Source organism: Manacus vitellinus, unplaced genomic scaffold (assembly GCF_001715985.3).
Source record: "Manacus vitellinus isolate BGI_N305 unplaced genomic scaffold, ASM171598v3 scaffold_14_pilon, whole genome shotgun sequence".
Taxonomy (NCBI): Eukaryota; Metazoa; Chordata; class Aves; order Passeriformes; family Pipridae; genus Manacus; species Manacus vitellinus.
Window position 1 is genome coordinate 5,630,422 of NW_021939063.1, and position 144,179 is coordinate 5,774,600.

The window sequence follows — 144,179 nt, forward strand, 5'->3', positions numbered from 1 at the left end:
ATCTAAATTTTCTGTGGTTTACACATACACAGAAGGAAACTGCATGTGAAGACAATGAATCTCGGTACCTTTTCTCCTTTAAAGGTCAGATATTTTCTACTCTACAGATACAAAAAAATCATGTCTTGGTGACTAACCCACACTGTACATCTGCAGTGTTTTTCCACTAAATCTAAACAATAAAAATATAGTAAAGAAGGTTCTCCACTATTTATATTATGCAGTGAAAGTGCTCCTCATAGCATTAAATGATAGCCTTGCGTGCTATTCACACACATTATCTGAAAGCTTATATACCTATTATATATATAAACCTAATGCCGACAGCCATAATAGTCTGCATGAACAGGGAACTCTGTGCTTACTGAACCACAGTCATGAAACTAAAAATGAAATTATAGTTCCTCCATCATAATACCAAAGTCAGTATATAATATTCTGAAAGAACAAGCACACAGTAATACCTAGCTTAATACTGGGTACCATACATTACTGTTCAATGCTATCAAAAAGCTGCACCTTCAGATTCTTTAGTGAAACATATTACATTACTTAAATTGTCATAACAAAGACAAAGGTGTTCAATTTTAGATTTTTCTGGCACCTCAGTTTTTATGAAATTGCATGTTTTTTTCCTAATAGAATTATAATTTATTTGCTGATTAAATTCCAATAAGGGAGTCCTGATTTTTTTACAAAATACATTTGGGAACGCAAGGTCTAAGCACTGACAGGTACATTCTCCTTTGTTTCCACTCACAACCTGGACTAGAAGACTGGGATTTGACTGTTTTGTTTTTCCAACTATTTCATCATAAACCACTGAATAAATAATGTTCAGCATAACTAATGCCTCCATATAATGCTAACTCTGCATGATTCCATATAAGTGAATTTAACATGAACTGTGGTAAAATTGCAAGTATATCTCATCCACTGCTCAATTTTAGCAATTCAGTTTTTACAAACCATGATTGTTAATGGTCAATTTGAGTGAGCTATTTAAAGTTAACTCTCTAGTACTTACAGGCAGATTATCCAAAGTGTGCATTAACCATAACCAGACACAGAAATGGTCAGTGGGGTCACACAGAGGCTGTATCTGCAAAAATCAGGCCATTTGACTCTTGAGTTTGCTTCAGATTGTTGACAGGACACACTTGTATCCACAGCAGCCCCTAAGTCATTCCTGATAGATGGAGCAATTTTCACAGTTTTGGCTTCTGGGACTCACTTTCATGAAACCTCTGCTTGGACTGGGAACTCCTATGTTAGATTTTATATCCATGTGATGAGTCATGAGCTACCAGAGCTCTGGTCTTAGGCACCGTCCCCCAGGTGGGCTTGAATTCAGTGTCTCAGGTTTGGCATTAACTAAGAGGTTTTCACAGAATCACAGAATCATTAAGGTTGGAAAAACCTCTGAAGTCATTGACTCCAACCTTTGATAGACCATGGCACTGAGTGCCATGTCCAATCTTTCCTTAAAACACCTTCAGGGATGGTGACTCCACCACCTCCCTGGCAGCCCATTCCAATGCTTGACAACCCCTTCTGCTAAGAAAGTTCAGTGTAATTGATTTGTTTATTTAGGATGTGTCCATTTCATATAAACACAGACAGGGAGAGGATGTTTACATGTGTGTGTATATATACACAGTTATGTTTGCATACATAGATCTATCTGTATATACGTACTGACTGATGCATTTTGCCAGTGGATGAAGAACAAACAGAGGCATTTTGTGAATTCAAAGTGCTTATGAAGAGTCAGCTGGATCCCAGTAGGCTTTATTAGGGTTTATTAGCTTGGGTTGATTTCGTATTTCCTAGTTAAAAAAAAAAAAAGACCTTTTAGTCATGAAAGAAGTCAGAAGGTGGCCTCCAGCTGTCACCTCACACTTCCCGGCCCCTCCAGACATCACTGCCCTCACTGTTCCCAGCCACTGCTTTCCCCACAAAGCTCTTTCCTGCTCTGATCGCACACTGGCCCTTGGTCCTGCATGCTCGGCATGGTCACCCCAAACCTTCACAGGATCCCAGAATCCCAGAATGAGTCAGGCTGGAAGGGAACATAGTGGGTCACCTAGTCCCAGCACACGCGGCACAGGATTGTGTCCAGACACCTCTGGAATATCCCCGGTGCGGGAGACTCCACACCCCCTCTGGTCTCTGTTCCAGTGCTCGGTCACTGCACAGGGAAGAAGTTCTTATGTTCAGGTGGAACTTCTGTGCATCAGTTTCTGCCTGTTGCCTCTTGTCCTATTTCCCCTCACCACCGAGCAGAGCCTGGTCCATCCTTTGACACCCTCCCTTCAGGTACTCCTATACATCGGTGAGGTCCCTTCTCAGTCGCCTCTTCTCGAGGCTGAACAGGCCCAGTTCCATCAGCCTTTCCAAAGAGAGATAACACACCTTCCCTCACACCAGCACCCCAAGGCGCCACCCGCGCCCACCCAGCCCCCGCGGCCCCTCACAGCCCATCCCGCGGCTACTCACAGCCCACCCGCGGTCCCTCACACCGCCCCGCCCCCCGCCGCCCCCCTCCGCCCTCCGCCGGGCTTCCCCCGGGGCGCGGGGCAGGGCGGGACAGCGATTAAAATGGCGCTCCGCTGGCCCGGGCAAGGCGGGGTTGTGCTGCCGGGACCTGGCGCTGCGATTCCCCCGCCTGCGGGCGGCTTCCCGGTGAGTGAGACCGGCCCCGGCCCGCCGCAGCCCTCCGTCCGCAGCCGCTCCGCTCACCCGTGCACGCCACCGGCCCGCCCCCAGCGGCCGGGCGGGGATCCCGCTCGCAGCCTCCGCCCTCCGCGCCCGTGCTGGTAGCGGGGAGGACCTCCGCCTCTCCGCCGTGGCGAGCTGGGGCTGCTGGTGGCCCCGGCTTGGATGGAGGGAACGAGTCCAGCCTCCGGCGGCTGCGCGGGGTCCGGGGGAGGCTGCGGCGGAGGCGCCGGGTCAGGGCTGGGCAGCTCCAAGCGTGACCTGCAGCGCCAGCTCTGAGCGCCTCCTGCCCTGCAGCTCACACTGCTCTCGGTATTTCGTTAGCACAGCCAGGTGTGCGTGAAGTAACCCCGTTTATCCCGACACGTTTCGGGTTGGTTTTGGCTCTGTGCTGGTGGCTGGAGTCAGGCTGGGGGGAGTGATGCCCACCGGGAAAGTCGGTCACAGCTCAGGATTCCCGATGTGTGGTGGGAAAGAGTGAATGGGCCTCCTGGAAGGGCTCGTGCTCGGGAGCTCTCCTGAGGTGTAGCAGGAATTCATTATTCACCCCGAGAGCAGCCATGCTGGGGTGAAATGAGATACGCACGTTTTAGGCGGCTCTGGTGCCTTTGGCAACCAACTCCTTTAGTTCGTATTTTTATCATCATCAGCAGCTGCATGGGAACTACTTTGGCCCACGTTTCTCAGCATAAGTATTTTCCCCAAGACAAAAGGCTCTGGAGGGGACAAACCGTGTGGCTGGTTGTGCTGCGCAGGTGCCACCACTGGGAATGCTCGTGGCTGCAGGTGCGTGGCGTGGGATGGCTGCTGGATAAAGTAGGATGTTGGTGCTGAACTTAATTTGTGCGGTACGACTGCTTCTGTGTGGTTTATCTTTTAACCTGGAGGAAGTTAGCTCGCTTGATTTTAAATCTGGAATCTTTTGTGCCCAACTTTCCTATTTTAATGCTGGGTATATTGTTCAGCAATTGATTTGTTGATTTAGGATGTGTCCATTTCATATAAACACAGACAGGGAGAGGATGTTTATGTGTGTGTGTGTGTACATACACAGTTATGTCTGCATACATAGATTTATCTGTATATATATACACATATGTAAATCTATTAATATCAATGAGCAATGTTGTCGCTCCCAACAATGTTTGGTGCATATGCACTGTATGGTTGAAGGTGCATTCCTGCCATCATGACTTACATGAGTCTGACCCTACAATAAGGAACTTGGAAATAACATCCCTGTTCTTGTAGGACTTCGATATAGAGGGCCTGGAAACGCTGGAGTGTGAAGCATTGCCTGGACAAAGTCATCTCAGAGGGTGTTCTGGTTGAGCTCAGTTTTAAGCTCTGTCTTTATCTGACGCTGCAGTAGGGATTTGAGGTACAGGTAGAAATTAGGAGTTAATGCTCTATTCTATCGTCTCTCAAAGCATGGAGTAACCCCATAAATTACCCACTGAAATCACTGGGTATCAGCTAACATTCTCAAGAGTATTCTTAGGATATCAAGGTGGCCAACTTTAAAAAAAAATCTTTATTTGTGCATTATTTTTGAACTAGGGATGTTGAACTTGTGTTATAAATCACATTTTATTATTCTCTTTCTGGACTTTGACAGATGCTGAGAGCATCTCCCAAGATCTGTGCTTTCCAAGTAGGCTATTTTCAAGAGCCACATCAATACTGTTTAAGAACAAATCAAGTTCTTAATTTCAAAGTAAACCACTTTGCTGTAGAAAGGTCTTAAGTTTTGCAGTGTTACCTAATAGAACTCCCATCTAAACAATCTCCTAATCTTCCCCCGCTTTAGACTTTAAGCTACAAACAAGCTGATCAACCAGAGTCTGTATTTCTGCGCTACAAAGTAGGATAAAGGATCTGAGGGTAAGATCCTTTGAAACAGTTTTTTTCATTTGTATCATTCCCTCCTTGGCTCGGACCATGAGTTACACTGTTACTGTATTTATTTCCCATAAACCATCAAAACCTGTCCTCAAAGCCCATCACATTGTTCTTTTCAGAGATAAGGGTCTTCTATAAGACTGGTATTTCTTAATTACGTCCTCTGTGAACTTTGTTGTTTTGGTAACGGTGTGTGAGAAGATACTTGGTGAGATTTAAAATCTTGCCTCATGATTTAGGATTGGAGTGGTGCTTGTACACTTTGTATCTTTTGCAAAATTTCCTGCTGTTTCAAAACTGTTGATGTTCACAGTTGTGTTGGATCAAGTTTTTTGAGAAATTTCGTTGTATGCTGTCCTTATAATCTGCCCCCACACGTTTTCCTGTGTAACTTCGTTTTAGAGGTGGAATAAATGGTACTTGATCCTATGGCATGAAAATATTTTATCATCCTTCTGCTTTCCCTTTGGCTCTTTACCTTTTTAAGCTCTTAAACATTTTTTTTTTCTCTTTTTGCTTTTTGTATCCTTGATAGATTCAGTTCTTTGTGCTTCTGGAGTTTAAATCTGACCAAGTGTTCTAAGAAGATAAAAGATAGATTTCAGTTGTCTGCAGAGCATGTGGACAAGCGTATTTAGACCTGCTCTTGCTGGAGCAATATTTGTAAAGAGCTGTGACAAACGCTCCAGGGACCACTCCGCTGCAGAATTCAATCTTGTTGGCTGGCAACAAATAGGCTCCACTGAAGGCTGTTTATTTGAATGGGAGTTGGATTGGGCCCTTTGGGAGAATGCTGTGTTTTCAAAATAGCTTCAGATGCAGTGGAATTCGGCGATGAATATAAATGAGGAACAATTAAATCAGAATAATAAAAAAAAATGCTCAAGGTAACTCTCCGGTATTCTAATAGAGTGAGCAGGTTGACTGGTGTGTTATGGACCCTATCCCAGCCTTCAAAACAAGCCTCAGTCCTGCCAGAACACGTCCAAATCCTGTGTATGTTGAAAATATTTAAAAAAAAAAGCAAGGGCAGGAAGATGGAATTAAACAATATTCCTGTTGTAAAGTCTGCTGAATGCAGATAGATACTAGAAATAGGGAACTGTGCAAGGTTGCTCCCTGCAGATGCCTTCAGTTCCTAGTTTTGGATGCCTATAAAGCCTCATTAACATTAAACAGAGAAAGTTATGTCTTTGTTAAGAATTTATCAGCTGTGGTAGCTGACTTTCCATACAACACAAAACATTACTGAATACTTTTCAATTCATGACTTCAGGAGCTACTTCAATGCCGGATTCTTATTTTTTTCTTAGTTTTGTGTGAAGTTCTTGAAAATTTCTTGAAGGTTTGGACTGTTTCCCTGTTTGGCTTTTCCTGCTTGGCAGGTTTGCTATAATTTTCGAGGTTTTACGTTTAGAGGCAGGAAATACATGAGCCTACAGACTTTCACAAACAGCTTTTTCTATAAGCACCTCAACCAAATGACAGGAAAGCCCTCTTCAAACTCTATAGACAAAACTGAAATGCCAAAGTGGAGCAGATGTTTGGCCCACTCCTCCCCGGCAGTTCCATTAAAAACATGGTTATTGAATCCTATTTTGAGATGAAAGAAGGAAATGAAAACATAAATATAACCTCAGACTGTGATTTTTTTGAAATTCATGTTTTGTTAATTTTTCAGTGAGTTTTATGCTGGTGGAACTTCTACCTTGGGAGCAGTTCTGGCTCTGGCACAGATATTCACAGCTTTGTCTTGAAGTAGAAAAGCTGCAATTTGCTGCGTTGATTTACCTTCCTTTGTACCTCATGGAGGTACAATCAGGGGATAGGGCTAATTAGATGAGAAGAGACAGCCTTCATGAATATGACATTAGATTGAGAATTAGCTGGGACACCTGTGGTCTTAAACCTCGCTATGGATGAGTAAACCCTTCCTCCAGACCCTCCATCTGAAATTCCAAACACTTTACCCAAAGACTCCATACCTTGCTTGGGTATATTTAGGATTGGTTAAAGTTTTTGATGTAAAAGCAAATGTTTTTGGGTTTTTTTTTTAATTGATCTGCCTCCTGAGGAACTAGATGAAGTGTCAGTAGACAAACTGTGTTTTCTTTACAGGTATCTGAGTGACTGTTTCCTCCTGTTTTTCTCTGAAATAGTGTCAGTGTATGTAGCAACTTTTATTTTTTTTATCCTTTTTTGAAAAAAAAAAGAAAAAGGCCTTTCATTTGGTCTTTCTGGCTGTTTACTGCCAACAGGGATGCTATGAAGAATGTGTGAAGATACTGAGATTCTTCTGAGGATACAGAAAAGTGAGATGAGGGTTTAGAGACACTTGGGGTTTATTTGTTTCTTAGAAGTAGATCATTTCTCTGCTATATTATCTTCTCTCTTGTTTGGAAGGTTCATTTTCAGCAAAAATTGGAAATGTACTCATTTAATGCTTGGAGATGAGATTCTCCCCCTCCCTGTTTTGGGGGCTCACTCCCAGGTACAGTTCCAGGATGATTTTTAGTGATAGATTTTTATTGTTGCTGTTGACAACACCTGTAGTGAGTAACTCTACTCATTATTGCCTTGGCCATTCCGATTTTTCTGTGCATGTTTGAGACTATCATCTGCAGCTTTGAGCATATACCCTAAGGATTTTCTCCACAAAATTTCCTCCTTTAGTACTCTCTGCTGAGAAAAAGAGTTTCTAGCCATCTGTGACTCAGCTTATACTCACCTCTTCCACAGCATTTTAATAAAACACAGGACAGAAATCATGATACCTGTGCAACTGCTTATGACAGTAACTTTGGAACTAGTAATTAAAGATTGATCCATAATTAATAGCTGGCAATTGATCTTATTTTAACTAGATAACACAGCAGGAGTGGGCATGAAACGAAGAGAAGTTAAGATTGACTCTTGTGAAAAATTCCTTAATAGTGGAGCTGTGCTATGCTCTCGAAGTCTCTGTTGCCTGATTGATACTTAAAACACATTCTGAACTGAGCTGAAGCCCTCTTTTAATATGGTAATGAAAATGAAAACCCAAGACTGGTGTTTTATTTTCTTTGTGATGTTATGCTGATGGTGATGTTCTTATATAATTAGTGTCTAAAAGTTAATTGTGAAGAAATTGAAATACTTGCTATTTTTCCACTTGTTGGATCATTTTTTCAAATCTTCAGTTAGCATTTTATACTGATAGCAAAAAATATGTTCAGTTAATGCAAGTTGTTGAGTTTCACTTGGTTTGGTTTGTTTGCTTGTTTAAAAAGTGCTTGTTTGTTGAACAGTTTTACTCATGAGCTTTTTTCTTCCTGTCACCTATCTGGTCTCTTTCTGTTTGCTCACAGGTTTTCCTAAACTACAAGAACATTTCCCAAAATTGAATTACATTTTATTTCTGTGCTGAGCTGAGAGTGTATAAACTTTGAATCTAAAATCATAAAGCTCTAGGCACTCACAGCCCCATTGGGCATGAATGTGAGTTGGGGTTTTTCACTCAAAGATTGTTTTATTTAAGACAAGTGCTTTTTTAATGTCTTGTAAGTGATTCATTATCATTCATTTGGGTTTATTTACCTTGCACATGAGTAGTACTTGGTGACAGACCAATTTCGATCTGCCCTGTTTGTCTTTAGTTTGTGCATCACAGAATCACAGACTGGTTTGGGTTGGAAGGGACTATAAAGACCATCCAGTTCCAACCTCCTGCCATGGGCAGGGACACCTTCCATTGGACCAGGGTGCTCCAAATGCCATCCAGGGTGGCCTTGGACACTTCCAGGGATGGGGCAGCCACAGCTTCTCTGGGCAACCTGTGCCAGGGCCTCACCACCCTCACAAGCAAGAATTTCTTCCCATGTGGTTTCTGTGGCTTAGACAGTGAAAGCATCTGAAAAGCTGGAGGCAACGGGTGAGGGTGGCCTGTGACTGTCACTCTGGTCCCCATTGATACCAGCAGCATTCCCAGGAAGGAGGTGGCCTGAGAGCTCCTCTGCTTTCCCTTTGTTCTGTACCTTTATTTTGAAGCCTCAAGAAAATATTACAGATTTTGAGGTATTGTAAACACCTGATGACTTAGTATTCCCTTTTCCCCTCAGTCTTTCTGTGTGATGTGTTGGTTTCCGTTATTATTTTATCACAAGATTAAATTTCTGAGAATCAGCCTGCATCAGACATATTAAAAGAGCAGCACAAGGGTCACATCACATCTCTCTTAAAAGAGACTGTTCTTCAGCTGTGGAAATTATTACTTCCATCACACTCTGAGCAACATGGCTTTGAGGAAAAAGTTCCTTTCCTCAGAGCATGCTGCCTGCAGCCAGTTGAGGAGATGGAAAGCAGCATCTTGGTCCACACTCCAGCCCCAAGGGATGTTTTGAAAAGCATTTTGGTTTTCTGCACAGGGCTTTATGGATTGGCCCCAGAGAACAGAGCAGTTTAAATTTGCCACTATCGTTTGTATTACTGTGTAATAAATGATTTGGATTTTAGGTTTTTGCTTTTCCTAATACAAAAAGGTATAGATTTGTGTTGTTTACAAGTGAAGGCCCAAAGGTTACAAGCATGTCCTTATCATTTGAATTAGTTTGCACAAGAGACATTATAAACGTTACCACTTTGCAATGTGCTCTCTGTATACACAAGAGTGAAGGTGTACAAAATGCCTGGGCATTTAATCTTTGCCTTAAGAAAGGTGCAACAGGCAAAATAATGAGCTTGACTATTCAATGGGTAGCAATCTAGTTTGGAACAAAAGAGGTTTGTTTTTTTTTAATGATTTAATTATAAATGGAAGTGTTTTATTTGCCTGAAAGGGGGTGAGTATTTTGAGAGAATCAGTAGCAGCAACTTTAAACATGCATTTGTGCATTTATAAAGATTCTGGAGCAATAAGGAAGCTCTTGAGGACAATAACTAGGAAAGATGGAAACCAGCAAGGTATTACAGGAGTAGATAGACTTTGAGGAATGTAAGCCATGCAAAATAATCTGTTTGTGTAAGGAGGAGATAGAATCACTCACACTGTAGTTCACCTTTGATGTCTTAACTCTTGTCCACCTCAATTCTTTTTGAATTGTAAAAGTTTTGTAAGAATTATCAGGAGGAATGGAAAATAAAGCGAGGTTTTTGATCATACTTGGTAGGTTTGTCTGCTTGTCCAAGACTTTTGACTGAAAAATATGAAGCTGCAAATTAAAAACCAGACACAAATTACTAATGAAACACTTCATCATTCTTTTGATATCTTCCTCTGAGGGATATTTGGACAAAAGAACAGTTTAATTTGACATTTGCTAATTTCGTGCCAACCAAGAAAGCAGTTACTGCCTTGTGCAAATAAAAGGAAAAAAAAAGTTGTTCATACACAATATTGGTATAAAAGTGTCAGGGAGTTTCCACTTATGGGAAGAGTTATATGTGCAAATATGGATAACAATGATGATTATAGTTAAAAAATACATCTACTTATGATAATTATAGAGGAAAGGGCTATTAAAGGCAACCATATCCCTTTTGTTGTCGTCATAGTAGTTGTTTAAGGTCTGAAAATGGCATCAGAAGTGTATTTTTCCTTAACTTTTCTAGCTTCTTCAATTCTGTCACTGCATTGGAAAAAATGAATCTATTTAATTGAATTCTTTCATGCAGAGTTTCATTTGTTTTTTGGTTAAATGGCTCAGATTTAAAATAGTCTAAAGTGACGCCATAAATTTTGGAAGTAGAGGAACGGATATTTAGAGCTTGCTTTAAACATGGTGTGAAATGATTAAACATGGTTCCAGAGCAGCTGGAATGCTGGAGTTCCATCTAGGGAGGGTTGATCACACATCTGAGAACCTGTGGGTCAGGATTAGCGGGCAGACCATAGTTATTGGCAGTGTTGTTGTACATGTTCTGCAGCTCCACCAGCGAGAGTCAGGTGAAGCCTCAGACACCTGGAGGCAGCTTTGTGTTTGCAGGCCCTGCTCCTCACAGAGGACTTGGTGCCCTGCAGGATCTGCTGGAGTGACAGCCCAGGAGGGCACCAGTAAATCAAGAGATCCAGGAGGTTTCTGGAGGGCTTTGATAACAACGTCCCCATGCAGATGACTGAGGAGCCAACAACAGGAGACACTCCTGGACCTCGAGTGTGCAAACAAGGGGAACTGCTCAGGGACCTGGTGGCTCTCTCCAATGGGATGTCTGCCTTGGAAGCTGGGGAAGAGCAGTGGATGTTATTTCCATGGATGCAGCATGGGCTGTAGTAAGGCACGAGAGACAAGGCTGGGCATAGTCCTGATTTCTTTAATCAGCAAAGTAAAGTTATCCTTTGGACTTGGAAGTTCTATTCCATGGGACTAAACTTTTCCTTGCTCTCCCTTCATATAGTCAGCCTATATGTTTTAGGAAGTTTATCATGCCATTCAGAACTATGCATGGGGTTTTTTTAAGGCTACATATAATTTAATTGTGATCTATGTGATGCCTATATACATTTTAGGAGCTGTTTAGATCTTTTTACATCAAGGCATCAACCAAGTGTAGAAACCTCTGGTGCATAACCTCTGTGTGTGTGGGATGTTTTCTATGTCTTCTCAGGGAATATTCTGTGTGGTGCTACTGGGGAGGTTATTTTGGTCAGTTCCAAAATCTTGTAGCTGCCCCACAATCTATCCAAGGTGATAAAAACATGGCAGAGGTGTCAGTCTGTCAGATGGGGAAGGTCAGTCTTTGATAATGAGATGATGCTTCTTGTAGTGTCCTAAACTTGTTTTGAGATTTCCGAGTGGCAGCATGGTGAATTTCCAGTGTCAATAATGGAGAAATATTAATACAGAAATTACTTGCAAAGGAAGGAAGAATGTTCTTCATGTTTGGCTTCCTATTAAGGGCCGACTTTCATCGATTATCCTGGGTAGTTTCTGTTTTCCCCCCAGCTCTGCCCGAGCAGCTGAAGGCTCTCTGTCTCTTCTGTCTTTTCTCTAGAGCTTGCTTCATGTCAGTCTAAGGCAAATGGTCTAATTAAAACTTAGACTTGTTAATGATAAAAGGTATGAAGCATTCAGATTGAAACAAAAAATGGGTACCAGTCTTTTTTTTTTTTTTTGCTGCCTCCAGGATAGAAACTGTTACACTCCATTCTGCACTGGTTTAATAAGCCAGCTATGACTTAGATGTGCAGTGAAACTGTTTCTGTAGATACCTTTCTATATTTCTTTATTTTACTGCCCTGGGCATTTGCATTTTTGTTGCTTGGGAGTGTAATACTGCTTAGTGCTCAAAAGTCATAATCTGTGATGACATAGTTGGCAGCATGGAAATTATCATGATTTGACTTCAAGTACTAAAGAGCTGGAACAGAAAAAACTGTGGTTATGTATTACATTTGCTTCTCTGTGATGAAAAATGGAGCTCAAACTGTCAAAATTGGCATTTTAACGGTGTTTTTCTTAAAATACCAGTGACTTCTAACACTTGAAAAAGTATTCTTCCAGGGTATGGTAGGCGTGAAATGCTTCTTTGATAGATATGATTACTTGAGATACGAATTAAGAAACATTTCTGTTCAACCCATTGACAATGCTTTGAGTTTTCTAACTATTCAGGAAGCCTAATTAGGATGCAGGACACAAAAAGTTGATAGTGGGTACTTTGTCTCGTGTTTGGTGGTAAAAGAGTTTTAGAATTATTTTTTCCTGGTTACATTTACTATTTTGAGCATTTCTTCATAGTTGGATAAAAGTGTAGTTTTAATCTTGTAAAAAATTAGGAAATTAAACACCTTTCTAAGATGAGAACAAAATATACTGAATTTCCCCTGAAGATATTTAAAATAAAAGAATATTTCTGGTTTATGTGGAGAAGATGGCTCATTTCACTTTTTGAATGTGTGGTGCATATCACCAACACTCTTCTTTCACTGGCCAAGGCAGGGAATGTACTTTATGGTATTCTCTGCTACTAATTATGCAGGTGTGTATGGTACTGAGTTTATTTTCATCAGATACTTCAAAGCCTTACTTTTTAGGTCAGGAAAGTATGCTTTTCTTAAAGCTTTGAAGTTGAAAAAAGCAAAATGAATGTAATTTGACTAAAATTAATTACTAATGCAAAACAGAGCTTCTGATGGTGAGCACATTTGACAAAACCAGAAATTGAATCCGTGAGTTCATGTTCTTCTTTCTTTGCCCAAGAAAAGGCTCTGAAAATCGATTCCAGAGGTGTAAAGCTTCTGTAGGCATGCTTGCTCCTTGGGCACATGTGCATGTGCAATAAGTCATTTTAATACTGTTTTATTCTGCTGAATTTTGGTTTAAAAATGCAAGGAAAAACTGCAGACAATTTGTGAAGTGATAAGGAAGGGCATCTGTTTGCCCCTTTGAGTGGACTGGCAGCTTGGTGTTTGGACAGGCAGCTTTGTTTTGTGACATCCTGTTTGTGGTGTGACCTCAGACATGTTGTTCAAACCAGACAGTTTTTATGTAATCCTGCAGAATAAGGAATCTGCCATGTTTCACCTGGGTTTTCCAAAGCTGCCAATGATTCACTGCTCAGGTGAAGGTTGGTGGGGTGGGAGTGTGCTCTGCTCTGCTCAGGAAGCCTTTACACACTGACCAGGAAGCATCTGAGAACTTCGTGCCAGAAGTGTGCTGTCAGTTAATTTGCAGACATTTTATTTTGCTGTTTACATTTAAATAGAGGCCTAAATACTCCCATGGATGGGGAGCAGGATGTGGGTTGTCAGGGTGATGTCCTGCTGAATTTGGAGGTCGATCTGTAGCAGCCTGACTGGAACAACTGCTCAACAATAGGCTGGCAAGGTGTGAGAAATGGAGGAGTGAGGTCAGGGTCTTACTGTTCAAGAGGACATTCCTTCCACCATCTCCTCTTTCACTTTTGAGGACTGTAGTCCTCACAAAAGCATATCTTCCTGCAGACACCAGACAGATCATCCAGGTGGTGGCTGCTACGATCTGCCTTGTAGCACACAAGGATGTGGGCTCAGATTCTGGTTTTGTGAGATAAGGAGAATAAGGATGACAGAAGGAGCTCAAGTCTGACCCTGTGCATGTTCCTGGTAGTTTACAATGGAGCTTAGTAGGTAGGAGAGTGTATTTACAGAATAGCTGTCAAAATCCCTGAGTGTAAGCAAGCTGTAAATAAGTCTATAGAGTATAATCATTACTGGAGACTTTAAATCTGCAATGAGTGAAGGACTTGCTTCAAGTTCGTTCTTGTCTCTGCTTCCTTGCATGAGAAGTAAACAGAAGGATAAATCAGAATGCTGAGTTTATAAGTGAGATTTAAAGGCACATTGGGACAGAATTGTGTAGTTTCATTTGTGCTTTCTGGAGTTAATGACCCAAATGAGTTCTGCAGTTTAGGAGCATCCCATCCCATCCCACTACATCATTTCCAGGGGAGTGCAGAGGTTAAGCCTGGGATCAATCAGTTTGCAATCAGACTGATTATAAAAGGACAAGGAGGAGTAGAAGATAAAATCAAAAGAACTTAGGACAAACATTTGGGAGCCCTTGAAGTAAAAGGGTTTCTTGCAGTAGACAGGTAGCAGGAACATTCAGGAGAACTGTTAAGGGACTCATTACATTTTGTTAAGGTCTCAGGCAGGATTTTCAGTCACGCTTCCTCCCTGAGTACATTTACTATCCTTACTGTTTTATCTGCAATACTGTGAAATATCCAAGACATAACTGAGATGTTTGTAAAACTTTGTGGTTTTCGTGTGCGTATGGCTGTGGTTCAGCTTAAGGGGAAAGGTTCCTGAATAGATAGTCTTCTATTTTTTTTTTTTATCCAATCTATATGGCTTTGTAAATCTAAATTTCAGAATTGTGAATGAGATTGGTGCTGTCTTCTGAAATCCTCTTGTGTTTCTGTGAAATTTGTTAAAGCACAGAAAAACGGTGCTGTTTCCTGTTGGAGCCACTGTGGAAAGATTTAGAAGGTGGGCTTTAATGAAAGAGATAAACAAAGCAAAGGAAACCTTGACAGCACCCAGCTACCTCAGAACTGATGGACACACTCCTGATGTTCCCCTTTCCTGGCTGAGGGATCCCACCACTGAGAGGAAAAAAACCCTTTGAGTCAAAAATAGAGAGAGATGTTGAACTACCATTACATGTTTCCTAATATATATTGATTAATATGTCATTGCAGTTTAATGTATTTTTTTAGTGGAAGGGAATGTTGTTTTAAAGGTGGAAGAGATAAATCCTCACGAGTATTTCACATTAATTTTGAGGTAGTGGGGAGTGAGTGAAATGCTCAATCCCCCCAGTCATGATGGCATTGAATTTTCATCTTAAAAAGCTTGAATAGAGACACATATTTTTAGATTCAGTTACCTAGGAAAGTTGACAGTTCAGCTTGTGAGTGAGTTTTGGGAAGGTTCACCCACTTCAGTGAGGAAATCGGGGGAGAGTGAGGGAGTTTGATTCATGACTTGACTTTGGGGTCAAATGTAGTAGGCTTATTTCTTTAGTTAAATCATTCACTCTCCCAGGTTAATTTTAACATTCTGGGTAGGCTGTTCGGGTTGAGGCTGAAGCTGTTCTTTTTATAATTGGTTTCTGCAGGATCTTGTTACTTTGAACTGTCCTGTATTACACATAAATGTCAGACCTTCCTACTCTGCCTAAAAATGCACCCTGCTGCAGTCTCTTGTGTCTGACTTTGTGTTTTCTTCTTAAAAAGCAGAAACGTGGCTTATATAGCTGTATCATGTAGAGAGTATTTTATAGGTGTTTATTTGATACAAATTTCCATTCATTTCTATGATATTATTGAAATAAAACTCCTTTGGCAAGACCTGAAATTTGAAGGAAAACTTAATATTGTTTCCCATTTAAATTGTGTATGAATAAATGATTACAAATTGACAGATATTGCTTATAGTGATTCCTTTCTTGAGTGAAAAACCAATTTCTCTTTCCTTCTTAATTTAGGAACTTAAAATTATTAAGAGATAGAAAGAGAAACTAGATGCAGCCCCAACACAAGCAAAGAGAAATTGTGAGTTGAAAGTTTAATAGTTGCTTTTGGTTTCAGGGCCATTTTGCAGGGCACTAAATCTGCAGATGAACCAGCTTTTACTGCCCTATTCCTGTGGATAGGTTAGAATTTATTCGTACCAATAGCAGGAAGGTGCAGTGGGTGGGTGGTTGGAAAATACAATGGACTGTGTTCTCCAGTGTCCTAATCTGAGTCCTTTGGCCTCTGCCCTGATGGGCTCAGCAGAGCTGGTGCCTCACCTGGACAGCATTTCTCTCCCTGGTGGAGCTGAGCTGTGTTAACACCTCTGCAGGGTTTGAAGAGCTCTGGCATTGCACACCAGGTGGGTTCAGTCCCTCACCTCTGTTAGGAGGGTCCAAGGCCCTTGGGGGTGAGTTCCCAGGTCAAGTTTGCTGCTGCAGCAAATCCAGAGGATTTGCTCCCTATCAGGCTTTTATTATTCCTTTAAATAGTGTACAATATTTTCTGGTTTAATTTGTTTTGAAATTATTCAGCCATACTTTGTAATGCCTTATGGAACTCATCAATACTGCCTGTGTATCTGTCTAATGACAGTTCAGTAAATTAGCATAATCATTAAACAAACAAATTATCATTCTGCTAGTAATTGGTGACTGCCTTTCTCAACAGATGAGTGATGTCAACTGGCATCTATTAGTTTAGTGTGCTTTGTTATCTTCAGGTGGGTAATCTGTGGTTTATATCCTTGCTTTATTATGTTGCATTAGAATAATCACTGCTGCCTGGTGATGGAAGAAAAGTAGTTTCTCTTAAATAAAATGGATGAGATGACTAAATATACCTTCTTTAGATTTCAGTTAAAATAGCTTCCTTCTCTAAAATTGACATGTTACTAGTTCAGAAAAACTCTTCCCTTTATTTCTTTGATGTTTGTCACCATCTTTGTGTTTCCTGCTGTGATGCACTGTGATTCCTGCTGTCCTATCTCTGCTTTGCAGTGGCTCCTGTTAAAAAGAACCGTGCAATGTGACAAGAGGAATTGGCTTTTCCTTTGGCAATGGGGAAGTATTCAGGGGAAGATTTAACTAAGCGCTCGTTTTGTTTGCATGAACTAGAATTAAATGGTGACACAAACACATAATGTAGTAATAAAAAAATCCTTTGGTTGTTTTAAACTGTAGACTTTTGAACTAAGGCTCTTCTGGAGTGTTACTCTTCTGGACAGTGAGTTGCACTGAATTTGAGTAATTGCTTCAAAGGAAAAATGCAGGTGAGCAAGTAGCTTCATTTTGTCTTCCCCAGGCTTGGTTTGCAACAGGCAGCGCGGCCTCATTTTCAGTAACGTGGCCTTCTGAGCAGAAGTGGTGGCCTGTTTCACTCTTTTGAAGCTTTTAAAGACACTTTCCAAGCTCTTGGCCACCCTCTCAACTGCATGAGTCTAATTTTTGTAAAGAATTTAACAGTAGAAATCCTAATGATAATATTGTGAGCTCCTTTTATAACCAAGTCCTCAATTTTTTTTCTGTATTTTTTTGAGTATATGAAGAGAACCATTTAGTTAGTTAGTTAGGCATCTGGTTTCAAAGAATCATAGATATTAGGAATAGTAATAATCATCCGCCAGAACAGGCAGTCTGGCTTTAGTAAACAGCAATGGAGGTGCATATTTCATGTGGCTTTTTTTACTTTTTTTTTACTTGAAGTTGAATTCCATAAACCTTTACAGTTACAACAGCAGATCTCACTCATTCTGAAAAGTGAGTATATGGTGCAGTGGTATAAAACAGTAAATTGCCCCTACCGTGTATTGGTCAAAATTTTGTAGCCTTGAAAGAACTGGGAAATGAGATATTGTTTTGCTTGGGTTTTTTTTAAACATACTGTATTTTACTGCTTAAGATATTTTGTGTGGTATATTTGAAGGAATAAATATGGAACTAAAAGGCCTATAACTGTCAGCTAGAGTTTGTGTGTTGGTTTAGTTTTAGCTCAGTTAAATTCCCATTTGTAGGAATAAATAATGGAACTTAACTATTAAAAGGTCTTCAGCTACAACTGCAGAATATTTTAAAATCCAAGACATGTTTAAGGTCAGGTCTGCTGATGGTGTTTTGATACAGACTATAAGAAATAAGCAATTTGTAACTGCTGCAAACAAAAGTATGGAAAATCTTTTTTTGTCAGGAAAATATTTAAGACTTCTTACTCAGCTAGCTCACAGAATCAGTTTTATCCTTACATAAATGTATCACAGAAAGCTAGATGGAGACTTTGATTGTAATGCTCAGTGTTGCATGAGTTTGCTGGTCTCTGCTGGTACCAAAGGGACCTCGTTGCCAGCTAAAGTGGGCAATTTGGGATGTTGATGGAAGATGGTTTCCTCTGTGACTTTTCAATAGGATGACCTGGATACCAGTTTCTACTTTGGAAAATGGAAATGACTGGTTTTGTGGCAGCCAACAGGACGTTACTTGGGAAGGATGTTTGCTGTCCTGTTTTTCATAATGTACCCACAGGTTTGTGGCTTTGGCCATCTTTGGAGAACAGGGGATGTGTCCTTTGGCTCAGTGTGACAGATCTTACAGCCCATCAGCCCCACCATCAGTCCTTACATTTTCTTTTGTGCTCGAAAGACTTGCTTTCCTACAGAGCATATGTTTGCTTTTTATGACTTACATTTGCAATAAACTGAGGTGCCCTTTTTCTAAATTTTTGTTTCTTGTCAGGTTAACTTACTCATTCCATGGGTACTGCCAGCAAACTGAAATAAGTGTTTTAGTTTGTTTTCAGTGACCTATGTGTATATTTTAAGTATATCACCTAATAAAATGCCCCCATACCTGCAGTGTTTTATGTGAAGATGCTCAGTTTAGTTGTATTTCTGATGGTTTCTTTTTGATAGGAACTTTTACATCTTTGTCAATTATAGAGGTTGTATGTCAATAACTATAATAAAGGTTTATTCCTCATATTGATGAACAGTGTGCTCTTTCATTACTGTCATCCTTGTGTATCTGTTTTCTCTCTTATGTGCTTAGAATTGTATTACAGGTCAGAGTGCACAAATTGAATAAACTGGAATGCTGTAGAATGTGTTGGCTAAGCAAATAGATTTTTGGTGGCAGACTTTTATTTTAGATCAGATACACTAAACACACTTCCTTTTAATTTCAGACACAGAATACATCTGAAAAACCTCCTCAGAAACACCACAGTTTTTCTTCCCAGATGACTTATTTCCAATATAACCATTACAATGAAGTCCAGATTTATAAAACTTGATGCTGTATACATTTGGCATGTAATTTGCATTCATGCAGAGATAATTTGCATTGCTAGAACTGTTTCATACTGGCACGGGATCTGTTAGTATAGTTACAGCTACTTGACTTCAGTGGAGCAGCAGAGGAGGAAAAAAGCAGTAGGCATTTATTTGACCAGCTTTAGTGTCAGGTGCTGTTAGGAAATCCATCTTTGTTTTGTGATGTTCATATTGGCTTCCATTCAGACTATGAATGAAGAAGGAATGTGGGATGATGTTGAAGTGAGTCTTCCTTTAACAGTCATGCAGTAAAAAGCATTAAGCTACATTAAAGTAATCAGTAGAGCTGCTCAAATTATATAGGTGTGTCAATGGGAGTTCAATTGTCATAGTGATTTTGTTTTCTTTAATAGTGCTGATTATCATCAAATTCTCTTCCCCTGGTTAGAATTATTTGGCATTTTCCAAAAGTAGAGATTTGACCTGAAGAGTGTTGCCAAGAGAAAATAAGTATTTAAGGTTAGGGTTTTTTAAAAGGGAAATTATCTAAACGTCATCACGGGACTTGATATGGTGAAATACTTAGTAGTGGATGGTTAGCCAAGGTAGTCCCATGTGGAATTAGGCATTAAACAGCACAGAATTTTGTGAAATTTAACTTTATTGAGACCAAAAGGTCTTGGTTGTAATAGAGATTATAATTTGAATCTTTGGTTGTTTGTCAGACTTGACCTTTCAGTTATTCTTTCTGACAGTTTCTTCATATACTTGTTACAGAACAGACTTAAATGATTCTATTCTATTTAGTCTTTATTAAAAAAAAAAAGTGTGGCTTAAGGTTTGAATTCTACAGGTAGGTAGGGGGGTCTGCCTGAAAATGCTGCTCTCCAGCCCCTGCTGCTTTTTCCAGAAATTATTTTAATTTGGTTTTGCTTTTTGGAAGAGACCTGTCCTCTAGCAATAACTTGCTGAGTTGAAGTGTAAGTGCAAAGTCCCACTGGTTGGTGACACTGCTGGCTAAAAATGTTCCTGTCCTGAGCTTCAGCTGCTCTGCTGACACAGGCACTGTAAGGCTCAGCTGTGAGGTGTTTTGGCTTCAAAAAGCCCCTGTTTTTTTTACATATGTGTATGATCGTGGTGTTTTCTTCTTGTTTGTTTATTAAAGTTTGTCTGTTTATCTCACCAGTGTGACAGTCCTTGGTCCCTGTGCACAGGTGCTTTATGGCAGCATTTATGTGGAATCACGTCTTGGAGTCAGTCTTGGATGTTTTACCAAGGATGCCAAAGAATGAAAAAACATTATTCTGAGCATATAGGTTCAGATAAGAAATAATCAGTAGCATAATTTAATGCAGTTAGGGTTTACTGATGCTGCTCTTGTTTTGTGGTTATATGGAACATTTATTTCCGAGCAGAGTTCTGCTGAAGTCATTAACATGCAACTTGCAAACTTCTGGTGAATGTGTTAAGACAGTTTCTCCTGTTTTTATGTGTGTGTGTTTTCTTATTTCAAAAGCAAGCACTCAAAAGATACCTCCTGGGTCATCTGAAAGATGTTGTACATCGGAGTAGTTAATGCTGCATATATAAGCACAACTATGTCTCTCTGTTGCAGTGTTTTCTAAATCTATCTTTTTTTTTTTTTCATTTATTTTGAAGTAAATTTCTGCTAGAAAATGTACTTGTAGTTCCCCTCCTGTTGTTATTTTTAGCCTGGATTATTTAAATAATGCAATATTTTTTTTCTTGCCCTGTGACAGCTCAAGGATTGCCAAGGGGAGTAGTGGAAGTATAATGCGACTGCTCTCCAAATACATTATTTGAGTGGAGTCCTTAGTGTTTGATACAAAAAAACCCCACCAAACAAAAAGGATGGTATATAAGAGATTATTCATGTTATGTGAACAATCAATTTTTTCTCTAGCAGTCATCAATGAACCACTGATACAGTTCTGTAACACCTGACCTTGTCAAGATGATCAGAATGAGATGTTTGATTTCTCGATGCGTGGGCCACTCATTTCATGGTGCTGTTGGACCAATCGTGGTCTCTGGTTCCATGGAGAAGGAACTTTGAACAGAAAACTTGTACAGAATTAGATGGTAACAGCAGTTTTCTGAAATCCTCCCCACTTCACAGACTTTTGGTCCACATTAGTGTGATTCTGACTGGTAACAAAAATCTTGGAGGTTGCAGAAGGGAAGGGGAGTTAGAGGCAAACCTCAACCAGTACTAATTCCTTGTGCTTTTGGAAAATGCCAAATAATTCAAGCCAGCGGGAGAGAATCTGGTGTGAAACTTGTACTTGATTGAATAATTCTGCTTTCATCTCACTTTGTGTTACTGTTTAGTTGAGGCCTTTTGTTACACTTATTTGACTTCTGGGACTTTTGAAGCTGTTGTCAGGCTCTGAGGAAATGTTATCTGTTATGAAAGAGCCCTATTTAAGTATATTAATCTCTTTGATAAGCACTTATGTTAGAAATTTAATCTTAAGATATATCTTATTAGGATGAATTTAATTCCTCTTAAAAGCTTTATTATTTTAAATAACAATTTTTTTATTTTCTGTGTGCTACTAGTGATGTTTTTCTTAGTTTTATGAACTGGTTTATTCTTAAAGCTTATTTGTGGTTTAAAAAACAAAGAAAAAAATCCCTTTCAACTTATCAGACAGATCTTAATCTCAAATAAGAGCTACTTTGCATCTACAGTGTTGTACATCAATACACAACACACAGAGTTCTCATATGAAAGGTATTTTTTCTTGTAGTAATACAAACTCTGTTGGAAGTCTTTAGCAGACCAATGAATTATATTTATTTTAGCCTTTTTATAAGAATTTCCTTTCAAAATACTAAATCCTTTAGTTTGAATTTTTCTTTATTCCATTCCATGGAAATATATAGCCTGGATTTTCAGGAATGCTCACTGGAGTGATTTTAAGTTTTTCTTTGTTATGGCAACTGTAGCTGACATGCTAAAAAGTAAAATGCCACTAAAAAGAAAAGATTTAGGAAAATTTAAACCTACAGCCCTTCTTTGGGCTCTTCAGAGCTTGACAGAAGTTAATATTCAAGGTTAAGGTGTATTTACAGTAATGAGGGTGTGGGTAAGTCCAGTAAAATGTTGCAAAACCTCCTCTTGCTGTTGGAAAAATTGTGTTCAGGATAACAGAGAAATGCCACTGGTTGAAAATTTTCTGGTTTTTACCTGTCACCTTATGAAGGTGAAACATGAGTTGTCCCATAGGGAGTCAGGGCTTTACTGAAGTCCACAAACTATTTCCAGGCTCTTCTTCACAGGCTGGTGGGACGGGATGTGCTCCTTGTACTCCAGTGCAACCTTGCAGTAAAGACACAGATGAAACACAGATGTATCTTAAATTGCTGGAACACACTGGGCTTCAGCTGGAACAGAGCTCCAGATCTGAGAGATCTGTGCTGGTTTCTGGTGGGGTTTTCTGACCTGTATGTGGGGAAACAGATAAAAAGTCTTCAAGCAAGGATAAGCTGGGAATAGGAGATGGTGAGAATCAATAATGAACAGAAATCCCTAAAAGGTAGGGATTCTGCTGTCCTGTGGTTTAGATTCTCTTTTGCTTGCTTCCCCCAAGTCCCCTTTCAGATTGAGATTATTATTGTTCTGATGGTAAATTACAACCTAATTCTTCATTCTGTCTTTCCTGAGGGCTGAGACCATGGTGGTGAATTTAGCAGAGCTGTTTGATGGTGCTGAGAGCAATGAAATTATGGATGAGTAGAGCTACAGAGTGGGGAAAATAAACAATACAAAAAACACATGATGCTGGAGTTATGTTTTGTGCTGTGTTAAAGTCTCCTAATATCTTCCAGGAGGAAGGGATGAATTATGGCTGCTTGTGGAAGACTGGTTGTGGGAAATAACTTCCTTTGAAACCTTTGTAGACTCTTCCTGGGCTGTTTTGAGGCTGTGCCTTTGTCCTTTAGCTCTGTTATGGTCAGTCTCAGGCATAGATTTATCTGTAGGATATATGGATGTTTATGATGCCCAAGAACTTATGCTATTTGAAGCCCATCTCAAATTCTTGTGAATGCTTGGTATAGATGTGTTTGGGAGGGTTGGAATTCAAGATTCCTATACCAATTAACTTTTTTTATTGCTGTCCCTTTTAAGTACAGACACAGATTTATTGCAACCAAAACATCTTTGAGTTGGGAATTGGTTCACAGAATCGTCTGTTTACTCACATTTCTAAGATCTCACGGTCACTTTTTTTTTCTTCACCCTAAAACACATCTGTCTGCAGCTGTTTTGATTTTTCAAGATGGTCTTGAAAGAGATGTAGCCCTCACAGATTCAAAGCTTCTGCTTTATTTCATCTCTTTAACTGCTTTATTTTCCCTGCAGTTCTCAAGACACACAGTATGTATCCTGTGAGTGCATTAAAGCAAGTTTTTCATGTTCCTTGCTCTTCAGAGCTTCTGGAGCAGACTTCAGATACTAATTTATTTTGTCAAGTAGTTGATTCACAACCAGGACTTTGTCTTCTGTGGAAAGTCTTGATTAAAACTCTTTATTTGGCAGTCAGTGATGATGGTCTCTCTTAGAATCATGTTATGTAGAAGAAGAAAAAAAAAGTATGTGCTCACTAACCTGAAATTTGTAGCTTTGCTTTTCCGTGCCAGCAGTTCTTGGCCAAATCTTTGTTTCATCACCCTTAGGTCTGCTTAGACAGTTCTTTCAAATTCCTTTCTGTGTTCATCAGACCTGTCTGGTTTATAATTTATGAAGGAAATATTGTCATAATATGTAAATATTAGATATTATGTGCAGTTTTTATAAAAGAACAGACCTATGTCCATATCTGCACTGTATGGATATGTAATAAGATGTTTAACATCTCAGCAATGAAGTGTCCCTGTGGGACATTTTGAGTTGTATTTTTGAGTTGTAAAACTGTTATATCCCAAAAGCACCTGTAACAGGGCAAGAGGATGTTTGGGGACAGAGGTCCCTGCAGGTTCCTGTTGGAGCTGTTGGGCTTTCTTTTACTCATTGACAGGTCAGGCTGAATTAATGTTGGAGGGAGGCACCAGTGGTGGCACTGGAGATGACTTTTTTCATAAAATAAATGTAGCTTTAACTGCTTTTCTCACTGTCATCTCTGTTTCTTATCCCTCATATGTTGGAAGTTATCACTGGTGGCTTTATTAGGTGGTGACCCTTTGCAGTCCTTATTATTTAAGAGATTCCTTAAAAGATTTTATTACTTAAGCCTTGCAGTTTGAACAAGCAGTGGAGGTGTCTTTGTGCTGCATTGCAGATTCCTGAACTAATTAATTCCTACCTAAATAGAACATTTGAAAGAAATTTGTGCTGAAAGAGACTTTTGTCAAGAAACAACAACAAAAGTCTTCCCCAAAATAAAAGTGTTTGAATATTTTCCTTCTTATTTATTTGCTTTATATCAGGCTTAGTAATGCGTACATGTGAAATGATTTATTGTTCTAAATTATGAATAAAAGCTGCTTTGAAGACTTGCTGTTTATAAAATCGGTGACCAAAATTTTATCAGCTGTATTACTGAGCTGGAGAAATTTTTAGATAAACTTAAAGGGTCCCTGAAGAAATAACTGTTAAAGCCTGGCAGACAACTTATAATAGGAAAACAAATTAAATGTCAACAATTATGAAAGTGACTTTAAATTTTGACCCTACATTTGAAATATTGAACCAATGTGATAACATATTGTCTGTGAATAGCATGGAGGAACATAAATCATACTGAGGTGTTTGTATGATGTGTAGAATTCGAGACAGCCATAGAGCCAAGCTGACAATGGCATTTTGTTCCTCTAAAATATGTTAATCAGGTTAGAGATAAAAGAATTTAAAATGTGTCATTCTGAGCTATTTGTAACTGCTTAAGTTCCGTGGGAGTCACTTTTGCAGAAAACATGCAGTTATATTCTGTAAAGGATGGGTTTGTATTTTCTTTATGTATCTTTTGTGCTGTGTTTCAAAGCGAACAGAACAGATAGGGGGTTGTTTTTGAGACAACTCAGCATGTAAACCTTGAGTATTGTGAAAGGATGTGTTATTGAAAGACTTTAGCATGGAGGGGTTTTTTTTCAGTCTAAAGTTGCATTAGGATAATATTATTTTATCATGCTGTTAGGGATCAAAGTATTAGTATAGTAAATAATCTTCTCTGTGTAACATATCTAAATATGTAGCACGAGCTTGCATGCTGTGCTCCTTACTTCAGGAGAAACCAAGAATTGATTGTGGCTGTCTGCCAGGCCAGCAGTTTGTCTCTCCTTGTGGGAAGAGCATCTTTTGCTGGCATAAATGGGATTGTCCCATTGCCAGGAGCCAACTCCACCTTTTGCCATTATACCATTGCCAGGAGTCAGCTCCAGTTCCTTAATTATCCCTTTTGTCTTTAACAGCTTAACCTGTATGAAGAACGTGTCCTTAAAGACATTCAGTAAAAATCCTGTGACTTTGGTAGTGTCTGTACTCAATGTTTACTGCCCCAGGCAGATGTGATGTCTGTGTTCACATGCACACACCAGCATCTACACTGGGAGATTGAGAATGGGAAGGGAATTCTTCTCCAGCTATTTGTTGGCCTGGCATGGCTGATGTGGCTGTGCTGGCATCCTCAACAAAATGCACTTAAAAGCACAACCATCTAAGCACAGATAACAGACCACTGAAAATACATATATTAGTATGTAGTTTCTTACAAGATGATGCTAATTCCATGTAGTTGGTTTTCTCCTCAGATGTGCTGCAGTAAATGCTTAGAATAAGTGGAAATAACTTTATAGGGAAGAATTGTATGAAATGTCATGTGAATAAGGATATTTAATATAAAACTGAATTTGTTTTAAGATAACAATCTGTTACTATTTTTATAGCAGAGGATAACATAAAAGCATAAGTAGACTTTAGAGTTCAAGCCAAGTTTACCAATCTGCCTTAATATTAAATGCAAGACATTTTGTGTTGCCAAGTGAGCCTTGTGTCGCTTTTAGAAAATATCTGTAGCTTTCAGAGTACTTTGGATGCACAAATGTTAAGAAAAGGCACTTAAGTAAATCAATACCTGTTTTACCTTTTCTCTGGGTGTCGTTTAACTGCTGGTTTGAGATAGCCATAAGGTAGAAGAGCTCAGTGGGCTGTCTCATGAACTGTTCTTAATGAACATTATATTATTTTCCCCTCTAATTTTTTCTAGGCTGTTCAATTAACCCCCAGACGATGGCTGAACCTGCAGGAGTACCAAAGCAAAAAAATAATGGCAGACCACGGGGTTACAGTTCAGAGGTTCTTTGTAGCTGATTCTGCAAATGATGCCCTGGAGGCTGCTCAGAGACTAAGTAAGTTGACTGATAATGGGAGGAATCTGCTTCACTGAGTAGCAATCTGGGAAGTAAATTGCTTTCTAATAAGTTGTACACAGTCTTTAAATTGATGCTTATTGCAAAGGTTTGATATTTTATCCAGACCATAAATATATGCTTAAGTTTATATGGGAAAAGTAGTTTATAACAGCAATACTTAGAACTTTATTTCTCAAATGTTTTGTATGCAACATGTAACGTGGATTCTTTAATTAACATTATTTATGTAATTAGGAATAATTCAGAATATGGTTACTGAGGAACATTATTTGTTGTTGTGTACTTGATGTAATTTAAGGAACTGAAATAAATGAGCTTGTGTAAAAAGTTGTTTTCAAACAAAAATTTGCTCTATTGAAAAGCAAAGGAAGAAAAGGGTTGGGGACTCTCCAAAATATAAAAAATTTAAAATATATTTAGAACCCAGTTGGACACAGTCTACTTTAGATGACCCTGCCTTGAGCTGATGGGTTGGATTAGATGTCCTCCAGAGGTTCTTGCAACCTCAACTGTTCTGTGATTCTATGAAAAAATAAAATATGTACAAGAGAATTTTATACTTGTGTATTTGTTCACATGTGTGTGTGTCCATATGAAGAGATAAAAAAAAAAAGGTGAGTTGAGTTACCTACCATCACAGAAGGACTTGACAGTGGCTTGGAGAGAAGACCTACTTCTGGAGCTGCATTTTGGTTCTCTAACAACATCCTCATTTTAGTGTGATGAACATATGATAATGTGGGTCAGAAGTGAATTTATGTAATACCTTTTCTCTCAAAAAGAAATGTCTTGAGGTACTTTTTCACCCTGTTCTAACTCTGAAATAATTTTTCTACTTTTTGAAGTTGAGCAGTTTGCATAGTTTTCCTCTTTTCATTTAGCCTTTGTTAATATGTCCAACATCAAAATGCCAGAGGCCAGACATTATTGTAGTCTAATTGTGTAGTAACAGATTTTTTTTTTTGTTTTATGGTTTACATAATGCACAGGTCACTTAGTTAAATGCATTTCAGTTTTGCACACTGGAAGGTAAATTAAAACAACTTACTCATATCAAAGATCTCATCAGAGCTCAAGTAGCTGAATAGCATTATCATAATGGTTTGCTCAATCTCTAGAAATTCATTAAGGTGGTACATTTTTCATTGATCAAAACCTTCTTATAACAACCAGTGTACTTGAAAATATATTTGAAACAAAAAATTAAATGCAACTGTTATGGTCATTTAGCAGTAGAGAATGGAAAAGTTGGACATAAAGCAAAGCACATAAAATTGCAGTGTTTCCTCATGTCTGGATGTCTGAGAAAATCAAGAAGTGCTGACTGAAGCTGTGGCAGGTTTATCACCAATCTTACAGCACTTAAACTCTCCTCTTTGTGATTGAACTCATAAATGGGTTGGTCTGTCCAATAACTATTACTATTCTTGATCTGAATAACTTTGGAGAAATAAATGGCTCCATTAAAGGCATGAACCTCCTTTGGTTTATGATGCCAAATTTATTTTAAGTAACCTCTGTAGCTTGCTTGCTTTTCAAATCACAGAAGTATCAGTTAATTTAAAAAAAAAACCCCAAGCTGTGTTTAAATTGAAATAATCAAAAGTAAAATCTAAAACCAAGAAATATTTGCCAATGAAACTTTACCAAATAAGTTGTATTTTAACGGGGTTGGCTTGTTAACACTTCAAAAATTGTAAGTCAGTGGTACCTTTCTTCTTCTGAGGTAGCTTCATTCAGTACTCTGCAGTACTGAGTGTTAAAGAATTGTGGTTTCTGGTGTGGAATCTCTTTCGTGTTGAAACGATTGACACTCCACTGATCCACTAAATAATTAACACCATCCTTGTAATCATTCTGATAGTGTGCTGTTGTCGTACTTCTAACATGCACTTTGAAAACTAGGCATCAAGAGCACCAGTTTTGCTACTATGGTCATTGTTGTTCCAAGATTTAATCAGGTTTATCTTCTTTATGATCCCTCAGACCAGCAGTGTCTCTGTCGCTCAGGTTTATCTGCACAGTTTGCAGCTGAATATGCAGCCACAAAAAGTACAGGGTTATGGGAAAACAAAACACTTCAGCCTCCAGGAGGCAGAAAATATTACAAAATAGAATAACCAGTGAAGGCAGCTTTGGGATGTTGTTGATAGACAGGCATTCTGCAGTAAATCTGGTGGGAGGCCAATCACCTCTGCCAAGTCCTGCTCAAAAATCTGATGTTTTAGATACTGGGTGCCACACTGCAGCTGTCCTTAACTTTCTCTGCTTCAAAACAAGAAAAGATGCTTGCCAACATATTTTAAAGATAAAAATAAGATGAAGTTATCAAAACTTGAAGGTCAAAGGTTCGGTATTTTTCTTATGAAAGGAAATGCTTTCTATAAATCTGTCATCATGAATACAGGAGAAACCAGAACTTTCCTTTATAGCCTTACAGCATTACATCACTCACATGGGTCTGTGCCTGTGATAAAGGGATACAGATAAGGGGGTAGAAAATTTCTGTCGTGGAACTTTGTATAAAGTGTGGGATTCACAATTTAATTTCACAATTTCACCAAGTATTTTATGCTTGACAGAGCTGTCTGTACTGCTGCAGGCCTGTGCTCACCAGTTTTGCTATTGTTGGATTTCCTGTTGATGCAAGGGAAAGAGATGAGATTAGATAATTTTTGCTGCTGTCTTCACTTGTCAGGAAGGTGTTAATGCATGTGTTCTTGAAAGGGTTTGCCTTTATCCAGTATCAGCAGTTTTGTTATACTTTGCTCATTTCCTCTATTCCTCTCTATTTTTATTAATATGTACACTGAATGTTAATTTTCTCAAAGACAGCACAAAAGGCATTCTACAAGGAATTTTTAATGGAATTAAAGGATTGATTTTAATTTTTTTTCCCTTCTAAGATAAGAATGGCAGATGTGCAGAAAATTAAAATGACATCACTAATATTGACTTCAAAGAAGTTGTACACAATCAAGAATACAGAATTAAGCCCCAAGGAATTCATTGCCTTCTACATTCTAAGCAATTTTCAGGTGTAACTCTTGTAGAGGAAGAAATATTTACAGAATACCAAGCAATGCAGTCACAGTAGTTTTCTGGTATATGTAAAATTGCTTGTTTTTCAAGAGAGGAAAGAAAAAGGCATTGTGCTGTTTTGCTGCAATAGAGTGGTGCTGTTTGATCTGCTCTCTGAAGAAACTCAATCTGTAAAGAGGTTCTTACAGTTCCAGTGCAACTATTTAATAGAACAAAGTGAAATATTTGGGAGCTGAGGTTTTGTCTGAAATGTAAGATGCTTCCGTATTAACTCACAAGTCTTCTGATCTGATTCTCACTTAAATTAGGGCTTGTTTAGCCACAGAAGGCATTTCCATACTTTCTTTTCCTCATGCTGCAGAACATATATAAGGAAAAAATCCTTCCATATACCTACCCTGTGAGGGTGTGTGCATTGCCATGGCTTGTGCTGTGCATCATTTCAGGGTCCATCATTTTCTCTGGGCTCCTGCAGTAGAAGCCCTTCAATCTCCTTCAGCTCCCACACTGCTCTTTGTGTTCTGCCTGATGGAGGAGTTGTTAAGGGACCCATCATTTTAAACTAGTAGGTGGATGGACAAAGCTGAAAGGGTTGTAATTATGCTGGAGGGTGTTACTATGCACTGTCAATTGGCTCTTTGAATCAGCAGAGAACCTACAGAGGTGGTTGGCAATGCTGACAATCCTAAATCGATGCTGGAAGCTTGGCATGTGTTTCTTTTTCTGATTTTTAACAAAAGCAATAGAGTGCTGCCTGTTGCCACTTAGAGTGTTTCATTACATTTAGGAATCAGTCAGGTGCAGTGTTCACACTCTATCACGGAGAAATGCAATTGAATTGAGTGCAGGGTTTTTATTCACTCTTCTTTAAAGAAAATATAACAAAATATAGCCTCTGCATGTCCTATTTCTATTGCTTATGCATGAGGGAACTCATAAAATTCGGCTTTGGACTGAAGGCATGCTTTTTATATCAGGCTGGAGAGGTAAACATGTATTTTATAAAGAACAGAAAAGGTTTATTGAGGCATCTTTTCATGAGGTCATTTACCTGTCACCTATTATTCACCATTTTTTAGAATATTGAAAGAGTTCTCAGTCATGTGAGCACCAGTCTCCTTCCTACCTTAGCTGCTGAAGTGGTTTTTTTCCTTCCCATGGCTGTTTAATTTAAAGGGAAGGCTGCATTTTTAGATGCTGTTTTTGATCCCTTATCTGAAAATTCATCTCTCCAGTATAAGTTGTGATAACTACTTGAAAGCAATTTATGTTTAGAAGGGATCAAAAGTTGACCTTTAGCTTGGTAGTGTCCTTTTTGTGTAGATTATGAAGAAATTGTTGGTGATAATGCTGTCTGCATGTAATCTAAGCTTCTGTGTTAGGAAAATTAAAAAGATCCTTGAACCTGACATTTCTGAGGATATTAGAAATGTGAATTCAGGTTCTTTTATACTATACCAGGAAGTATAAGCTTTTCTGTGATTATCATGTACAGAGTAGCCCTCTATAAAGTTTTATTTGAGCTACTTGACTACTTAGCTGATCTTTTTTGACTGTTCTCATGTGCTTTGCTTACATGATTTAATTCCCTTTCTGTTTCTTTCCATCAGGATAGACAGGACAAGAATTACTTCCTTCAACATTTCTAGCATTTCCATATTTTTTTGCATTGTGGGGTTCACTGTGTGGTAATAATTTCTCACCTGTGCATAATGTGTTATTTCTAAAAAACCCTATGTACTTAGTGGTTATAACTAGCTATTTTTTAGAGCCCCTCAGATTGTGCTTCTCTGCATATGTTGAAAAATCACGTGTTGTTGAAATAGAATTCCATGGAGCTGTACACAGAGAACTTGCTCACTGTGGAGGAACAGCTCTCCCATAAGTCCTCTTATTTTCTCTGACAGCTTTTATTAGAGTTTCTTGTACTTAAATTATAGCTTTCTGAAACTGTTCTTTCAGGCAAAATAATGCTATAAGTTATTGACTAATATGATTTTATTTTCAAATGGGTAAGTATTTAGAAAACAACCTTTTAAATTTAATAGAGAACTAGTGGTGATGAGCTGCCTTTGGACCACGTTCAGCATTACTGAGCATGAGTATTTCTTTATTCCACTTAATAGCTTTTCACTTAATGTTTTTTTGCCTTGTTAGAGTGGTGAAATCTAAAACTGGAGTGAATCCACATTTTCCAGCCACTTCTCAATGGTAGAAAGTACCTGTTAATACTCTGTTATTTCTTCACAGGCATCTCTTGAATGCATCCATTTCAAAGCTCCACAAAATTTGTCAGTGTCTGTGGTTTTACTCTCTGTCCCATGTGCTGTTACTTAGACCATTTTCCTTATTGTGTCCATTGGTTTTTCTCAACCCTTCTTCCTCCTTATGACCTCTGATTGAGAAAAGCTAAACAGTCAGTTGTTACCCTACTTACCGTAGTTAGAACAAATATTTAGCAGCTGTGTATGGCTAAAAGCCACTGTAGGTTTGTGTGCATACTGGTTTTTTGCTTGATGAAGTACTTTGCTCAGGCCACCCTTTGCTTGCCATGGCAATCATAGAAATTAATGTTTCTGCATATGATCAGAAAACATTGATTGCTAATAGTTCAAATAATGTTTTGTCTGTATTTGTCCACACTGAAACGGTTTGATTTTTTTGGAAGAATTTTCCAGGTGTAATTGTTCTGCTGACAATTTCTAAATTCTCATTTGTGTCTGAAAATGACAAAAATAATAAACCAGTGTAAAAGTTACGAAGGCAACGCCTTGTTTGGTACAGTTAAAGTAATTCTTTGTGGGAAGCTTGATAATCAGTACATCAGTGAGCCAATTTATTTACCCCATCTACTGGATGAAAGTCAGTCATGGAAAAGCAGAGGAGTTAGGGAAGGTGTTAAAGGGTTGTGTTCACTAAATATGCTTTACCAGGGAGTTTGTTAGAAACTCCTGGTGAATTTGAGCAAACCAGGAGTGTAGTACCTACTCCATAGGATATAGTGCCTATTCCATAGTAACTCTTTTTCTAGACGTTCTTCTTTGCCTCTCATGTTGCTTTTAGGTGCTTTCACTTAATCTGCCTTGTGAGCTTAACTACACAAAGGCACAATTAAAATGGATGTGGCATCAGTGCCATGGTCTGAGAAGCACGGCAGGGTTGGATCAAGGGTTGGACTTGATGATCTCGGAGGTCTTTTCCAGCCTGGCTGATTCTGTGATCCTGTGATTTAGGGTTTCCATTTGACAATGTCACACACAGTGGCTGATGGTGCTACAAGACCTTTTCCCTGAATATGAACCCTGCAATGCTACTTTCTCCTCTTTGTGTGCACAGTTTGGTTGGTTTTGAATATTTTAACTCCTGCTTGTTCTCCCTCCCTCTTTCTTTCCTCCTCCCTCTGTGCTTCGGGCTAAGAAACTTTATTTCACAGAGGCGCCAGAGAAGTGGCAAACTTTTTAGTGCAACCATATTTAAGCAGTGCAATATCCTTGATAAACCCTGCAAGGGCTCTCTCTGCCTTGGCTTTACTGCTGGTCTCATTCTGCCTCTGCAGCTTAGAAATGTTTTTCCACATAAGCCCCTGGCACCTGTGTGAAAACCCGGCAGCTGTCGAACAAACGTGTTTGCTGGTAATGGCCACATGTGCTGCATCCTGCGTGCCAGAAAAACAGGCAGTGAAACTTCCAGCTTCCCTAAGTGCGGGTTTGAGTTTTATTCTTTTTGAAACAGAATTAATAAAAGATTTTGTCAAAGCTCACCGCTGGGAATTGTGTTGTTTCACGTTGAATCTTTCCGTTTCGAGCGAAATTACAAGTTGTGGCTTTTTTAATATTTTAGGTATGGAAATTCTTCGCAGGACCCTCCATCTCCAGAGGAATTACAGAAATAGTTAATTTAAAATGTATTATTATGAAAAACAAATTGTTTTGTTTTTCCTATCTGTTCCCTTTGTTAGAAAATTACATGCTGAGAGTGAGTCAGTAAATGCAGGCTTGAGAGTGCTTACATTAGTTGGGCATTTTATAACCATTTTTTGTCACCAAACGTCTTCATATTCAATAGATTTATAGTAATATGAGTAATGACTTGGGGGCTTACAAATCAAAATCTCATTTCAGATGTTTGACACTAATGTTGAGCTGACTTATTGTTCTCTGTGTTGGATTTCTGATCAAATTACCAAAATAGCTACTTGAAAGTAACAACACAAAGTAAAAAATACTCTAGAAATGGGGTACTGAATTTTAAATTTAATGTGTGCCATAGTGGTCATTTACAAATTTCAGTAGTGTTAAGTACACTAGCACATTTTTGTTCATAAAAGGAGATGACAGAAGTCATAGCTCTAGATTCAGGAATTTTATCAGGTAGTAAAAAATGCAAAATGTTACAAGGAAGGTACAAGAGGACTGCTGGTATTTATCCAGACTTGTCACACCGTATTTTATAGTTCTTCAAGGTAGTTTTGCAGCTGCAAAACAATAACCAGATGCGTAATTGAGAAGCAACTGCATGAAATTTTCATTTTTTATGCATAAAATCAGAACCAATAGACACACTTTATGTATAAGGTATGAAACACTAAAGAACAATGTTTTCTCTATAGTACCAACAGCTGTGTAAAGGAGAGAAATCACACCATCTACACTCTCTAGATGCCCATCTGCTTCTAAATGTTTGGGGATTGATTACTGAAACCAAATTTCATTCTTTTCTGGTTTTTGTTGTTGTTGTTGTTTTTTCCTTGTTTGGTATTCTGGCTTTTATTGGAATGTATGTGATAAAGCACTTGCTTTGGTTTTAATTTGTAAAACCTAAAAATCCACCTGTCATGCTAAATAATTTTTTTTTTTCAAATCACCTGTATTTATGGCTGCTGTTTTTATCTGAATGCCACAGCATATCCCCTTCTGGGAATGTCTGTTCCTGATGGAAGATGAATGAGTTGTGCTGGTTTTTTAGGATTCTTCTACCACTGACTGCATGCAGAACTGCATCCAAGTTTTTCATTTGATATAAACTACACCACTGTTGAAAGAAATAGCAGCTTGTTTGAACAATCATTTGATTGGCACTTGTATTTTAACAAACTGAGACAAGGTATAAAATTGTGGTTCTTTTCTAGAAGCCATGTGGCACTTTCACTTGAGAATTCTTCTGTTATTTCCCATGAAGCCTGATGTGTGTATTTATTTATTTAAAGGAAGTGTATGTTTTGATAATTATTGTAGCTTACCAAATACTGTAAATATTGTGGGTTTAACTTGTGAAGGAAAAGATCAAGTTCTCAGCTCTGTAGTTTCTTCTCCCTGGACCTCATTACTGTGGCTGTGTTGGTGGTGTGATCCTGGAGGTCACTCTCATTGGAAGAATTGCACTTCTCTTTACATGGCATCAACCCTCAGCAGGAGACATGGTTTAGATATTAATTCTGAAATAATGTTTATTAGTCAGAAACTTGAAATGAGATGACAAAGCTTCTGAGATTGCTGGGTCTGCACTGTGTAGTGCTACATCTTTTATGTGATCAATCCCAGTGGATAATCCTGTGTTACAAAATTGATGCTTATTTCTGTAAAATGTGGGGGTGGGATTTTTAATTTAAACTTTTTAGTGGAAGGGCTAGTAGCAAAATGATGTTGAATTGAATGAATATAAAATCTAAGAGTTAATGATGACAGTACTAAGACAGAATAGTTTATAATTGATACTGTCATACTTTCCCTGACCTCCACTAGTGTCCCCCAGGTGTCATAGAGTACAACAGGAAGGTACAGTTGTTAGATTACCACTTTCTGTATATAATTCAGTTGGGGAAATTGCTTTTTTTTTTTTTTTTAATCTGTCAATTGCTTCTGTTAAATTTGTTGTACCTTTTGTCTTTACAGAACGTGGTTTAGGTGGTTTAGGATGGGCTGGATTGATGTGTAAGGATATTAACTTTTACACTTGCTATAAAAGCACATGGTTTTGAACCAAGCCAGGAATCTCACAACTGGCCTTTCAACTCGTTTGAAGATCAGAGAACATTCAGCGTTCAGCCTCCATACCACAATTCCCTTCTTTTCCACCCTCAGCCTCCTCCTGTCAATGAAGTAATCTTAACTGGTATTTTGCAAAGGTTAGTATGACTTGCAAGAGCTTGTTTTATCTTTAAAGATGGGAGTAATTTACAAGCTGAATATATCAACAGTTGAGAAGTATGATCATAAGAGGCTGTGATTATTATTTTTTTTGGTAGATAATCTCTACCTAAAATGGTAGAGCAGTTTTTGAAACTGAGGATGTTCTGACATTTTGTTAATCTGCTACTTCTTATTTGAGAAAGTGCTGTGAATTTTAAATATGTTTATCTACATTTCTTCAAATATTTGCGGTTTAAGAAAAGTAAAATATTTCAACACATTTCTGAATATGAAATGTGTCTTTGTAACCCTCCTGCATTCAACTGGGAGATATTATCTGACTCTCTGCATCACAGGATATTTTAAATGAACCTCCAACCCTTGAGAATGTCATCCCAAAAAAAAACATTTAGTGAGAATTATGTTCAGGTTAGTTCCAGAAGCTAGCTGTGCTCTTATTTTTGTTTTATTAAGAAAAATCTGAAGTTGACAGTTTTACCTACGTGTGGTATACTCTTCCCTGTCCTGCAGTTAAAGTCAGCTTTTGTTTCGTGCATCATTACGAAGGAGAACATTTTTCTTGTGCCTCCCCTGGGCTTAGTTGGACTGCTCACCTGAGTAAGATGAATACAGCTAAACTCCAGGCTATAAATCTTAAATATATTTATTGTTCTAAATGCTTAAGAACAGCCCTGGGGTTTCTGTAGAAAGAGGACAGAAAAGCAGCCATGAAGAGTTTGCTGTATAAATAGTTAATATAAAGTCACTGGGAAGATTCACCACTGCTGCACTTCCCTCTACTCCCTGCTAAGTCTTAACCCTCTATTCCCCCAGTTATTCATCTGTATATTTTAGTAGCAGCTTTCCTAATCTTAGTGTGTGTTTTGTGCCCCACTGAAGATCATTGTCATAATAATCCTGATACTCTGCTTGTCCAACACCCCCTCTTCTCGTTGTTGCCACACATAAATCTTTTACACAGGTTTTTTTGGTTTAAGTTCAGTGTGGTTGATTTTCCTATTGGCCTTGCCATGTCTTGCCTTCAGTATAATACAGCTTTTGTTTGGATGTGTTGGAATAAAAGTGGAACAAGAGAGACTTAAAGCTGATTACTGGAAATTTGACTATCTTAGGAAAAGCTGTTGTTATACAATTTTGCCCTCTGTTAATACAGGTTTGTCTCATGCTATAAAGTAAACTGCCATTTAAATATGGTGATTAATGTATACTATAAATAACTTGCTTATTATATCTTCTGAGTGACATTCCTATTTGAAGTGCATATGCAGATAGTGTTTATTTAGTTGTTTCTTTGATCTGTAAGAAGCCAAGTTAGATGCTTAAAGATGCTTTTGTATGGAAAAGTTAGTTTACAATTTTGAGATGAAAAAATTTCATATATTTTCATACTTTATGTTGTTGGTTTCCAAAATGAGACTCCTGTGTCTTTAAGTTTATTCAGCTTTGTGACCACTTGCACAATTTTAATGTTATGGATTCCAATATATGTCTGGTTTTTACACTGAGTTTTTTACATTTAGTGTCCTGTAAATAGCAAGATGTCAAGACTTCCACAGACTGGAGTGAACATTCCTACTGAAATCTGTAGGCTGATGAAAAAACAAAATAAACCAGTCAAATACCAGAGAGAGATCTTTAAGGGCTAAGATTCAGAGGTAATTTAACAGAAGTTGCATATCATTGCAGATATCTCCATGATGTCAGAATTGTCAGTTGTGCAGAAAGAATGCAATTAGTGCAGTTAACAGCAGGTAGGACAATGTTAATTGTATGTTCTCTTGTCTCTCTATGAATTGTTTAAGCTATTTAGAGCCCTCTTCTTTTGCATATTATTAGGTAAATTATTCTGCAAGAGACTTTCTGAGAGTTAACTGTGACCATTATTTACACAGATGTGATTTATACTGCCTCAGATACCAGTTCTGAACTTGACCTTAAAGTAAGAAGGTTGCAATGGAAGAAATGGCAGAAACATGAAGAAAACTTAATGCAAAATTTTGCCTTTTAAAGAATTGCTGTATTCTGTATCTAGCATGTCAGTAAAATCTGGAATTATTTTCTGCAGCATAGAGAGAAGGAATAATCTACTCTAGGTTTCTTTTCAGCAGTTACCTCTTCTAACTTGTAAACCAGGCAGACACAATTATGTGACTCTGTGCAGGAGCTGAGAAGTGGGGTTTTCAATGTGGTGAAGCAATTTGCTGACCTTAAGTTAATGAAATATTAACCAGTTCTCAACAGCTGTCAGGATGTCAGAGAGCACCTGATACTGAAAATTCACAGGAGGGGCCATTGGGATGGTGCTTAGATCACTTATTTGTCATTTAAGTCACCAACTATCTGAACCTATGCACTCAGCTGGCCCAGGGTTATAAAGTTGGTGTAGAGACGTGATCTCTGCTGCTGACAAGACCAACAGAGGTTTGATTCACAGTCCTGCTCATCTGAAGCTGAGAAGGTGCTGAACAGCATCATGCATGAAGAATGTGACCATTTGAGATGTACTTGCTCACCTGTTATGTCAGTCCCTTTATAGGTTCAGCACAGGTTCAAAACTCTTTAGTCAGCTGCACGTTCTCTCTCTTTGCAAACACAATTGGTGTTTATTCCAGTTTTACATTTTTACCCAGAAAAATTCCTTTTATATGTGAGTAATTGAGAAATCTCCAAGTTCCGTGGTCTGATATGTCTGTTCACTCATTGTGGTGTTTAGACTGTGCAATTTCATTAAAATATGTAGAGTTCCAGTTCCACAATACCTGCCTTCAGAATCCCCACAGAGCTCAGCTTGCATGAAGCCTAAATGAAACAGCTTTGCTGGTTTCCACATCATGCTGAGGTGCATCCTTTCTTGTGAATGCTGATTGCCAACCCAAAAGCTAATGCCTCTCTGTTGCTTTTACATTCATTTTTCTAGGCTAATTTAATGTTGTGAAACCTGTAAAACATGAAGTTTAACTGTAATGTATATAGTTATGTCTTTGCTGCTGAGGTGGTGACTGGAGCTTGAGATATAAATGCTAAGCTGTCAGAACTGGTGAACAGGATGTCTGTATTCCCTTAAAGTACTAGGAAGGGGCTGTTTTGTGATGTAGGCTTCTAAATAACCAGTGCAGCACTACTAATAATTGTGACTTGTGCCATGTGTATGTAAGTGTATGTACTGCTGTCTTTTAACCAACTACAAAGTGCCTTATTGGATACTAGAAATTGGTTGTCTTATCCTCCCTTCTCTTTGCAAGTTGTAAAAAGCTAGTCATATATCTTAAGGAGAATCACAGATTGCATTCCTTGGATTTAAACTTAGCAGTGGTTGGCCTCACTACAGCATGTTTGGTCATAACTCCACAGAATTTGGTGTGCTATCCAGCAAACTTCTGAACAGAATCCTGTGTGAAAAATCAAATGCTGAATTGATTGAAATGCTTGGGCAAAGCTGTGTAAACCTTTCCCAGCTCACAGAAAAAGAGAGATCAGAAAGACTGGAGCAGTTGAGGGAAGCACTGGAAAACCTACAATAGGCAGGAGGTTTTTGTGCTTCTCAGTGGACATTTGTGTGTCCTCAGCTTTCCTGTGGGGTTCAGGGGCAGCTCAGCACTTTGTAAGTTCAGATTTCTTCAAGAACTTAATTAGAAGTTGTACAGATAACACAAGAAATTTGCAGTCCACAAGTACCAATAATGCCTGTAGGTGTTAGGGAACATTTTTGGTTTCTGACAATATCAACACTTTATTCTGAAATACAAGTTGTGACAACAATCAAAGACGTTAATTATTAAATTCAGTAATTTTGATCTCACAGTGGGTTAAAATTGTGTTTAATGGTAACTAACCTATTAGAACACACAGTATTTCTGATTTGATGATTAGCTTTTATATTCAAATAAGACGATAGAAAGCATGGTGAGCATGGGGAAACCTAAACATTTAAGTTACAAGAATTAGTCTGAGAACTATGTGAAAGCATGAAATGAAATATATTTTGTTTTAGCAGTCATGGCTTTTTCTGGTGACAACATTGTTCTTAAAAGGTAACATATCTTCACATAGTCTTCAGTGGGACTGAATGAAACTGTCAAACTTAAAACCCAGAAGAGCAGTGGAAGAATGAGCATAACACCAGGAAAACAGGTAGAAATTAGGAAATAGTTGTGTAATAATTTTATCTGCATTATGCTTGAGTTTTTTTCACATATAGGCATAACAAGTAAACCTGTAATAAAAAAATAATTCCATTGTTAAGATTATGGATATATTTACAATATATTCTTGGCATTATATGTCTCTAAATATGTAAACTGTGCTTTCTCTTTGCCCATAAACAAGGTTTTGAGTGTAACATTGCCAGTGGCCAGAGTTTATGCAAACACCTAACAAGTATGACCTGCTTCCCTGAAGCTCAGTTTCTGTATCTCTAGAAGGTTTGTGAGCTGTTTGTGCTCCTCTGCAGGAGGCCAGTATTTGGATTTTGAAACACATCCTGCCCTTTTTTATTATGAAACCACAGTCAGTACACTGGGAGCATTCCCCACTTGGAAGTATTTTTTTACAAGAACAAAAAGACAGTTTCTTTTGTATATAAAGAAAGAAATAGGCTTATGTGCAGGAGCGAAGGATCTTAAATAAAACATTGTCCTTTTTCTACTTTAGTTCAGCTGGGAAAATCAATTTTTGGTTCCTCAACTGCAAAGAAAGATCAAAAGGAAAAACTGACAATCTAAACAAAGGGCAAGGTGATGTGGGATGCTTGCACTCCTGTTCCCTCGTGTGCTTCATACAGGCTCTTGTCCAAGCAGAATATATTTACAGAAGAATGAAGGGTATTTTTTTTTTATCTTTGAATCAGCGATGTTGGTAATAAAAGTGACCTGAATATAAAAGTAAAAAAAAAAAAATACTACTTTATATTAATTTTGTGGAGTTCTTTGATGCTAATATAGACAACAGTTCTCAGATGTGGCAGGTTCCTCATTGCAGAATACTTATGTTTTAAAGAAATGTCATTTTACTTCATTACAACTGGCCAAAGATAGTCATTATTTTCTAAGCATGTTATGTAATGCAAGAGAAAAAGTACTTTTATTCTTGCTTAAATGCCTGCTGGATACATATTTAAATCTTCATATAGAAACTAAATCAGTCAGTGTGGAGGGAAACTTTATGGAGATTGGCCTTTTTGCTTTGTGTTGATTCCTATTTTTATCTTTAATAAATAAAACATGATTTATTGTTATAAGCTCATATTTACCAGAGGAGGAGATTAAAGTGTCAGCGGGAAAAAAGAGAAGGGAGGAGTGTGAAAACTTTCTTTAAAACGCACAAAAAACTTACTCTAAACTGAAAAACAACTTGGGAGACCTTCTATGGAGTGTATTAATTATCTTCTGCATAAATGTAAAAAGTTGTAAGTGATTATAAAAGTATTTGATTTTAATGTATTTCCACTTTTTGCAGAGAATTATTGTGTAGACATCACTTTTGTCACCATACTAAATATTAATTCAATGGGTATAATAAGGATAAAATAAACAGGCTGCATCTGACTCGAGGCACATCTTTGCAGGAAAATATTTGTCTGTATGTTTTGTATCAGTGTGTTGGGTCTTTACCCATGCAGGCAGAATGCATTTACATTTGGGACTCGGTACTTTGGCGTGTCTTGGCACGGTAGAAATGAAAATAACTATGTACAGAATGCTCATTTCAAATACAGATGGTCTGAAGTTTCAGACCCAGCACTTGTAGCTGGCAACCATGGGACATTTTGGAGTGTCTGGTGTTTTCAGGGAAGGGTTCTCTGCCCTGCAGCATTTGAAAAACAGAACCTTTAGAAAGTGCTTCCAAATGACTGTCACAAATGAGTAGTGATGTATAAAGTTTAGGCCTTTTTGATCAAGACTTGCTCCAGCGCTGAGAAGGTCCAAGATTTCCTCCCTCTAGTCAGGTGTATGCAGGACAGTTTTGAAAACAAATCCAGTGATTTAAGGCCTTAAATTTGTGTGCCTGTGTAATAGCTTTGCAAGGCTGATGTCATATTGCATAATCAATAAAAATATGTCTTTATGTTTGATCTGTGTAGATTTTGAGCTGCTTCTAACCACTTGCAGGCTGTTTATTGTGGAGTTAAATCTTACCTTGTGATGACAAATAATGTTCTGAATTAGGTGAGTGGTAAGAAGCCATGTAGAAAAATTATTGTGGTAGTAATGAAATGTGCCTGATTTTATAACTGTGCTCATTGGCAAGATTTTTCTCTCTTTGACAGTTCAGTTAATTGATTGTGTAACAGGATTGTTCCTGGGAGATGCTGACAGAAAACTGGCAACTCCACCTGCTCAGCCTGCAAAGCCATGGCAGTGTCATTGTGGTGCTTCATCACTTCACTTCTTAGACAGTAGAGCAAAGGTTTGCTGTATCTCTCTGCTGAAAGTAATCCACTCTTCATCTTTACTTTTATTTGTTGTCCTGTTTCCTCTTTCATTAGTCCAGGACAACTGAGAGCTTTCTGACACGTTTATTGCCTGGAGCACACGTGACTGATCCGGGTGGCCAAGGTCGGAGCCTTGGATGTCTTGTTCTCTCTATCAACACCTCTTCTGCACTGCTGGCTGGAGCTTCTCTCCAGAGCTGCCCTGGGCAGAGCTATGAAACAACCCACTCCTGGGGGAAATTACTTTATATCTCACAAAGATTCTTGCTCATTACTGATATTCTTCTCGTGCAGCCAGGTCCCTTGTCCCTCTCCAGTGTTCCTGGGTTACAAGCACAGTAACAGTGCTTTGCCCTGGAGGTGGGGAACTTTTATGCCTTATTTTGTCTTCTGGTTTGGCCTTTGGGGTTCTATACGTGCTGCCTCAAAGGGTGGAGCACTTTGTTTTACACAGGCTGTTCTGTGACATGCTATGGTTTTGTTTAAATCTGTTTGCCTCCTAATGTTTCCTATGCTAAAATCTCAGGAAATTGTTGATATTTCAACTTTACTACGGGCTACAAGTGCATAGGACCTACCCTTGATTTAGTTGCTGCAGCTTTAAAATTCCTTTAACAAATGTGGACTTGGTTCTGCAAAAGTCAGCTGAGGTGATGTCAGAAAAGCAGTTTGGTGTTAAAGGACAAACATGGTTTTAGATGTTCAGTTTCAGATCAGTGATAATAAAGTCAAAGAAAGTTATTATGTGCATTATCAGATTTCATTTCTCATGTATCCAGAATGTTTGACTTTAAAACTCTTTTCCAGAGACTTTGCATCCGATTTACTTTGAAGAAAAATCTCTTAATATCAGAACAGCTACTTTTGTGATGAATTTGAAAAAGTTTGCAAAACAAAGGAATTTGTATATACAAAAAAGAAAAAATAGATTGTGTTAAAAAAGGAAGTGCCCCAAAAGAAAATAAGGAATGGTTTAGATTTCATGGAGGTTTGTTTAGGACACGTGCTAAAGGTAATTTTTCTTAGGGGGAAAAAATGGGAAAACTATGAGTATGGTTGATAATTACTGCAATAGCCTTAATTTAAATGAAATCTGTGATTGCTCTTAGAATTGTCACTTTGGGATAAATGACTCTACACTAAGATGTACAGTTTTACTAGCACTGAGGTAAAATGCTGTTTTCCAGTATTTGTTGGGAGTTAAAATGTCAATGAGGCTTATAATGTCACCAGTGCTCAAAGGGTTGCCTTTAACCCCCTTTTAATATTTGGGTTTTCTAAAGTAGAACCATTTTTTGATTGTAGAATTGTCAAAACTCAATCACTGGGATTATATTACTTTTTTATGCTTGGGACTGTATTAGCAACCAAAAAGAGTATTACTGATTCTGGCTTTGCCCTTAGGCCAACAACACAGGATTTGAATTCTCTTTCCTCTGTCCCCAGCCAGATAACTCATTACTGTTATGAGAAGGGTGCAAAGATGCATATCCAGGGTGAATTGGTTCATAAATTCAAGTATTAAAATTACCTTGTAGGATGCACATTTTACCATGGTTTTATTGGGCAGCTACAATTGGAAATATGAAACACAGTTGTTTCTTCACATCACCTTAATCAGCTAATTAGTTACGGGCCTCTTAAGAAAAGATCTTCAGGAAATACTTAAATCTCTCCCCTGTTAATTGAGGAAAATGTGCACTTAAGTGCTCAAGTTACTTAGGAAATTGTCTTCTTTCAGACTGTGTCTGTTTTCTCTAGCAAAATGTGGTATTTTAGTTTAAATACCCAGAGAACTTTTCAGAGCAGTTCTGAAAGGCAAAATGGGCAAATGATTATGTCTGTCTTTGGGGTGGTGTATCCTGCTAGAGGGCTGTAGCTCTTTTCTGCTGAGGAACCATCTGTGGAGGCCTGTTCTGCGCCCAGGCTGGTGCCAGATATTTTCTGCTATTGTGTTGTGTTCTAACTCAGGTTGAATTGTGTAGACCATGCTACTGGTTCTTGAAAATGTAAAACAAATGCCAGCATGAACTGCCCAATGGGATACCAAGGAAAGAAAATGCAAGCAGTGGACTATATGAATAGGCTCACCCCTAATGTGGATGTATGCTTTGATTACACCAACTGGTATTATATAGATATAGATATATCCCAGCCTCTACCCATCAGTTTGACTTCCAGTAGTGGATAGCTGTAAAAGCAGTTATCCCAGGTGCTTCTAAGGAAAATTCTCCCCTTACATATGTTTATTCCAAAAAGTAAATAATTCTGATGACTCAGGTAGCCTTTTTATTTCCATTTACAGTAAGAGACTTTAAGAGTTCATGTAACTTCAGGTACTCAGACAGGACTCAGACTGAACTCGAAAATCAGCATTACACAAGATGTAATGAAGGGCAGGCAGGAAGAAGGTGGCTGTTACAGGGTCATTTAGAGCAGGAGCTTAATTTTCAGTGGTTTGGACTAGGCTGGTTTCTCAGCTGCTGTGCTGGGCTGTGTGAACTCTTAGTCCCTGTAAAGTGACAAGGTCCTGTAGTGAGCTGACAAGCTCCCAGTCCAGTCTCCAAGCCATGGACATCATTCCTCTGACTGACTGAGCTCTGCCAGGTCCCTCTGGCTGGGCAGGAGCCAACCCCTTAGCAAATCCATGGAGTAGGTAAATGGGAAGAGTATCAGAATCACAACAGAAATTGTGCTACACAGATCTTCATACAGGCTGTTGTTCTGAAGCTCTACTTCTAGAAGAAAAACCTTCATTGTGACCCTTGGAGCAAAGACTGATTAATTGTAACATCCAGGGCCTGGCATGGACCAGAAATGTGTGAATAGGGAAAAGGCTGAGGAAGTGTTTGAAGCATCCTGGACATATGCGGCAATTACAAAGCTTAATTTCCTTTATAAAATTCCAACCATATGTATTTTTATGGGATTTTTTTTAGTGCCAGAATATCAGAAAATAACTTTTAATTGTTATTTATGAAGTGCCATATGGCTGTTTGTAATTTTGGCTTCTCATGGAATGAGGAAAATGAAATTATAGGAAATCACACTCAGAAATCTATTATTAAGTTAATGGAACTAACAGCTTGTCCAGTGTCCTCATATAGAGTATGTTGTAACTGCACATAATAACAAGCAACTCCTTATAAACCCACAGAGAAAACTAAGTGGCAGAGAGAGGCTGAGCCAAGAAGAGGAGCTGCATATGTTGGTACTGGGCATGGCCACGAATGGTTCAGCTAACAAGCTACTGGGTAAAATGAGGGGTGCAACATGTATTTTGACAGTTGCTTTACTGTGTGATCCAAATCTTTAATATTCCCTTCTTGGTTCATGAATTAAAGTTTCATCTCAGATAAAAGTCTCCAGTCCCATTTTTTATTTTCATCTTTCAAGTAGAAGCTTGTTTGGTCCTCCCAACTAAGTTGTTCCAAGTTCTGTTTTCTTTGTGGCTTTTGTTCAATAGCTCATGGGAACAATTTAAACCTAACTTTTTTTTTCTCTCAACCTCTCCTAATATGCAGTGAGTCTTCAGAGCCGAGTCTGTAGTTTGCATTATCTTGCTTCCACCAAACATTCAGAATTGAAGACTTTTAATACAACAGTGTTAAAAAGAGGAACTCACCGAGATGAAAGACTGTAAGAATGACCAAGCTGTGAAAAGCACAGCAGGACTTCTTTTCTTTTTTTCCCTCCCTTATCTGGAACATTCCCTAAATTGTCTTTCTCCAATGTTTTTGAAAAGGTCTTGGTGTACAAGATGTGTGTGAAGGAATTGTATAGGTTGGGTAACACTGTGAAGCTGTAAAAAGAACATTGTTCGGGGAATATAGATCTGAAACTATATTCTAAACAAAACAAAGTTTTTTGGGGGCATTGAATCCAAATTCACCAGTGTATCATTGATCAGTGAGATGGCCTTTTTATGGAGTAATTAAGTCTGAAATATTGAATCAGATATTAATAGATTCTTATAATGGGTCTCCTCTTAACCTTTTTCCAGTATTAGTTTATTTTGGCAATTGCTTCTATTTCACATATGTGATGAGTAAACAAAAATAAGAGGAGAATGGTAGTGCATCCTCTCTCTGTTAGTTGGGCTTAGGGATTACTGCTGTTATCTGACATCAAGTTATAAACAGTTGTGCTTACAGTAGTTAATACTTACTGGTTACCAGAGGACTAAAATATTTCTTTTTATCCTTCTTAATGCAGTAAGGTTTTCTTATGAAATAAAAAGCAAGATGTCATGTAATGTAACATGAGTAATCCTTAGAAAGATTTTAAGCAAACTGTGCAGGAAAATATCTCCAAGAATAAATGTGGTGAGTATTCTGGTTGCAGCATTTCTATAGATTTTTTTAATATATATTTAATTTATATCTATGTTTTAAATAGATATTCTCCATTTATTTTTGTGTTCCATCGTCTCTTGCATTCTTTAAATCTTTGCATGGTGAGCTGTTTTCTGGATCTGTAGCTCTGGAAATGAATGGGCTTTTGCCCAGAGTCTCCAATTAGTTAACCTCCACTTGATAGGAATGAAACATCAGAACCAATTCTGATAGTTTCCTCCTTCTTGGTTTTTCTTTTCACTCTGGGTAAAATTCATTGCTTCTCCAGATGGCCAGAGTCAAACCTGTTCATCACTGAAGTCCCACTTATAACTGCAAAAGAACTCAAATGTCACATAGCCTTGTGCAATCCCTTAGCCCAGTATCTGTTACTGGATTTTACTTCTCCATCTGGCTTTTACACCTGCTATCAAGTACCTGTGAGAAGCCATGATGGAAAAAGATTGTTTCTTTAAATTGAGATAGTGTTTATTTTCGTTGTGGTGTCTGATTTTCTTCTTCAGATAGAAAATACCTCAGTAAATGAGACTACATTTCAGTGCTAAATTCTGGGGTCTTAAAAATGTCCTCTTTTAAGCATGTAATTCCTATCTATAAGTATGCAGAAGATTAGGGGGTGTTGTTGTTGGTCATTGATTGTGGGGAGGGGAAAGTGGGGTGTTTTGGTTTGGTTTTTGCAGGGAGTAGCAAATCAGTGTCTTGCTTCAAAATCAGGGCCAGAAATCAAGGGCATACATAGAATAACAGCTCCAAAGTAATACTTTCCAACTTTTTGTCTTTAGCACTACTGAGGCAGACATAAATTCTTCTATGTGATCATTTTCCCATCCAGATGTTGCTCAGATAATGACCAGTCTAGCATGATTCTCTTCAGAGGCTCAACAAATTATTTCAGCAGTACATTGAAAACTTTGTACTTAATTCCCTGAACAAGCTGGATAATGAATCAGGTTACTGGAGGGCATTTCAATACTATTGGGCTTGATTCAGATCAAAATACTGCTAGATTTGCTATTCTTTTGCATGTTTCTAGTTTTGGGTGTGGATTGATTTATTTATGGTCTGAACAGCAAAATGCATGGCATTTAATGCAGCCCTACACAATGATACAAAAACCAAGGGATACAAGGCTAAGAGCTGGAACTGTCTCTGGGAGGGAAATGTTAATTTTGCTAAAAATGTAAATTTTCAACTGAGAGCTGTTTGGTATTTTTATTGCTTTGGGTAAAAATGCAAACTGTAGAAGAGATTTAGGTTTGGAGCTTCATTAAAAAATTCTTCATGAAACGTTTCAAAGGGAAATTTTTATGCAAGCACCCAAATGCCAAGCTGTCTTTAGTGTGTGCTTAAAATTAAGCAGATAACTACCTGTTTGGTGAAAGCATCAGTGTTGTGTCACTGTAAATTGTTGTAAAGAGGAGAAATGACCACTGTGATGTCAAAGCAGGGAGGTCCTTCAAGGCTGGGCAGCGCATACACATGGTCACCTGTCAGGTCACTTTGTCCCAGCATTTAAAAGGCAACAAGAGATGATGAAGGGACCCCCTTTGAAGGGACTTGGTCCTGGCCTAGTATTGGCAAATTTGCAGAAGGTGGGTCTGAAGCTGCTCCGCTTTCAGGTGCCTCCCTTTGAGCACGTGGCCTCTTTCTCATGCTTTTGAAGGCTGTTGGTTGCCCAGCCTGCACTCTGTGGTGTCCTCCACAGTTGTCTTTGCCCTCCATTTTAATGCTTATTTTTAAGGATCTTGCTGGTCATAACATGTATGTAAAGACTGTGCTTGGCAAAGGACTAATTATCAAGTCTGTCCTTGAACAGCACTCACCTGTCACATATTGCATTACTAATTTGTTAACACTTCCTAAGTAATGGTGGTAATGTTGCAGTTGTCTTTATCCTCTGCATATTTTCATTTATGAGAGTAGATTTAGATTTTATATTAGGAGAACATTCTTTACTATGAGGGTGGTGAGGCCCTGGCACAGGTTGCCCAGAGAAGCTGTGGCTGCCCCATCCCTGGGAGTGTCCAAGGTCAGATTGGATGGGGCTTGGAGCAACCTGGTCTAGTGGAAGTGTCCCTGCCTGTTGCAGATCTTTAAGGTCCCTTCCAACCCAAACCATTCTGATTCATATTAACTTTTTTACCATGTGAATTCCCTGGTTTCTTATTTCATTCTCCATTTTTGAGAATGTCTTCAACTACAACAACTCCTTTATGCTTAAAAGTGAAGTATGAAAAAAACTAATATATGTTCCTCAGTTTTTATGTATTCTACAGTACATAAAATTTTTTTCAAAATCATCTCTGCAGCTCAATAATGGGTAAAAGAATTAGAATGAGTCAGAGAAGGCTTTGTGTCTTTTGTGCCTTACATATAATCAGAGAGAATGAAATTTTGAACATGTTCCAGGAAAGCAGGTGTGTGTGTTGTTGCAGTGAGGGGTGAGAAAAGTGTTTGTTCCTAATGGCTGCTTGACTTTAACACTACAGATTGCTTAAAGCCTGTTCCCTGAATTGTATTAAAACAAATTGTGTTATGGTATTCAGTCAAGAATTTAGACACAGTTCAACTGCCCGAGTCTGCTAACTTTAAAATATGTTTTACTGGGAAAAAAAAGTGTTTGCACAGTATTTTGGCAAGGAAAACCTGAAATCCCTGTAAGCTTTAAAAGGTAAAGAGGCAAAGAAAACTGTGAGTGTATTCATTTCACTTTGGGGTTTTTTTTGTAGGTTTTGGGGTTTTTTTGTAGTTTAGGGAAAAGGGAAGGGTAGAGAGAAATGTCTTGTTAAAAATCTGGTAAAGTTGTCACATTTTTGAATGACAGTAGTTTTAGAAAGTAAATCTTGTGATTTATTCATATATTTAATATTTATAAGGAAAACAGGTCTACTAAAGCACCGGAATTAGCATGCCCAGACTTCTCAGTGCTTACAGAGTATCCTGAAGATACTCTGTACATGGAAGAGCTTCCATGGTGGTGTCATCAGGTCATAGGGCTTGCAACTAATACAGAAGGAAAAGTCTTTGCTTGCTTTTGCAGTCTCTTAAAATGAAATCATGAGAAGGGGAGAGAAATAATGTTGACTTGGGCATAATATAAAGAATATTTTGAAGTCTGAAATTAGCAACAATGGGCCTGGTGGGTATAATGATGGAAGAACCCTGGATCAGTTTGCATGGATTTTCCCCTTTTGTTCAGTATTTACTGTCCGTGGTGCAGGATGATGGGGTGACATTGTGGGTGGCAGAAACTGGCTTGCTCTGTTTTGTCCATAGAATGGATGTTGCCTGAAAACTGGTAGGAAGAGCTTTTGCTCTGTTGTCAGTAAACTTCAGGGCTTTTCCACCAAATGAAGAATTTATTCCTCTCCTGATTGAATTTCAAACCATGTCTGCTCTCATGTAAGCAAATGTGAAAATATTCTAAACTCTTTGTCTATTACAGAGGAAATTTATGTAAAAAATAATGACAGCTTAGGTTGAAAAAAGAAGCTGTTGAAGGCTGAAAAATATCAGAAATAAGATATCCCTTGGAGTTTTAAACAAGCACATACAATGAACAGTTTTAATGTGAGAACTGTTTTTTTGGATCCCTGCCTTCATGTGCATATTTTTCCATGCATTATAGTGGTGCTGCTGGATCTAGTGGGGCTCTGTTTGCTGTGTAAGTAATTTATCAGGTTTAACTTAAATGTAGGATGTGTGAATACATGATTACTTTTACTCTGAGAAGGTTTAAGAGTGCAATATTGAGAGTGAGCTTTAGCTTAGCTGATTTTATCTAGCTTTAAAATTTTTATCACCGGTGAAGTGTGTAGTAATGGTTATGAAAGCAATTAATAACAGCAGTGACAGAATCAAGAGACTGACTAATTTATCATTATAGATTTTAATGAGGCTTATAATCTAGCAATAAATATACAATATATTCAAAAGTATGGAGGTATAAAAAGGATGATTTATTTAACTTTAGTTCTAAACTAGTCTGCCAACCCAAAGGTTGTAGAAACTGGGCATGTAAGAACATAATTCTTTTTGGTGTTATGGAGCAGAAGGACGAAAATAACAGAGGAAGAGAGTTTAAATTAAAATTAAATGGGGGAAAAATCAATTGTTTATCTTCATTCTAAAGGTCTTTCAGCACAACAATAGTTTTGTAGATGTGGGAGGTATCTTGTGGACAGCTTCTTTTTCATCTCAATCTGCTCACTTGGCAGAGCGTGGGAACTGTCTCACATGCTGCATCCCTGGAGGTCTCAGAAGATGGGGAGCAATACTTGCTCCTTGGGAAAAGCTGTCTCAGATTTCAGAACAAATCAGTGTAAAGAGACCCAAATGCAAAAAGTTATTACTGCAAGTTTAAGATTCAGTGTTCAGTTTGGGAATTAGGCTTTATTACAGTTTTTGTATTATTGTATTATATTTTTTATGATCTTCCTTATTGCTTTTATTCTTCTCCCTTCTTTCCTTACTGAAGTAACTGTCCCAAAGTGCCTCTGGACAGGACTATTGTTAAGAAGTAATAAGCACTTGACAGGATCTTGCCTGAGCAGTGGAACAGGGTGGCTGAAATTTGGAAAATTAATTATAGCCAGTCTTTCCCAAAGGGAAACTGGGAACTCAGATGGTAGGGGTGGCATTAAAGCAAGAAAGAAGCAAGCAATAGTAATAGAGCAGGACAGATGAAACCCCAAAAAGTAGGTTTCCTTACTGTTAGATCAACTAGAAGTAGGTAATAAAACCCCAAACCAACCCAAAGTGGACCCTTTTAGGACTTGTAAGAGGAACCCTTTGTTTTGGAAGAAAGGCTCTGAACTGCAGAGGTGCAGTTGGGGAGAGGTTATCTAGAACCCTTACAGGACACTTGAACATTGGTGGATTTATATCAACAGTGATGAGGAAACTGAAGTAGGAACAGCATGTAGGTGTTCTGGGATTTGTTGATATCTTCATAGTTCTTGTGCTGTCCAAAATAAAGTATAATTGCTGTCAGAAAATGTCTGCCCTGTTCTCAGCCCTTTCATGTTGTGAAAGCAAAATTATTAAGCAGAATGGGGGAAAGCCCCTTGCTTTGGGAAAGGAAGCACTGAATTTACTGTTGTGTTTTAAGAAATCAGTGTTCAGCATATATAGAGATGGAATTGGTCATCCAGTGAGAGTCCCAGCCAGTTCTTCATGGAGTAGTATTCTAGATAACCATGAATTAGATGTGGACTAAAGCTTGGCTGGCCAAAGCAAAGCTTGAGGTTGTACATGTCGAAACAAAACAGTGATTTGTGTCCCTCAGAATATTCTTACCAGGTAAATTCATCTTCAGGTTGGCCTCTGCCTCTTTGTAGAGGTGGAGAGTTTGGAGCTGGTTGCAAATTCATGTGCCTCATTCAGCTCTTTCAGGATTTGGGAAGGGGGAAGCACTCCAAGAGTTCTGCTTGTCAAGCACAACTAAATGACTTTACCTAAAGAAGGGTGACCAGCAAAGTTCTTAAAAACAAGCGACCATTTGCCTGACCACTGTGGACTGGGGTCCTCTGTGCGTCCTGAGGGATGGAGGAGTCTGGTTAACTCCAGCTGCCTTCGTGGAAACAGCTCTTGTGTGTTTATAAACTCAGTGTTTGGGTCAGTAAGGAGATAGAGCTTCTGTAAAACCTTGATTTGACATGTCCTCAGTTTGTCTTCATTGTGCTACTCCCATGACAGTGGGTTGCTCTTATCTTGAGAAATCAGGGCATTTTCCAGGGACACTTTGCTGCTGCTGCCAGAGTTTGGAGTCAGCCCTTCTGTGCTCAGTTGCCTTACACTGGGGTAAAAATACACTAATGTAATACTGAAACAGTTTCTGCATTTTTAAAGAAGGTGCAGACACTAATTAATTTACACAGAGCCCCTGCAGACAGAGAAGCCGAACTGCTGAAAGTCTCATGGTGAGACAGAAATGTGATTAGGAATTCGTGTGAGACCTCCTCCCTTTGTCCCAAGCTCTAATTCTGTGGTGTGGGATGCCTTGTCAAAGTAGTCCTGAGCTCTCTCTGGTAGAAAACCTTTTGTTCATAAACAGGCAAGCATGAGACCTATTGCTGTGCAGTCGTACATGGTCTGTTCTTTACAGCAGTTTATTTTTGATAAGCTACAGCACATTTTAATGTAATTGTTAACACGCCTAATTTGCAGTCACACAGTCGTATCAATAATAATGGAAAGTTGTTCACAGGTAATAAATTAGCATAGCATATAACTGGCAGAACTCTACTTCTCACTATATTGTTTCATGATCAAGAATTCAGTAGTTAAATATACTCAGCAGTGGGCTGAGAACAAGCTGTTCATTTTTGCTGCAAGCAGTACCAGTGGACCAAAGTAATCATAGCTCCCAAAAGCAGGACTGATTTTATTGATTTTAAATAGGCTTTCATTATAGCACTGAGCTTATTCCAATTGCAAGGAGTATCGCTGCCGTTTGTATTCGCAGCACTGGCTGAGGGAAGGAGAGGTCTTGTTGGATGCACTGTAGAGGCTTCTTGTCCCTCAATGTTCTATTCTGTCCTCTTGAAACTTCTGAATTTGTTACAGAAAAAAAGTACTGAAGGCTTTTTTTCCTATGTGGTTGGATTAAATTTTTTTAGGAATGTAGAGCCAGATAAAGTGTGAAATTCTAAATTCTGAGGATTCCTCTGAGGCATAAAGGTCTTGCTAATTTATTGGCATCTGAGTTAGGGACCACTGTATTTTTCTTCCATTTTTTTTTTTTAAAGGACTCTTTAGAAATCATCATATCATAGATTCACTTTGCTTGGAAAAGATCTCTAAGATCATTGAGTCCAGCCATTAACCTCACAGTGCCAGGTCCAGCACTAAACCATGTCCCTGAGCACCACACCGGCGCATCTCTCTTTTTCTGTAGAATAATGTAAAACAGGCAAAGACAAGAATCAGTATAGTAAACTGTTGAACTGAATAAACTGTTCAGTCTGAGATATTAATATATTCAAGTTATAATTAGTTAAGAACACATGCTGTTAGCAGCAATGTGTCATTAATCTGCGTGGAGCAGTTTGTGGCTACTTGCTGCTAAATTAGTGACACTTAAAAGCAGTTGGGTTTTTCTATTGTTTTTAACGATAAAGAAAATTTTAAATCAGTGATGACAAAAAAAGTGTATGCACGCTTAAGAAGCAGGCTGGTTTATTATTTTGGAGTTTTGTTTTTTAATTTACACAAGGCTGGTCAGTCAGTGGACATGCACAGAAGTAGTTGAAGCCTCAGTGACCAAAAGCTGTTGAAAACATTGCACTGTATTTTATGGTCGTGTAAAGAAGTGTTGCTTGTGCTTGGTTCTCTTCAAATCCTGTATTTGTAACTACACAGCCCTGCTCAAACATTTTTGCAATGTTACTACAACAGTTTGGAAGGATGTTAATGGAAATTAGTTACACACCTCTGGTTTTGATGGGTTTCATACTGAATTTGGGGATATTTTTTTAGATTATTTTTTATTTACTTATTTATATCAAATCTAAAAGTGAAGGTGAATTACTTCAGATATTCCAGTTAAACTCACATTTTTCTTTTGGGATGGTCTTTCTAACTTAATTTGGGAATTCAGGCAGGATCTAACACAAAAACTTGGTCTGAGCATTTCTAGAAATCAACTCTTTAAATAAGATGGTGACTTTCAGTAGTGAATCAGCTTGGTAAGTACTGAATGATCAAGCCTAGTTACCGTAAAATAAGACCTGGCTGCTTTACTTCATTTTACAGAGTTTGGGCAAATAATTATGGAATTAAATTGCTTCCTGTTGGTTTCCCACAAGGCACAAAGAACCTGCTGTACTTGCTCTGCTGAGCTGCTGCATTGATTAGTTCTTCAGGTCTAATCTTTACGTGGTTATACTCACTTTCTAAGCCGTTTGTTTATAGCTTTGAGAGTTCTTTTCCTGAAGTTATTGTATTGCCTTGATAGTCCTCTAGTGGATTACAAAGATGTACACATTAATTCCTTTCTCTGACTTCATTTGTTGGATTTCAGTGGAGATAATTGGTGCTCATAGAACATGTTGATTGGGAATGAGGATGATGATCACTCCCAGAACTGATACCACCTATCACTGACAATCAAAGCTCGCATTGTCGGGGTGGTTGGCAGCTAAAACTGATCTAATTAAATGCTTGCAGCATCTATTAAGAATACTTCATGAGATTTTTTTATCACAGCAGCTATTTTGATTCTAGAGTTTGCTTCTGCAGGTTGGAAAGTGATTTATAGTTTTAATTCATCTTAATAATTCGTGTGCATCGGAAACACTTGATATAAAACTTTTTGTTGCATTTAAATTTCCTTTTTATCTGCCCTGCTGTGGCATGAGTAATAGGGAGTCCGGAACATGAATATATTGGAATACATGAAGTACTTTCAAGGAGAATGCTTTTAAGGTTCACAGTGATATATGTCAAATGCTATTGAATTGGATAAACATGTGGAAGGATTTTAGTCTTGAGAAGCCTGGAAATCAGGCACCTTTTAGAACAGTAATTGTTGTTAATAATGATGGTGATAATAATAATAATAATAAATGTGTTAAAGTACAATACCTATGTAAAAAAATCATTCCTGTCTTAATGCAGGAAATAATAGACTATTTGTTTGATAATATTTATTCTATCCTAATATCCAACTGTTTTCCTAGTTGCTGAAATTTATTATACAGGAACTTTGAAATGATGCTGTGTCAGAGCTGGGCTCCACCAAAAATTGCTGCACCTCTCAACTTATATTTAATAATCTGTAAAATGTCCTTACAGCCTGGAAAGCCTGTTTGTTTTAATGAAAGTATCTTTATCCTCTGTGCCAATGAAACAGTAAATTTGTCAAATTAACAACAAATTCTCATGTTTTCTTCATACTTAGATATAATATTATGATTCAAGGTGTGACCTAATCTAAACATCGCTGAAATCAGAGATTTCCACAGACTCCAGGAGAGGATAACAATGTTGGCCTTTTCTAGGCACACTTAATGATATGTTAATATCAGGATCTCAGACTTTGCAGAGAACCTGGCAGTATTATGATAAATGTGCCAAGTGACAGTACTGGGTGTTAATAAACATCTTCCAGGCACCTGGCAGGTGTTCACGGTTCAGGAAGCTGCTGTGATCCGTGGAGCTGCAGAGACCATGAGTGACGGTTTTGTTTGGTTGTTTGTTTTCTTGTCCCTTTTTTCCCCTTGTTTTACTCTGTAAGGATGTCAGGATTGCTTCTGTGTGGAATGTAGGACATGGTGCAATTGCTTTTGTCACTGTGTTCTTGCTTCACTTTCTCGTTACTAAGCTACTGTTATACTCAAATTGCCAAAGACTCAAGTGATGCCTCAGGAACAGATGAAGTGTCTTCACAGCTCCTGCCCTTGCTCTCCACTTACCTGCCCTTTGGAGATGGGAATTTCTTCTCTTAGGACCACATCCATACATTTCCATGTGTTTAGAGCGAGGAATGAAATTTCTTTTCCTTGATGAGCATTCATTTGTTGTGTATTCAGGACAAAATATGATCTGATTCCTGTTTTAGAAACCATGCCAGAATATAATCCATCGAACTGTGCAGGTTATGGTTTGTTGTCAGGCCATGTAGCATTAACAGCATGGTTCTGATCCATAGAATGGCACATTTATCCATTTAATAAGCAGTGTATATTCATTCCTTAACTTCCTCGAGCAATTCTTTTTTTGCAAGGTTGCTTTATAAAAATGCTGAATTGACACTTGATTTATCGCTTGCTATTTATGAACAACTTCTTGTTGTTTTAAAATAGTCCAACCTGGAAGTGCTTTTTAAACTTGGGTTAATAAGCTCGATAAATGGCACACCATAGAACAGAAATGTGCTTTTCTTTTACAGAGGCAAAGGAAATTGTTCTGAAGGCACAGATTCTGGCTGGAGGGAGAGGAAAAGGTATTTTCAATAGTGGATTGAGAGGAGGAGTTCATCTAACTAAGGAGTAAGTCTTTAAAATTGAAAAAGCATAAATAAGTTGCTTTTTCTATAATATTTAAACTGTTTACAATAACTGTGGACTGTTTCTTTTAGTATCTTTCAATAAACTAACGTTTTTCCTTTGTTTGTAGCCCTAAGACTGTTGAGCAGCTGGCTAAACAGATGATTGGGTACAATCTGTCAACAAAACAAACTCCAAAGGATGGTGTGACAGTTAAAAAGGTAAGATTTTGGCTTCTTGAAAGTTGAAAACTGTGTTCAGGTGCAATTTTGCATTAATAAGTTGGGGAGTATGATGTAGGGTTTTGGTTTTGGTTTTTTTTTGTTTCTTCTCCAATTCCTCATTTATTACATCTAATTGATGAAAAAAAAAAATGTTACTTTTTCTTTCTCTGTGTGTCTGTATTTTGTTTATCAATTTTGGCATACCTAGTGGTGGAAAAATATATTAATTTCTGCTGCCTATGTTGAAGGGAATCCCTTGTCATAGGCTCATCCTTCATCAAAAACATACTAAATGCTAAAATAACTGCACTTAGAATTAACTGTACATGCTTACTGACCTTCTGCTTACAGAAGTAATATATCCATGATTACCTCTAGTAATAATATTATGTGTATTTCATGCACCCTCAGCTCTGGGCAACTGTTAGTAAAGTGATAGGTGACCTTCACAGAATAACAGAGTGGTTTGGGTTGGAAGAGATCTTTAAAGTTCATCTTGTCCAACCCCCCTGCAGCGAGAAGGGGCATCTTCAACTAGATCAGGTTGCTCAGAGCCCCATCCAACCTGGCCTTGAACGTTTCCAGGGATGGAGCATCTACCACTTCTCTGGGCAGCCTGTGCCAGGGCCTCACCACCTGCATTGTAAAAAAATCTACCTTCTTCTAGTTTAAAACCATCTGGACCTATTGCAGCAGGCCCTACTAAAAAGTTTGTGCCCATCTTTCTTGCAAGCCCCCTTTAAGTACTGAAGGGTTTGCATGAGAGAGATCTCAATTTTTAAAAGGTGTCTAGCAGGACATTCTTCCTACTTGTTGCAGATACAGAGTAAAATGTGCTCACAGTAATGGTTCAGCTAATGTGTGGGAGTTCATCTTCCTATGATGGTGCCTACTGCAAGGTGCCAAAGTTCACTTCAGCATAAATGAATTGCTCTGTATTGGCCTAAATAAGAGAAGCCCAGATAGCCCTTCAGTAAGATTCTCCTTCACTTTATTTAAATTCCATCAGTCAGGAAATCCTAGCAATTGCCTTTCTGCTCTATGTGTTTTTGTCTCTTGCTTTGTTTTACTGAGCAGGAATCCTCATATAGGTCTGTATATCTGATGCCAGAAAATACTTTGGCATGAACTGAAAGGAACTGCAGTTCACATTTCATATCCCGTGAACAGCTTGGTGTATTAGCATAGAAGGGGAGCACCTGTCTGGAAAGATCCTGTCTAATGAGGGCTGGAGGAAGGTGTTCAGGCAGTTCTTCTCTTGGGGAGCACAGAGAGCAGACTACTAGCACTCCTCATAGTTGCTGTTGAAAAGAAATACTATGTATTCAAAAGGAGGAACAGTATTACCATTTAGACATGTCTGTTGGATATCCTGATAATACTAAGGGTGTAAGAAGGGATATCCCTTTCCCGTATTTAGAAACCTTGCTTGGAAAAATTAGTATTGTAAAACCAGCTTTCTTTTCTAAATTCTTAGGTTTTATTCTTTTTCCCAGTTGACCTACCTTGAATGCATCAATATAGAAATTCTACTCTTTTGTCAAGAGTGCAAGCATCAGTTATAGATTCAGTTCTGAAAAAGAAACTTCTGATTTTCTTTAAAATGGATAGAAATGAAAGAAGGGTGTGAGTGTTGGGGTTTTTTTACATGGATTATTCAAAGGATTTATATTAAGATGACTCGTGTAGAGTAGCTATAGAAGATTTAACCTGTGATTCCTTTCCTCCCCATCCACATATTGTTTGTATGAATAAACAATGGCCAACAGGAAGCAGCTGGGGCATAGGTGAAGTTGATGGTGAAGTTGGCGCTGCTGAATTTATTTTGGTGGTTCAGGATTGGGTATAGCCTTGATAGACTGTGTGTGTTTTCCTTCCTGTCCTTTCAGGACACAGCTTGTAAGTATTTTAATATTGATCCATGATAACCCAGTGTGATGCTTTTCACTGGGGGAAGCTGATCATCTACTGACATAGACTTTCATTCTGATTGTAGAGTTGGCTTTCAAAAGCATATTGACTTTTAAATAGCATGTTTTATATTTCTGATGTTGAGATCTTGATTCTTGGTAATATATGGTAAGGGCATATATCCTGCTTTAAATTAATTCACTATGTAGCAGTTTGCCCTCTATTATGCCTATTAGATAGCTAAGAAAGTGTGTTTCAAATTATGCACCTAGCTCATCAAAAGCTATTTCTGAGCAAAATTGTGTCTTTAAAAGCATTTATCTTTCACAAAGTTAGTTTAGGGATCTTCAAGGTGGTTAAAGGGGTTGAGGCATTCAGGTTTGTAGCATCAGGACTACAATGTCAAATGCTGAAATTTTAATCAAGGGAGAAACTACAGTAATGTGATTAAAAATATAACTTTAACTATGTATAAGATATTGTTTAATGCAGTGGGAACTTAGTGCACAGAAAATGCCAGGCAGACTCTTTGAGCTTGCTAAGAGCAGGGGGGGAAGTTGAGAAGTAATAACTGGCATTTTTGTTCTATTTCAAGGCATGTGCTTTCTATGTGTGTGTGTGTGTGTAAGAGTTTGTGTGTACATGTACTTAAAGAAAATTGCTGTTCAAAGTGGAAAGTAAAAGCATGTTTTTAGGTTTTGTGGGGTTTAGACTTTTTGGTGTTCTGGAAAGTGTGAGTATTTTAAAACACTTGTATGTTTTAAAAAAATTAGGTAATAAGGGTTTTTCAGAAGGAAAATAGTTATTATGTCACTTTGTGTGAGGCAATCAACGAGCTAGTGTCAAGTGAGGGAATGGAAGTCACGTACCTTTTACATGTATTTGTAAGGAAGGAATAAAAGATAGAAATTTTCTACAATTAGAATAATTATGGAGCAGAAAATGGCATTTTCAGCTTTCTTTCTCAATTTGTGCACCTGCTACAGAATTTAAAGTGTGTTTGTGCCTCTTCAGATTGATGTTTCTCAAATAAACAGCAGTCTCCTCAGATCCCTCATAACTTGGAAGCTGTTTTGTGAGTTTACATAAAATCCTCTTATGGCAGCTTGGAATTTGGAGAGCGTGGTTATCTGAGAAGGCAGTCTTCTCTTATCATGACAACCTGAGAATTCGCTACCTGTGTTTTCTCTCCAAGCAATAACAGAATGAACATTTTGCATATTTGATTCTGCATAAAAAAAGCCGTTACAGTTACCCTTATGAAATTAGATGTGTGACTTAAACTTTTAGGTAATGATGTGTTATTGAGAAGCAAAGCTGGAAGTTGTCGGGAAGTTTTAATGAAAGCTGATTTTTTCCCCAAGACATTTTAAATATAAACGTGATGTGGCAAACAGATAATGATGCTTCACATTCTTTATCAAAAGCAAAACAGACAAAGAGTCAACAATCTGTAGATTCAATTTCATTATTCTTAACTGTTCATTGATGTGTTTGCATTAGTTTTGTTGTGTGAATGATGGGTAGACTTCAATAATATTTAAAGACCTTGAACGCTGAATTCCCTGACTTTGCTCTACAGCAAACAGGGAGAATGGTGAAGGAAAGTTTTTTTTTGTTGGGAGAAATGAGAGGTATTGTACAGTCTGACAATTTTTGCTCTGAGGCTGCCTACTACAAATTAGATTCTCAATAGTTTTGTGAATTAAGACAGAGAAGTATCTGACGATGTTGATGTGGTTAATTAGCAACAGTGAGGACAATCACTCCAGTTGGAAGTAGCAGTTGAAGATACCTGATTAAATAATGTAAGTCCCACCTGCTGTGCCTGCAAATGTATTCCTCAAGACTCATTGAGTGCACTTCCATCCTAAGCCTGGCCCTGACCCTGAGCTCTGTGGAAACTGAGCTGCTCCAACAAGACCCAGGAGGACGCTTGGTTTTATTTGACCTATGTCTAAAGCAACTCACTCACATTTTTCAGATACATTGATGCAGGATATGTCAGAAGGTGAAAACATGGATGCAGGTAAAAACAGTAGCAAATCAAGGATGCTTTCACTGTCTTTGTTTGTTAATTTGACGAATCTTGGCAAGTAGCCAAGCTGTGTCTCTGAAGTTGGCTTTTAGCATCCCTCTGTAGTAATCTAAAATAGGCAGATACTTTTAAGTAGAACAGTAGTTTTCTGCATTTTTAGTTCTCTCCTTCACCCTAGTTTTCTTTAGTTTCCTTTTGAACAGTCGCTTATTTGAACTATTCCTTTACATCCCCCTCTGTTGTATGAATAAAGTGAGGTAAAAGTAGAAGGAAACAAAATTACTATAAAGCAAGTTTCTTCCAAGTCAGAAAAACCGTAAAGAAATTTCATCTTTCCTTCCATTCTGAGCACAGAGGGCTTTATTTAATTCCTTGTCTCTTACTTTTTTTGCCCCCTGTTCTCCAATCACACACAGCCTGGCAGAAGGTAAGTACATTCCTTCTTATGTGCGCTGGAATAGAATGTCAAAGAAACGACTTGGGTGAAAGTATAGTGCATCTTTCTTGTTTATAGCCCTTGAACTATGAAAACCCCAGGAATACTCATTTGATGGAACACCTCTTGCCGGGCAGGCAGAGTTTTAAGGCTGCAGGTCTCAGATCTGCTGACTGTTAGAATGAATTTCACCTGATGTTTCATTCAGTGAGGATCTTTGTCCTCAGTCGTTGTTCAAAACTGTCACTTCATAAACAGACTGTGTTAGAAAGATGTTGCCACTTAATCCTTCCTAATTATATTAATATTGGGGAAGTGATTTTCATAATTTCTACCAGTTCCCTTGAAAGATGGGAAATGGTAGCTCTGTTAAGGAAGAATATAGTTGATGATCATCAGAAGAAGCTGTAATGCTGATTAAAGCAGAGGTGGCTGATTCACTTCCAGGTTGAAAAGCAAAAATGTAGTGTGGAGCAGAACTGCAGTTTTTGCCCCTGAGATTATGGCACCTGTCATGATCACAAGAAAGAATTAATAATGGTCATATGCAGATTTTTTCTTAAAATGAAGAATAACTGGGGGAATTTAGTATTCTTATATCAAAACATAGTTTGTGAGTCCTTGGCCAGGTGTATAACTACTTAATCTCTGAAATTGCTTCATTGGCTATTGTTAAACTATTGAAAAAGCTGACAGTTCAGATGAAGAGGAAGTTACAGTTATTGCAGTACTAACATGGCAAGGACTTTGTCATTTTTTTGTGAGGAGTGAAAAAGTTTTAGCAAAGACTTTATATGGGCCAATTTCCCCCAATTTTAATGTGAGTACTTGTAGATTCCACACATGTAGGATTTGAATCATCTGTTTTGTTGTATGCTGAGGTATCTGTCAGATACTGGTACAAAAGGGCTCTGTAGCTTATCTATAATAAATAGAAACTAGTAGCATTTTGGAAAAACAAATTTCTATGTTTCTAGACTATGCCAACATCTGAAGGACACACATCCGCTTGACTCTCTAAGTTGAAAGTAAAAAGCTGGATGGCAGAGTTATATGTAAATCCATTTTCTTAGCAAATACTTAGGGCAAGAATTCAGGATTTTAAGGGTTGGGTGGTCTTCTGTCAGAATGAGGGAGAGAACTTAAGCCTGAGGATTTACTGGTGAGGAACAGTGCTACTGGTGAGGTGCAGCTGAAGGCCAGTGTGCCCACCCTTACATCCATGTGATTTGCAAACTGAGTCCCTTGTGAGGCAAGTTTTTCTTGAGGCAGCACATTAAAGTGCTTTTTGGGGATAAAAATGTAATATAGAGTAATGTAATAATTTGTCTGCCTTATGGGCTCGGCAGCAGCTCTGATTCTTTTCTTGGAAAAACCCCAACAATTACATTTACACTGCTTGCTGCATGCCCCAGTGAGAACAGCAGCACCAGGGGAGTGTCTTATTTAGGGAGAGAGAATTTCTTGGGGAAAAAGGTGGCTGGGTTGTAATACCTTGTAAAAGCCATGAAACAAATGTTTCTTTTCAGGATAGCAAGTGTCAAACTACTGCATTTTAAGGCAATGCAGAAGGACCCATCAGAAGTGTTGATGTTTTCTTTTCTTCCCTGTATTCACTTTTAGGTGATGGTTGCAGAAGCACTGGATATTTCCAGGGAAACATACTTTGCAATTCTGATGGACAGAGCCTGCAATGGACCTGTCATGGTTGGCAGTCCCCAGGGTGGTGTGGACATAGAAGAAGTTGCAGTAACTAGTCCAGAACTTATCTTTAAGGTATTGAAATGATGTTTTACACTAAAAATTTTCCATGTCAGTTATCCAAAAGAATATTTTTCCCTCTTTCTCTTTCCATTTTTAATTCTTCCGTGTATGGAAAGAAGACAGTAAAAACCATAAAAATTGTGTTTCATCGAATACAGGATCAAACTTGTTATCTAGTAGATGAAGCATGTTTAACATCTGATTTTATTTATTAGTGTTTGTGTCTCCAACTCAATTAGAAAAAGAGCTTAAATCTGGTTATGTCATATGCTAAACTTTATGTCTGAAATGTTTTATGAGTGAGTTTTGCTCTCAGGAAGGTACACAGTTTTTTCACAAGTAGGTTGGTGCCAATATAGTTATTGCTTCTGTGGCTGTTTTTCTCTAATTGACAGAGTTGTTAATTATTTCTTTGTACCTGCAAGACTTTTGCATCTGAAATACAACTGTTGTAATTACTTTTTTAACGATGACTACATTTAAGTATTTTTTATGTTACTGTGGCAAGATAATGAATAGACAAGCTATTCAACTGAGAAAATAATTGATACAATCAAGTGTAATTATTCAAAAAATTGTAAAAATATTTAATGTGCATTTTAAAATTATATAAACTTCACAGTATTACTGGGCAGTGACACTCATTGCCTTGAAAATATTCCAGAATATGTCATAAAAATTAACAGACTAAATATTCGTCAACGCCATCTGTACAGTAATTAAAAGTGAAAACCTGTGTCACATTGTCTTGTCAGTGTGCCACCCTGAAGAATTATATATTTTTTTGGAAGGACCGTTTCATAGTCGGTGTGGTAATTATAACATCCCCTATAGGCAGCTGCCACAGCCTCAGTCTCAGGGAACCTTGGCAAACAGCCAGGCTTTAATTACTAATTTGCAAATGTATACTAAGTGTTTTCCTTTTGAAGTTTTAAATCTCCATTCAGATTGAATATTTAGTTATATTTATGCATGTTATTGTTGCAGGAGGAAATAGATATTTTTGAAGGCATAAAGGATCGTCAGGCTTTGCAGATGGCAAAAAATTTGGGATTCCAAGGACCTTTGCAACAGCAGGTAACTTGGCTCTACTCCCTTGGTTTAGACTGAAGACTTTTTAGCCCAGCTATATGTTAAATGCTTTCCAATAGGCACAAAAGGCCAATTGTCCATTAAATCAGGATCATTTTGACATTTGAAATGCTAAACTGCACCTATATAGTTGTCATCAGGCATTAGCAGTTTAAATAAGGTCCTTATTGTTTTGAAGTGAGAGTCCCTAGTCTTTGAAGCAATCAATGACAACAGGCTGTTAGACCACGTGGGATTCTTTTGCTTTCATTGGAATTCCACTGGAGCTCAGGGAATGACATGGGTAGATTTTTTTTTGAAAATTGGCCCTTTATAGAGAGAAGTAAAAGTGTATCTGGCTGTGTAACTGAAGCCTTTTAGATTTATTTTTTTTAACCTTCCACTCAAAACCAAAAGGCTGCCAGCTTGTTGTCTTTTCAGTATCTCTTTTCTACATAAATATATTGAATATATATTTTTGCCTCTATGAAGCATTTTGCAGAGAAGAGAGCTTGCTTAATCTGCTTTGGCATGTTTTTGTTTCTGTAGTATCAAACTCTCATTTTTTTAGAACTCCTTTATTTTTAATTCAGCAGTTTTAATTATTTTCTATCCCAACATGCAATTAACAAATGCATAATCATTAGGTTGATTAACACACATTTGAAGATTTAGCTGTATATCTAATGAGGAAGAATGATTATGTAGAACCTTTCAACCCTTGAAGAGTTCTGGTACTTAATAATTAACAGCAATATATGGACTTTTAAATAACACATTTAAATAATGCTGCAGGAATGCATTTCTTTCTTTATGCTGCCAACTCAAAGGAATTTACTGAGGCATAGGGACACAGCTTTTATTCAGACAAATCCTAGTATTTACTTATGTATTCACTAGTTCTAGGTTGGGATTTTATGCTTTGCCTTGAAGAGGCTCAGCACTTGTAGACCTTGAGAAAGAGAAGTGTTGACATTAAGCTGCCTGATTCAGAGAGGTGCTGAAAGATGGAGCAGCCTTTAATAATAAAAGTGAAGTGATTTTGGTGGTCTGGTACAAATAGAACAGATTCCTGTGGCAATAAGAGCTTTTCAGGTTGCCTGGAGTCAGTGGGGGTTGCAGGGTGGAGCTTCTTCCCCAGCATCACTGCTGACACAGCCTCACCCCTGTGGTGTTGGGGCAGTGTGTCCACCCCAGTGTTTGTGCCAAGGAAACTGCTGCAGATTTATAACTGATAATTTGTTTAAAGTCAAAACCACTGAGAATGCTTCAACTGGTAAATTTTGAGCAGGGAAGGCTTCCTGAGCAATTTATATGCTGCTTCCCAACTGTAACTCTTTAAAGATATCATAGAATCACAGAATGGTTTGGGTTGGAAGAGACCTTAAAGATCATTTTCTTCCAACCCTCCTGCCATGGGCAGGGACACCTTCCACCAGACCATGTTGCTCAAAGCCTCATCCAGTCTGGCCTTCAACACTTCCAGGGATAGGGAGTCCACAACCCCTCTGGACAAAACTGGATCTGGTTTTGAGTCTTTCCAGTTGTAATTTTTTCTGACATTGTAGGAGAAAGCTGACTTCTGGGTTTTTTATTCTAATTCACTTATTAGGAGAGGTTCCAAATTTTTGGATTGTGTACTTCAGTTAGCTGATCAGTAATGAGGGGACAAATTTGAGTGCTTCTTTATTAGTGCACTTCATCTGAAAACTTATTTCAGCTAATAGGTTGTCAGTGTGTAATGAACCAAAGGGGGTTTTTTATGTTACTGTTTTCAAGTTGTTCTATTAGTGGAAGAATGTTATAAGAACAAAAGATTTGGCAGTTGGTTGTCAGTTTTGGCCACACAACTGGGCACTGAGATAGATGGTGAGGGAGGATAGGAGACAAGCAATGAGTAAACAAGCATGCTTTGGATATAAGTTCTTCAAGAAAACATTGCAGATTGATGTAGGAAGGAGAAATAGGTTTTTTTTTTCCCTAAGTCACTAATGGGCACATACTGCTTTGTGGTTTCTGAATGTAGACTGATTAATGTGAATTCAACTCGGATCTCAGCATACTGGAGAATACATCATTTTGTTAGCGCCCAACAGTCACTTTCCAAATTAAACTTGTCATAGTAATTGTAATGTTTATTTTGTAGAAAGTCTCCAGTTCATGTAGTCTTTAAATGCACATTTACTAAGTGTTATGCAGTATCATAATGCTACATTATACCTATTTAAGAGACTATGAATATGGTTAAGAAAACAGAAATAAAAGCAGTAATTATCTAAAGCTAGTTTGCAATTTAATGCATTAAAAATAATCTATAATGGTTCACCTTTACCTTGAAAACATTTACTTTTATTTTTCTGTGTGGTAATTGTAAATCGTTTGATCAAATTTAGGCAGCAGATCAAATTAAGAAGCTGTATAATCTTTTCTTGAAAATTGATGCCACTCAGGTTGAAGTGAATCCCTTTGGTGAAACTCCAGAAGGGCAAGGTAAGAAATTGAAGGAAACAAATGAATGCATTATAGTTCTTTATTTATGCAAACTATAAATTAAATTGCATAGAAGGATGTAGCAGCAGCTTTGCATTAATTTCATTTTGTAATGTAATTTAAGCAACATTCATAAACATTCCCATGGTAGATTTTATATTTCAATACCTTTTGTTCTTTCATCCAAATACTGAAAGTATTGGCTTCTACACGTTCTGCTTGGTGAGAAACAGCAACGTTTCCTTCTCTTCTGCTCTTGTACAAAGTTGAGGTTTCCTTGGTCTTGTTTTGGGTATTTTTTGTTTAGTGGTTTTGTTTGGGGGGAGGTCGTGTTAATGCTGCTAGAATTACTGAGATTGTGTGCAAAGAAACTCGTTCATTTATGTTCCTGTATTTATGGGTAATTTAAGATTTTAAGTGCATGACTCTGCAGCTGATCAGAGCACAGGGCAAATTTCAGCTGGAACTGACACTTGGCTACACCCTTTGGGAGGAGAAAGGGTCACTGGTCGGATTTCACCATGACTACAGCACTGAGGGACAGGGTAAAAATGAGGAGCTGGATTACCTTTCACTTCGTAGTTGGTCTTCCAGCTGAAACCTTTCCTTCCATTTCCTTCCAATTAACTTGGACAGGGGTGAGGAGGGGAGGAACTATTTCAGTGTGCCTGTGGTATATTGAAGTAGAATAGAGCTGATCCAGGTGGATCACAGTTACCACCTCGCTCTTTCACTTGCAAAAGAGTTGCCAGAGAATCTGAAAAGCACTAAAAGGCGGAAAACAAATCCTGCCCTACCCAGCTTTATTAATGCATCTTAAAAGATGGTGCTCTTTGTTATAAAATAGGCTCTGGGACATTTAAATGCCCTACTGTAAAGTGATATTAAAAAAAAAAAAAGGAATATTGAAGTATATCACAATAATTCAGAGACAGTGACAGAAATGATCAAATGTATCGGCAGGTCTTTTTTTACATAATAAAATGTTTTCAGGTTAAACCAAGCTAGAAGAACATATTTATGGCTTAAAGGCATGAATTCTTCTTTAATAACAGACTGAGGTGCTGAAGACATATTTGGTGTGTACCAAGAGGGGAAATTGGTAGGGGCAAGTGAAGGAGACAAGGAGGGGCAAGTGAAGGAGAGGACAGTTTGAAATGAGAGGAAACCAAATATGGTCCTTAAAGGTCCTTAAGGAACCATGGTGGTACTAACTTTGCATCCTTGCTGGAGCACTATGAGGTGTCACTATGGAAATTATCATTTGGATAAGTTACCAAGTTGGCTTTTCTGGAGTGACTGTGCATATTTAGTGAGAAGGGCTTAATTTGAGGGATGGTAGGAGTTTTTATGCTCTTTTCTCTGAGGTTTTTCCGTATGTGTTTTGCATCCAGGAAGCTGAGGAGCAGAAACAGAGTGGGTTTCAAGCTGTGAAAGCCATCTTACCAGCAGACATGCACAGGAGTCTTCCTGTGCTTATTTCTTTTTTGCTAGCAGTTTCTCCATCTGAAATGTCTTTAAGAAGAATAAAGATGAAACAAATGGAAGAACATTGGAGTAGCTTAATGCAGTTATTTCTAATGATAAAATACAAGTCTCTGTATGAAGACCATTATTCTTGTCAAAGTAATGGATAAGATGGATTTATTTCTTGCTGTGTTTTGTATTTTTCACTTGTGTGAATTTCCATTAGGAGATACATTGGTTTATGTATTTTGTTTAATTTTGTAGCAAATTCTTTGTCAACATTAGTGGGTCAGATTCCTGTTATGCCCATTTTTGTTTTGTTTTGTTTGCTCTCAGTGTAAACTGTTGAATTTGTAGATGACAAAAATCCTACTCCACTAGCAATAACAACACAAGTACTTCATGAATATAACTTTTGGAGCTTTCTTTGATATTTGTTTAGAAGAAAAATCCATTTGTATAATCCATCATGCATGTAACAATGTGCTTTTGATGGTGAAAATGGTTTGATAAATATTAATACATGTTTTTGCAGCTACTTTGTACAGCATGGCCTTTGTTAAAGATGAGTGTTCTGTAGAAATGAGTTTCTATTAATGTGACATCGAGGATGTTCGTGTTTAAACAGAGCTCTGAAACTGCAGTTGTACTCTAGCTTTCAGTTGTTTTTGCAATTTAAGGAACTGAAAGCTTGAAGAAAAAAAATAGTCTTAGTTCATTGCTAAAAAAAATAAAATTGAAGCAGCTCTAGTACAGTAGAAGCATATAATGAACTGCAGATATTTCTGCTTTTGGCACATTCCCACATGATGGTTGACCAGGTGAAATCTAGACTCTTCCAAGAGATTTGTTATACACACTCATGAACAGTTTTCTGAAACTGCAATCACTGAAATTAAATTTGATACTGTTTTCATTTAATCTGCTATCAGTTACAAGTCAGATATTAAAAAATAAAAACCAAAACCACATCAACATCGAAAAAAAACAAAACAAGAAACCCAATAGAAATCAAGACATAGAGTCACAACTCTCCTATTTGTGTAAACGTTTTGAAAGACTAAAATTATCTTTTTAATTGTAATTGACCTCCAGATGTGTACAGTGCTATGAACACGTTCACATGTACCATCTACGTGTTTCAATGGCAATATGAATAAAAACCCAGCAGATAGAAAAACTATTGGATGCAGCATTTAAAGGCACTTAAATCTGGTTGGTTTGCCTTAACAAATCAATTATACTTAAGTGAGTAATTTTAATTTGGGTATAGTACAAGTGAAATTATTTAAATAGTAACATGATAAATATATAATCTTACAACATTTTAATCTAATGAGGTGTTTGCTTATGTAAACCCATAGAAATAATGAGTCAGTAAATGGGCAAATAACACTCTACAGGCATTTCTGTTACTGGTGTGTTTATGTGAATATTCCAGCTGCTAGCCAGACTTTTATCTGTTACTTAATATAGTAGGTTTAGCTAAGTCTTGATTTGTTTTTACAACCATAGTGGGTGTTGATATTGATGAGAAGTTTTGTATTTACTTTTTAAACTTTCTTGATTTAAAATTAGTCTTTTGGTCATTTTTAACATATGTTGGCTTCATCTTGTTTGAGATCTTTAATGAAATAATGTGTTCTCAGTAGAGAATTTAAGGGAAACCTGCCCTTTGCTGCTGGACTCCATGAACTTCAGCTGATCATATGCTGAGGCACCATCATTCCCAAAGCAACCCTCTCCCCCTCCCTGCTGCAGTAGCCATAATATTTCAGAAGCTCTGACTAACTGTAATCTCTAAATGCCTGCATGTTGTTTTATTTTCTCCTGTAGTTGTTTGCTTTGATGCCAAGATAAACTTTGATGACAACGCAGAATTCAGACAAAAAGAAATATTTGCCATGGATGACAAGTCTGAAAATGAGCCCATAGAGAACGAAGCTGCCAAATATGATTTGAAATACATAGGACTGGATGGAAACATTGCTTGCTTTGGTAAGAACAAATACATCCAAAAGACATTTGAAGACAAATTCATATTTGTTCAGTGTATAAACTTTGTTTACATTCTGACATTCAGTCCACCCTTGACAGTATTTCAGTCTGTTTTGCTGAGGTTTTCTGTCCCTCCCCAAGTTCTTGCAGGAATGAAGCTAAAATTGTGTTGTAACTGTGATGATGGCCACAGCAGACAGGCAGGACATGAGTGGTGTCAGGCTAAAGAAGAAGCCTGAATTTTTAAACTGATGCAATTGGTCTTTCGAGTAATTAAAACAAGAAAAGTCATCAAGAATCAATCATTAATTTTCAAAAATGAGACTGTGATACTTAAGACACTGCAAAAGTATGTGTGTATAAACATGACTTTCCCACTTAAAATTTAATAGTGAACTCCATTTCTCTTTAAGGAAAGCTACTAAAGAATCTGCTTGGCTATTAAAAGGAAAATGACAGTTTTTTATTTCCTGAAGTTCCTTAGAACAGAAATTACTCTGCTGTTTAGAAGAGATAAGTAAAAAAGTCTGCTATACTCTACACAATTTTTATTTTGTAGAAAGTCTTTTAGCCAGTACAACATTTCATTATTAATCTGATTGAATTAGACATTTTTTCTCAGCTTAGTGAGAAAATGCATTTACATTGCTCAGATATGTACTCTAATCACAAATCTAGAAGATTCTAGCAATGTGTTGCAGTTGATTCAGTAAGTCACAGTGAGACTTTAATCTCAATTTAAAGCAAAACAAAACCAAACCAACCAAAAGACTCCAAAACCCAAGCAACAATTGGCAACACTATGGAATTTTTTTTTAGTATTTGGTATTGCTCTTGAATTCCAAGTGAGTGGGGAGCCTTTGTCCAGCAGGAGCAACTTACTGGGCACACAAAATTTTCATCTACTTTTCCTAGTTTAGAGGATGTTCCTGCCCATGGTAATGCTTCTAGACTGGTGCAAATGCAAAATAAAAGGTAGTCTGAGATCTGTCCCCAAAACTGAGTTGTCTATGTTACAGTAATACAAAGCATCATTTCCTGCTATCAGAGTATTGGGAGGGGAGCTTAAGGAGTCAATTTGTCCTTCGTGTCTCATGATGCAATCACTGTTCCCAGAAGTTTTTGTGTCTCTGTTTTTAATAAAATCAGCAGGTTTTGCATTTCCCCCAATTACCATCCCAGTCTTCATACATACTTAGGGGAAGGTGCACATCTAAGTCCTAAAGAAACCTAAGTGTTGGTGGGTTTGCACCAGATTTTTAATTATTTGTTGTGTGGGATGTCCTTGAATATGAATAGGTACTGACATATTTAGAAATAGATATGTAGCATTTTGAGCCATGTTATGTGGTTGTGCTGACACATTTTAAGCCTTTTCACAAATCTTATGTACTTTCGTGGGAAAAATAAGCACTTGATGTTTACAATTACAGTCAATGGAGCTGGACTTGCCATGGCAACATGTGATATAATATCCCTGAATGGTGGAAAGCCAGCCAACTTCTTGGATCTTGGTGGAGGTGTGAAAGAAGCACAAGTGTACCAAGCATTCAAGCTGCTGACAACAGATCCAAAGGTAAAAGTGTTGGGTTTGGACCAGAAACTTCCTCGTGCAGCAGTACAGCTGTGTAGGACCATAGGAGCCCTGCTATAGGACTATGAATAGTGAAAAATACAGATAATGGTGTGAAAACTGAGGATGAGTTACCAAAAGGGTGATGTGGGAGGAAAAATATTTCAGTATGAAGCACTGGAATGACTTACTGGCTCCTGATTCATACTCAAGTTTGCTGGTCAATCGTGAATGGGAACTTTTTCAAGGCAGTTCAACACCAAAGTGCCAGTGTGGCAATGCTAGGCACTGAAGTGTTGAACTTGGAACATCTTGCTCCTAAAATGGAATTTGTGAGTTTTAGATACTTAAAATGTCATTCCTAGCAGTGTAGACTGAGAAGGAAAATGGGAATTAAGCAAATAGCTAATTCTAAAGGCTCGTTTGTACTCCTTTAAGCTCGAGTTTTCTAAAATATCTGATTCTACACTGCAGGATAGTCTGTTTAATTAACATTCCCACGCTGGAATCATAGCCTGGAACATTCTGACACTTCCTTTTGCAGATGGAGGTGCAGTTGCTCTTTTCTTTTTTGAACAAGAGGAGAAGACATTAGTTTGTGTGTATTGAGTAGAAGTTATTTCTAGAGATGCATATTGGCATGTTGAGGTCGCTGGTCCCCTTTGCAGACAGAACTGGAATATCTGCTGAGAGAATATTGATCAGGCGTGGGCTTTGGAGCAGTGCCAACAGGGAGTTCTGCTTTTGTGTGTAGCCAGAACTTAGTTGCTGTTGATATTTTTACTAATGGAAATCTGTCGAAGGGCTTTGATCATCTTTCCCATCTCCTGCACCCAACATCACTGCTAAAGTCCCTATTTCAACATATTGCTTCTTTTTGTGGATTTATCTCCTTTATCTCTCTGTGTTTCCAGTCATTTTTCTCATGTTCATTGTGAGGTGGTATTAGCTCCTCCAAATACCACCTTCCTGTGAAAATTACATCACTGTAATTGCAGTAGTAAGTGACAAAATGTTGTGGCTTTTTATATAGAGGTGGATTTCAAGGCAAAATCAGGAAGAAGGCTTACAGTATAAAGTAAGCACAGGTCAACTTCATATTGCAAGCTCTTTGCAGCTATAGCTCTCCTTGCATATTTTTAAAGCACTTAGTACCTTGATGGCTCAACTCTACTAGACAGGGTTATCTACAATATTTAAAACATTATTCCTCCACCATTTTGCACTCCTGTAGACCTGGGTCACACTGACCTTTTGTCTGTAGAAGTCCAAGTGTATGTTCTTTCCAAGAACCACAGGAAGAGAGCTGGCTGTCTCCTTCTACTTAGTGATCTTATGAGCTTGAAGTCATTAACACGCCTAAAAGAACAGACCTGGAAACGTAGAGAAGTGAGATATCTTGCCTGGGGTAGAAGGGAGACAGGACTTGAGAAGGGACTTTAGAATCATGATAGAAAACTGGATAGTTTGGTGCTAGTCTGGTGCTGGTAGGCACTGCTGTGCTTGGCTTTGTGTGAGTTCTGGCTGTTCTCAGGACATTACAGGAAGATTTGGTTGTGTGTGTTTGAGCTGCTCTGCAGTGTGTGCTTCGTGTGATGATCAAGGTTTGGCTGAGATGTAATTTAGTTCTGAAACTCATGTTAGTGGTAGAGAAGCAGGTGCAGTAAAGTCTTAGATACACAACTTGGCTGGTGATTATCACTATGCTAAGTAGGTTCTGCCGTCTGCTGCAGCACAAACAGCAGGTATTAATTCTGGTGATGGAGGTTACTGAGTTTAAACAATTTTAAAACAAAAAGGCATTTCAGTAGCTCTCAGCTATGTAACATCTGCATGCCCAGCATTTGACTTGTAAATGTATCCTTCTATTATACATTCTGCTTATATATTACTGCTTAACACTAACTGCTCACAACAGGGCTAGTGAAGCTCTGCTACTGAGATGAAGAAAAAGGTAGCATGGAAAGGACCTGGAATAAGGATTGATGCCGTGGCTGTGCCATTCCTGTCACTGACTGGCTGAAGATGCAGAAGGCAAAACATTTTTTTTATTTTGTTCTGTTCAGAAAATACAGTAAATGTCTGTTATTTCCTCTCTTGATACACCATGTCCATTAGCTCACTAATTTACAGTAAGATATTGAAATGAATCCTCTCTTTTTTTTAGCTGATAGTAGGGTTTCAGTCCCAGGAGTCTTTGTGGCTGATGCAGCATTCACAGTTCTACCTGGTCAGTCATTTCCTTGTAGCCTTTAGCTTGATTCCCACGTTGTTTGAGAAGATAAAAATTTGTTCTTGGGAGCGTGAGATTCAATTAATTGTTGTAAATGGCTAAATGTCTGAAGACTAAAGAATTAAAAAAAGTCTTCAGAGCTATAATATGGTGAAGCACTTCTTTTAGTTGTGCTGAGATGTGGCACTGCAGAGTTAAGGACATTACAAGAGAAGAAATCTTGCAGAAGGAAATGTTCAACTGCACTTTGAAATAGATCTCTCTGCATTTAGTTATCTTTAAAATGCCTACTTTGTATTAAAACAAAAAAAAAAATCTCACAAAAAAACCCAAGTATGCCCTGATTTGATATAGTGAAGCTGAAGATACTGGTTTTGGGAAAAATCAAGATCTTGGCTGGTTTGCTGCTGGTTTAATCTGTCAGTTGTCAGTGTCTATAATTCTTGGGGAAAAAAACGTGTGGTGTTTTTTTTGTTGTTGTTGCAAAAGGTTACCCACTGGCTTTTGGATGGAAATGCTGTCCCTGGAGTCAGTGACCCTTTTATATTGTTCTGGTCTTGTTTGCAGTCTACCATATCTAGGTTAGACAGACCATTGCAATGGTTCTGAATTCCTTTCTATTCACTGTCTAAATTCCATTTGCCTTTTTTTCTTTCTTTCTTTTTTTCTTTTCCTCCTTCCTGCCCATCTTGTTTCTATGAATTTGTGCTGTGCATCTGCTTTGGCAGGAAATAAACAGTCTTTCCTCTTTTTAGCTACTAACAGGAAAGGGGAAGATGGCTCAGTTCTGGGAGTTCAAGCTGCTGGGGGGCACAGTGGGAGCTACATTGATCTGCTTTGTCCCACAGTGAAGCAGAAGAGGTTTTCTTCAGTATTTCAGAGGTTCTGGGTGATACCTGGCTCTTCCCTGCATGTATGAAGTGCTGCTTCAGGCATCCCCAGTGAAGTCCTCACCCTTGAGTACTCTCACATGCTGTTGAGTACACTGAACAGGTGCTTGTTTTTCTTCCTGCTGAAGATCTGGTTACCATATGATGGCTGTTTGTAGGATTCAACAAGGTTTTGAAAAAAGTAAAGCTGAAAAAATACCTGCTCCCCCTTGGATCTCCCTGGGCTGCAGGGGCACAGCTACCTCACCATGGGCTGCACCAGGGGCTGCAGGAGAATCTGTGCTCCTGTGCCTGGAGCACCTCCTGCCCCTCCTTCCCTGGCCCTGCTGTGTGCTGGGCTGTTCCCCTCCTATTCTCACTCCTCTCTCCAGCTGCTGTTGTGCAGTTTTTTATGTCTTCCTTAACTGTGTTACCCCAGAGGTGCTGTCACTGTCACTGATGGGCTCAGCCTTGGCCATTTTGGAGCTGCTGGCATTGACTCCATCTCACAGAAGCCACCCCTGTAGCCCCCTGCTACCAAAACCTTGTCACACAAACTCGTACAAAAGCAAATTAAGCTGAATGCAGGTTTGTTTTACCATAGACAGGCTTCTAGCCCTGATCTTAGCAGTTGACTCCAATTAGAAAGTATCACTGAAACACAGGCAGTTAAAGGCCAAAATGGTCTGTTGTTCTTTTTCTCCTTTTCTCACAACAGTTCCCATGAAAACCTTTTTTGAAGCCTGTCATTGATGATATGGCTAAAGACTCATCAAATCCATTGATGTTAACTGCTGGCTTGTCATTTAGGCAAAATACTATTAACAGAAAGACCAGCATCTCTCTGGAAAAAATATTCCATATTGACATCTGGTAACTCGTGTCCAGGGAATAATGAATATCAAACACACACACAAATTTATTTTTTTTCTTTAACTATTATTTCATCCAAATTCATATTATTTTCTTACTAATATGGAACAGACATTCTTATTCCTGACACTTTGCCTTGCCTGTTTGCTTAGGTCAGATGCATCTCTGTGCCCACCTTGGTGATGGGAACAGTAGTGACACTGATGTGCCATTAGGTTTTGTGTGAAACAGAGGTCCTGGGGCTTTTCTTTTCCAGGCATCTAAGACAGTGACCAGAATTCTGAAAGAGAATGTCACTAAACCATAGCTTTACAATTCACTTATTTTCCAGCTGTGTTTGGTGTGAAAATAGTACAGTTTATACATCCTTATATAATAAGACATTTTAATCACTGGTTTATCCTTTTGGCTTGAGGGGTTTTTAGTACTGGTTTTCTTAACACTGCAGTCTGTTATGTGGCATCAGAAGGGATAACATTATGCTAAGAGAAAAGATTTGAGATATTCTTTTCTCAGATTTGAGAAATAAAAATAAGGTTACCATGTGTAATTTATTTGGTCTTTATCTTAGTAAATTAGTTCAGAACTGGGAGAGGTAGTTTCTCTAAGATAATTCAAAATGTCTGCAAACATTCAGGCAGTTTGGAGTGTAGTAACTATATTAGTGTGTTTCTGGACTGTTTGCTCTCACTCTCCAACTTTAAGCAAGGGCCTGTTCCTAGTCTTAGGGGTAAAAGGCTCTTCTAAGTTTGGTTTCTGAGTAGGTTTGTCTATATAGCTGAGGGTTTTCTTCTGGAAGTTGTGCAAAAATCTAGAAACATCTAGAAACAACCAACTCATTTGATTTTCATGGAATCATAGAATGGGTCGGGTTGGAAGGAACCTTAAAGATCATCTTGTTCCAACTCCCTGCCATGGGCAGGGACACTTCCACTAGACCAGTTTGCTCCAAGCCCTGTCCAACGTGGCCTTGTACATCTCCAGGGATGGGATCCCCACAGCTTCTTGAGCAAATTTTCTTCTAGAACTGCCTTGCCCATTGATAAGATTGGTTATTACTGCTGTTAGTCCTGGAAGTTCCATGTGGGGAGTGGAAAGGGATCTATTAAGTTTTAAAAGTCATAAATAAAAACCAGTGTGTAGAGGTTTTAAAAATACAAAAATTACAGTGGTCACATTTCTGTGACAGTGAGCCTCATCCTAGTTAGAGCAAAGGCTGGCTGTGGACAGTTCATCATGCAGTCTCTGCATTTAACTGACTAACTGGGAGCAGTGGATTTCTCAGTGTTACAATAATGCAAAACTATAAATCAGCAGGATCAGATAACCTTCTCTGTCACACGTACAGCCTATGTCAGTGTGCACATAATGGAGGAAAAAAGGAACTGTAAATAGCATTCAGTTATGGACATGAAATAGAGCATTAGTGCTGAATTTGTTTGAGTTGTCAGATTGCTTGTCATTGCAGACAAGGCAGGGGAACCCTGTTCTTACTGAGTCATTAGAAATCTTTTTGCTTTCTCATTCACATATCAGGCTCCCTTTACACACTTCATTACCCAGCTCTTCTTTACACAGCATGAAAAGTTTTTATGCCTTGTGTGTTTTTCCGATTCTCACAAGAGGGTGAAGCCTCACGTGCTGGTTTGAGTACTCTTAAAAGCTGCAACTGAAGAGTTATTGTGGTGAAAAATATCTGTGTGCTAAACTATATGGTTCTACAAGTCCTAACTGCTAGTCCAAGGTTCACACCTCTGTGTGGCCCTTCACAACTGGGTATCTGAAAATAGTGGCACTTGAATTTAGTGAATGCTTTTGAAAGTTGAGGCTCTGTCGGCTCTTTTTACCCCTCTGTGTGAACTGTGGGTTATAATACTCATCTACCATAGATTACTGATCAAACACTGATCAAAAATTTTGTAGTTTGTTTAAGAAATAAAGTGCTATGAAAATGATAAAAGTTATGACTCTTTCTTCACTGCTTATTACAGAGGCCTGTCCTCCTGGCAGCTTAGCACTCAGCACAGGTTTTGTGAAAGTGCAATACTATTTTCTTTTAAAAAGTCATAATAAACCTGTTGGGGTTTTTTTGTAGCAACTTTGACATTTCTGTAAGGTGTTGTCTAATCAATCCATAGTTTTTGGAAGCTGGATCTTACTATACCATCTTAGTATTATGTCCTAATAGCATGTTGAGGGGCCCTTTTGTCTTGGAGGGTGTAAACAGGTAGGTAGAGACCATCCTCTTATTCCAAATATATAAAAGATACACAGTTTGAAAGAGGAACCAGATACAAAAAGGTGAAGGAAACCTTCAGTTAACCTGGGCAATCTGCTCAGTGTGTGCCTTGGTCAGGCAAGAAGCAGTGAGGTTTAACTGCAGGAAAGTTTAACTGCAGTTTGTAGTTTGGCTGTACTGAAAATTGTCCAGCGAGAAAAGAGAGTTGAGTCCTACAGCAGTTTATTTTAGGAATTTATAGTCTACCCAGCACCACAACTTTTTTAAGAACTACCCAAACAAACATTTATCCAGGATGTTTCAGGAACAGCTGACCCTGCTTTGTGGCCAGCAAACAGTCTGGAGCTTTCTTTTTGTGTTTCAAAGAATAGCCCTAAACGTAAACCTGTGATTAGCAATTTTGTATGGGCAATAATGCCTTGGCTTTGAAAGTTTAAGGTTACTCTCATAAAATAAGAATTCGTGGAGGTAGAAAAGACCCATGAGGGCACAGAAACATCTTGCAAAGCTGGAAAAATTCACAAAGGCGTATTGTATTTTCTGCCTCAGAAATTTGTACAAATACTCTGCCTTTAGCCAATGTAGGTTTTGAGTTTATAGTAGTAATTTAGGATTTTCCCACATTTTTATTAGCACTGCATCATTGAGAAAATACAGACTAATAGAACTTTAACAAGAGTTTTTTCTAATATGTCTTTGCAGTTTTGCAGAATTAATGTGAAATGACTATTCATCTTTTAAAATACTTACAATATTGAAAATGCATTCTTTCATCTCATTGAGGCATTTTTAGAGACTGATAGCATATTGCCAATATTTATGAAAATGTGAGGACAATTATGCATTTAAAATGTGTAATTATACATTTAAAATGTATAATTGAATTGTCTTGATTTATAATCAAGAATAAAATATTTTTCAAGAGCATGTGTAGTATTGAGTCCCACGTAATTGATATGTAAATATAGTTTAACATGAATCTGCCATTATTTATAGGCACTGACAAGTTGAATGCCTTTTGGCATTTTAAAGTAGGCTATAATGAATCTTAAAAGCTGGATATGAAAATAAACTTCCCAAGCAAGAGGAAAACTTGCAGTGATTTTGTAATCATTTCCTCTGTGGCAGAATGAGAAAGATTCACAAATGTTTTCCTAGATGGTAAATGCTGTTAAATTTGTGGAAGAACCACAATAAAAACTGAGCTGTTAGGTTTGGATGGAATTTGAAATGTTTGTGTGCCAAATAGCATCTCTGTAGTGCTCTCCTTCCTAAAATGTTGACTGAAGAGCAGGTATTTCCATTTCCTTGGAACACAATCTGCATCACCCTCTTGAGACAGCTGCCATGTGGTCAAGGCTTGTTGCATTTTCCTGCTTGTTTGATGAAGGTGTGTTTAATTAATGATCAAAGTGTTACAGGATTTTTTTTTTATTGGCTGTGTTTATCAATACTTGGGATTGGAGAGTCTGGACTTTTCTGAGGTATCCACTGATGAGCCAGGATGACTGAGCCTGTGGTGGGAAGTGTTTGGCAAGTATGTGGTGATTATGGGATAGTACCTGTCTCTTGTAATGTCACAGCCTGGTATCACCATCTCACTCCAAACCAGGGCCTGGAATGAAAGGCAGTGGGTACAGGCAGGATCTCCATCTTGAACCCCTTGCCAGCATCACCTCTGGCTGCCAAATGCCCAATGTCATGTCCAGCCTGGGGAATATAATGTGCAATATAATGTATTTACATGTCTTAGTATTGCCCAGTAAAAGGAAATGCTGTGTATAATTCACTGTGATTTCCAAATTGATTAAATTTTCAAAATTTATGTGACTCATTTCCCAATTAGTGAGAATAAAAAGGGAAGATATTTTAGGAATCTCAATTTGGTAATTCATCTTGGTGAGATGAGTAATTTGTTATGAATCTATTTATAGATCACCTATCTAGTCCACTTACAGGAGAATGAAAGACAAATAATGCGATAATACAGGTAAGAAATAGTATTTTAAAAGAAAACTTATATGTGTCCTTACTTAAACTCTTCTGTAGAGACAATCATGGTTTTATACTCATTATTTTTAAGTGGTTTGAGGTGTTATGGCTGTCTAGGAAAGTGTTTGTTCTTTCCATCAAAATGAAGAAATTTAATCACCTTATCTCCATCTGTTCCTGATAGAAACAGGCCCAGATGATTAAATGTATATCTCAAGTAGGTGCTTTCAGCCATTTGTACTGGGTTAGGCACACTCTGCTGACAGTGGAATGAATATCAACTGGTTTTACTTATAATTTCATGGAGCACAGGTACATAGGACTTCTTATTCTTCTTACTGATAAGACTCTATTTTGGGAAGAAATGGCAAAACATGACCAAATAAATGAGCAAATTATCTTTTAATGAGGGAAGAATAATAGACCCTGATTTTGCTGAGATTTTTAGTATAAAGATATGTCTATACTTAAAAAAAAAAAGAGAAGATGGGAATTTGAAGTATTTTTTCAACATAAGCTCTTTGTTTCTAAGCTGAAGAAGTGCAGTATTAGGCTCAGTACTGTAATTATTGGGGAAGAGGAGGGAATTGCATGAAAAAAATGCAGACGTCACACTTGGCTCTGCTGGGAAGTCTCTGCTCTGGTTTGCAGCCTAATATGGGAAATAGATCCTGATCAAAGAATCACAGAGTGCATGGGGTTGGAAGGGACCTTAAATACCATCTTGTTCCAGCCCTCTGCCATGGGCAGGGACACCTTCCACTATCCCAGGTTGCTCCATAGCCCTGTCCAACCCGGCCTTGGACACTTCCAGGGATGGGTGATCTTGTTCTAACCTAATATATTATTAATTCCATCCACATGGCACAAGCGATGTGATCAAGAATAATGGGCAGGTCTGGCAAATACACAGCTTTTACATTAATTAGCATCTTTCTAAGAAAAAGGTTTGTTGGAACATCCGCCCATTTCTATGGAAATGGCATTTGGAGGTGCAGTTATCTCTTGTGTTCATCAATTCATTTGCATAGCTAAGTGCAGGGTCATGAAAAAGCTTTGGAAGAGACAAAAATTACTTGAAATATGGCTTAATGAAAGAGGGCAAAAGCTATTTCTTTCCCTTGAATATCTGTTTTGTTTCAGGTAGCACTGAATTATTTCACAGCTTCATTATTCATGCTGAAATTCAACAAGATATTCAAACCTGTTTCAAGTTTTAATATTTTAGTATCTATTATTCTGAGTGGATGGATAAAGCTGAAATAAATTAGTCTCTTCATTTTTAAAGCTTGTCATGTGCTTAAGTACTTGGCAAATCAAGTCCACATCTACTACAAATGAGTAGTTCTTAGTCTTTTTGCCGGAGGTTTAGTTTCATCTTCTAATAAAAAACTATCCTGTTATAGGAAGATGAAATTAGTCCTGTTTCTCAAAAGATGTATTTTTTGTACTTTTTCAATATTTTGACATACTGAGCAGTGTCTAAAATCAGGACTTCAGGGTAGTGTGAATTTCTTTAGGGTAGTGTGAAAAGTGAAGAGCTTACCTGTTCTAATGCTGCTGCTTTTGATAGCAATTTGCAGAAAACATGAGGGTTTTTTTTATCCCCCGGTTCTTTCATATGTGCAGTCTGGGAGGGGCTGGGGAAGAATATTTCAAACAGACTTTGTGGGCTCCTGTTCCTTCGGTTGCACAGGAGCTCAGCTGATTTAGGTGGCTCCAATATTCGTGTTACCAGCTGTGAGTAGGGGATAGGGGTGTGGAGAGTCTGTGTAAAGCAGTGTGAGGGTGAAAAGTATGAGTTCTGCAGAAATAAGCACTTCAGTCAAAGCCTGGGGACTGTCTCTGAATACAGGGGATTTTGTGGTTATCAAATTGTTATGTTCATACGCCAAACCTGAACTATCCTTGAGAAAAAGTACATTATGTGCTCTTTGTATCAGGTACAGGGAGCACATCTGAGTCACTTGATCTTTCAGTGACTTTGGCTTGAATTAGGTGTAAAGCCCTGAGCTTAATCCATTTTTGAATTATTTTTAGTGTTCTAGTTAATGCCTTTAGGGTTCTAGAATGGCCTAAGTGCAATAGCTATCTTATTCTTTTTAGTTTATATACATATTTTTCTCACCAAACAAGTCAAGGGAAAAGAGAACTAGATTTTTTTTTTTTTTTTTAATTTTTACATGCAGTTTGCTACAGGGAAGTGTAAATGTGAGGGTGGATGTGTGAGCATATATATGACTGCTGCTCTTACACAACTTGTGTGCACCTTTGCACCACCTGTTTTGCATGCAGTGCTGGCTGTTGCTGTGCTTCAGAAACCATTTCTAATTATTTTAGAGTAAGCCTGAGTAACCAGCAGAGCTGCAGAGCAGCAGATGTTCATTCCCTGTGAGTTTGGGGCAGAAGGAGCCTCCGTTGCTCCAAGCGAAGTGCTCAGGGCAGAGGAGCCTCTGGCTGGAGCTGTCGTGGCACTGCCACCCTCCCACCAAGAACTCTGCAGTGCCCCAGTGCAGGAAACACAGCAATCCTGCCACCAGTGCCCTAAAAGTGGATTTCTGGGTGGATGACAGGTGAGCTGACCACGGAAGCCAGTGTTCACTTCACCGGAGAAGGGAATGAAATCTGTATCTATGGACTGGCACCAGCTGAGAAGGTCATTAAGCAAAAGTTAACATAAAGCTCTGTCCTTTGACAGAGTGATGCCAGCTCTGTGATTGAAGCAGAAGCCTTTGTGCAAACTATGGATGGCTCTTGTGAATGGTGGATTTGGGATTAATGGTGATAACAGAGGAAAAGAGTAAAAGCATCTCGTTAAGAAAATGGATTACATTCGTGCTTACGTGGTGCGAGTTTTAATCCAGACAAGATTAAAAATAGAAAATGCTGAGGGTTTCTCTTTTCTTAGGTAAATCTTGATTAAGTCAACCTCCCAGAATACTGTTACAGGTCTGTAACAGGCAAAAAAAGAAGAATCAATTATTAGGTAGAAATGAATGAATGTGCAGAGTCAATATTTTATAGTAGGTGCTGAAAGTTGAATGCCTGATGCCCAGCAAATCATTTGATTTAAAGGTTTGGGACTGCAATGCTTGACTTCTCATTGAAGAAATATAAAAGAGCAAATTACTATTTGCTGGAAAGTCACAGAAACCTTATCAGAATTGTTTAGCTCCTGCTGCTCCCTGGAGGTTTTCCTCTTCAACCATTGATTGAGTATGTGCTCTCTGAATTGTGAAGGATTTGCCTTTAATCAGAACTTCCATGGGGCTCTGTACAGTTGTTCTGGGATTTTTGTGTGTGTTACTTGGAGAGAATCTCAAATCATTTTTGTTTTCGCTTAGTCATACAAACCATGGAAGTAATTGAACCGAGAAGATAAAATAAAAGCAATTAGAGCAAAGATGATGTCTACATATTAGCAACATTCTTTTAACTCTTAATAATGCTGAACATCTGTTGAACTTCAGTAAGAAAAGCAGATGGGTTCAGCCTTGCCTCTGGCCAGTGGAACACCCTCCACCTTATTGAGCACTCCAGTTTTAGGCTTTTTATCAAAGAACTTCTTCTGCCACTTGTAATATCAGTGGTCAGCTGTGTCATTCCCTTCTGTCAAGGACTCAAGTCTGAGGCAGTTTTGGTGTATGTTTGCACCCTCATCCTCTCTATTTGCACCCACACTCCTCTGACACCATAGGGATAGGGGTGATGGTTTATATATAAAAATCATGTAGTGTTAAGCTGCCTAGGAAGCAGAAAAAAACCAAATTTATGTAGCCATTGTTGACCTATGACTAGATTTGAGCTTGGATTAGGACAGGCTTTCTTTCTTCATTCCATAAATCACAGGTAGTCTGTGTGTTGGGAGTTTTGACTCAAATCCAAGAAAAAAAATGAATTTTTTTGTGTGAATATATTTACATATTTAATGTCCTAAAAATAGTAACTAAGCATTAAATCTAGAGAGAGATTTTCTGCAGCTCACTCTGGTGAGGGATCAAATGTGCTGTAATCTTCCACCTTTGTTTTACCCCTGACTTGATATTTCATTTATTTTTCGGTCCTGATGAGTTCAGTGTGTTTTAACACAGAGCACTCCATGGTGGTCACTATCAAAAGCTGTTCAACAAACTTGCATTATTCATAATTTACCATTTAAAACCACAGGAGCACCTTTGGCACAAATCTAATTGCAATAGGAACTATTGTACAGTGAGAAATCTTCTCTTTGTTTGAAGTTGAACAATGCCAATACAAGACTGTCCCAGAAAGCCAAGAAGAGCAACTCCACTGCTGAATTGTCAGGTGCAGTATTTTGTCATATAAATCAAACCCTGTCTAATTCTAGTACCAACTTCTTGGTCAAAATCTTAGTCCCAGTGTTGAATTTAATTACACAGTGGATAAAGAGCATGAAGTACTTTCATGTTATTTAGGAAATCGTGGTCATGACTACTAAATAGCTTTTATTATTCCCTGAAGTTGGTACAGGGCTGATTGTTTATCACTCACAAAGTCACTCATTTTCCCTGCTTCTTACGGTCAGTGGTTCTGACAGACCCCAGAGAGTCACAGTACAACCCTCAACAGAGGAAGGTGATGTTCATCAGAAATCAGGGGAACTCAGAATCAAGCTGAAAGTGCTGCAAAGGTGGGGTTTTTCCCTCTCTCAAGAGAAGAAAAACTACTTAGTGAAAATGATTGCATTATCTCAGTTCCTTCTCTGTTTTTTATGTACTTCTATCAGCTGATTTGTTCCAAATCAATGCCCAAAATGAATTATTGTAATGTAAAAGAAAATACTGGTTTGGTCAGTTCCTTCTTCTCCAGACGCATTTTATGTTTTATATGTGATTTTTTTGGTTGCTTTGGGGAACTGTATTTGCAGAAGGTGGGGATTTGTTTTGGAAGTCAAATGTTACACCCCCTTTGCAAACTGGGGATGAGGGGTTGGTTGGGTTTGGGGTTTTTTTTAAAGCATTTGTCAGGGCAGAACAGCTCTAGAGGCTTTAAGTAAAGCGCTGATTGCCCTGTCAATCAGGGTGCTGAGGAACTGGGAACTTCACAGATTGATGCTTGACAGAATAATTAGAAAACTGTCACTTGAAGTAACCACTCTGGTGTTCCCTGAAGAAATGTGCCGGTGCCAAATGTGTGCTGTCCAAATCTAGAGGTTAAATGTTCAGTAAGACAAAACATAGCATGTCACCAGAGAAAATTACTTCCAACATGCTGTGGAAGTGATGCTCCTCGAGCCCCTAAACAGGGACTACACAGTTTATTGAGCTTACCTGCTTTGATCTTGCTCATGTATTCAAGAGCTTTTCAATGAGGGGGTTTAACTTGGTGATGCAGCGAGGCATTATCTAACATTTTAGATAGCAGAGGGTCTGGAAGGGTTTAAAGAAAAAGCACATAAAGCTGTAACAATGTTTTCCAGTTTTGGAAAGGTTTTACAGCAATTCTTCAAGTATTTTTGAGTACTTTTCACTAAAAGTAAGTGGAGGCAGGTAGTGTCACAAGCTTCTTTCTTAATCCTTAGCCCAAAAGGAAACCTGGATGTATTTTTCTGGTGTGGGTTGGTCTGGGGACTGCTCTGAGGAGTGCAGGACAGGGGCTGTGACATATGTGTGCTTTGGTTTTCACTGGCGTTGGTGCTACGTAGTCTGCCTGGGGGCTGGCATATCAATGAAGAAATGAGATTTGCTGGAGTCAGTTCTGGAATCTCAAGCTGGAAAAATCCATGGAAGGTCTCTCCCAGGTGGAGTTTCTGTGAGAGAAGTTGTTCTCCAGAATGAACATAGTAGTTTTATCTTATGCCAACCAGACTTGCATAGCCTTTGTGTTGAGATTTGTCTGATTTGCACCCTGGAGTTTATTTTAAGGTGTAATGGACTTTTTCAGTATTCATATTTTGCCTAAACTGCTTATAGATTCTCCAGGTAGTAAATACAGAGGATAATTCAAGATTTGAACTGGAAGCACTTCCCTATTGATTTGGAATTTTGTAGGAAGATGTGCTTTATTTTGTCGCTCCGATGCTTGAGATCACTTGATACGTGAGAGTGGTTTCCTGACTGCTTGTTATCTGTAGGGCTGACTCTTGAATCGTGCAAGTCTCTCGACAGAGGAAAAACTGCTTGAATAAGTGAGACTGAGTGAGTTGTAGATGCTCAGGTTTTGTTTCTCAGCACTCTCTCTGGAGCTGCTGGGGCTGTATTTGTGATGGGTCTGTCAATCAGAAGTGCAAGTGCCTTCTCTTTGAACATTAGAGACGCTGAAGGTCGGCACTTCTATGGATTTAACCGAGAATAATTTTCAAATTTCTTTTTTCAGAGTTACAGATGATATTTCAAAACTGTCATAGGAAGAGAAAAGTTTTATTTCCATGAGCAGGCAGGGTCTGAGTCTATTCTCAGTGAGATATTTCTATTAGTTATAAATCTCCTGCTACTCGAGTCTTGGTTCTGGTTTGCATTAATCTAACTAAAATCGTATTTTGTCCGTAATACCTGTTTAGTTCTTTCTTGTGCAGAGGGAATTAAACTGATGGGTTTTTTTTTCCTAGGCAATGCACATATGCAGTTATGTACATGCACATACACAGGATCTGGAGCAGTGTTCATGTACCTGTGTGCACGTTGAAGCCAAATATTGATTACTGGCATTATGGCATCTTAGGAAGGCAGGTTGTTTTCTTAAACTGTAGATTCCTCTTTGGTTTTATTTTTCAGATGGGATTTGTGACTGTAATTTTATAGCAGGGACAATAAAATAGGGCCACCAAGAAGTCACTAAAAGTGCCTCAGTGCCTTGTGCAAGGCTGAGGTTCCAGTCACCTTGATAACTGCATCCAACTCTGCAGTCCCCAGCACAGGAAGGACATGGAGCTGTTGGAGCAAGTCCAGAGGAGACACCAAGATGATCAGAGGGATGGAGCACCTCTCCTATGGGGAGAGGCTGAGAGAATTGAGATTGTTCAACCTGGAGAAGAGAAGGCTTTAGGGTCGTCTAATTGTGGCCTTCCAGGACCTGAAGGGAGCCTACAAGAAAGATGGAGAGAGAATATTTAAAAGGGCCTGGAGTGACAGGACAAGGGGGAATGGCTTCAAACTGACAGAGAACAGGGTTAGATGGGATATTGGGAAGAAATTCTTGGCTGTCAGGGTTGTGAGGCACCGGCACAGGTTGCCCAGAGAAGCTGTGGCTGCCCCATCCCTGGAAGTGTCCAAGGCCAGGTTGGATGGATTCCTCTCTTGCATAAGGTGAGATGATAAGACAATTTGGGAGTGTGTCTGAGAGGTCCAAATTCTGCTGGAGTTGGAATTTTTTGAGTTACTATTCTTTCTTAGCAGCTGGCCTGCAGAGTGAAGGGAGAAGGCTTTTCTGTATGTTGGATGCAATGCAGGGAAGCATTGACTGTTCACTGGGTCAGGTAGTTGGTGCAGCCACAAATACAACAGACATTTCAGTAGAGTTTGTATTGTTTTGTTTTTTTTTTTACCCAAACCACCCTTCAGATTTCAACATGGTATGTAAACTAACCTTTCACTGACACAACTTTTCACCTGCTGCATCAGTGACAAAATTGTTTCTGTAAGAAGTGATTTCCTCAAAAGACCAACATCAAGAAGCCAAAATCAAATAAATGACATGAAATAAAATGTGATGCTGCAGATGCTCTATTTTTATGGTTATTGTCACTCATGGGGGGAAGATCCACATAGGACATTGCTATCTCTGGCACCCATAAGAGATGTTGTCTCTCCAAGCTCACAGCAGTGAAACCTTTAGAGGTTCCCACACCATCTCCTATTAATTTTATTCCCTTTTTTTCCCCCTATCACACATACCAGTTTTCCATGCATGCTTCATGCACATTTTTATCATAATAGTTTCAAGCAAACTTCCCTTATCTTGCTGCTATTCTGCAGCCCAGAGTTTTTAAAGCTTTGGTGTACCTTTCCTACGCTGAACTACAGTAAAAATGTTCACTCTTTTTTTTTCCGTCTTAATATTTTTCTTAAGGAGTTGGTGAATTTTGATTGTATTTTGTAAATATGTGTAAAGGGAAAACTTTCATTTCCTACCCTTTGAAATCATTCTTGTGTAGATTTTGATAAACTGGGCCTAGCATAAAGGCCTTCATTTTGTCCCTCCATCAAACTTCTGTGTCTGAATAAATCAAAGAAAGCATCAAAAATAGTGGAGGCAGGGGATGAAAGGGTTATGGAGAAGTGGTAAAAAATTATACTCCCTGGGAGGAGGGACATGCTGAGCATTTTGAAGTGTATAAAAGGTGTAAACATGAAGGAGGGAGTATAGTTATTTAATCTTAGTAAAACTGGAACTAAACATTTTTAAAAACAAAGAGAAGTGAATATCATAAAAAAATCCTATCAGCAAGAGCTATAGTATAAGACTTTGATCCTGAAATTAGCTCAGTGTGTGCCCTTCCTGATGAGGCAAGGAATCTGCTGAGTAGGTTCTTCCCTTACTCAGTCTGCATTTTTGTTTGCAAAATCCTGCCAAAAATCACTGAATATCTAAAATAAAGTGCAAACCATCTATCTGGAAAACTTTAGAAGTAAGTAGGCTGGAAAAGGAAGGATATTTCTTGGTCTGTCAAGAGAGTAAATGGACCTCCTCGTAGGTATTTTTTGGGGGTTGAGTCAGTGATTTTTTGCATGCACAGAAGATGGCAGGTGGTAAGTGCTGTTTCCATAGGCTGTGGTATAATTCCAGATTTGCATCTGGAAAAGGGATCTGGCTTCAACTGTGTTCTTTCAGTAAGCCCAAACTTTTGCAGGAGTTACCTTTACAGTTCCTCCCTCCCTCTTCCTCTGCGTCTTCATCCTTTCCCGTATGGGAACCTGAACTCCAAACATCTTTTCATTCCTCCCTTACAGATTCTCCTCTCAGCCCCTGCACCCTGGTTTGCACTGGCACTTCCAATATGGAGCCATATCCACCTCCCTGGTAGGAGGTGGTGACTGAGTCCATCTCCACAGTTCAACACCTTGCTGGTGGAGGAGCCAAGTACTGCTCTAAAAGGTTAATAGAGAAATGGGCATCGTGTCATTTGATGCCAGGGTGTGTCTGGGTGAGGATTAACTCGTGTTCCAGATTTGGACTGTGAGGTTTATGTTGCTTTGTGTTCAGAGCTTGTTAAAAACTCTCCTGCTGCTTTTGAAATCTATTCAATACCTGGGGCAAAAGTCAGTGTCGGTGTCCAAGGCTGAAGAGTCCCAAGATCAGGGTCCCAAAGTAGCTTCTAGACAATCACAGGTCTTGTCAGTCTCTGGGGCAGAACCATGGCACAGACTTGCCCATACTCTGATTCACACTGGATATTACCTTTTCTAGAGTTAATATTAATATTCTGGAGTTAATCTCTTTGCTTGTAGCTTTTGTTGCAGAAAGGAAGTGATAAATTTCCTTCTATGCCTGTTAATTTTCTGTCTTTATTTCTTGGTCAACGCACACCACATTTCTACCTTATCTTAAAAGCAAGCTTTTCTGGTGCTGGAGTAAATGTTCTAATTGAATCCATCCAGTTGGCATTCTAATAGCTTGTCAATTTGCTCATGTTTGACAGCCAGCCCTGTTGCCTTCACAGCTAATGCTAGTTGAGTGCCAATATAAATGAACATGGTAATAGTCTGATATTATGTCTAGTCTTTTTCAAAATGTAATGTCAACATTTTTCTGAATCTGTTGTGTTTTCCTCAAAGAAAATGATTGAGAAATAATGAAATCTTGCTGTGTTTGTCATATCTGTGGACACTGAACCCTACAAAGAATTTTTCCTTTTCTTTTGAAAGTCAGAGTTGTGAACACTTTGTAAAAAAGTTGTTAGCTAGACTATTACAATAAGAATGCAAAACTATGTCCATTTAAAAGAATAAGAGAAAGGGGGGGGGAAGGGTGAAGAAAGGCTGTCTTTTAGATGATTTATAGATCAAATGTGTCTAAATTAGACACAATTATATAATTGACCTTCTGAATGAATGTAGATTAAATTCAATTGATGATGTCACTATTTGAAGAAAGACTATTTTTTTTTACCATTTTTACTGGTTTATTTTGTTGGCATCCAGAAACAAAACAAGTACTTTACCACTTATCATGACTTTCCAAAAAGCTAATAAGTGGTTCAGAGGAAAGGTTGATGAGTTGGGATGGTTGTGAGGATAGTGAGAAACTGGAACAAATGTTGCCTGGACAAGTTGTGGATGTCTCATCGCTGGAAGTGTTCAAGGTCAGTTTGGAGCAACCTGGTCTAGTGGAAGGTGTTTATATATAAGTATTGAAGACCAATGACATAATAACCAGAAGAGTGGAGTACCTGTAGTCCCTCCAGGTTATTTTCTGTGCAGTGGAAACAAACTAATAAAATGTATCCTCATTAAGATTTTGTTCCTGCTGATATGCTGGCTGGACAAGGTTTGCTATCAGTATTTTGTCAGGAAATTCACTAAATTGACAGGAAAGGGAATGTTATTTATTAGTGCCCCAAACAAATGCAAATAAACACAAATAAATGCTATTCTTTTTCAAAGCTGAGGTGAGTCCCTGTAAAACGAAGTCACTTTCATTTCGTCTGTCTGCTTTGTTGAAATAGAGGTCTATGAAGAGAAAAAGGTTACTTTTTGAGATTTAATGCCCTGAAAATTTACAGGCTTGATGCTTAAGCAGTAGTAAGTGAAGCATTAAGGCATTTCTTGGGGATTAATGACTGGCTGGGAGGAGTTGATGGCTTGAAGAATAGCTGAGGAGCATTAACCTCCACTGGTCATTAATCTTCAAAGACTGCCTTGAATACTGAGGTCATTATTGCTATAGAAAATAAATATTTGAGGAGGGGGAGAGAAGGATCATACAGACTTCTAAAATACATGGTTCGAATGGTTTAGTAGCTACCTTGTCTATCACATGTCATGGTAGATGAACAGTCACTAATATTATTTGTCTACAGGATTAATAATAATTTTGTATTTCCATTGCTCAGGTTGGATTTATTCATTAATTCAGCTGTAAAATTCATAATATTGGGATAAAAACAGTTGTAGAAATATGACTGTAAGGTGTGTACTTGTTTTAAAAGCTGTGGATCAGCTGTTCATGTGGTCCAGCCTTGCCAGAAGGACTGTAGGTAAGCAGACTTGTGTCTGCCTGTTCCACACCCATAACTAGTTGTGCAGGGGAAATCCAGTTAAAATCTACCCTGTTACTCTAGAGTTAAAGCAAATTGATATCAGTAATATGCTCAATTTGTTAAGGTACATGGAGATTATACAAAACCAAATCTGTATGTGCTTCTTGAGGGAGATTTGAAGATTAGCAAAGACCTTTAAGATCATCTAGTCTGACTTCTCACAAACTCTTGACCACAAATTCCTGCCTTGAGTTCAAAGTCTTGTGATTGAATTAGCATGTGTCTTTTTTAGAAGAAATTCTCAATCTTCATATGCATACTTCATTAGTTTAGGCACATACCAAACTTATGCCTGGAAACGTTTCCATAGTTCATCTACTGTAGTATATTTTTATATTCTGGTATTAGATATCACCTGTCAGAAGTTATTTTGTGATTTTCCACTCAGTACTGTAATAGATTTTCTTAAGTGAATTTTTGATATCCTGAGCAACTTTTATGGTTGCAATCTCTGACTCCATTTTCTTGCCAGAAGTCTGAGAATGTGAGAATTAAACTGAATTCTAAGAGGAGAAAAGACTGAGACAACCATGGCTTTGTAATCTTCATATTTTCCACAGGAAGGAGTATCTGGAAAGCAGAAACTTCATATGGATTGCAACAGCAAAATTAAGTTAAAGACTTCCTAAACAGCTGTGCATAATATCAAGTTTGAAAGTGTGAAAAAGATGCTGAAAGTTCTTTTTCTGGTTCATTCTGTAAAATCTGCCTTTTTCTACCAAAACATTTTAAATGGGAGACTTTACCTCAAGTGAAAGATGAATTAATCAATTTAAGCCTAAGGCAAGACAAGGTGTATGTCAAGTTACAAGTTTTTGGTGAAAAGCTGTCTGCCGCTGGGGTTGATGTGTGCAAGTTGCATAGCAAGCTCTGCAATGGAATCGAAAACTTAGGAATAAATACATGTCTGGTGTTGAAAAGTGAATGAAACAGACTTGCACTGACACTTAGTGCTCCCAGGAAAGATTTTTTTCTTGTAGAAATGAAAAATTAATGAGAAACAGGCGACAACTGCAGCATCACGTTATACTGAAGGAAACTGCTACCTGTAGCTTTTTCATAATTGGGAAACCAAAATAGCTCTCCAGAAATCAATAAAATGGGTTTTGTTTCTCTGAGGGCTTGTAAACATTTAACAATCTTAACATTTACAGCTGTGTGCAGTGTTCAACAGTGTCCATGCATATTTTTTTGACATACGGATGGACCAACATAGAGGAATGTTTACAAATGCTTACAAATATGTGCCATACACATGAAGGCCTGAAAATAACTAGTAAATGAACTGAAAATCCAAACATCCCGGTGACAGCAAGATATAAAGTGAAGTGTTGCAGAATTCTGTGTTTTAAAACAGATTGTCCTGCCTATACTACAACCAATGTCTGCAGCTAAATGTAGATCCTGACCAAGACAGTTGTATGGTCTTGTGAATTAACAGTAAGTAAATTCTTGGTTGCTGGCTGTAAAATGTTTGAAAGAATTTCAGTGCCTTCTTCATGTGAGCCATCATTAACTGGGAGCATTCACACCTCTGCCATTAAATGGGTTTGTGGAATTCGTTTGTCAAATAATCACTGTGGGGCATAAAGGAGGGCTGTGATTCTGCAGTGTTGGCTATGGTGGAAAGGTTTGGGCAGACACAAGAAGGACTTGCTGGGTTTTGATTTCAAAGCCGAAAGAGCAGAAAATTATTTCAAAAGTAGCTTTGTAACTCGTGCATGAATTTTATACCAAAGGGAGAGCGGCGAGTTCTCAGTGTAGAACTACTTTGGTATTTTCTGCCAGTTCCAGTGTTTTCTAGAAGCCATCATCACAGCTGCAGCCACATAGAGGAAATCAGGGATATTGGATTTGCTGAGATCCTGGTAATCAAAGCCTAGCAGGTAATAATAGAGGCTGGCTATGATGGTGATTAACTGGACCACAGTTGTTTAGCAGGAAGGTAAATTTTATGGGAACTTGAAGTCCAGGCCAGAAAATAACTGAGGTGATGACATTGAATGAGGGCTCGTTGTAAATAAGTGCAAAAAACAATGGCCAGTTGAAGGCATTAACTCTTTAGACCAAGGATCCAAACATCCTGGTGACAGTCACCTGTCACATCCTCGGTCTTTCCTTGGCAATTTGCATTAAAGGATGATGTTAAATAAACCTCCTTTGAAACACCAATACAGTTTGCTTGCTGTACCTCAAGTACCCTGTCCTTGAAGGAAAAGAGTACAGAACCAGTAAACACAGGACATGAGCAAAAGCATTACTTACTAATTTAGACCAGAATTGTAATCTCTGTAATTATTATATCTCTGATGGTAACCTTTAACAGATGGCTAATTAAAAGAGGAGGGTTAAAGAAACCCCTCAAGAGGCAATTACAAACCAGAAATAAAACATCTTATTCAAATTTCCTGAAATATTTTTTTTTTAATTTACTAAAATGCTGTATTGAATTTTTAATGATAAAATGCATATGCTTGGAGTGGTTAAATATATCTGTAAAGGTCAATCTGAGAATAATAATTTTAATAGTAATGGTATATTCTCTGTACTTCTGAAAGTGGTGACTACAAAAGAATGTTCTCTATCTGAATGAGTGAAAATATTCATCACTTAAGGATTAATGAAATGTAAGTGTAGCTGTGTTGTTTGCTCTGGCAAGTACCACACCTGTTTACATTTGAATCCGTTGCAATGCAGTTCTGCATGAGGTTTTTTTCTTACCTCTGCTTCGTTTAATGTTTGTAAACATATAGAAAAGTGACAAGTGTTTCACATGTATTTAGGTGCTTTGTTATCCAAACTTCATTATTCAGACTTTGAGCAGGTGTTGGCTTTTGACAGGATGAATAAACCACTCCCATGGATGATAATCTGACTGCTCAGCTTGAGCAGAGGAAGCATTCACAGGTGAGAGAGTGCAGGAACTGGTAAATTGGATCGTTTCAGTATCTCTGTGTTATTGGTCCTTCTGATCTCCACTGACTCTTACCAGTTAATCTGCTTTCTTTGGACCACTGGTTTTATCACTCCTCACCTTTCTAGAGAACTTGTACATATTTTACATGAAACTTTGAGACATTCACTGCTGCATATCTGCCAAAGTGAACACTGACCCTTTCATTTTGCCTTTTGCTTCCCCAATCCAACCTGTCCTGTTCTTAATCCCTGGCAATGCTTTTCCTTCCACATCAAGTAACTCCCTTGGTAATCTCTTGCAAAAGAACCTTGACAAACACTCATGCATTTCAATTATAATGCATGAGTAGCCACAACTTGCTGACACAGTTCATTCTTTAATTCTGAATTCCAAAGCCTCTTGATATATTGTTAATCAAATATTTGGGGTTTGTCATCTGGCTAGTTGAAAAATCAGGAAATAGTAACTGTAAAGTATTTGAGTGTTTATGAGAGAGATGTACTGACTGTTTCAACAAGGACCTATCACATTTATCCAGTGCTTCTCATTTCTGATGTACATCAGTTTTGTCTGCAGCAATGTGTTGCCTGGAGTTGTGATTGGTAATCATCAGGTTTCTGAGATAGCTTTGATCATCTGCTCATACAGGATTTTTTGAACAATCTATCTAATTCCATATGATCAGAATAATGCCAAATGAAAGGAACTGTGCACTAATCACTGTGCCATTGACCTTGGCTTAATTTGTTGACTTTTTTTTTAAAAAGTATAAATTCTTCTTTATGCAGTTTCAGTAGTGTTTCAGTTTTGGAACAAAGAGGAACTAACAAGGAGAACATTTTTCTTCATTGATATGAGCTGCAATTTTCGCTGTTTCAGGTGTTTCTGGGGAGAAGGAATTGCATACAGTGGAACAGATTTAAACACAAAGAAATGGTTTTTTGGACTCAATGAAAGTCCTTGGAGCTTTAGATACACTTCTAATTTGGATCAAAACTGGAACTGTTCAGAAGTTTGTGAGGCAAAGAGATTTTCTTGATGCTTTACTTTTGATACGTTTTAAATTTTTCATCCAGGTTGTGTTTAATTCAGAACAGAGTCAGCATTCCAGGAAATGCCAGGGAACAGCCTGCTGTTTTTTCTGTTAGGCACGATATAGGACTTTTTGGGTGTCTTGAAGCAGAATTTTGAAACACTGCCCAGTTGTTTGTGGAAACAATTAAATTCATAGGCTGAAGTCAAAGGACTAATTCAAAAGCCTTTGCCAGTCTGCAACTGGCAAAGGATTATAAATGGGTATATCTGTCTGCTGCAGACACTGAAGACAAACAACAAAGTGAAACTTTGATAATGAATGTTTTATTATCTGTTGTTATTCAAGAATCATTCACTTGACTTCATGGATTATAAAGTTAAATTGTTTCTCTGCCTTTCCCACTCCTCTTCCCAGCACACCAAGGGAAACGAGTTTGCAGTAGTGTACATGAGTTACAGGTATTTAAACAAAATAATTGATTTTTAAATACCTGTATTAGACCTCTGGAGCAATCCTGCATTAAGTCTGTAAGAAGTTTGGTGTTTTGTTAGTTCAAGGTTAACTATAATGAAAAAGAGCATTTAGAAGGAAGTGGCAACATGCTGTTCTAGTCTAGGTCATGGCACATCTTTTGTGTCCTTAATTGTATGTGTTGTAGTTTTTTATTTGCTTATTTTACCAGCAGAAGGTTTTTGTCTGTCAAAGATGTCACTTGTGCAACATGCCTGCATATTACTTTTATTCTATTTGAATATACTGAGCTTGTAAAGATCTTGTACATTTATTTTTCCCATTTAAGTGGGGAAAAAAGGATACAAATGCTGCCATTGTGTTCAGAACCGCATTCAAGAAGCGGATTACATTTCTGGTCTATTTTGAAATAATATTCCTACAAAGAATTCAGTCTTTTACCATAACCAATATAGTTCACTCTGTCTTCGTATTGACTCCTAATTGCTGGCATTACAGAAGATTAAAATAAGGTCTTACAGGGAGTGCAATCACACAGTCTTTCAGATCTAAACATCTGTTGATATGAAAAGCAAACTATTCTTGCAAATTATTTAAACCTGAAATTAAATAAGCTCTTATACATTTATTTTTTTATATCTGAAACTCAGCTTTTATGCTTTCAAAATAATACAGGCTTCCAAGCTGTTAATTCCAGTGACAACTTTTCCCAGCTTAAGAGTTACCTTATTTTTACAGAATTAGTCTTAACCCATGGCCTTTAACATTTTACCCACTCAGGCAGGCATTTTTCAATTAATAAGGGGGCTGGCACCTTAGCAATGAATAGACACAGGGAAGCCTGCAATTAATAGATAACCCGAAACAATACTTTTAATAGCTCATGATTGAGCTTATTTAATAAGTAAGAAGATTTTCTCACTTTAAACAAAGAATAAGTGCATGTGTGGGAGATTAGCAGTGTGCATCAGGGGGATGGCATTGTCTGGGCTGAAAAGAGCTGCACATCTGTAGATAGTTGATAATTCGGATAATTATGCATTTATGTGTAACTGACTATTTCATAATAAGAGAGGGGTACAAGTTTGGGGGGTTATTTTGTCTGACTTAGGGAAATGATTAATTACAGAGCTGTATTTCGTGTCAATTTGTGAATAAATATGTTTAGCATTCATATGGTTGTTTACAAACAGGAAACCCACACTGCTTGCCAACAGTTTGATTAAAAAAAAAAAAATCATTCAATTCATCACTAATTCTCTGTAGGAAAGATCTTTACATTTGTGTAGTTTGGCATTTTGTAATTAAATTCTTCTAAAACATTTTAATTAGGCAGAAGTAAACCAGAGTCCTTTTGTTTGCTCTTTGTAAACACTCGGAGATGTCACAGAGGTGAGAGCTGTCGAGAGTGCTGCAGGGTATCTTGGCTTTTGAAGAGTGCTCAGCTTGAGGCTTTTTTAGTGTGTCCACACTTAGTTGGGAGATGACTTTATCAAATCAAATAGTAAATTCCAGAAGCCAATTTTCAGTTCAAGTTCTACAACTATGTGTTGGTTCCCTAAAGTCCAGCTGTGGTAAAACACTTTAGACTGATGTCTCACAGAAATGTTTTTGTGATGTTTTCCACACAAAAGAGAAGGATCTTCTGGAACAGGGACTTGTTGCAAAGCGGTTTGGTTTTGTCCATTGGTTTTTTTGCAACCACCAGTGAGGACCACTGAGTTCCCATGCCTTTCAAAGGACCTGGATGATGGAAACCAAGAGCTCTGGTTTCATTTTGCCAAGAGTCTTACCTTTTTCAAGCTGTGAGGTTTTTGGGGGGTTGTAGATGTGATGGCTAAAAGGTGTCAGTGCAGTGTCATGGAGGAATCTGAATGGAAAGCTGCTTTTAGACATGACAAGGTGCATTAAGATGACTGTTTAGTTTAGCTGGAGGCTGCCATCACCTGGCAGGACAGAATCTAGGCAGGAACTTACCCTGTTGATGCTTCTAAAAAAAAGGTGGGAATGACACAAAGCTGTTGGAACAAGTCCAGAGGAGGCCACCAAGATGATCCAAAGGCTGGAGCACCTCTGCTTCGGAGACAGGCTGGGAGAGCTGGGGGTGTTCAGCCTGGGGAAGACAAGACACCAGCGAGAACTTACAGCACCTTCCAGTACCTAAAGGGGCTCCAAGAGAGGGGGAGAGGGACTTCCTACAAGGACTTAGAGTGATAGGACAAGGGGGAATGGCTATAAACTGAAAGAGAGTAGATTTAGATTAGATATAAGAAATAGATTCTTCCCTGGGAGGGTGGTGAGGCCCTGGCACAGATTGCCCAGAGAAGCTGTGGCTGTCCCATCCCTGGAAGTGTTCAAGGCCAGGTTGGACAGGTCTTGGTTCAGCTGGTCTAGTGGAAGGTGTCCCTGCCCATGGCAGAGGTTGGAACGAGATGATTTTTAATGTCCCTTCCAACCCAAACCATTCTATGAAAGATTATGATGAGCCATTAAGGGCCTTGGAAGTGAAGGTGAGGCTTTCCTGATCAATCAGCAATACTGTGGCAGGCTGTGGCTCAGCACGAAACACCCACTTGGAAATGTTTCTCTGTAATCTCTCTTTTCCGTTCTGTTTAGCTACTACTGTGCATAAGTACTTAAAAAGTAATTAACAAAAACTACATGCAATACATGCATTAAACTGTTTCTGCCTGCATTAATTTCCCTGGTTGTAATCATTTGCATTGTTTTCTTTTGAAATATGGACTTTGAATTCACTTCTACAGCTTAGCCCAGATCACAAATTGTTCTCAGTACTATGCATATTGGAAAACAAGGTGTGTCTCTCAAGTGAGGAAATAGATTCTGACAATGGGAAGTCTTCCCTTCTGTGGATCATCCAGGATGGAAATACAAAAAAAAAAGTTACCATGAGAAGATAAAAATGTGCAACTTCACTTTTATGCTCTCAAAGTGTAGAATAAGTAATCTGCTTTGGATGTACTTGCTTATCTGATTTTGAGATTAAAAGGTATGAGAGACTGCTGGACCTACCTGTGTGCTTAGCATTAGATATTGCCACTGAGTTTTTCACTACAGTAAGGTTCTGAATCAATTTTTATTTGTGAGTTGGCTCTTTGGTTGGATATTTGGAGTCCTACACCAAGGAACTCTGTTTAATTTGCCAGTGTAATACAGCGCTGAACATGGCAGAAAATCTGAATTTAGAAAAAGTCTCCTACTGAAGTCAATTGTCAGCTTTTGGCTGTGTGAAAGCTGGTTGGTTGTATAACTGAGTGTTTGCTGACTGTTTGTTTTCATCATACTTAGTTTCAGGTGTTATGAGAGCATACATTTGAGGTTTGTTCTGACATTTTGTGCAATTTAATATGGGAGTTTTAAGTCCTCATAAGATTTTTCTAATTCTCTTTGAAGTTAACAAGTATCTAGGAGAGCCATTTTTGAGGTAGATATTTTCCTTGACCATACTGCAAAATCACTTGTGAAGCAGGGGAATATGGTTAACAGAGACACCTACAATTCCATGTGGTATTCTTTACAGAACCAGGGTGAGATATAAGAAGCAGACTGTGATTTACATGTGTCTCATGTTAATTTTAATGTGCTTGGCTCCCCATGGCTGCCTTGAGCATCTCAACCTTGATTAATCTAAAGTTAAATTCCTTTATGCTGGCTTATCTTTGATTGTTTTATGCTCACTCCATCTGTTTCTTAATGTAGCTCTATAACTTCTTTCACAGTTCAGATTTGCTGATTATATCACTTTGGGGTTGTGGCTAAAACATTCAGCTCTGGTTTTACTACAAGATGCTTTGATAAACTTGTGAAAAGTGGATGGGAGATCATTATCGAATAATTATTTCTCTGAAGGTGATTCCTTTTTTTAATGCAGAAAATAGGTAAAAAAAGTTCAGTGAAGATGAAGATGATAGGTCAAATTATTATCACTGATTTGTACTTGTCAAAAGAGTCAGGCCAATCTTTTCTGCCTTGCTATAAAGAAAAAATGTTAAGTTGCATTTTATGATTTTGCAACTAGCAAGAGAACCCAAAGAAGTATGTAGAACCACTTTGTCAACTTCTGAGTCATCCCATTTTGCAATAATCCAGTTCTTAGCTTAGCATCCTATTTATGGGGATTTTATTACTAGTCATTAATTTTTAAACTGTCACTTTTTTTTTTTTTTTAGTTTAAATTGCTTTATATAAACCTTGTGGAAGATAAAGATCATTATCCATCTTTGAGCGGTCCTGTTCAGAGCTGAATGTCTTTCATACATAATACCAGAGTGGACAGTCTTTGGAAAGAGGCATTTCTGGAACAAAAATTCTCACTAATGTTTAGGTGGCAGCAAGTCCTGCTGGTCATCAGCAACAAAAGACTGGGAAGAGTCTGAGCTGATGGGTGGTCAGGAAATGTTGCAGACTGAGTTTAGCAAGATGGGAGGAGAATGTCCTCATTCTGCCTATGTTGTCTTCCATTTAGGGCTTGGTATGTCCCAGGGAACTGGCTCCTCTCCCTCTGGGTGAGCACCAGAGCCTGAATGAAGCAAGAGAAAGATGGCACAGATCAGCTGTGCTTAAGTTTGTTCCCCATGAGGACAAAGTCATTGGTATTAATTTCAGTTCCCACCTTCTGATTGGGATCCTATGCTTGAAAGGATAGGAAAGAGCAAGGAATTCGTTGTATTAAAATAAAAAGAGAAGTAATCAAAATCCCCCTTTCTGATCACTTGTCCAGTGCCACAGACCTGATTGATGCTGAGTGGTAACTGCTGAGATTACACAGTTTTGTAATCAGTGAGACTGATAAAGGAACATATGACTCAGACACTAACTATTTTATGATTTAATTTGGACAGGGGTTGCATAGATGAATTAAAGAAATTATGGATATACACTGTGTTTTAATGGAAGAGTGTAACTGCATTGAGTGAGATTTGGACCTGAGTTGATCTGATCTATTTTTCTCCAGTAACCAGAGGCAGGTTCCTAGAGAGAAACACAAGAAGAGGACAAGAGTGTGAGGACACTTTCCTGATAGATTCTTAGTGATCTTTGATGGACTTGTAAATACAAGTCTTTGGTGGCTTTCTTACCAGGAATTTGTTACTGTATATTCTCATCTCGTGTAAGCTTTTGACGTAAACAGCATCCTGTGGTAGGGTTTCACACAATAACTATACTCTGTATTTAAAAGTAACAGTAAAGGGACCTCTTTTGTATTTTCACCATCTCTGGCATTACAAGAACTAAGGACCAAGAAATAAAATTACCCAGAGGCAGATACAAAATGGTTCCACCTGGTTCCCTTATTCCCTTGCCAGTTGCAGTCTTTGCTCTATATCCTCCTTCTACTTTCTTTGCTAAGAATGAAAGTCGTGGTTTATTTAATCTTTCTGTATACAAGGCTTGTCCAGCATCTTTATCACTCTTCTAAGTACCTTTCTGAGTTTTACTATTTCTGCTTTGGTTTACTACATGTTAATAGTGAGCTGATTTTTATGTGGTAGTAATTTGGAACCTAATGAGCACAGCAATTTGCAGTTTTGATGACTGCAATGTTACTGTAAAAGAATGGGTTTTAATTATTTGGAGATTTCAGATGTGTATGTGCAGTTCAGTACCCATGACAATGCATTTTTAATCTTTAATTAAGCTTCTTGAAGTACAGAATTCCTTTTTACAAATTTCCATTGTCTCAGTAAGAAAAGCAGCCTGACCTATATAGGAGCTTCTGGTGCATTTCATTTGCTTCTGCATGGGGAGTACATGTCAGAGATGCTTCTCAGGTGGCAAAAAGGAAGATCCCAAGTCTCTCTAGAGCACAAGAATAAGTGTTCATCTCTCTTCTCCCTTCTGAGGGGTACTTCCACTTAGTATTTGATACCCTAAATCAATATAGTATTTATATTTCAAAGGCTATTTCTAAAGAGGAAATAAAGATAGGTTCTGTTGAAATACTTGAACTAGTCATCAAATCAACACTTCTGTTGTGGATATTAGTGACTGGACCTCTCACTAGTATTGGTTTTGGTGATTTGCCAAATGTCCTTTACACACCACGACACAGTGACCAGGGTAACACTGTTTGAACAGTTCCTCTGGCAGCAGCCCATGCTGTGGATTGTGTGCTGCTCCAGTTCCATTTCATCACACATCCATGCTCTCCAGGTACTCCCTCTTTTGAGGAATATTGCATTTTTTTAGTTTAAACCATTTAAAATTGACCTTTTCCCCACACCTTAAGATGTGATGAAACTGTACACAGATACACCCCAGGGCATAGCATGTTGTTGAGAAAACAGGAATGCATCTCTACCTCCTGCGTCACGTGCCTAAATAACGATCACATCACTACATTGTTCTTCAGAAAGCTGATTATTGTTTAGCAAAAATCTAATTGGAACTCCAGACACTAAGAGCATTAGAGAAAGTGTATGATGTGCCTTTGAGAAATTAATCTGAAGTACAGAGGCAAAATTCAGCAAATATTGGATCAATTTTTATAGACTTTGCTGTTGTGAAAGAACTACTTGCAGCCATGCTGCTGTATAAACTGTCTTGGATGAGTGGTTTTGGAGAGTGTCTGTGACTTATCATGCTAATATGGAAAAGCCAACATGAATTCCCTCAGTACTTAATGACCAGTGCTTACTGCTGGTGCCTGCAGGACAGGTGGTGTGGGTGCATCTGAATTTTGCTTGAATAATATCCCTCCAATCAGGCCTAAACATGCAACTACCCTTAGTTCTGGGTGCACAAAGAGGAGTTTAAAAGAAATCTGTATTATTGCACTCTCTTCTGACACACGTGAATTGATCACATGTGGTTTTTTCAGTCTTGCAATACGTGTTCGTATAAGTAGTTGTCATCCCTATATTGTTCTGCAGCGTGATCTGCTCATCCAGGGACTCAATCTCCTTGAAGCTCAGATATTTAAGTTTGCAAAATACAATTGTTCTAGGAACTACCTGCTGCATTTTATCCCCAAAACAATACTTAAAGCTGTTGTCCTTATTCTCAAATATATTTCAGAACAGTGGTCTCAGTATTTTCTTTCCCTCTTTCCCTCTTTTTCTTTATTCTTGTCCCTATCTATCATAAATAAGGATTATATTAGGAAGTTGTTGTGCTATCATATCAGTGAAAGAACATGCCTGTGTGATTGCAGACACCCCCTGCCTGCTCTGCCTGGATCATTAAGGAGGGGTTTGTGGTCTCTGGGTGGGACAGGACTGATCCCTGGCCAGGTGGGAGCACAGGCACAGGAAGCATCTTCATGATCACACCTCAAGTGTGATCCCATTCCAAGGGCTGCATGGGAATGATGGATTGTTGTGATGGGTGTGTCTGTGCCAAGGCTCAGGCTGTGCAGTGTGTGTCCCCTGCAGATGAGGAAACACTCCCCAAACCATCTTGATCTGAGACTTCTCACTGGAATTCAATCAAAATAAAGGTTCCTGAGGCCATGGTGCTGCCTGCCATGATATTTTGGAATTTGAAAGGGTCTGTGTGTCTGGAATTGGAATATTTCTGTTCCCAAAACATAGGCTCCTTGCAGCTGGTCAAAGGAAGGGCCCCAGGGACTGTTTCCAAATACAGCACTGTACTGTGTAATCTGCCAGTCTTCATTTCATCTCATGCTATTAATTTAATGAGCTCTGATCCCTTAATTTTTATTCTTGTGTCAGTGCTACAGAGAATTAAGACAAAATCCCATGGTAGAGATGTTCCTGGTGGTCTGTTCTGGGAGGTGTCTTTAGTTTTGGAGGGTACCAGAGCTCTCCCTGCCCCAGAACCCTCCTGACCTGCATGGGCCACAACCTGGATGTGGTCAGCCAGCAGAGGATTGTTGCTGAATTGTTTTCAAACCAGCAAAAGCCGGTAAATGTGTATCCTGTTCTGGATCCTGAATTTGCTTTAAGCAGGAAGGACTGAATACTGTAAGCTGGCTGATTTAGCACACCAGAAACTGGACCCACAGAAAAACTGTGATATTTGGGACTCTTAGAATGGCACCAAAGGAGTTGTGTTTCAGAAAGGCTCCCTCCAGCGCCAGGCCAGGTACTGCCATCTCACCTGCCATCCAAGGAAAGGGCTTCACTTCCAGTGGGATGTGGCAGGACCAGGGCATTCGCTCTTGGTGAGACTTGTGTTCCTCAGGAACATCTTGAATACAGGCCAAAAATTATCTTTGGATAAAATCCTTACTCGATTTTTCCTACCTGTCAGTTGGTCCCCTCAGACAGAAAAATCCAAATTTTATTTTGGAGATTTATCAGAGTTCCTTTCCTGCCAGGGCATCAAGGTGCATTACCACTGAATTTAAAACCTTGACCTGTTTTAGAATAGTACAAGACATTCAAAATTACATTGTATCAGCATTTCTTCACCTGACTGCAAGCTTTCTTGCTTTGCTTTTTGTTGATTCAGCTTCCTTAAATTTATCACCTTCGGACTTTCAAAATTCCATCCAAAAGAGGCAGAGTAATATTTTGCATCATTTTTTATAAAGCAAAATCAGATAGTTTGGCTTTAAGTAGAAAAAATAACCCTGCTCTCCTCTCCAGAGGGGTTTTTACATCTCTGTTCCACATTGAATTGCACTGTCCTCTAGTGGGTATTTTAAGCAAATGTTTTTGTGTTTGTAAATCTTTTGTGCTGCTTAGATACAGTAAGTTTAGTCTTTATTTTCAAATGAACCATAAATGTCTGAGATAAAAAGCTGGAGGATTAGAGTAATATTTCAAAACTGAATAAGTAAACATTACATTTGACCTGTGGCCCAAGTTGTACTAATATAGAGATATATATATAAAGATGTTTGTATCTGACGTATCAGTTGGAGCAGAAGGATAAAGAGTGAAGATGCAAGTGTATGGCTTCTGTTTTATTACATTTTATTACTTTTTATTGAGAATTGGAGATAGTCTGCTTCTTTCATATTGAAACAAATTTGGTAACTATGAATGAATGAATAATAAAGACCAATGGAATAATAGGAATGATTAAATGCATCTTATTGGATTCAAAGTGGAGAACTGTGCAGCCCATTTTACCCAGTGGTTTGGTTTTTTTCTTAATATTACTACCTACCTCTTAAAATGCCCTTCTTTTTAACTGGGATTCTCTGGGATTTGAGGTACAAATCATCTCTGAAGATCAGAATAGGAATATAAAAGTTTTAAGTGGCAGTGCTTGTCAGGTTTGTGTGTGTTTGCAGTAGTGGATGTCTGGATCCAGCTGCAGGTGACAGCACCTTTACTTTCCTTCCATGAACTGGAATACATCTGTATCCTTGGTGCTTGTGTCTCAGCTTGTGCCCTGTGAGCTTCCCCACAGTCTTTAACATGTCTGAGTGACTTGAAATATCATCCTTGCATGGTGTTAATTCTGTTGAATGAAGGAGGGAAGAAAAAAATGCCTGTCATTGTGCTGCTGACTTGCTTTTCTTACTTGTTTTCTGGCACCTTAATGACTTCATTTGGTGAAAGAATGTGCTTTTGCAGACACAAAGTAAGACTCTGCTGACCAGAAGGGTTGGGATACAAGATGTATGTTTTAACCCCAAAAAATGCTGTGAGCCTCCAGGCAGGAACATGTTTGCCAGCTGTACCATGCAAACCCAAGCCTTCCACATAAATGTGCCCTGTGGCATCCTGGAGAAGAAAACTTGACAAATACAGTCTGTTTCCTGCTGTCTGGGTGCACTTTTAGCTGATGAAAGAGTTAGGAGTGGTCAATAAATGAATTCACTTAGCTTGAAATGTGAAGATGGTTTTTTTCAGATTTCAATCAAACAAACCATGAGCACATCCTTTGCATGTGTAACTTTTATTGTTGCTGCAGATGTAGTTTTACTGACAATTGCTGAATAAAATACATGGACTGAGCTTCAGAGTCACAATTTCCAGGAAGGCCAGAGATTACATTGGTGATTTTATAATAATATTTATAGTTCTCTGTGTGAGCATTCATGCATCTCTGTGTGCATATAAGGGAAAAGATGAGAAAGGGCGGTGGAGTTGAAAGAGTTTCTCAAAAAATGCACTAGCAGAAACTTTGATTAAAGGGATCTGAATGTTGGAATAATCATGGTTTTGAGCTGTCCTTACGTCAGCCATTCCAAAATGTTTCTTTAAAGAACATATTTTAAAATTTCTATTAAAAAAAAAGGGAATACTTATGTTCTAGTGTACTAGTCAGTAGTATTCAGAAGAAATCTGTGCTGTACAGTCATTTGGGCTTTGATTTTTATTGGACAGTTCTCTAGTTGTATTTCTGGCCTCACATTTTTGTACATAACTAATACTCAACCTTATCCTGAAAGGCAGTAGCTCAGTGGTTTCACTGTTGCTGGCACATTCCCACCTTGCTTCAGGTCCTCACAGCACGTTGGGGGCTCTTCCTCCCTTCAGGGCCAGTATTGGTTTTGTCTGCAGGGTCAGTCGGATCCAGAGGTTTTTGGATCCACAGAGCTCAGATGCTGATGTGGCAACAGGGGAGGGGTGTTTATGTGCAGGACAGGGAGGGGGAAAGCAGGACAGATTGTTTGGTGTCTGCCTGTACTTGCTTGGGTCATCTCCAAATGATTATGAAACCTCAGCCTAAGCTGAATTGCATTCCTGGTTGGATTTCTGTTCTTTGTGAGATTCAGAGCTTGACTCCGTGTGAATTACCCGTTTGGAGCTGCAGCATGTTGTTATCTTGCACCTGTTGTTGTTGTTTTGTGGTAACAGCAAAGGTGGAAGATCAAAGAGAAGCAACAACTTTCAAGTGTCAGGTTTTTGTCCTCTCTCTTTTTGTGTACAGAACTTGTGCTGTAAGTGCAGGCTCAGGTCAGCAGACTGGAATGCAGCGGCTGCAGACAGCCAGACGTCCCCAGTATAGATTTATAAATGGGCTTTGGGAAAGGTGGAATGTTTTATAGGTCCTGCCTTCATTAAACCTTAACTGTATGATGATCAGAACTCGGTGTGCATTTTGTCAGGGCTAAGAACATTTTGGAGAAAAAAATAATAGGAGGATATAGTAAATGCACACACACTTTATCTGATTTTTTAGAGAGCAACCAGGTGTGTTAAAGCTCCTTCTGCTGTACCTAAAATGCCCTTAGTTGTGAGGAATCTGGCAGCCTGGTGGATCATGTCAGCGATCCAATACAATTCTAACAGTAATCTCCTAACACCATTACTTTGCTTAGTATACAATTACACTTATTTGGGCTGGGGAGAGTGGTGTTGGTGCCAAACATTCAAAACAGATTTGTGGGCTTTGACAAAGCTGACTTTACAAAAAAATCACTGTAAATTAAAACTATTCATTTTATTAATAAAGCAACATAGATTTCATATAGGTAGAGCTATACATAAATATATCTAGTTTCTTATATAAAGAGAAAAATTACTCTGTGTGTCTGCATATATGTTCTTATAGCATTTTGGAGTGGGATTAATGGATATTCCAGTATCTGCAAAGATTTGATAGGATATCAAACATGAAGACAGTGATGGTGCAGCACTCAGTTTCCGTCCCTTTGGCTTCCCAGCATTGGTGCTAAGACCTGGCAGACTGTGGGTTTTTACCAACATTGGTGGTGATATCTTCATGCTATTGGGGGTTCCCTTGTTTCTCCAGAGGAATCCATGATCAGTTGCAAGTACATCTGATGGTGATTTCACATCTATCAGTTGTTTTGGTGGATGAAAAAAAGCTTAACCCATGGACATGCTACTATCTTTAGTTAATAATTTAACATTTAATAATGTTGCTGAAGTAGAAAAAAAATTATAAGGCATGCTAGTGGGTAAAAATGGTTATTAGAGTAATGATGTATTTAGTAACCTGTTCTGTCAGTAGGCAGTTTGCCCTCTCCTTGATATGTCTGATAGTTCACATGCATTAGACACTCAGCATGTGGATATATAATGGTTCTGATCTGGAATGAGAGGTTTATTTTTCTCATAGACTCAAGTAATACAGAGATTGTGCATTCTCTGTGCACACAAAACGCTGTAAACCTCTTCATCCATCTGCTGGGTCTGAATGTTAAAGTTCTTTGAGCTGGAAATGCAGGATCTGGTCAGGCTACAGAAGCAAATATAAACAATGTTCACAGATTTCAGCAGAGTTAAAGTGAATCTCAGCATGATTTGAACTGATCTTTTGGCTTATTTGGAAAATTACAATAAAACCCAAGATCAAATTCTCTACCTGATTCAGTTTCCTATTGATGGAATCCTTTTAGACTCTTCTCTAATTTAACAGTGTATTTTTTTTAAAGCCAAGCATACCAACATCAATTATCCAAGCTGCATCTAATTTCCTTCAACTTTTTTTTTCCTTTTGCTGCCAATGGATTAGAAGGCCTGATTAAAATTCCGCTTGAGAGCTGAAAAGCAGATCCTTAAATGAGAATGTCTGAGTTAGGAATTAAAATATCTGTACTGGACATAATATCCTCCTTCTTATCTCTAATAATGTAAACACACTTGGTTAAGTTGTTCTGTCACATGTCTGGTGCAATGTCCCTGAATTAGGAGGATGTATTAGAAGGGGTGGAATGGTGTGTGTGGCTTGTCCCACTGTTAGAATCTATCACTACTGTGTTTTAGCACCAAATTGCTTTGCACAGAGATATCTCTGCCACAGGGGTTAATGTGATAAGAATTTGAAGGGCTCTATTTTTTCTTTTATGTTGTTTTACTTCCTAACAGTAGGAAAGGTTTTGTATGCACAAGCAATAGGAGCAAGGCAGAGGAAAGGCCTTCTAAGCTTTTACTCTTGGTAGCTTCTGCAGAGTTAAGGATTTTGTAACACAAAGGTGAAATAAATAATTGCAGTGGCATCACCAACTTAATATCCAGTAAAGCCTAAACTGGTAAATGCATGTATTTAACATGACATGAGAGTGTCAAATCCATAAGAAAGAGTTATAAAATAAATTAAAATGTATGTTCTGGTTTGACTGGGTTATAAATTTCCTTCTGATGCCCAGTGTGCCTTGCCTGGGATGAGGAAGCCATGCCATGAGCCATATCCAGGCTGTTACTGTGCAGGCTCCATGAACTGAAAAGGTTGGTGTCATGTACTGGATCATTGTACCTAATCTCAGAGGGAGAAATTTGGGTATCGGGGTTTTTATGGGAGTTTATTATTGCTCTACTTATATAGCATTAGAGTTTTTTCATGCTCTGAAGGTCTTAATTGGATAACTAACTCCACTGCAAATAGTAAGAGGAGACAAGAAGCAGGGGGAAGCAGTGTCCTGGCACATCAACACTACATCAGAGGTGGTGTCTAATAAATTTGAGAGGAGAAAATGGGGCTATGTCGCACATGCTCAGATGGAAGCTGTTTTGACCACTTTTGGGTGGCATCATGAAAAATCTTAGAGCTGAAAGGAGCAGCAGGTGATGAGCGAGATGTCAATGACATGATCCCATTGCCAGCTTCATTTTATGACTGTGGTGTGAGCACTGGAGTTCAATTTTTGAGCAACCTGGTCTAGTGGAAGATGTCTCTGCCCATAGCAGGGGGTTGGAACAAGATCATTTTTAAGGTCCCTTCCCACTCAAACCGTTCCATGTTTCTGTGATTCAGTGGTGTGATGCAAACACTGCATTTACACCAGTAAATGAGGTTCTTGCAGTCTAGAGAACGGCTTAAGGACTGAGATAATTTCTTGTGGGAAGTAAAGCATTTGTTGAGATGCCTTGTTTCCCTTTGGTACTGTGGATGGCAGTGTTACTGCCAGTGCTGAGCCTTCAGTCTGTGCGTGTGACTGCACGTCACAGGAGTTAATTGTCACGTTTTGTCTGCAGAGAAATATTAAAGCTGATTGTGCAGAGCTCTAAACGTGTGTGACTGCAGGGGATTTCCTTGGTGCTGGAATGAGTCTGGCTACCTGGAGGTGGGCACAGTGAATCTGTTCATCCAGTGCAGTGAGTCGAGCATAATTGTGGTTGACATCATGCCCAAGTGAAATCCAGTGATATTTCATTCCTCCAGACCTAATCCCTTCTTTATCTTGTTGGTTTTTTGAGTCAATATGATTCTGGCAAAGCTTGTTTGTGACACCCAGTGAAGCTTGTTGTAGAGCACCCCAAGAGCTGTGGATTAGCTCCATTGTGGAATGAGAAACAGCACAACCACAACCTTATGGTGACCTCCTCAGCGTAATAAGGCATGGTTGGAAGTCTGGTATATGTGCTTGGGTTAATATTATACTAACTTAGCAAGTGGAAAGAAATTATATTAATATCTTGTATGTATTAATGTCTTGTATGTTGTGCAGGGTAATTTAATTGTGAATTAGGTGCAGAAATTGCAGTTTCCAGAAACTGATGAATAGCAGTTTTTTGAGGTTATCAGTTAACCTGTTGTAATGAATGCTCTTCATTACATGCCTCTCCTTGTTAATTAGAAGGGATTTTTACTCCTCTTTATCAAGTCAGGGCAAGTATATTACCTTTTCCTCTGTACTGCTTTTGATAAAGTGAAGATCCAGATTGTTTTGTGAAGTGTCCACATGAATATTTCATTGCATGTGCATCACACATTCCTACACTATTTTCTGAGCTCCAACCTCTGATGATTATTCAATGCATTTTTAAAAAAATCAAAATATTGTTTAAGCTCTTTTTATTTATACTTACTGGTAGAAATTCACCTTTTTATGTACAATACTGTGTATATGACATTAATTACCATGCCTGTTTAGACCAAGACAATTAATCACTGCTGTACACTACAGCAACAATAGACTCAGTGTTCTCTAAGTGCAGAGGTGAAGCTTGTACCTTCCATAAATGAGAACCTGCTTGACTGAGGGTAATTTGTTCCCTGATTTGTGTCTTTTGCTTGTGTTTATTTATAAAACAAAGCCAAAACAACACATAAACAACCCCTTATTTATTTCCTGCTCGGTTTCTCTCCTCCAGGTTGAAGCAATCCTTGTAAACATATTTGGTGGGATCGTGAACTGTGCCATCATAGCCAATGGTATCACCAAAGCCTGTCGAGAGCTTGGGCTGAAAGTACCTCTGGTGGTCAGACTGGAAGGTGAGTGCTGATGGTTTCAGACCCAAGTCATCCCTCAGGTGCCCAGTAACCCACTTGGGCTTTCTTCTATCTCAAGGCTCTAAACAGATTGCTCCCACACAGTAAGAAAATGTCCAGTTCTCCAGTCATAGCATGACCTGAAGTCAATAAACTCATATTTCTGTAGTTGTGGTCCCTGCTGGTACTTGAAGCAGTGAAATGTTGCAGTGGAAGCATTATGGGTTTGCCTGTGAGATTTGCAATGCAAATAGGAATTATTTTGCTGCAAGTTTCTGTTTACTGAAAGGTATTTCTCTTTTAAATGATTTTTTTTGCTGAATGCAATTCCATTATTGCTAAACTTGCAGCAAAGTATAGTTTTCTTAAGTTTACTCCAATCCCGTAATTAAAAGAAAGATGTTTGAAACAGTATTTGTGAGAGAGAAATTACTGTAACATATTCCTCTGCCCAAATACCCAATCCAGCTAAAATCCATTTAAAACCAGAAGATTTGGTAATGGTAAGGTTTTTTTTTTTTTTAGTACATCCAACATTGTTACACAAGAAACAAGAAAAGCAATAGAGGGGTGAGGAGGAGCACTCTTTGGCAGTTTCTAGCTTTACTATAATGGCAGTGGGTGTGGAGTTCTGCCTCTAATTTCTGAGAAGTGCCCTGAAGGAGGGAGGGAGGGGGATTCTTCTGCCCTTGTGTGAAAAGTGCTTTGATTGCAATCAGCACACAACTCTGGTAAGCTTAAAACATTTCCTTTTGGCTAAGTGGTTTTGGAAAACAGAAGAGTTTCTGGGAGTTTTTTAAGGCCTCTTCCTCAAAACCATCAATATTCACATTTGGGTGTGTGTAAGGAGCATAAAATGTCCTGTCTCTCAGCATTGGTGATGAAAGGAGGAAATGCATCCCTTTATGGACCTGAGATACAAAACTGTAGTGGTTTTTTACACTATGATAGAGGGGTGAGGAAAATATGTTCTGAATACACCAGACTTTTTCCTTTTCAAAGTATAACACCACCAGGACTCCTGAATGTGTAGATTAGCCACAAAGCCCTTTGGTTAGGGGCATACTTATTTTGTCCTTCATGAGAAAGGGGGTTTTCCCATCCCTCATTCTCATGCTACACTACATGTGGTGGCATGACTTTTGCTGTGGTAAGTGCAGGGAAATTTAAGTACTCTAAAATGGATTTTAGAAACATTGTGAAAATATTCTTTGGATGATGCAGCACCAGTCAATATGTTAAGAGACTAAGTAAATAGTTTAATATGGATGAAGGAGAGACTGATGGATGTTGGTTAGAAGCAGGAAAGTTTAATAATACAAAATCTCATTGTTTATCAGCTCTAGGCGATGTTATTTAGCTTTTTGTCATAGCAAGAAAACTTTTCCTGTCTGTCATAGCTGGGAAGAAGTTTATCTGTCAGATCTGCAAGACTGCTCATCTATTGTAGCTACTGTTTTTTAAGTGAAGATATTGAAAAAACCGTTAGTTTTCCTTATGAACAAGATGTTTCTACTGCAATATTTGAAACTCTTGTAAGAGAAACAAGAAAATCAACTTGCTCATTTTAAACTGCAGTCCGCTGGGTCTGCCACTGGGTTTGCTTGACCTTTCTCCAGTAATTTTGATACTTCCATGATTGTATACAAAAAAGAGTGACTTTTTTTTTTTTTTTAACATGACTTCTGAGAGATTACAAGAGGCAAAACTGGGCTGAATGAGAAGAGTCCCAGTGCTACTGCACTGCAGAGTTTGTGTGGAAGAGAAGGTGTGGAGCAGGAATGCTTCTGCCTGGAGGTTGCAGAGGTGCCTGTTCCTCTCGTGCTCCTGAGGTTTGACTCGTTTGCTGCTTCATGCACAGAGATCGAAGCTGAGTTGTTGGAATGTTGAACACAGACTTTGATGCAAATATCTTTTGGTGACCATCTTCCCGAGGCTGCTCACTCTGTACTGATTTACTACTTCACCCTTGGTAATAATGCTTCTCCTGGACTAGTTGCTGACTCTGGAGATGGTAATACCATGGGGGTTTTTTAGGAGACTCAGTGCCATAATAATAGAGCAAAGCTCCAACTTTTGCATAATCTTTGTCGCAGAAGGTTTTAATTCCTTCTTTCATTTCTAGTTCATACTAAACAAAGAGCTGTGATGTTTACAACCTTCAGATGTTGTACTTAGAAACTGCTAGATAGCAACTCCTGCTTTCTCTGCCTCCTTAATCACCCAGTCAGGCAATCTATCTATCTATCTATTTATCTATCTATCTGTCTATCTATCTATCTATCTGTTTGGTCCTTTTAATCTTTTCTCAGAAATCAATCCCTCTGGATCCTTAATCGTCACTGTTGTTCTTCTTTGAACTCACACCGGGTTATTTAAACATATAAGGATTTTGAATTAATAATGAGTCCTGTGGAAGTAATAAAACTACCCCAGACTTTTTAAAACATCACTGATAACATTTTACAGTTCAAAAGGAGAAAAAGGGGCAAGCAGTCTTTTGGATTTCCATTTTGAACATTTTTCCAACAGAAGGTTTGTGATTATTTCCATAAATCTAGCAGATTTGTGACCTGCACTTTAAAGGCTCTTTGCCTGCGTGCACTGTACTACAAGTGTCTTGATGACTAGAGTTTTAATCAGTCAAATCTGTCTTGATTTAGTAGGATTCTGTGGACAAATCTTTGTTCTCAGTTGTATAATAATTACAAGCCGTTTTACCAGTGGATAAAGAAAGGATTACTCTCCTCTTTGAAAATGGTAACTTTATAATTACATATGTTTGCTTCCCTTATCAGTAAAGAACTCACCAGCTGAGACACAGGATTATTGTTTAAAAAGCTCGTGGACAAATGGAGGAACCACATATTTCAGTTTTTATCTTTTTCAGATCGAAAACTAACTGCTACTGGGTTTATGCAGGATTTTTTTCCCTTTAAAATGTAATGTACTTCAGTTAAGTTTTGTGAAAACTAGCTGGGAGTGCTGAGCAGAAGCCAAAACTTGTTTCTTGTTTATGTAGCTCAGAGCTAGATGAAAAGAGGGGAGAATAAAAAAGAATTGTGAATTAGATGTCTTCTTCCTGTGCTGGAAATTATACGTTCTTTCTCTTTCAAGAAGTGAATTTTGTGCTTCTTTGGTCACAGGACAAGAAGAATTGGGAGGAATTAGAACTACTTAATATGTTGAAACTCTGCTAGGAGCAAGTTGGCTTTTATTCAAACATCTGACTCAAAAATTTCTTTTTATATATTCCATTTTTGTGATTAGTGACCTTCTGTGTTTTTCAGAATCTAAATATTTATTTAAAATATTCAGAAATCTTTTACACACAAATTAGGTTTTGCTACAGCTTGTGTATCTCACTCACAAGTATGGTTTAGTTTGTATGTCTGATTTTTTGATTGTTAGTATCCCAAATTGCCTGTCAAGAGAGAAGGATGGGGTGTTGCAGAGTCACACTTCTGCAGGGGGGGATTTGGCTCTCAGTACCCTCAGCACTGCAGCAGATCAAAGCTGGAACCTTGCTATTGGTGGGCACAGCGTGTTCATGTCTAATACTTTTTGACATTCTGCATATTGTGAATTTTTTGCTATAGCAGGATGTTCTGGGTAGATCAGATTATTTTACTGTTAGTCTTCTTTAGTATATTCCAAATGCATATTACTTATCCCCTTATATCTTATTTACCTGAAAAGCCAGAAATAGCATTGCAGACTCCTGCATCCTCTGCAGCCATCAGCATTAAACAGTGGCAATTTAGCTGTTCCTAATGGTTTTATGGCAGTGCAAGTGAATAAAGGAACATTATCCAAATCCTGCATACGAAGTATGATTGGGGGTGTTTTATTTGTTTGATTTTCATTCAGCCTCTGCAGTTCTTACAATGTGTGTTGGTATAATCTTACCATTTATAGAAACATGCTTAGACAGAATATTTATGACTAGGATTCGTTGGTAATGAGTTGAATATATTTGCTACAGATAGCAGAGATTTGAAGGCAATGGAAGTGTAAATGTGAGAGATTGCATGTACACAGACTGAGAGGTTGTTTCAGAACCCAGGTTTCAGCAGGAGGGTGTTTAGATTACAAAGCCTGAAGGTAAATGCTGTTAAAATTCATCTTTCTTGGTTTTCCATGGAGTGTCATTGACAGTAATATGTGTCAGAAGGCAAAAAACTTCTTTTCCTTGTTAGAAAGCCATTCCCTTAATAGAGTCCAGTTTGAAAAAAAAAAAAAAAGCTACAAAAAACCAAAGCAAAGAAACAAAAAACCCAACAACAACAAAAGCCCCTCAGCCTTCAGTCCTCTGAATTTTCTGTTCTCAGTTGGCTGCAGCACAGGTGAAGGGCAGGTTATTCTGGTAGTCTGGGTATGGGATTCTGTTTACAGTTCTCTGACACCATCCAGTGGCAGGAGGTTAATGTTGGAATAGTGGGATTCTTTATTTGTTTATTTTACCGACTATTGTAACAAGACTCTGTAGATTCCTAAACGTTTCGAGTGTTTTCTGAATGTTTAATTTTCAATCTCTTACCTCTGCTTTCAGCAGGCTCTTGTTATAATTTCCATATTCTCCACATAGCTAAAATACTTAATCACAATGAGATAAAAAGCCATCACTTAAAAGAAAATTACAGCAAAGGAAATGCTTGCTGAACAATGTGTTTAGTTGTATGGCTTGCCTATAAAAGTATTTTATTTAATAAATACAAAATGTACTCTTACTCTTTTGACTGCAGTAAGATTTATTTTTTTTTTAACTTTCATCTTTTCATTTCTCTGCATAAACTCCCCCTCCCTTCTTAGGGGCCTGTGTTTTGTATTGATTTTGTAATGCATGTTAGACAAGTGGTGTGTGGAGAGCAATCAATGCAGTGCAGAACAGATCCAATGTATTGGACCCGTTAGTAAATTAATATTGGCCACTTAGTGAAGAGCAAAAGTTAGTTTTAAGTACATGGCTATCACAAACAGCACAATATTTTTTCTCTGTGGGAAAATTTCCAGGAAAATTTACCTCTTTCTATTTTTTTTCCTCCTCACAACACTTTGTCTTGTAGAATCCTGTTTGAAAGATCAGTACAATCTCGACTGCTTTAAATGTTTATCACACTTGTATCTCAATAATAGACAAAACCTTCAAGGCTTGATGGGAATCACTGTACAAATGTGAGGGACTTAACAGAGAAGAGGACCTTGGCAATGCCTCCTGCCTCCCCTGTGCAGTGCTGTGCTGACAGGCAGCAGCCTCCACGTTATCTCCTACAGGATGGTTGAACAAAAATCTAATCTTATGCTCTTTTTTGCCTGTGATATTATTTTTTTCTATAGGAAAAGTTCTGTACAGTTCTGGATGTTACCAAGCAACCAAATCCCCCTTCTGTCAGAGATTTCAGATGTCTTTGACCTTCCTACACAAGTCCTACAGTGCGTCCTCTGCATATCGATGGGAAGCACGACCTGTTCTGCCAGTGCCTTTTACACAGGGAGCAGATGGGGTCCCACATTCCTCTTCCCAGCACCTGCCTCTCCCATCACAAAGTGCTGGGCCTGCTGTGACAGGGATGTCTTTGCTCCCTTTCAGTGCCAGGAGTGGGAATCCTGACTTGAGCACGCTGATGAAACAGGCTTTTGAAATTCTCCACTTCTGTTGTACCATTTCAGACGTTTTATGAAGTCTGCCAAGAAAAAAAAATCATCCTTTAAAATGAGCATTCTGGAAGCTGCAGAGTAAAGAGTCTGCTTCTTGCTTGGTTAATAATTAAGGGTATAATTAGTGTATAGCTCCAAATATAATTAAAATTCATTTTGCTAGGTCTAGGAATTACAAAGTAATTAAGCATTTTGACATGGCAACTGAACAAGGCACATGACATGAAGGAGGGGGATAGGAATGATTCTAAAGAGGATCAGCTCAGGACCTTGTGTTTCTGGCCAGTGTGTGATCCCAAAGTGTGGATTCTGCTTCCTCAGTAGGATATCTGACTCCAGGTTCTTCTGTGGACAGAGCATAGCAGTGATCAAAAGTGCCACCCAGCTTTGCTGGAGAAAGCTCTGGGGATGTCAGATTTTCTGGTTTTCCTTGGTTTTCCAAAAACAATGAGCTAAAATAAATGGGAAGGTGAGGTGATCTGCTTGTCTTTTATACAAGTGTGAGCAGTGGGGAAAATGAACTTTTCTGAAATATCTTTTTCAGTTTGGGGGCTTTTCTCCTTTCCCGTGCGTGTGTTCTACTGACTAAAGTTGAGCTTTTTACCTACAAAATGGAGCCCTTGTCTTTTATATCTGTACAGTCTCCTTTGAGGTGGGGCAGATGTGGTACTCAGGGACATGGTTTAGTGATGGACTTGGCAGTGCTGGGTTTACAGTTGGACTCGATGGGTCTTTTCCAGCCTAAATGATTCTGTGATTGTAGTAATTTAGTGCAGAGGAGAGGAGGGAATGGTGTCATGCTGAATACTTCAGGGTTCTCTGTGTTCCCCCTTTTTAGTAGAAATGCAAAAGCATATTCAAGAGCAGCTCAAAAACAGTTATATTTTCAGGATTACCCACATATTTGCCTTTCCTTACCCCATTTTGCAGCTTTCAGTTACCATGGGCGAATTTTAGTTATTGTTGACTTTCTGCTGCTGATTAGCTGTAGCTGATTGTGGCTAATAAGTGTGTTAGATCTGAGTGTCCTAGAGGCCTGATCCATGGTCCATTATCCACTGCTCTTGCTGGATGTCCCTGCTGACTCTGGTGGATGCTGGATTGACCCTTTAATCTTCACAAAGCCCCTGTGGTGCATACAAGTGCTATTATCAGATTGCATTGTCTGTCACAATTGTAATTGAAATTACAATTCTTCCTTCTCAACTCAGTCTAAACCACTGATTGAATCTGTTGTTAAACTGAAATGATGTGTAGTTTGAAGCATTAACTGCTTTTATAGAGATGTGCTAGAAGACTTTAATTTATTCATTAATATTAATTACTAATTATAGTCAGTATTCTTTTATAGGAACAAATGTCCATGAAGCCCAGCGCATTCTGAGTGAAAGTGGTCTCCCCATCACATCTGCCAAGGACCTTGAGGATGCAGCAAAGAAGGCAGTGGCTAGTGTGGCCAAAAAATAACACCCTGAAGATTATTCTCATGGAAAGACATCATTCCTGTTGTTATTTCAGAGGATTAGTGAAGTTTTCCTAAGCAGTTGTCAGGTTTGGTGGACCTAATTTTTGATACGTGGCCAACTCAGGCCTTAGGCTTGCAAGTTAGGCTTCAGAACTTTTGCAGCTACAATCTTGAGAAGTTTTTATGTCTTTATCTAATTTTGGTAATTTTGTTACAATTGTAATAAGTAATACTTCATAAATTTCTTTTTTGTCTCTCCTTCCAAAATCGTTACTGATAAACTCATGATAAGGTACAATAATTAATAATTGACTTGTATCAACAGGATTATTCTTTAATCAAACACATGTAGGTCACCTATTTCACAGTATTTTAATTAATCTTTTTATATTGTAAAGCGTCAGCAAACTAACGGGTTTATATTTTTATGGACTTTTAGAATAATGAAAAAAATTGTGCTTACAATACCTATTTTTATTAAAATGAATGATGTTTATTTTCTTTTTTTTTTAGCAACCACTGATTTTGCCTTAAGACAATTTCCTTTTGTTGATACCAAAGTATACCTCACGATAGGAAACGGGATTAAACAGTTGGTAGTGAAAAGACCTTCCACTCTTTTACTGTGCCTGTAAACCTGTGAAATGTGATTCATTTATTTTCTAGATTTTGGAAACGAGGTGCAGTATTTCTAGGTGTAGCAGGGCCATACAGGGAGCTCCAGGAGGATGAGTCTGCCAGCAGGGAAATGGCTGCTAACTTTTTGAGATAACCTCTTTCATAAGTATGTCACTGCCGTGAGGTTTTAAAATAAGATGAGAAACTGAAGCAGTTTTCTGCCCAGGACCATGGAGTATTCTTCAATTGATTTAACTTCCAAAAACCATTTCTGATTTATTTGGAATAAAACACAAATGAACTTTTCCATTTTTAAGGTATTTGATTTCTCAGGCATCAGTAAAAATATGTAGAAGTTAAAAAAAAAATCTGAGTTTCAGTACTCAGATATTGACCAACATTTATTTTGATTGTATCTTCTTTTGTAACAGTCAGAATTCAAGCTGTTAATTACACAAATCATTCATTCAGGGAACAGAAGGCGATAGCAAACAGCTCATGTAACTAAAGAACTCGGTACAAATCTGACTCAGCCCAGGACTTATGTGCTGAAAATCATCAATAAATTTGAACAGTGAACAAATGAAGGGATATTATGATCTGGTCTTGTAAATGGGCAGAGAGGTAAAAATTTGTGTAATAAATTCTTAATTGTGATTTTTTTTGAGTGCCTCTAATCAATACCGTGTTCCACTTAGAGAAATGTAAATAAATTTCCCATGACATTTCCACTAGAACTGTTACATTCAAAATAAATTATCTGCACCAATCTTTGGCTCTTGACACAAAGAGTGTAGATAGGTTGCTATCATCAATTCCTGCAGGTTTTTTGTTCTCCATTCCTTTCTCTACATATTGCTTAAGGAAAAAACGTGTGACCATTAGAACAGCAATAAATATGCCACAAGGTGTGTGGTTATTGAGGGAATGAAGGAGAAGGGTGTCGTTAGCAGCTCCCTGGAAGGTGCATAAAAGCACAGACCTCTCTGAAGGAAGAGATGTTTACCTCACCACAATATATAAAACAGTCTCACTCTATTTTATATATTTTAATACTGGAAACAGAAACATTCTGTGGAAGAACTGTTTGTGCAGTGTTGTCTCACGCTGTGTCTCTTAATTGTGGTCTCAAAACTATTCATTATGTGTGTACACAATTACTATTCTGCAAAGATTAATGCTATGTACACAGTTTCATCAAATAAATGTAAAAAGTAACATGTTTAATGACTTTGTCCTTTCTATAAAATAGAAAACTTCTTATTTTGTCTGTTGCATTCTGTGTTCCTCCATTCAGCATTTTGTGACAGGGGGGTGAAATCAAATGCATGGGAATTTAGTTTCAATCAGGTAATATTGCTATGCTCTTACATACCTTTTACCTAAAAAAGTAGATCTTTTTATCTCTCTATATTTTTTCTTATACCTAGGTTAATGACAATAGAACAGTATAATTTTTATTTTTTAGATGTAATATCAAAAATTCTGTGATTTTTCTGGTTTGGTATCTTTGCAGGTTTGCCATTTCACTTGTGCCAGGCACTGTGGAGTGGCTGCAACCAGAGGCTCTGGCTGTGCCCAGCCAGCTCATTGTGGTGTTGTGGACTGGTTGGTTTTATTTGTACGGGTCATTTCTCTGCATGTGGAAATGTGTAAAGTTACTTTTGGTCTCCCTGGGAGAGGCATTTTGGTTGCACTTCCTGTGATTTTCGGCTGTTACAAATTGCACTTGAACATGGTGCCTGGAAGGGACTGTGACTTTGCCTTTGCTCAAGCACACAGAGACACAAGTTGTCAAGAGTGTGGTTTGCTTCCCCAGCAGCTCTGTGTCTACCTGTCTGCTGCCCCCCACCTCCACAGGGACCCCAGCTCTGTTCCCCCAGCCTTGCACAGCTCAACCCCAAAGCAGAGAAATGCCCCCCTGCACAAACCAAACAGCAGCATAAGCAGTGGGTAAGTTCCAGTTAATCCCCTCTGTGAAAGTTTTAAGTGGGATTTAATTGGCTTTAAATCTGGAAATTTCAACCTGCATTAATAAAACCATGTAGGACGGGGCACTTGGAAGGTAAAACAGGAGGAAACTGTTAATGCTGACACTGTGTTAGGTCTTTAACAAGATACCTTTATATTCTCTCACAGAAAGTGTAACAGCTGGGAGTTGGGGAGTAATGTCCTTAACGAGCGCTGACTATCCCATTTGTCAGGCCTGTGCTTCCCTGCATCCGGAAAAGCAGCTGGTGTCGTGCAGAATTGCTGTGATTGGAGCAGCATGTCAGTGCAAATCAGTCACCAGATGAGATCCCAAGCAGGGCTGTCTGCTGGCCCTGCCCTCCAAGGTGAGCGGTGCCTGGTGGCCTTGGGGCTTTTCAGACCTGGGCGCCTACAATAATATCCTCTGGTTATTGTGTGTCAGGTTGGCCTGGATGGTTCCCTTGTGCTGAGAGCTGAGCACAGGACTTAAGAGTGGCCTGAAACACTGGGCTGGAAGAGCCAGGAAGTCTGTGTGCACAGGACCAGGCACCAGCCAAGCCATGTCCTCTGATAAAAGCTGTCAACAGAAATCCCAAAACCTCCTGGGCTTAGTGCTTTATTCCATGCCATGTAGAATGCAAGCATTCAGTGCTGCTGTAAGCCTCAACTGATTGTGAGATTTCATTCCTTGTTTTTGCTGCCTTTCAGGAAATTGGAGTCTCTTTTGAAGTCAAGGTCAGCTCTAGCAAGGGACAAGTGGGAGAAAGCAGGTCATTGCATGTTTCATTTTCTCATCTCAAATTCTTTCCCCTTCCTCTACTAAACTTACTGGATTTTTTTCTCACTTTTCCACTCACAGAGCTCTCTCCCTGTTCTTGCTCTCTCTTTGTGGCATCATCCTCAAAACTGGCTGAGCCCACACTGCTGGGTTTTGCCTGGTTTGTGTGGTTGGGCTGGGTGGCCTGGATCTGGATATGTTGTATGAGCATCCAGCTGCCTGCCTGGGAGCTGGGTGTGCTCTGGTCAGCCCATCTGGCAGTGCCAGGCTAACACCCTGCTACCAGCAGGCACCAGTGACAGGGTGTGCACCAGCCTGGAAACCGTCCTGGAATCCTCTCAGTGCCTCTTCCTGACCTGTCCAGCACTGACTGCAGAGGCAAAGACCTCAACCTCCTGTATTCTCCTCCTGCTTCTGTACAACAGGAATAAAAGCAGGAGCAGAAATGGGCTGAGGAGCATTTCACTTGCCCGTTCAGGAGTGCTGGGCTCTGAAAAGGACTGTGTTTCAGAGAGGTTGTAGACAGACATGTTCAGAAGAGATGAGAGGAGTGAAAAGTGTAGGAAAGCTTGGTAGGCATGTAAAGAGCTGCTCCAAAGGGAGAAGAAATACTCTTCTTCCAGGAGAAATAGTCTCCCCAAGTCCAGTGTAGACAGGACAAGCAGTGAGGAGCTTTGACTGTGGTAAGGGACATTGAGGTCAGCCCTGTAGCCATGAGGTGAGCCAAGGAACAGGCTGTGAAATCATCAATGGGTGCTTTTTAGAGTTAGATGAGCATCTGTCAGGGATGGCTTAAGAAGAGTTGATTTTTGCCTCAGGGCAGAGGGATGGATGGGGTGACCTTCCAGCCTGATTTGATAGGATTTAATGCTTGTTAGGAAGGCTTTGTTTTCTTATTTCCTTCCTAACTTTTAGGTACAGGGAGGAAAAAGAAGGACAGAACCGGTGGATTCTTAAAAGAAACTGTTTTTAATTTAGTCACCAAGAATGATCTGCAGCTGCCAGGGAAATGAAAAGCAGATTATGCAAACTCAAGACTTTCCTTAACAATGGATGTTGTGTTACTGCAATGCATAAAAGGCTGAGCAGAGAATTAGGGGTATCTATCAGCTTTAATATGTTTAATTTAAAAAGGAACAGGTTGCACCAACACTTTTTTTTCTACTTAATGAGGCCCATTCATAAGTAGAATAACAGGATTTGCCTGTCACCCAGAGGAAATCATGACTTGTGTATTTGTACTTTGGTGCAAAACTTGTGTTGATCGCAGTGATTTAAAACTTTTCCCATCCCAGCTGCAGTCAGTTTGATGTCAGGATCCTTTCATCTGGAGACAGATGCATCCTTGGTAGAATCCTCAACACGTCTGTGCCTTTGTTCAGTCTCACAAAGTACCAGCTAAAGATTAAAAATAAAAGTATACATGGATTATTTCATATTACTCCTCAGAGATAACTGCTGTGAGAAAAAGTTTGGCTTACCCAAGACCTGGTAGCAGATTGCAGAAGGATCTCTGCTGTGTATGTGAATCTGGCCTTTTGCATTTCTGTTCCGTTCCTGGTTGTGGGTGCTGAGTGGTGCAGGGACAGCAATAGTAGAGTATTTCATAGCATATGATGCTTTCCATATCTTGGGGCCATTCCTCTGCTACAGGACTTAGAGAATTGAAGAGGAAAAAGGTTTTCTGTGTATCTTGGATCAGTGTCAGGCTGGAGACAGGACTAACATCCTTTCTGGTGTGTGGACAGACACAGGCTGATTCTAATGAGTTACCCCTTCCACATTCTGTTCCATAAGTACAAAGTGGCCTTGATGGGCAGGCAGAGGGCAGAAAGCTGGGGGGAGCTCACTGGGTGGGGATGGCAGGGGGGTCTTCACTGGTCTTCAGGGCTCTGCTTCACACGTGTGCTGTACCTCACCCTGCTTGCAAGGAAGAAGCTCCTCACTGGAGTTGTGATGGTCTCCCACATCTGCCCTCCTTGTGTCCTTGGAGTCCTGCCACATCATCAAGAATGAGAAAGCATGAGGATAATATTCCCTTCTCCCATCACACTGGGACAGGAGACGCCTCATTCTGTACCTCCTTGTGTTTGCAAAGATGGGGGAATAACCTAGCCCTCAATTCCCAATTAAATCCATGTTAATTTGTAATGAAATCTAAGAGGGATAGCCAAACCTGGTGAGAAGGAAGCAACTGACAGAAATAGGTTGCTCCATGAATTAAGTGCTATTGGGATGTGCAGCACAATGGGATTTGGAAACTGGGTCCTTTTTATTTAGCAGAGCAACTCTCCTGAATGCACGGGCACCTACAAGCAGGCCATCATCAGAGAGGTGACAGTGACAAAGTATTGGTAAGCAAATCTGGGAAAGGAGGGCTCAGAGAGATCAAGCATAAGAACTTTTGCATTTCTCTAGATACAGAGATGAGAAAATGAGAAATTTGATCTTTCTATTATAATCGACATAAAGAATTACAGGGCTGCAAAAGGCCACACAGCCAAACAAAGCTGCTCCCTTTAAGTTTATTTCAAATGTCTCTCTGCTTCAGCACTGTGTCCCTCAAGACTTTCCCTCTGTAATTGTATGTGGCAGCCTCTTTAGAGTTAGATGCCGACTGCTGTTCCAAAACAGAAATAAAAAATAACAGGCAAGAAAGGGCACTGCAGCAAGTGCTTAGGAGGGATGTTCCTCCTTTGTTTCACGGGTGGGTCAATAAAGGGGGTTAGAAAATGCTGTTTTGTTCATGAGCACTGCTCTGTTTGACTCCGTGAGCGAACGTGGGCCAATACTCAGCAGCTGAGTCCCCCTAACAACTGTTTCCTTGTGCTTCCATTAAGACTTTACCCTGGAAGGCAGCACAGGTCAGGAAACAAATGGTATTCGGTGCCCTGCCTTACCTGGCTGCTGCTCAGCAAAACCAACCCTGTGCCCCAGCAATGTGGGGCCAGAGGCTGCATTCAAAGGATGTTGGCAGCAGCCTGGAGCTGATCTCCCACAGCCTCAATATCCTGGGCTGTAGGAGAGCCAGTGCTGGGGAAACAGCCAACCTGCAGCTTTGGAGGGGCTCGTGCTGTGTTTCAATTGGAGCCCAGCAGTGCCACCATTGAACATCAAAGGGCTCATTCTCACTCCACCAAGCCCTGGGTGAGATGGGGTTTGCATAGCAAATGCAGGCCAACACAGGTCCTGCCCTTGTGCACCTCTGTGCCATGTACAGACGAGCTCAAACTTTACTATGAAGGTGTAAAACTTTTCTTTATCATTAGAATGATACCAGGCCTAAAATCCTCTGCTCCTGAGGAGGTCATTAGGATGTGCTTGACTCCCCTCTGAGATGGGTGCCAGGGAAGTGTGTCGGTGTTGGCAGCTCTGTGCAAGGAGCTCCTGGAGATATTTGGGCAAGATGAGCTGTGAACTTGTCCCTCCTTTTTTCTCATCCTGGAGTTGATGGGGTGCACCCCTTTTGGTTTTCCATTTTTGAGGCAGACATGAGAAAAGGGCCTTTTAAGAATTGTGACTGCATCATTCCTATCTGATGTCAACAGAAATTATTAGGGCTTGCCCAGAGAAATCAGTGTTAATAGAAAGTCAGGCAAATTCCCAGTATTTCTCTAGGACTTTTTTAATCCTGTCCATTCACTGAAGTTCAGCTTCATTGATTAGCACTGCTCAGCCTGAATCCCATATTCCTGAAGTGCTGGAAAGCCCTTAGTGCCAGAGGCTTTTTCTGTTGTTTTCCCAAGTGATTTTCCCATATTGTACAGCGGGAGGAATGTGATGTGAAGATGTTAATCCCTTTTGAGTTGTGCTCTAAACAAGGATGTGCAAAACACAGGGAAAATGAAGCAATACGTTATTTTTCATTTAATTTTCCATAACTATTGTCTTGTAACCCTGGTGAAATGCTTGACATAACACACCTCCACAGCTTGTCCACTGAACATCTGGTGATCAGTCCTTAAATTCGCTTCAGAGCATACTCAGAGCAGAAAGTAAATTTTTTCAGACATGCAAAATGAATCTTGTAAGAGAATGAATCTTTTTTCCATGATTCTCATGATGGGAGCAGGATACTGCTGTTCTCATTCTGATGGCCATAATGCCAAGTACTCCTTCGTCAAGACAAAACTGTTGAGGACAACAGTAGACTGGTGTCAGTTCTCCATGTGCACAACTCAGCCTTAAAGCTTCAATCCTATTGATTTCCTTAACAGTAGCCACCTATTGATTTTTTTTCCCCACTATCCTCTGGATTATACCCATTGTAGAAACTGCTGCTCACAAACGTGAAGAATTCTCACTGTCATGCTCCATCTGCTGAAGCCAGCTTGTTCTTGCATGACAGCTGCATTGGATTTTATTCTTGGGAAATTCCCATCTCCATCCTCATGAGGCTACCCTTTGAAAAGGGCTTGCTTTCAAAGGACACCAAGGGGTCTGCCAGAGCTGTGCCTCTTTCTAACGATTGATTTCCAGGTTTCATCATTAAGCTTGAGTTTTTTCACATCACAGCTCGAGTTCTTCCCCAGTTGTTCCCAGCTTTTGCAAAGATCTGAAAATGCAGCAACAGCAGCAGAAGCAAAGCCCATTTTTGCAGCCTGTATGGCAGGATTTTTATGTAGGGTTCCTTTTGTTCTGCTGCCTGCTGCTGTTATAACAGAACCACCCACACACTGCGTTCAAGTCTCTTCTAAGATGAGTATTAAAAGCAGGTAATTCAGAAAGTGCCTGTGTCACTCCCAGCCTCCAGGACAGAGCTGTGCAGTATCTGCAGATGTCCCACGACTCCCATCCCTAACTCAGTGTATGTGATTCACAATGAAACATTCATTTCACAGCTCAAGAGTGGGTACCACTTTAATGGTCTGCAATAATTCCCTTTCACTGAATCACTGAATGATTTGGGTTGGAAGGCACCGTCAAAGATCATCTAATTCCAACCCCCCTGCCAACCACCTCCCACTAGACCAGATTGCTCCAAGCCCCATCCAACCTGGCCTTGAACACTTCCAGGGATGGGGCAGCCACAGCTTCTCTGGGCAACCTGTGCCAGGGCCTCACCACCCTCACAGGAAAGAATTTCTTCTTTAATCTAAATTTACCCTCTTTCTGTTTAAAACCTATGCTGCCTGATGAATAGTCCCATTCATCTTTCCTGTAGCCCCCTTTAGGCACTGGAAGGGGCTTTTCCTTGTGCTGTAAGTAAATGCCATAGTGTGATGAAAACTTCAATGGGTAGGATTTTTTCCGCAGACTTCATCCTTTCAATTTTCATTCAATTCTGTCTTTCCATTAAAAAAGAACAAAAGGAACCAGATTGGTAAAAACAGAACAACTTTCTGGTAAAATTCTAATTATTAATTAGGCACAGTAAATACATCCATAACACTGTAATGTTTAATTTATCAGGCCTAAAGTACAAGTGGGAGTGTGTGGTGAAGGCTGCCCTTGCAGCCAGAGCAGCCCTCATGGTTCTGATCTGCCAGCCATGGAAAGACTCTGGGGTGGGAGCAGCTGCTGTGACCCCTTGGTTCCCATCCCTTCCCTGCACCTCTAGACTGGCTGGATGCCAGCAATTAAAAACTAATTGAGAAGCTTTAAAAATGCATCTCTTCCCCATTCCTTCTGCTCTGTTTAACCCTCTAACAATCCCCAGCAGAATTCTTCACCGGGGATTTTGCGCCGCGTTTCTGTTTGCTCCGTGTCTGGAGTTAAAGCAGGTGTCTCAGCAGAGCAGGGCTCTTTGGGGACCCAGGAGGGACTCACTTCTCTTGCTATTTTCTCTGCTGTTCTGTCCTCCTGGACACTCCCTGTTTTGGCAGAAACTGGGATGTCACCTGCCTGCAGAAGCATGTCCAGGTCCCAGAGCTGGTGCACATCCTGAAACCAGTGTGGTGCCTGCAGGGATTTTGGGAGTGTGGAGATCAGGACACAGAGATGTAACACTGGCAGGTATTTCTGTGCTTTTCCCTTAAATCGGTTTCAAATTAGAATCTGTTGCTCCTGACAGCCTGGGAATTTCCCAGAAGCAGGAAGAAAGTGGGGTTCATCTCCTCACTGACTCCTGGCCATTTCTGGATGCGTGATAGCTGGATTGTTGTGCCCTTTGCCTGGCAGCGAGGAGCCCTGGTCAGTGACCACAGGCCAGTTGTACCCAGCATTAGCCAAACAAGCAACACTGAAGCCAGGCAGTGCCTTGGAGAGCCAGGGATCCTCTTCTGGTTTGTTAGTCTTCCCTGGCCTGTAAGCCAATGTAAGCTCATGATTATTCTCTGGCAACAGGTGTTTGTGTCCTGCATACAGCAGGGGATGCAGTTATATACCCCTTTCCTACAGCTTTTCCCCTTCTTTCCTGCTCACTTCATCTCCTGACACCCTCCTGCTGTTTTTGTCTAGTCATTAGGCTTTCCAGATCACCAGTGGAGGGTCAGGAGTGTGTGGACCCTTTGTTTTTCATCCTTTGACTCTGCCAACTCTGTGGACTGTGGACCAGACCCCACGTCATCACTGTCACAAACTCGTCGGTTTAGGGAGAGTTTTGCCCAAGGAAGAACTTTGAGCACAGACACTTAAATGCCTGGTAAGTGGAAAGCAAGAAGCTGCTTTTCCACTTAGACCTGGCAGGCGGAAGATGTTTGGAACATGTCTTGAAAGCACAGAACAAGCGTGGCCACCCTCATCCCTCCTCCTCCTGCCTTGAGTGGCTGCACAGGAGTGCCTGGGTTTATGAGGGAGCAGCTTTACCTCACTTTGCTTTTCCCCCTGTTTGTTCCAGTTCCCCAGCCCATTTACCAGTGGAGCACCTGTTTCCATGGGTTTAGTGCTCACCTCTGATAAAGCTCAACAAGAGATTTATGAAAGTAATGTATTAAGATCATGATCTGTCAAATGTCAATAAGCAGAATAAAGAGCTCAGCACTGCAGTTATAGAGATCCAGCAATTAAAGCATTTGATGGAAGTATTTTATGGGAGTATATATTACCATTTTGTTCAATTATTCTGCCATTAAACATTAAGAATAATTGAACCAAATGGTGCCTGATAGAAGGAATACATCTGCTCTGATGAATTCCTGCCAAAAGGCACTGGGAATCTTAGTACAAGCATTTTGTCAACCAAGATAACAGTATTTTTCTCTCCAGCTGATAAAGCAGGGCTTTTGAATCTTATTTATGACGTATAAATTGGCTAATTTGTTACCAATATCAAACAGCCCATAAGAATGAGGCAGTGTAATAGCTAACAAAATACTGACAGCTTCATCACTTGCTGACTGCATGGAGTACGATATATGCTCAATTAATAGAGAGTGCAATTATCACAGAAACTGTGAGCAGGAGCTAATTACACAGAAGCCAATCAAAAACAGCCCAAAGCAAGGCAGAATCTATTTCTAGATACCAAATTCTTTTTAATTTTTTTTTCTGATCTCCATGTTTGCCTCACCTCCACAAGAGGGAAGGGGAGGTGGCACCAACAGGAGGAACAAGTCAGCTGAGATCCTTTCCATCAAGCTATGGGTGAGCTCTGGCACAGGTTCCAATTTCCATATGAAACAGAAAATCACAGTGTTTTTCTGTTTAAACACATTGCAGTTTTGGTGAAACGGGATAACCAAAACATAGCTACATCCTTTCCCTAAGGTATAAGAGACTTGCACACAGTGACAGATGGGAACACTTTTAAAGGAGATTTAAGGAGAAAACAACATCTTGATATGTATTTTGAAAAAAATGGTGTGCTCAGAGAAGTGGGAAGGGAGTACCTGCTGGGAAGGGTAGCTTTTAGTTTTGGGAGAAATACAGTAATTTACTTGTTAAATTCCTAATGATCTTAGTTGAGTATTTGGTTTTGCACCTGAAGATAAATGACCATTTGAAATGGATGTTATTCACTGAAAGTTAGGAAGTGGCAGTTTATACTGAAACCAAAGGAATACTGTGCTGATTTTGATTGATTAATGTGACAAAACCTGAGTTTTCCAGTGACAGAGCCAACATCTATTTTTTTTTCCTGGATAGTGTTTTTGTTTTTTTTTTTTTATTTTAATAAGATTTTTGATGCATGAGTTGTACCCAACTTGTGATGTTACATTTTGGAAGCTGCTTGGTGTACTTTATTGAAAAAGGAGCTGTAGGACTCCATGGAATGTCAGAGGCAGGTGGAATCTCGATTTTTATTTCCTTTCTTTTTTTAGGCTGAAGTTATTCCCTGAGTTTGCTGGCTGCAAAACCCTCTAGTCCACAGTCTGCATTTTTGCATCCACGTATTCTCTGCTTGGTGAAAAACAAGGTTGTTTACCAGTGGAAATGATCAATGGCTCCTGCAGGCCTCGGCTCAGCAAAGACTTCCAACTGCAGGAAACCACTTAAGCATGTGCTTTGCTGCAAGCAAAGATGGAAGGCAGAAGTTGTGTGACCTGAAAAACCGATGGATGGATGCTGATGGTTTTGTTAGTTCATTTTTAACTCTGAGGGGTTTATTAGCCTTCCACCTGCTTCCAGCTGTACTGTAACTGAGCCCTGCGGAGCAGTTTATTGCTCCCATCCCCTCCAAAGAGCACCCTGCATCCAGTTCTCAGTGCTGTCACCCAGCACTGCAGCTCTGGGATTAAACCCTGGCACTATTTTTCATGGAGAACTGATTCTGGTAAGCTACACCCATGGCTTAATGCTTGGTGATCTGACCTGGTGGGGAGTCTCCCTCATGGTCAGGGGTCCTCTGCTGTGCAGGACTCCTCAGGTCCCTCAAAGCACATCCACAGGGCTCAGTGATCCCCCCAGTGAGCTGTAAAATCTGGCACAGATCCTGAGAGGACTGGGATTTGGAAGATAAAATTAGTGCTGCTCTGTGGCTGAGAATTAGCAATTGTCAGCACTTGAGTGGCTTATCCTGCATTGCTCCAAGGAGAGAGGACTTCCAGCTGGAGTGGAGCCAGAGCTCACGGGCTCACCCTGCTGCCTTCAGACCTGAGCTCTGCTGTGTTCCTGAGCATCACCAGTAGCAGATACAAATCTCTGTGGATGGGCAGTGCTGCTTGTAAGAAAGGCACTGCAATGCTCTGCAGGAGACCTGCCTTTTGTTCGTGGCTCTCAGCCGGTCTCCTGGACCATCAGGACAAAACCACTTTTTATTTCTTTGTACCTCAGTTTGCTATCTGCCAAATGACATTGGTTTCTTTTGTAAAACCCAGGGCTGAAGAGTGATATTCCTATTTGCTGCTGTATGAAATTCACCATTGTTAGTGTATTCAATGTCATTTTTCCCCTGATTTAAAAAATAGTCTTAGTGGCTGCATTTATTTTCTTCAAACCTTTAGAGCTGTGGAGCCTTTTCAGTTTTTCTGACAGCTATTTAAATCCAGATTTTTTTCAGTTCCTGGTATAAACTTCCAATGCAGAATAATGCTGGCATGCAAGGTTAAATAGTTATTTGATGCTCAATATCTTTGCACCTGCAAGTTCTCCAAGAGCAACCAATAGAACTCCTCTAAACTCCAAAATGAGGTTTTCTCGGTCCATTTATGACTAATCATATTAATCCTCTTCTCTGGGTCTGATACTGATAATACAGCATTCGAAACAGATTGTCAGAGCAGCAGAGAATGGAAGGTAAAATAATGCTCCGGAGCATTTAGCCCCCTGTTCTACCTCTGCCAACAGAAATTCCAGGGTTGCTACAATTTGCATGGACTGTGAGGTTTGCAGATTTGAAAGGGTTGGGAAACCATAGTTAAACCTTCAGCAAAAGCAAACAGAGCTTTTCACAAACCTTTCTTCCTCTGCCTGGCGTCTGGACACAGCTGCCCGTGCAGCATTCAGCCTGCAGAAGTCCCCAGGGCTGGCTCAAGGCTCCTCTGCAGGCAAAACTGAAGGAGAGGTGAGACCATGGCTGGGTTTCTTGGGCACAGGAAGGGAAGAGATGCTGTGGTGAGGGAGGAGAAGGCAGTAAGTGTTGTGGGGGGATGATGTATTAGTTCTTTTAGTCCTGGTGCAGCTCAGAGCGGGTCTCTGCAGAGCGTTTCATAGGCCAGAATTTGCAAAGCAGGGACTGGGCTCCATTTACTGATTTGAAAACACTGTTCCACTGGCACTGGGTGCTTGCCCTGCCAGCTGGGAAGAACCAGGCAGGGTATTTTCCTGCCTAAACCCCAGTTCATTTATCTACCTGCCTGTGAGTGCTGCCATTGCAGTCAGTGAGCCTCTCTCTAAACAGGTGTTAAAGCTTTACTGGGTCAGAGCTAATGCAAAGCTCTGAGTGCTTTCAATCAAAAAGGGAATAGAATCACGTAGTCCAGATGCTCATTAGCACTGCCACCATTTGTCAAGAACATCTTGCAGTTCTCTCTGTTCCATGGTATGCTCTGTGCATATTTGATATTCATGTCTCCACGTACGTGTCATTTGTTCTGTGGATAAACCTCTCCCAGGGTTCAGGGCCTTGGCTGTGGGCAGCTAATTCTTTGGGTTCTCTTCTCCTATCGTGTCCTATCAGGACATGAAGATGTATGCTTTATCTATTCAAGTACTAATCAAGGCTTGAATGACTCCCAGTATCACTCCTGTTCATTTTGAGTTGGGAATATATCAACTGCAGAGCAGAACGGTGTTTCTCAGCAATGTGTCATAATGATTGGTTATATGGGTGTCACAATTCTGCAAGAAATACAGTAAGTTCTGTTCTATTGTCAGGAGCGCTGCCTCATGGGGAGGCATTTGTAACTAAAACTGTTGTTCATTTGCAGAATCTGTAAGAAGAATGAAACCTTGACTGGAAATATGCTGAAAAGCTGCCGTAATAAATTTGACATAATATGCGTGACATGGATGGATAGACCATTGTTTGCCAGGCCTGGCAAATAAAACTGGTGTGGAGTCAGAATTACAGGGAGAGAGAAACATTGTTCTACAAGGCATGTCTCAGAGAGGAACCAAATTTGAAGCAGCTATATATTTTAGTTGTGCTTAAATTGAATAATAAAGAAGGCTTGCTCAGAAATCTTATTGTGCCTTGGAACACACATTGCTTTTTTGTTCTTGTGAACTTCTAAAAAAGTTTCCTACTCATAAACAGAAGCACCTGTGTATCTTTTATTCCTTTTCAGTGTTATTAAAAGATATTTAAGAAGCAGGCGTGAGATACCTAAGAAAGAAAGCAGAGAAACAGCTGTATAGTGTTATACCAGGGAGAGTTTTAGGACTAGCATTTTAAATTTCACTTGAGAGATCTCTCTCCTATTCTTGGTGCTCTTGCAGATTCCCTGGGCATCTTTGGCAAATTACTTATTCTCTTTGGCCTGTGTTTTCAAAGGTGATTTCCAGGTTTGATGTTTGGATTTCCAGCTGAGCTGCTCCTGGAGGACCGATATGAAGTACATAAACTGTATGCAACAGTTCCACGTTGGAGTTTTGTACCCTACCATTTATCTTTCTGCATCTTTCAAATCAGGATTATGTCTTATTGTGTGTGCATGTAATATCTACCCCAAACCAAATCTGAACAGTTAATGATATATAGTATTTACAAGTATACAAGCTCTCAGTAAAATACTGCAGCAATGGGTAAAAGGCACAAATTTAAATAGATGGGAATTGCAGCTTGTAAAAAGAGGCTAGAATTTTGGATTTTATGGTGGAAAATAGTGATTTTCTGTTCTGGAGGTTTTACCAAAATAACCCTGGGAATGAAATACCACTTGTACACGTACATGATTCTGAAGCATGTTGTTGTACATTACACTCTGCTTTAAAAAGCAGCTGTGGGTCCATCCCAGCCACGTCTGGACTCCATCCATGAATTCCAGATATGAGATTTAGGGCAGAAGTTTTCTAAAGTTCTTGAGTGAACTAGACTTCAAAGACATCTTTAAACTGTCTGTGCCTTTATTGGGAACAACTGCATCTTAGATGGATGAGGACTTTCAGCCGACAGCTCTACTTGAACAGGGACAGCTGGAGGACAGAAAGTATTCTTCCCAAAAGAAGAGCAGAAAATATTCTTCCCAAAAGAAGGGCAGATTAATTTTGGCCCCAACAGTAAGAGATACAAAATCTAAGCAAGCATGGAAGTTGCACTCATTAAACAGCAAAGCAATTTTGCTGAGAACAAACTGCAACCAATGACACTTGGGGAGAGGTAAGTCACTCTTGAACTGTTGGAAGAAGGAATACTCCTATGGAAATGCTCAGTGAACAAAGGCAGGTACAAACCTATTGTCTCTTCCCTCCTGGTGTTGATAAAGGCAGCTGAGGGCTCAGGAGGGGAAATTCAGCAGTGTGTGCCTGGGAGGGTGAAATAGAGAATGCCATGTTCATTGGGGGACACATACTGACTTCCCTCAGGAGAGAGCTGGGGACCCTTGCCTTCCACCTGGAGACATGGCAGTGATCTCAGTAGCCTTGTGGGTCACCAGCTCTGCCTTGAGCATTTGGTGGGTGGGGTGAGTGGTGCTGACGGGGGGCAGGTGGGAAGGATGACTCCCCCTGAGCATTACACCCACAGACAAATAACACTGTGGAGTTTGGTAGACCCAGTTTCCCCTTCCATGCAGTACCCCAGTGTGTTTCCTCAGCCCTGTGCCAGTCCCTGGGAAGAGGTGGTGATGCTGTGCCACAGGAGAATGTGGGAAATAGAGCCCTCTGTGGTGATCTGGGTCTGTCTCTGCATGACTGCCAGGGGAAAGACTGAGCCTCCAGCACAGCATGCAGGCACCAGGTGTTTTTAGATTATTAATGCCCTGCCTCACCTCTAATTTAATTATAATCAGTTAATGACCTAATCCAGGGCTCGCTTAATTGTGGGAAATCATACCTTTGAAGGGGATGCAAATGTGAGCTGGGCTCTGCAGGGTGTGATGGATAGGCCAAGCTCTGCAGGATCTATCCCCACAGCTTCATCTCCTGTTTTTTTACAGAAAAAGGATCCATGTTGGCCCTCAGCACCTGTTTCTCTGTGCCCAGGTGCCCAGACACATGCCCAAGAGAAGGGGAAGACTGATAGGAGAGGTGATTTTACACCTTTGAAAGGTTTCGTGCTGCAGGACACTTTCTCCTTACAAACCATATTTTCCAGTCTTACCAAGGGGACTAGAAAGCATCACAGACAGTACCTGTTTAGAAAGTTCTGAGGACAGCTACCTTTGTGCTGCTATAAATGCCACCATCTAACTCACCTGCACAGCAGACACAGGGTCATCGATGTTTTCTTAGCAGCACTGACTGCTTTCTATGTGCCCATGGAAAATTGGGAGAGATAAATGTTTTTACACTCTCACCAATAAGCTGTCTGTGTGGGGATGAAGGTCACCTTGCAACAACTCAGAGCAATTACCTGAAGGAGGTTAGATCTCTGTCCTCTGCCTTTATATTATTCTCATAAGCTGCATTTTTGGCACCACTTAGAAGCCAGGAACATATCAAACCCGCATATGTCAAATGCTATTGACATCAAATACCTTTCATCGAGCCCCAAGCCTCTTGGCGTCTTTTGAGCTCTGCACCCAGGAAAGTGGCTTGTCAGAGATGATTTTTCCAACTGAGGAAGCAAGTAGCATAATGAGACAGCATAGCTTCAGCACACACCTTCCAACAAGTTTCCCAACTGCTCAGAAACCAAACATGAGCCTGAATAGTAATTAGCCCACAAAGAAAGCTGGGGATACAGTGAATGTATGAACTGTACTAGCAAAGTATCTATGGCCCCTCATTACCATTCTCCAAATGCATTTCTGTCTGCATTTCCTGTTTTCAACAGCCAAGATCGTAGAATCATGGAGCAGAGAAACAAAACAAAAATCCAACTTTTTCAAGCAGCATGAGCATGATGGCTGCAGGAAACACCCAGATGTGCCAGGTGCTGTACAGATGTGCTCAGAATTCAGGAAAGCCCTCAAGCTGCCCACAGATCTGCTGCTTCTGGACTTCACAGCAATCAGAAAGGATTTTGCTCCACCCAGGGTGTCACCCTTCCCAGGCTGGCACAGCACACTGTGGTCAGAAGGAAATTCCCCTCAGTTTCAGCACCATTTGGATTTGCTCACCAATAACTGTGTTGGGGATTTTTTTAATATTTCTTCTCCAGAGCAATAGAAGGTGAGCTCTGACCTGGGAACATGTTGCCTCCAAATACTTCTGTCAGCAAAGGACCTTGTAATGAGGCCCCTCTTGTCAGCTCTTAGTTCCTCAGGTGATGGAACCTGCTCAGCTGAGCTGAGTTTTGAAGTGTTACCTGAGCAGTGTTACCTGTTATAAAATGTAAACTTGCATGGAGGGACAGTCTGAAGAGCTGGATGTCTGCTGTAAGAGATTCCAAGGGCCAACTGAAATAAGCCAAACTTACTCTGGGTAGTCATGGTTCCCACAACACCTAAACAGCATATATTGCAGATATTTTCCCTTTTTCCTTTTTTTCTTTTTTTTTTTCTCTGAATTAATGTAGTTTAGATATTCCACACGTTAGTTTTATTTCTTCTCTTCACAGATGCCCAAACTAAAATGTCAGAGGAAGAGTTTTCACCTTTCTTTCATGATAATTTTTGAGGTTCCTTTCTTATGAGTTTTTTTTCTTATTTAACCCATGACCCAATTCCACAGAAAGGAACAAATGCTTTTCAGGGCTTATCTCACCTTCCTCATTTAATGTGATGAGGAATCAATAACTGCATTATCTTCTCCAAAAACACAGAGCTTTTAATAATTTTTATTTTCCAAGCTAAAAATATGTATGTTCCTAAAAGCTCTTGGCAATGGCGGAAGATAAAGCCAGGTAAGAGAATGAGAATTGACATATTTTTCTGGAAATATTTTCGCAGTCATTCCTGAAAGGATTCATTTGAATGAATGAGCCTCCAGAAGAACTTGACTTGGAAGAGTTTTTGGTAAGTGACAAATATTGGAAAAAAATTTGTTACTTTTTAGCAATGGTGCAGAAATACGTATGAAAACAACTTGACAAGTAACTGAATTCAGTAGCTACTTGTGTGCAACTTGTGTAGAGCTGACACAGATATTTTGAAGTAACCTAACCCTTTGCCTGAGGATGGATTGGGTAAAGCCTCGGTGATGGAAGACTCTGAGCACCCCTGCTCTTAGGTTTGGAAGTAGGGCAGGTTGCAATTAAAATGTTACCTGAGGTTGGTGTGTTATACTGAGTGTGGTGACCTGCTGGACACCCTTGTGATGTCCTTGAGGAATAGGTTGGATGTGGATGGCCTGGGAGGGAGTGTATTTTGGAGCAATGTATGAGTAAGGAATATCCAAGTGATGCTGGAGGGGATGACACAGGGTGTAAGTACTCAGCTGTCCCACTTTTAGATTTAGTGCCTCTGACATCACTGGGGGGGGGCGGTGGGGAAAGGCTTTGGCTCAAGGCTGAGGGAAAAGGGGAAGGGTTGGGTCACTGTGACCAGCACAGACCTGGTAGTGTCACCAACACAGCCTCCCTAGTGGGATAGGGAGGGCAATATGTGTCCCAGCTGCTCAACCCTCTGCATCCTCTCACCCAAAAAGCCCACCCTATGGCTTTTCCCCCTCTGTGATGCACCTTCCACATCTCTCCTCCTCCCTTGCTTGAACCTGAGCTGAGAAACCAAGCTGGTTGCAGTGCTCCCAGCAACAGAAGTCCTGTCCAACCTTTACTCAAAGCCAATTAATTTTATCACATCCCCAGGCCTTCTTAAGAGCCAAAGCTATAAAACTGTCCCTGTGTTTCCCTTGTTTAATAGCAGGGTGAAGTTCCTTTTAAGTCCATGTCTTTGCTCTGCTATTTGGTATAGACTAGAGAGAGATTCAGGACTGTGCAGCACGAAGAGTGTAAGCAGCACGTCTTATGTTTCACAAGAGATCACAACAGAGCAATGGCTGGAAGCTGGGCTTCCTAGGTAAACCAGATTTAGCAATTAGCACAGAAATCTGTGGATAGATTGTCTTTCAAACTGCCCAAGCCTTAGGCAAGGTCCAAATGTCTCCGGCCTTCTCCAGCCTCTGCAAATGGTCACAGAAACAGCCTTTTCATCAGCTAGAACAGAAATCCTGACTTTCCCTCTGCTGCTGTGACCTGTTCATTCATCAAGCTGCTGGAAGACACTTTGCCCTTGCCTTTCCCTTGTCATCAAAGGTTCTTTTTTCTCTGCCCTCCTCAAAGCCTAAAACCATAAAGAAATTACATATTCTCCCTAATTAATGTGATGATTTTTACAGAAATAATTTGTGGCCCTGTGTCCTTTACTGCTGTGAGGTTTGTGTGCTCATTACATTACCCCTTCCCTGTCTGAAATGTTTGACTGCTGGTTCCAGTGGTGGCCAGCACTGTGCTATTAACTCCCAGTGGTGGAATGCTGAGGAGATGCTCAATGTCTGCAGCTGGTGGGGTTTGGGTCTTTGCTGGAGTTTGCATGCACTGCTGGGTGAAGAGGAACAGGTAAGCAAAAGACCCAGCCCTGATGAGTGTCCAGGTTCACCCAGCACCTTAAATACCAACAGCAGTGACTCGGATGCCTCCCAAGTCCCTGCTAATTATTTAAAAGACTACTTTTCCATGAAAGTAACTTTCAAGATCTGACTCAAGTTAAGAGTTGATAATGAGATGCAGAATGAGCAATATTTTAATTGTCTGACACATTAGAAATGAGTGCTGTTCCTACTTCATGCTGTTAACAGTGATTAATCAAAGATTGAGGTGATGGAGTTGCAGGTCCTTTTCAGATGTGCCCAGAGTACCTTTTCCCAGGGGATGTGAGGTTTGTACTGTGACCTGATACAAAATCTGCAGTAGCAATATATTTCCTGTATCAACCATTAAATGAGCAACACTGTTTAAAAAGTAGTTGTGTTCTGAAATGCTCCTTCAAGGACTCATTGGATCAGTTATGTTAAAATTGTAGAACAGCAGTGTCTGTAATAGACTTGTGCTGGGAGAGTAAGTTGCTCTACTTAACGTATTCATAGAAAGCTACAGTTGTAGATTTTTCTTTTATGCAGGTCAAGCAGGGGGAATTGCTGCTGAATCAATGTATCTAACTCCTTCAACACCCAAATTTACAAAGAACACATTCCTGCTAAGTTTTCTATCTGCTTTTTTTGATTGTGTCTCACCAGAGCAAATTCACATAAGGTGAGCCTCTAAAAGGACTGATTTTCTTCTCCCCTTCACTACACAAGATATTCAAAAATTAATGAAAAAGTGACACCCGTCTGGCTTCCAGGGCATCACGTTTATTTCTGCATAAATTCTCCCAGGTCAACTCAAAAACAGTTCAGGGTTAAAATCTCATCTAGTCACCTAGATTAAAAACTAATTTCTCTAAAGTATTGCCTATATTGAAGCCTTTTCATGCAAATAAGTAGCCAAGGGCCCCTTTCTCTCCTTCTCTATTAGTTGTGCATGTCATGAATTTGAACAGAACATTCTGTCCTGTACTCTAATTACATGCATTATAAAGAAAAATCCATTCCTTGCATACATATTATTCGGAGCAGTTCGGAAGCTCCATTCCATCAGGGCAGCCCTCATGGTGGCTCGTCCTGGTATTGACAGTTTAATCTGTTTGTCTCACATGAGATTACAAGTCCTGCGATGGCCGTTCCCCCGTGGAGCGGGCGGCGAAGCCGACTGGAGCCAATCCGTGTCCAAGCGCCATTTGTGCTCTGAAAACAGGCTTGCACTGTACGAAATGTATTAGGTAATTATCAGTGGTCCTGGAAGAATGATAAAAAAATACCGGGCTGATGACAGAGTAAATAGGGCTACTGTTAAAAAAAAAAAATAATGCTCATTTTGCTCGCAGCTGTGCTGCAGTACATGCACACGAGGACTGAGTCAGTGGCTGTCTGATGTATTCACGTGCAGGATCATTAGCAGTTCAATTCCCTTTGCTTTATCTCACTGAAGAAGGAGAGAGCCGTTGATACACCAGGCAGTCACCTACACCTATTCCAATTAAAGTTGCCTTTTATCAAAGGAGAGTGTAACCTCCTTGAAAAGGTGCCGAGAATTTTAATAAATGTAGCAAAATATTAGACCTCTGCCCTTGTTTATTATTGTTTAAAACAGCCTGAATTATCTTCCAGAGGCAGTATCTGATCTAGCCTCTGTCTTTCAAAATGCAGACTGGGAATAAGCAGTCATAGTACAGCTCTGTCCATTTTTGGCTTCTCTGTGTGAGACACGATACAGGGGAGTTTTTCAGAGGACTGGATAATGTTCCCTAAAGATCAGTCCCTGCCAAACCATCACATGTGGGGCACCATAGATCACCTGTCACCTGCACAAATGCTGACTGGAATAAAATCCCAATGGATCCTTCCCCTCACTGAGGACAGGACTGTGTGTAGCATCATAAGAAGTCAGCAGCTGAAATTCGGTGTAGTCTGAATTCTCAGGTGAATGTAGCTCCAGTGTGAATGTGAATAACTCTGTATCTACACCTGGTAATACGGGAGTGCTGCCAGTGCACGTGCAATGCATAATCTGTCTGTCTAGGTGAATGTTGATTCAACTTATTTCTAGTCTGGGATAGCACAAGAACTGGGTACTGTATTTTCCTTTAAATCATGCAGTTTGGTCATTTTATCTAGCATGTTTCAGACATGATAAATACCCTGCAACTTCCAGTGATGACCTTAAAAGTTTAGAAAGATCAGTGACTGTCCACCAAGAAATTTGGAACTTGAATCCCTTGAGTGCTTTCCCTTGGCTGCAGCATCTTGAGGAGTTTAAGCTAATGTGCAGTAACTGCCTCGTTACTACGAGAGTGCTGAATTTGAGGTCATAGCTAAAAGAAAGACCCAATAATTAATAAAAAGTCTTGTCTCTGGCTGCAATTCCTATTGGAGTGGATAAAACATTATTATTATTATTATCTTAAATCCTTCTTGGTGGAGTGCCAGGGAGGTACAGTTCAGCACAAAAAGGGGATCTGGGTCTATTGAAGGCTTTCACTGTGCAGGTTTGAGGGGCTTTTTCTTGTTCAAAGTCAGGTATGGATGATCCAAGCAAGTTCCTGGCCCTGTTGCTTTCTCTCTGAAGCCACGTTTAGCAAAGCCCTGGCACAATGGGAGAAGGTTTTATTGCACATTGAATGCCTTCCTGCTGGAAGAAATATTCTGGCCGCAGCTCCTGGGCATTAACCTTTCACTTGGCTAAATCAGGCAGAATTGCCTGTGTGCTGTCAATGTCTGCACATAGGAGTAGTAATTATGGAAGCAGGATCATTCCCACTCTCTAGCAGAGAACAGTCCTTGAGTAAATGAATTGTGATTGGGAAACAATTGGATGGTGGAGATGCTTCTAAGGAGAGCACCTTATTGACATTATTTTCAAACTAACAGGACACATCCTTGCAGTGCAAATATTGCTTTCTTTTGCAAATGTGAAAGAGTTATTACTTACTGCTCTGTGAGAGGACAGACCTGCCACTGAGATAATAGCAACTTAGTGTTTTATTGTGAATCTTTCCACACAGACTCAGTGATGTTTACGATAGCAATTGCATAGACAATCCATTCTTCATTTCCAGTCCAACTAAATTACAAGTGACAGCAATATAAAGCCTGATATTTAATTGCCTCAATGAACATTGACTTCCTTGAGCACATATTATGCACTCTCTGGCTGACACTCTCCAGGGTTATGTGTCAGTCTGAGGAGCTGCATTTTTGGGTCCCCAGGTTGAGTCACTAGAAAGAGTTCTGACCTTCTGAAAATGCCGATAGTGAAAGATTCCAAAAATGGCTTTAAATTAAGTCTTTTGTGGGTTCTGTGCTAAGGTCATGGCACAAGCTGAGAAGCTTTTGGATGCTGCTCTTGATTTCTGTCTCCCAGGCTGCCTGTGTAACCTTGACAGATACCAGCACAAGGGAAGAGGCAGCGCCCTTCAAACAGGTGACCTGTTCTGCTTTTGTGAGAGCTGTTCTCCTGCTTGGTGCTGCACATCCATGTGCTGCATGTATGTGGTGACATCTCAGGGTAGCCTGCAAATCTGTAATGTGGGTGAAAAAAAAAACACAACCAAAAAAAAAAAAAGGTCTTTGTGCTGCCATAAGAAACCTTGGTTTATCAGTGCCAGGCACGTTGATATTAAGAAAAGCTGCTTTCTCACAAAGATGAGGTGAACATCAGACTTGGTTGCTTAGGGGTTTTGAGGCACTCTGTTGTTGGAGGTTTTCAAGAGAAAATTAGCCAAGCATCTGCCACTGGTTATGGAATAGGATGAGAGATTCCCTTCTCCTATTGTTTTGGGCTATATGGAAGAGCAGACTCTTTAAGGCTCCTTCAAGGAATCCCTTCTCGGACAGCAATTCCAAGCAGCCAAAAGTGTGCATAAGTTCTAGGAAATACTTTTAGCAACTAGTTCAAGCCCTTTTTAACCTGGAGGCCTGGGGATGCCTCTGGCAATAATAATGTATCTGCCTGACATATCTACAGTCAGTGCAACCAACTTCACAAACATGTCTGTAAGTCAATAAATCAAACATATGTCTTATTCATCTCAGACCCTTTAAGTCCTGCTGCAAGGAGAAATTCTATGTATTTTGGAGCCTAAAGCAAAATAAACCTTTTAGCTATTTTTTTTATGAATTGGGAATCACTGGAGCTATAACTTTTAAGAGAGCACTGAAGTTTAAGCTGATGCCCTAAATTATTTAAAATCTCATAAAGTGTAGTACCAGTAATTATTTTCAAATTTAAAATGACAATTTTAAAGAATGTGTTGATGATGTCTTATGTTCAGGCTGGGCATGGCATGTACATAACACTGTGCAGTTGTAAAACTGTTAATGGGATCATTTAACAAATCCTGGTGTGTATTTCTCTATAACTATACCCAATATAAATATCTGATGTGTGTGCATTTGTATCAGATATAGACTCACATTAATATCTATATTGGAAAATATAGCTTGTCTACTTATACCTCATTAACTCTAGATACATGGTAGCCCATTTTGGAATGTGGATATACAAGCTGATTTTATTTCAAGAGCAGAGAATTCCGTAAATGTCCTCTAAGGTTTATATGCCCTACAAACTGAGTTAGTTTTTGATTGATTTCTAGAATTCCTGAATTAAAGATGCTTTAAACAGATAAATCCAGTTTGTACAAACACTTGAGATCCTATTAGAAACAGAAGTAAAACACAAATAATTCTAAATGGACTAGTTTGGTTTTATTATTTACAGATTTCTACATAGAAGGGATTTGTCCTTCTCTTCTGCATATGTGCTGGTTTCAAATAGAAGAATTTTTTTCAGACAAAATTGCTATAACTCTTTTGATTATGTTAGTAGTATGAAACCCAGTCTGAGAACAGGTGAAGTGCCCAACACTCATCATTCTATTTATACAGTTCACCAATGGATTGAAAAAACATTGGATGATGTTGGATTGCACATTTTTTGTCAGGAAAATGAGATATCAAAGATCTCATATGTCTCAGACAATGTTCTGTGCAGACTGATGTCTTGCAGTTTTCTGACTTATTTCACTATTTTGTAGTTCTATTGTCTGGCTATTGTGTTCTCTTTTTGATTTGGAACAGGAAGGTTAGAAAGCAGGTGGCAATTTGCAAGCAGTCTGTGGGAAGCAAAACACAAAATTCTTTATCAGTTGTATGTAGATCCATTGATTTGTTGGATTTCTTTGGTTTAGTCAAGGTTGGACGTCTCTACTGAGGATATGTTGCTAGAATGCAAACCAAATTCACACTACAGAGATTAGTATCCAGAAAGATGTAGGCTGAATGTGTCTGTGACAAATGTTGTCATGAGGAGAAGCAGAAGGAATTCATTGGACCTGAGTTTCATGAGTCTTCAAACAATTTTTTGATCCCAATACTGTTTTCTTCTCTTTTTTGCTTAAGAGAACTTTGTGTTTCCACAAGAAGAAATAATCTTAGAAGGGTGGATGGGTCCAACCTTCTACTGAGTTTTTTATTACCAGGTTCTGCAGGGCAAAGGGAATGCCCAGCTGCTGCTCAGGGAGGTAAAAGCTACCTGGCTCAACCTGTATTTGATACACTGTGGGAGGGTTTCATCCTCAGCATCCCCTGTGCTTAGAGTGGGACTTGCCAGCTCTGTGTTTCATGCCTCACTTGACTCAGATGCAATGTGTATGTCAGAGAGCATGGTGAGGGGGAAAGCCTGGGAGAGAGAGAGTGGTGGATTCATTCTTCCTTCAAATCGATCAGATGATAGAAATTCACATTTTTATGACTATCATTGGTATGAATCTTCACATCAATAACACATTAATATTGGAGATGAGCCATGCACTGTGGGCCAGAGGTGCAGGCGAGTTATTTCTCATAGCAAAGCAACCTTAACCCTGGTTAACTGACTGTCTGGGCTGGGTTTGAGCACTCTGAGGACAGTACAGAGCAGCAGAGTTTGATTCTGTGCATTCAGAGCCTCAGTTTCACAGTCTCAATACAAGCATTTTGCAGCAATTCTGAATCTGGGAAACCTCTCCCATTTTTTTTCAAGATACCAGTACCTTCAAGCAGGGCAATGTACTCAGATTGAAAAATGCTGCTCATGGAAGGGACCTACACCGTGTATTATCTTGATATTGGGGAGAAAGACCTATGTCAGTGCTGGCTAAAGCTGCTTTAAATGGACAGTGAAGGTTTCTCTTGTCGTGGAAGGACATTTAGTTGGTGCAGAAACACATTTGCAGGCTTAATGTGTGCTCTAAGGGATACTTTGGGGTAATTCTGGAGGAGAGAGAGTTACAGCTTCTTCACTACTCCTGACCAGTATAATAGATCTCAGTGTAATAAAAGATGCCCACGGAGATGGATCCCACCACTGATCTTGGTGGTTCTTGTCCAGTGGCTGAGTGACAAACTGGCAATGAAGAATTTTACTGTCGTTGTAATAGTTCTGCTGGCCATGGCTCATTTCCTTCGAGTTTTATAAAGGCTTTGCTCTAGACAGACACTCAACCCTGGCCGTGGATAGAACGGCTGCTGTCATTTGGCATTTATTTCCCAACATCTTGGGCTGGTTGAGGACTTAAAGAACTAAAATGATTTGCTCTTTGAAGCACTGGCATGGTCATGAAATCGTGGCACACACCATAAATCCTCTCAGCAGGCCGCTGTTGGTACAGTCTGTCCTGCAGGTCGTGTTCTATAAAGATGCATCTTGGGAACGTGTTAATACCATCATCATCACTAGTTCATAGCCGGGGTTGGGGTTGGGGTTTTTTTGGTAGTTTTTATAACCCTCTGCCAAGGCCAGTGATCCGTGGTGGTGGAGGGACGTACAGAGATGTACTGCCTGCAGTCTCCTGTCCAAAAGGCCAAAAAACAGGAGAGCAGAGCACAGGTATAAGGAGCCCTGTGGGTCTTAATCAAATGTGAGCAGCAGGGCAATGGCAGAGCTGCAATAAAATCCCTCTGTTCTAGTCCACTGAATCACACACTGAGTGACACACAACTGTGCTACCAAACCCAGTCTTCATTTGTCTGTTCCCCCCACACACCCCAAGCTCTTTTGATTTATAAATCAGAAGAAAGCTTCTTATTCACCCTGCTTTTCTGTCAGCCTCAGTGAAAAATCACGTCACAGAGTTTTTCCTTTTCCTCA

The 144,179-nt window shown here is 39.3% G+C and overlaps 1 protein-coding gene across 2 annotated transcripts; it reads left to right on the forward strand.

The window, feature by feature from the left end:
• The first annotated feature begins 26,090 nt into the window (after positions 1 to 26,090).
• SUCLG2 (succinate-CoA ligase GDP-forming beta subunit) lies at positions 26,091 to 119,079 on the forward strand. Of its 2 annotated transcripts, none has more exons than XM_018068382.1 (10): positions 26,091 to 26,227; positions 56,120 to 56,219; positions 56,347 to 56,437; positions 62,449 to 62,601; positions 63,577 to 63,666; positions 66,054 to 66,150; positions 69,454 to 69,615; positions 71,049 to 71,191; positions 109,982 to 110,102; positions 117,109 to 117,523. In XM_018068382.1, exons 1-10 carry the CDS (start codon positions 26,146 to 26,148, stop codon positions 117,222 to 117,224), a joined length of 1,155 nt encoding a protein of 384 aa, XP_017923871.1. In that variant the 5' UTR covers positions 26,091 to 26,145; the 3' UTR covers positions 117,225 to 117,523. The 2 variants fall into 2 exon arrangements, with proteins under 2 accessions (XP_017923871.1, XP_017923872.1); XM_018068383.2 differs by lacking the exon at positions 26,091 to 26,227 and adding an exon at positions 35,399 to 35,417 and having other exon boundaries at positions 117,109 to 119,079.
• The last annotated feature ends 25,100 nt before the right edge of the window (positions 119,080 to 144,179 follow it).

Bases quoted from the DNA above. Each gene is read 5' to 3' on its own strand.
- SUCLG2 (XM_018068382.1), top strand. From the start codon at position 26,146: ATGGCAGACCACGGGGTTACAGTTCAGAGGTTCTTTGTAGCTGATTCT. The intron at 56,438-62,448 runs GTAAGATTTTGG...ATTCACTTTTAG, and splicing joins ATGGTGTGACAGTTAAAAAG to GTGATGGTTGCAGAAGCACT. The intron at 66,151-69,453 runs GTAAGAAATTGA...TTTCTCCTGTAG, and splicing joins TGAAACTCCAGAAGGGCAAG to TTGTTTGCTTTGATGCCAAG.